Genomic DNA, 144,179 nt, shown 5'->3' on the forward strand with positions numbered 1-144,179 from the left:
GTCAAAATATACCCTAAATATAAACAAGGAAACAAAGATGAAGCAATAAACTACCGCCCCATTTCATTACTACAAACTTTATCAAAAATAATAGAGAAGATCACTCTCTAGACTTCTCACTCATCTACAAGACAACTACCTCCTATTCAATAATCAACATGCGTTCAGAAAAGAATGATTTATGTCAACTTCAATAATGGATCTTGTTGAATATATTACAGACAACCTGGAGGTACTGCAGACACCATCACTGGTATCTTTTTAGACTTGAGCAAAGTTTTTAACTGTCTTGGCCATAACCTCACAGCCAAACTTCAAACTCTTGGCGTCTAGCAGTCAGTATTAAAATGGTTTGAGAGCATCTGAGTGAAAGATATCAAGTTGTAGAAGTTAAACAGAGAAGAATTGAAGGCACCTGCACTGTCCATCTATGACTTGAGGGGTCCCTCAAGACTTCTCAGTCTTTGGAACAGTGCTATATATTCTATTCACCAATAACCTGCCAATATTCTTTGAAAACTACATGAATTCAATCATGTACACAGACAATACTGCATTACCCTCAGTCTAAAAGGATGTTGGACAGCTGGAAATAATCTCCTACATCTCATTCAATAAGTCTTAACAATATTACATACACAATGATCTGGTCTTAAACCCCCAAATTCCTTATATTCAAGATAAAGAAGATATGAACTATTTAGGAATAACACTAAATAATACATTAACATGGACGAATCAAACTGACAACTTAAGCCTAAAGTTAAATTCATCATTTTATGCTTACGCGAATGACCCATGTAACAAGCACTCTTGAGTACACCAAAATAGCAAAACTATGTGCTATTTGAAAAAGTCACCTCAGATATGAGATAGCAGCATGGGAAGGCACAATTCAATTTAACCTATAGAAATTCCTCAAAATACAGAAGAAAGTAATGTGGTTAATAGCCACGCTAGGACCTAGAGAAAGTTGTTGTTGCTACTTTTAAAGCATTGAAAATACTGACAGACTATTCTATATACTCTGGAAACAATATTGTACTTCTTATCAAGAGTCCTTCCTCGAAATGGTGATCTACATGAGCATAATACAAGATAATCCACTTGTTTTCTGTCAAGATCTCCACACAGAACAGCTGTATTTTAGAGAGAAAAAAAACAACCTACACCACATGAAAATGACAACAGCAATAAAGAACTGGCTCCTGCAAAGAATCATCTACACAGTGAAAGAATTTTCACAGGAGACAGATAGACATGTAAATTAAGATTAACATGAACTTTTATAATTTACAATAAATTATGTACATTTTCTATAACTGATGCTACTTACAATCTTAAAAATTATCAGTAAAAGAATTCCTGATTTTTATAAAACAAATTTGAACATCTCAAAAAGGAAGATTAATATATGTTATGGTGAAAGAAATATATTAATTTGACTTGCATTTTTTTACTTTGTCGTGCAGGAACAACTTCATCACAATAAACAGTTTTTTTACATCATGAAGGACCTGCTAGATGATTCTATTCAGTTCAGCAGTGAGCCATTTTGATTGAAAAATATATAACCTATTTATTTACTCTTACATTGTGATTATGGCGTTCAACCTCACTAGAATATTAGTCCAAAGAATTGTTATATAAGCTTAATTGGTAAAACTATCTACTGACTATTCCTGAAGTTGTTCAGAAGGTCATCGCCTTTCTTGATATTATAGTAAAAGTTATTTCAAATTTAGTTAATGTCTTTACTGCCAAGAAACAGAAAATTAGTAGGCTGCAGGCAAAGATCAACCTTAACCATTGTTCAATTCTCGTATAATACTTCATTGCAATGGAGTTTTTACTAAAATAGTATGTACGCCATGTAATACAATCCTCATTGTGTTACACTGGGACAAAAGTATAAATGCAAAAATTTAGTGATGACTTTGAAATGGGAATTTAAATAAAACTAAAACAAGATTTTTAAAATGCTTTTATAAAAGCTATTTATGAATAAAAAGATAACATTTCAATGTAATTTAAAATTCTAAACAAGAAAACTATAGAATTTATAAGTATAAAACAGTAAAAAAACTAATTTGAAAAGATAAGTTAAAAAAATAACAGTTAAATAAGTTAACAATAAAAAATTAAGTTGAATATTTTATAAACCAACAATAACAACAATAGGATACTTCAATTAAATTTTGACAATTTACAATTTAAAACTCCTCTACTGAGCATAGAAAGCATTTTTATTTGATAATAATTCACTGTATTCTATTATTAAGCAACTTTTAAATATAAACTGAAGATAAAGTTAAATAATTAATTTGGTGCTAACTTTGTAAAACCTCTAGTAAGGCTTTCTGAACTAAAATTAGTAAGGATGTCATTCCTGTGAGAGTAAGATAACTAATTATGACTTATTACATAATGTATGGTCTTTAAGTAGACTGAGATTGTTTTGTAATGAACAATAAATAGTTAAATGCAAATTCTAAATAAACTGTTAAAATGCTTACATAAACAAGATTGGCTACATTGAACATCTCTATTATCCCCGATAATTATCCAGATTGCCATCATATGCAGATTACACACAATACATACAATTATATAAGGAACTTGAACAATAATGAAACCACTCATAAAAAAGTCCCATTAAGATTTGAGAAAAAATTCTCAAGATTCAATGTGGAACTCCACATGTTGCTTTATAAGCAAGTTTAGGCACTTGTACAGGTCCAATGTTTCATCCACCAGGTGACCAGCCTCCGATCTTCTCAGCTACAGTTTGTGAACACTCCAAAGCAGCTCAAATATCACAGACAACACTTCTTCCAATCTAAGATCTTTCGGGAATGTGTAAAATATCTTTGCAGGAAGGCCACGCAATCCAGCATCTACTGCATACAAATGTTTATTGTCAGTTTGTCTGAGTGAAGAGCACAGCTGAGCATACTTATTAGCTTCACGCTCATGTTGGAATGTGATACTGATATCAAATCAAAATGTTTTAATTGCAGTCAAGAATACACATTCAATTTAAATTATTAAATCATTTTTTTTTTATTTATCACACATCAAGGCCATATTCAAACTTACAACACTCAAACATTCATACCTCATTCATTCCATGCCAATTACACCAACTTCCAGCATTGGAGTCAGTTTCCTGTGAAGTGGTCTCCTAGTTGAACGCCAGAAACTAATCAATAAAAGTTTTTGACACCAGGCAGAATTTGGTACAAGTTTTTTACGCCTTGGGCATTGGGGCATTTTTAGTAATTGAGTTTGGCAACATATAAAATGAACACCTGTCTTTGAAGTTAAATGTTCATAAACCGCCGTTCTGTGCATTCCCGAATGGTAGTCATCCCTGCCTCTAATTTCATATTCATATAAATTTTGTTCACTGATTAAGGCACAATTAGACAAACAAAATAAGGTTGTTTCTAAGATGTAGAGTCAAGAGCAATGTCAACAATTACAAATTTGTGATCACTGTACTGCAAAGTTGTACTCTTAAGTTCAAATTAGCGATAATGCGAATTGCTACTTTTTGTCATTTTAAAACTCTCATAAATGGTTATTTGCACAGGCTTCCCACAATGATTCCATATGAAAGGTGGGGATAAATTAAGCTGTAATACGCCGTAATCAATATCTGACTCAGGCAATATTTTGCCAAAGATCTTCTGAGGATAATTTGGTACAAACATGATCAATGTGATTTTTTCCATGTCAAGCCTCAACCCATGTGTATTCCAAGGAACTTTGAAGAATAGACTTCCTCCAATAATATTTCTGCAACCAAACAGCAGGACCTCTTTCAATGTTTATAGAAGATTAAGGCTATTGAAATGTTGACACAATTGTTAAGGTCAACAAAGGCCTTTAATTCCAGACTTTGTTTTGAGCTTCCTCTAAAACAGTTATGTCATCTTTCAATGTCATTGACATGATTCAGGTGATTATTTAATGTCATTGACAGGAAAAGAATTGGACTGAATATTGATCTCATAGCTCAGTGCAATAGTTTTGCAATTTGGACAACCTGTGTTCTTTGATTTGAAAATGAACTAATCCATAAAAGTGGTACGTCTCAAATGCTGTGGGGTTCTAATTTGTCAAGCAGTGTTTACAGTCAAATGCTTTAGAAAGGTCAAGAAATAATCTGAAATATGTGATTATGACCAATATTTTTTACAACCTTAACGACAAAATTCATAATAGTGTCAATTGTCTATTTTTTTTTTCTGAAACCAAATTTTCTTCTGAAAGCTGGTTGTTTGTTCAAAAAATTTAACATTCTTGAAAAAAAGTTTTTAGATTATTTTGCTAGGTACAAGCAAAATAGAGACCGGCCGATAGTTATTTACTGAATTGGAGTTTTATTTCTTACAAATTGGATGCACTTTTGTAACTTTTAGGAGAGAGGAAAAGACTCCTGTTTGAAAAGGAGTGCTTTGAGGATTTTTTATGACCTACATTGACGTCAAATTAATATCATTAGAATTTTTGTTTGGAAGTTCTTGAATTATTTGAAACTTCTTCCTCAAATATAGGAGCCTGGGCCAATGAGGTTTCCGGGCTCTGTCTACCCCTAGGGGTTTCTTGTGGAGGTAGTGAATGAGGATCTCACCCACTAACAATAGATGCAAAAAATCTAATAAACTTGTTAGTGAGCTCTGAGGCATCACTCACAAATCAAGCAACCCTTCTTTAGACTTTTATTTGATTATTATCATGGCTTTTGACGTTTATGATATCCCAGAAAGTTTTGGCAAGTATTTTTGGAAGAACTAGTTTATAAACATCATACGCTTTTGCAGCAATGATCACTTTTCTATAAGTTCTTTTGTAAACTTGGAAAAAGCCTTTAAATTCTTCATTGGTTGTTGTGCTGAAAATAAACTTAAATTTTTCCCTTGAAACAAGAATGCTTTTTGTGACCCAGTATGTTCTTTTTTGTACCAATTTAAACTAGTTTATACATTCCTATGTATAGAGTCAATTCTACTATGATTATAGATTTTAAACCTATAGACACACAGCTGCAAAAATATTATACATATGTAATAAGCTACTTCTAGGATAAACTCATAGTTGAAATTTCCCTAAACAGTGAAAACAAAGTCTCCTCTTTTCTTAGATTTGGATGCTATTTTCAACTTAGATTGACGAACCTTTTACCCACTCCTGATGAATTGGATTTCAGTGACATTCAGGCCATTACTCAGATCGGATTTTTCTGACAATTTTTCAGGCAAGTTACTGGGGCCTGGGCCCTCGGGGGGGGGGGGGGGGGGGCAGGACCGAGCCCTGCCACACATTTATTTGAAGGGACTGTGTCAACCAACAGACAAGACAGCTCAAACTAATAACTGTAACGCTATTATAGGGTAGATTTTTAATATGGTTCATTAAAATTTCAAAGACACTGTTACTATTACAAGGAAATGAAGCAGTGTGATGGGTGCGGTGGCAGGACATGACGGAGCCCGGTCAAATATCTTTTCCGGGGCCCATTCAAGCTGAAGCCAAGAGCCAATCTTCCTGTCTTCCGAGTAATGCTCAGCACTTAGTTATGTCATCAAGTAATACCTCCTATCTTGTAATGCTACTGAACAACCTAACAAAAGCATGTAAGCATTTTTTCACCTTCATGCTCCAGGTTCTGAGCGTAAAATGCTTTTTTTTTCATCTTCCGCAACTAAGGCTCTCATTTTGTCTCTTGAATTGGTTCCAACCCAATTCTTTCCTGTGCTGACTAACTTCTTCAATAAATCTATCTGTAAATATTAAGTGCTCCTGTAGAGGAGGTAAATTTATCCAAGATGATCTTGCCTCCCACTTAACAGTATCTTCTGGAAGTACCAAAAGTGAATCCTGGTCCCTAGAAACTAATGTTCAGAACATTTACAGTAACCCACATTATCCTACTGGTACTTATGTGACACCTCAGTATGGTGTATTAACTGTCTTTAGTAATGAAATCTTAATACTTTACAGGCGTATGTTATAATAATAGGAGTATAGTTAAAAAAACCTGTTTGTAAATAAATAGTAAATATAGAAAAAATACTATGGATTTGTTTTATTAATTACTAAGACGGCAATTACAATACCAGCTGATTCAAAACAGCTACTCATAGAATATTAGTGTCCATTTAGTTTCAATACATTACCCCATCAAACTTCACCATTTCATGACCAAGTAGATATCTAAGACCTATGTATTTGTATTTTCTTGATTGGAGCAAAAAGACAAACTTGACGTTATTAGAAATATAATTAATTCAAACCAGAAGTGGTCTTGTAGGTACCTGATGTATGCCTACAGACGTTTGAAATATTTCCATAAACGCAACATACTACATAAGAGTTTTTACTAGCATAAGGACTTAAATTTTGAAAATTATGAGCAAAGTTGCAGGTAACAGCTAATTAATTTTTACATTTATTTACGTTTTAGCAAAATATTGTGTAAATATTTAATTTGATGGCAATAAACATTTATATATAGGAAAGTAATATATGGAACACAGCTTTCCAAAATCCATTAGATTAGTGATACTGTGGAATGACAACTCCTTAAGGATGTAATTGTAAAGTGAAATAGAAATGTACTCTTATATCCTATATTTATTTTGATTCTGCACCCTTTCCTAAATCGCACCCATGGTGTTGCAAGCTTAGAGGCACCCCTATACTTCGTAATTTTTAACCTATATTTAAGACCATTTATGTAGAACTTCACATTTTCTTTCATGAGTAAACTCTGTGCAAAACTGTTTTTGTTTATGAAATTTCAACAAATATTTCAGCAGTGCTCTATACCTCTATGCATTTTAACGAAGTGTTTTGAATGCTAATACAGAAAAATCCTATAGTAATTTAGAAACATAAATATGCTATATGTTATCCCAGAGTTTAAAAGCTGTTATGTATATATAATTTCAACTCCAACTAGTTCTAGTACTTTTGCTTTGTTGTAAGAATGAACATCCATCTCAACTTTCACATTCATGATACTAGGATAGTTTGTACACATAAAGTGATAATTAAAAGATAGAACACCAATTTAAGGTAAAAAATAATAGAATCAAACTAAACAGTAAATGTTTTATTTTTTTAATAAAATACAATTACGAGGTCTCCATTGCAGTTGTGGTCTCCTCTGTGTATTTGCCCTTGTCCTTGCCAAGTGCTGCAGCCCTTCCCTTGGCTCTTCTCTCAATGATTTTCTTGCGGTCTTTGTCCATCTTTAGTTTGACAATCACCGTCTGAAACATAGTCAATTTTTATTTAGATTTTGTGCACTATGTATAAATCTTAATACTAATAGAGAGCAGTATTAAAAATTTAAAGTAAGATAATGGTAAATCAATAGCAGATAGTTTCTTCACTAAGAGTTGAATGAAGGCTTTTAATATTGGACTAGTGGAGCAAACAACAGGTGTTTTCATGGGCCTTTGTAAAGCTTTTGATTGTATATACCCAGTAAAATTACTTCAAATCCTAAACAAGTTGGTACAAAAATGTTGTTCTTGGTTTAGATCGGATACAAACATATAAAAACATAGCTACATAGATACATGATACACATACAGACATATATCATTTTGCAGAAATATTTAAATATTATTTTTTATTTCCTTTCAAGTATGCATATTTGAGTTCCACAAGAATGTTTTTGGACCCTTGTTGTTTTTATAATACATTACAGTACAGTCACGTCTTCCTCTTTTAAAATAAGATTTATAATCTATCAATCTGAAAGTATTAAAATTCTCTAGTTATCTAGAATGATATTGAAATCAGTGCTTCTGTCATTCTTTATATATTTTACCTAGCAAAAGTAAATTTATTACCAAAATAAAATCAAGTCCATTGAGCGCTGAAATGGATAATCAGTGCGGAACTTGAACAAGTACAGAGGTGATAAAAAAACCAATTCTTTCTGGTAAACCTTGAAGTAACCTGTGGTGACGATCATGTGCATCTCAATTTACAAACTTGAACAAGTACAGAGGTGATAAAAAAACCAATTCTTTCTGGTACACCTTGAAGTAACCTGTAGTGACGATCATGTGCATCTCAATTTACAAATAGTTGTGACATGTGTAATTGAACAGGTGCGTACAAATGGCCGGTTTATTGATTCTTGTCTTGGTTGATTGGTAAAACCTGGTCCATTTTCAAGAAATTTAACCACAATGGGCTTTACTGCTAGTACTTGAACAAGAAATGGTTCCCTTGTTGTACCAACAATAACATATTTAATAATTCTTTCTTACAATTCACTGTTATTAAGTTTTACTATTTATTAACTTTTCTCAGGCATGTGGCTTTAGTTTATTGTTGTTCAATCTTGAAAGCATACTGCATTTGATAAGTTGAGAATCAGAGCCAAGTCACTTCATGTACTTGAGGCTAGCACTATCAGTTTTTGAAAATCAAGAAAACCTTGATTATCTCAACCAAGTAATGCAGCTGATCAAGTTTCTGCGAATGGATAATGGCAAATCATCATGTTTCTCAACAGGTTAATACAGATCAATCATTAATGTAGCGGTACTGATCAATACAACCTTTTAGTATATGAACTTTGCCACTGTACATTTATTTTCTGAGAAACGACAAAAGTAATCACCACGCATCTCAACATTACTTCTATAGAAAAAATTATATTACAGATAATAAATATTGAAACAATTACAGAGAACTTAAACACTACAATAAATTCTACACTTAAATTCTACAATATATGTAAATTACTTACACATTTTCAAAACACTACAAAGGTTCTGTCTAGTATAACCTATCCTTTAAATATGGAAAAATAAGTTTTTACTGCCCAATTCACATAAATCCTATTTTTAAATTTCAAACAAACAATAGTATTACTTACACAGATACATCAATAAAAACTATTTCTGTACTGTGATGAAGACCTTTAACAGTTAACAAGTTAAGTGAGAATCAGAGCCAAGTCACTTCATGTACTTGAGGCTAGCACTATCAGTTTTTGAAAATCAAGAAAACCTTGATTATCTCAACCAAGTAATGCAGCTGATCAAGTTTCTGCGAATGGATAATGGCAAATCATCATTTTCACAATTTCAATTGATAAAACCTGTTAGATTTAATAAGTTGAATGAGACTGTGTTGCAGATTTACTGCTAGAGAACACAGGCTTTATTGGTCCAACTGTTTTTATCACTACCAGTATTATTATCACAATAAGTCACTTTCTTTATTGTTTATAAAAATCTCTGCTAAAATTCATCATCAATTTTTCTCGCACAATTCTATACTATAGCTAATTAAACAAAGTTAATGTTTATTCCCTTATAATTTACAGGCCCATAAATATTAAAACAATATAAAATTAGATTACTAAAAAAGAATATTACAAATAATGAAATAGAATCTGTTGATACCTTTTGCTAGTTAATAGACATTTTATTGTTCTAAAATCACAATGGAAAGCCATATTGAATCATACAAAAATTGTAACTGAAAACAAATGGACAAAACAACCCCACTGCACAAGATGCTTTCTAGTATCGTGCAGGCTTAACCATTGAGGTTAACCTACTAGTCAAATGGTTAACCAATTGAGAATCAGAGCCAAGTTACTTCATGAACCTGAGGCTAGCATTACAGGTTTATGAAGATCAAGAAAACCTTGACTATCTCAACCAAGTAATGTAGCAGATCAAGTTTCTGCGAATGGATAATGGCAAATCATCATGTTTCTCATTGTCAATTGAGTGAAAGCTTGTTGAATTAATAACTTCACTAACACATACAAATTTACAGAAATGGATTAATAAGTATATATATATATTCATGAGCTAGAATTTCTAAAAGTAGACAAGGCAATATTAAAATGTTGGCATTATAGCTTTGTGCGGATACACAGCTTACTGCAATACTAACAGATTAGAATGAGTCACTTTGTTTATATATAAAAGCTCCCTCCCAACCACACAACTTGCCGTGCCTGTTAATGTCCAGAAATTCAATTTCCCATCCCTGACCACTTTCGCAGAGCGCATCATCGCTTATCACGATTTCTTTGTTTAGTCATCATTGTGATGCATCTGCCAAAATATGAATGTGTACACGACTTGTATACGGGTTTCTTACAGCATAAAACCTTACACTATAATTATTTTGTTACAGTACAATATTGTACATTAAATATTCAATATTAAGAATATTTAAACTATTTCCAGCATTAAGGTGTTTGTTTATTATTTATATATTAAAGTGAAAATTATATTTTTCAGCTCTTTTTAAGGCACTCCTAAAATTTGAATGTGTTCCAATTTTTTCCACTAGTTCTACTATATTTTTGTGAGAGAAATCAGACAGGTTTTCTTCACAAACTTGAGGCCGACACCATGTATTTTTGAAAACCAGAAGAATCCTGACGTATTGTGTTTACACAACGCACGTTTTCCAATGTTAGTTAAATGGAGGCCTGATGAATTTATATGAGAAATGTTTAAAATAAACTAAAACTAATAGAACGTACGCTCTGTTGCTACTGAACTATAGGGGCAGATTTAAGTCATTAACCTGACATTTGCCGCATTTCTTAGTTACTTGGCCAACTACAGCTGCTGACGTAAGCATATGTTACAGTGACAATTGAAAAAATGTTGTTAAAGTTTTGTAATGGATTTGGTCAAACCTTTATACAGACATTTCAAGTGGTTATTCAAGCAAATGAGAATTATTTGTCAGTATAACACTAATTTTATTCTAGTTTATTTAGGTCTCCACGTACAATTTGCTATTATTACAGTGATTATTAACCCCCTCCCGCTCGCAATACATGAATCGGCACGGCCACCACATAGCCACTGCAGCTTAAACGGCACAGATCGGCACACACTGCTTTATCTACTAGAGCCGATAAGTGCTGCTCTCGAGTAGCAATACGTTGTACTACTACGGGTTGTTTGCTATCAGGAGACCATTAACTTTACGTTTACAGTAGATTTATTCCATTATTTTGCTATTTGTATTAGTTGTGCGGAAACAATGGCGGGTTGTAATCATACACTTCTTGACAGTGAAATCGATCTCATTATTAGTAGTGATTGCGACGATTCAAGTGAGTGTAGTGATGTGCCAGAGCCTTGTGAAATGGTTGGTGGCATTGAGAATGTAGTTCGGAGTGATCACAGTGGCAGTGACGGCGAGCCAGACAATGACCTTCACCAAGTAACTGCGCAACAAACAACCCCGCGCCACCGGCGCCAAGCTGTCCGTGTGCCCCCTCCCTGGTCTCGTACAGTCAACTTCATTGAACCAATATATAGTAAAATAATTAATATATATAATTATAATTAATTACAATGACAGAACGTGTGTAAGTTGAGGCGCCGCGTATTTTTACCCAGCGCGACCGGCAGAGCGAATTAATTGAGGTTAGAAGCATCGTGAGCGCCTTGAAACAATGCGAGCGGGAGAGGGTTAAATAATTTTTACTTGTTAGGGGTAGAGACATAATTGTTAAAGTTTATTATTTAGATAAGACTTTGATTTAAATGGCAGTTAACACTAAAATTTTGAGTTCATTTATTTTCATAAAGATTATACTCTAGTAATACTCTAGTAAAATGAACAAATCAATCCCTTATAGCTATCTTGATAAACTTTGTTTACCAACCCCATTTCAAAATTAGCAAAATGCAAATTTTAAAAACTACTAGTAACTCGAATTAATTTTCAAAAGGGTTAGCTGATATTATTTTAACCACCATACCAAACCATCTCAACCTACAATCGTACCTTAGAGGGGTGGATACCAACGTACACACTGGCTCCATTGGCTTTCTCTCTCTGTATCCTCTCGATGTAGATTACAAACTTTTTCCTGTAGACCTGGACAACTTTTCCCACTTGTTGACCCTTATAATGTCCTCGGACCACCTGTAAAATACACCTGTACATGTTAACTGCTCATAAACAACATTGTGTTGCTTTGGAATATGTCTTCATGTTCCAAGAGTTACAAATTTTGATTAATATGCTCATTGATTTACCGACAACATTTCATAAAATTAGAACCATTTCCACATTTGCTTAAATTTAATAAATATTAGTCTACATAACTATGTGTTACTCATTGTAAACCGTAGGAAATTTAAGTCTTAAGTAGTGCAGTATTTATTACCAATAATAATATTAACATTAATACTGAAGCATTCCTTACAATTTTAATAATGGTTCTAGAAAAATATTTTGCTTTAGATTTATTCACAGAAAAAATGTTTTTGGGTAATTAAACTATTGCCTTTATTGTTTAAATGATCATTTGTCACATTTGATTTTTACCTGTTTAAGATATGACCAAGACAGCCTAATTTCTCTTACCTGTACTTCATCATCCTTTCTTATGGGCATTGTTCGTACATTGTACTTCTGCCGCAATTCCTTGGAAAGAGGTGCTGACATAAGTCGTCTCCGAATGTGGGAGGGAGCAGAAAAGTGTCGCTTGCGAGCCTTCCTTCGAGAGGACGAAACCATTGGGTTGAACTTCATTTTTATTAATTTTCTGAAAAATTAACGACCATAAGAAGTGAGGCTAAAACTATCATAAAGAATGACAATAGTTTCAAAACAAAGAGCAGGGAGCAGGGAAAAAACATTTAGTTATGTATTTGCTAAAAAATATCATAATACTTAAAAGAATTTTTTAAATATTTGTTCTCTTATGTTACTTGTACCTGAAATACTTTGAAACCACAACTTAAGTACTCACCAAGTCCAATTAATCTCAAGTGAATAGCTTATATTTAAATATACCTTATGTACATGTCACTATAAACCAATCAATTGTAATAAAAAATTGTAAAAAGTTTAGTTTTTAGGAAGAACTCATACTATTGATATGAAAAGTAATGCAAAATAAAATTTGTATTCTTAGTATTTTTTATTTTAAATCAAGTAAAAATACATTTGTTCAGGTTTTTTACATACTTTATTTTTTTCTGAGAACTGTAGGGAAGTACCAATCATAAGTATTAGATATGTTCTAAATAACTACATAATTAAGTTCATGACTGAGGAAACATATCATTTGAAAATAAAATTTTATAATTTACTATATATACAACGTATTTTATTCAGTAAAATACCCACATTTTAGCTTATGAAAGTATGAAGCTCTAATTAAATTGGTAATCTGTAGAAGATCAATAGTACAGACGAAGAAAACACAATCAAACTTCATCATAGAATCAGTTAAGGTAAAGAGGAAAAAACCAAATAGTTGTTCAATTATCCTCATATGCAGTTGCTAGCCCTACTCTGACCTCTACAACTCCTTGTACTTTTACTCCTGAATGTTGGTGTTCTGATTTTCCCCTCCACCAATATCTACTCTTCCTTAGCTTGTTACCTCCCCCACCAGAAACCCTAATTTGAAATATAACCTAAATTTCAAACATAGTTATGCCTATTGTGTAATTATAGATCACGACAGCCTAAAAATTCTAATGGATAGAGTACAATAAGCGGATCCGGTTTTTATATTGCTCATTAAGATCATCGATACTTTATATATTGAATAACAGAACTATCAATCGACATCAACGTATCTAAAATACTAAATAGTTTAAACAATTATGTAATGTCATAAAGAAACCATAACCATTAATCAAACAACAAAATTTACACAGGTGACATGAAAAATGTCATTTGAATAATAAAGAAAACGTAACAACAAAATGAACATCTTGAAACCAAGAAAGAGACAATTTATATTTTAGTGTTATTTTGTTTCATACTGAACAAATTGTGTTTAGAATATGAATAATGTGTGTACAGTTAGTTGGTGCAGATGATTTATTTATTGTTCAAATTAATTACTATTCAAAGTTGATTATATCGATGGGTATAATAATTAAATAGCGTTTGATAATTTCAATGTAAAAAAACTGGATCCGTTTATATACACACTCTACCCATTCTTCCTAGAAATGAAAACATACTATTTTAAGAAATTGTTTAAAGTGCTTTGATATTGTTACAGCTAATGTTAATGTAAACTAGAACCCAAGTAGTAAAATGTAACACTGATAATTTATTGAAGTCATGGTTAAAACTACATTTTATGAAAAATTATGTGATAGGCTAAAATATGATAAGCGTTCAACACTCAGATAATCAAACTATCAATTAGAACACTTTCAATGCTGTCAGACATGTTACCCCTGTAAATAATAATTGAAAGTACTACGCTACTCAAGCTTGGTATAAAGTTGTGTTATTTTCTATAATCTAAAATGTGTATATTTCTTTAACTTTAAAAAGTAGATTCACTAGGCTATAATACAATCTTAACACTTTGTACCCTGAGCCCGAGTATAGGTAGGGCCGCGTCGGCAGCGCCTGCTACCGGCGCCCGAGTATAGGTCGTGTTATTTAATTGCATTATTTAGCTCAGTCATCTTATTTTTGGATTCAAACATTTTGATTATGTTCATTGGTTGTCTAAGTTCGTATTTGTTGGATTTGAGATCTCTGGGTCAGGTTTTAGTAATGAAATACGTATATTTATTGTCGTACTACAAGCGAGTCTAGACAGCTGATCGTAGGCGCCGCGGCTGATCGTCGGTACTGTCAGTTTGCTTTTTAGTGTTTTACGTTGTGAGTCTTAGTGATGTCTTACTAAGTTTTCTACAAATGTTGCCAACAAATACTGAAGCAAATGTTATTATAATGTATTATAAATGTGAATTTCACTGTTTGTAAATAATCAGAACTTTAATTTTTTACTGAATGAAGTAAAGGCAATGTGAGGTTATCCGTGTGTTTTGTTTTGTATTTACACTCGCTTTGTTCTTTCTTCTCGACTTTCCGTTGATTTTCTTTTATATTCTTTACTTATTATTTTCGAGTTTAAATAATATGGGTGATGAAATCAAAAGTGATGCAATTCGCGATCTTTTGTTTGACTCCGAGTCGGAAAGTGACGATGATTTTGATACACACCTGGGACCAAATATTGATTTTATGAACGATCTAAACGAAAATGTGCGAGATCCTGTATTTGATTCAGACCATTGTGCTTTAAAAATTACCACACTAAGGCGAACTACCTGAACTAACAAGTTATGTAGCAAAAACTTGTTTTGTATTTTTTACATAACATTCAATAGTATGTAATAATTTTATTTTGAAAATAAACTTTATAGCCTATTTGTATACATTTAAAAAAAGTATGTATCTCTATCTTTAAAAAGATTTATAGTAGGCTACGAGTTCATAACATAATTACTGTAATAACACAAAATTTTTAAAAGCATCATAAAACCCCCAGGGAGCCACGCCGAAACATGTATTAAGGGCCCAGGGTACAAAGTGTTAAAAGTCTATAACGTAATTCATTTTTACAATATTTTTTTCAAATTAATTCAAACAGTTAAATCATGTGTATGGTATTTGAGTAATGACCGCTAGAGAGGGGATATACTGTTGTTTGTCCAACTTATTCATCAAATCACATTGTACGATCTAGAGCATGTGATCTGAGGTCTGGAAAGTACTGTTTGCATATGTCCCTGGCCAGATGTGCAGGCTTCAGTAGCACCACCCTGCATTTCTGGCACAAAATGAAAAACATTCCTCAAGATAGTACCTAAATTCAAGTTCTGATCACGTGAAGGCTTGTAAAGACTCACTTTAATTTTGATACTACTAGTAAAATAATTACCATAACCTAATCTAAACCTACTTATATCACATATAACATTCCAGTGTTAATTTACATTCCTAGTCTCATTGCTTTCACGAAATTGCCTCAGTTTTTACTAGAAAATCCTAAAATAACAGTATCCCCCATAATAGGTTACCACTGAAAACTGTTACTGATACTAATACTACCCATCTGTAATGTCCATAAGTACAATGGTTAAGTGCAAACTTTTATTTATGTCACAAGATGTCAGACATGTTTATCGTTGATGGTAAAAAGTAAGTAAATGTTACAGTTTCATTTTTGACATTTTGTAATTAAAAATATCCTAGATAGTATATCATTCACCATAATTTATTACTTTTTATACTGATTTGAAATAACTAAAATATAATTTAGTTACAGTAGTTATATCGAGGATTCTTTACTCATAGATATCGATTATCCCATCATTAACATCATTCATTCGAGTGTTGGATGCTTACTATACTGCAGCCAAGTGCTCGAGTGTACTTACATAGTAAAGAGGTATAGTATGTTTTACAGATAGTTTAAAAAGAGACTTGCAACATTCACATAAACCGGACACCATTTAACCCTCCAAGTGCTGGTTAGAACTGCCTTAAGTGCTGGGCATTTTTCAGTATGTTTGCAAGCGTTTAGAAAGTTTTTTTTTATATACTGTTACCTTAATGTAAATACTACATATTATATATCATTATTTTCAGGAAAGATCACAGAATATGATAATAATACTTATATGACTTACCTTTACATGGTAAAATATTGCTGAATGTAAATCTTGACAAAAAAAAAAAAAAAAGTTTTTATTTTTTCACTTTGAGCTTAGATATCATTTCACCAAAGTTATGAAAATAAAAATCCAAGATATACAAGTTGTAGGTAATTTAATAATGAACCCAAAAGTATATACATCTTATGGGTTTACATATTGACAGAATTCACTCAGAGCAAAAAACGATAAATTGTAACACGTAAAAAATCAGTGATATTTGAAACATTGTGTACTACATTGTAACACCTTTCACATTCCTTATTGCACTAGACCTACTTAATTCACTCATTTTTACAATAAAACACAATATAAAACAGTAATAGTCAACTACAACACCAAAGGTATGATGCAAACAACGACGGAACAGCAATAAACAGAACGACCGAACCGTATGACTTGGAAATAAACATACGCTTAGAAACAGCTGTCGTATAGCGCCGGTCTTTGAGCAAAGACGTGCTCCATAGAGTATAACGAGTTCCGCATTTCTTCTAGTTTAATACTATATAAAATAGTTCGTGATATTCCGTAATATATAGCCACTAGCGTGGTTTAAAGAGATCGCGTTTCTGACATCGCGCTCCGCGAGGTCAGCACTGGAAACAGGTACGCTAACATCGCGCTACGCGATGTCAGCACCTGGAGGGTTAAAAGATTAGCATGACTGCAGTGCTAGGGTTAAATTCACTATTCTACCACTATATTTAAAACTAAGCCTAATTACTACACTCCCTTCAAGACATGCCCTATAAACTATATTAACTACTAAATAACTTTACAGGTAAAGGATAATGATTATACTTAAATCATAAAATACCATTCTAAAAGAAAATTACTGTAAGTAATACTAGCCTAACCTATCAAAGCTAGTGGGCTTATTAGCTTACTGTAATTAAAAAGTGTTTATAAGATTAATAACCAGCGTTTGATTATAATTTAGTGTGTAGGGTTGGAATAATTTAATTCCTGTTTGTAACACATTACTAATTGAAAGTAAAGAATCACTGGAAATGTGGCCGTCCAAACAGAATAGCAGTGTACGTACATCAAATTTTGGAAACTTACGTTCAATATTCTAACATGTATATAGTTTACTAGTACATTTTGGACAGAGATATAGTAATATATTTATAAATAAACGCAAGATATCTAAAGATGTTTCAAAACTATACGGATAACAAAATTAATAAAACTTCATACTTACTTAGCCTAAATCACTAGGACGTAAGGGGAATGGGCAGTGAAGGAAACATGAACACAGGAAGTTGAGTTTTTTTCTTATTCCTGTAACTACGTTTCATGGATATGAAAGTAACCGATTTTATGCCGGTGAGGAGTGTCTTAGAATACCGATTATAGTAATGCCGAATAGTACACGATGCCGATTATTTCCGTAACGGCAAAAATATGGTAATATATTGTTTTTAGTCCAATAATCAGTAATTTATTGTTATTAAATAGAATAAGCTGTAATAAACATATACATGATATAAATACTCTAAAAATTACTTTTTAACAGAGGGCCTATTATTAAAAGTTCTCACAATTAGTAAATTATGAAGTTACATAGTCCTATTGTAGAAACAGTATGTACTATACCTATAATTTAAACTTGTTTGTAACTTACTTAGCCTAAGGTATTTTATATCAATCTGGTCTTTTTACTTATTATTGTGATCATGGCAGTGACTCCTGAAGTTATAGTTCTTAAAATGTACTTTAATATATACCTAAGAAATCAAAATATACAAAGATGGTACAGTAAGTATTTCCAACTCTGCAAAGAGTAACCTACAAGATTCGATATCCCTTACACCCGGTAAGTCATGATTTAGAACTTTGACACGATTGTATGACTATTTACTTCTAAAAGATGATCATGCATTGCATAAAAAAATCATTCAGTACCTAATTCACCAGACAAGCCATTTTAGCACTAAGTGCCATAATATATAAATAAAATACAATCCCTTCTAAAATTGGCATCTATAACTTTAAACTTGTTTACATACCAGTACATTAGTCATCACTAATAAGTTACAATTAAACGTGTTAAAATAACTGTGGTGACTGTGTGAAAAAGTAGTGACAGTTCAACATCATTGATTGATGAAACAATAGTTTTCTATTGTCTATGGCCCCATTGTTTCGCCTGGATGTCAACCTGGTTGCAGCATAATGCAAATGAAAGTGGTGTATGTTATTTACCTTTTTATAATAAAGCTTGAGATAAAATAATTTCGGGCCTAATAAATTCGATACAACTATTACTAAACACATAGTTTACTAATGTAAATTTGTAATTAGAGAAAGATCTTTGTACATTTGAAAATTGTATGATTATTAGTTGCATCGAATTAAAATTTTGCCAATAGCTCCTAGAACCTTCACTTAAAAATGTTTATATAAACAACTGATAACATCATTTGTAACGCATATATTCCGTAAGTTATAAGAATAAATACATAAACTTTAAGTAAACTGTTTTAGACTAACATCGAAAACTATTGGAGAAAGAGGGCTATTCAATGACTGTTTAAACTGTTATATCTTAAAGAGATCACATAGATGTTGTTTAAATTTCAGCAGACCATTCAGACAATGTATAAAGTTAATCTAAATTTTTAATTTTAGATCCGTTTAAAAATGTATATTGGTAATTTAATAAAGAAGTTAAGCATACGGATAATAATTCTTATAAATAGTACATGACATATTGACAAACTGAAATTATTCGAACTTATAACTTAAATTATGCTGACTCGCATTTTTATTACAAAGAAAATCATAGGCGTAACAAAAATGACCAAATGGGGGGTTGCCACTTTAAATTTTCCGTACCTCTCAGACAAGCTGGTGTACGGAAACACCCCCGGGAATATGTTAAGTGCTAAAAAGGTATAAAATTGTAATTGTAAACGACTATAACAAGCGAAAATGCAACATTTTTGAGACCACATAACATAACCGATTACACAAAATAATCTCAAGAAAACGACTCTATGTTAATGAGAAAAACAGAGACTCGGGAAAATTGTTATAATGATTATACTACAAGACACATGCTCCACCTTTTAACTATATTTTATACATTATAAAATGGGTTTCTAGGACACGTATGTTTTACTTGAAAATATTGGCGTGTATTTGTGTACTCAGATAATATGTATTTTGCATTTAATTCTTTTATTGCAAATAATGCGGTCTCTGCTAATACATTTGGGATATACTCGTAAATCGACATGTATTTTTATACAGGGTGCATTTACTGTAAATACAACTACAGAAATTTTGATACGTGAATTTAGTAATTGAGTGTTTTTAGCGCCAATGAGAGGTTGAAGTCCACTGCTTGTATTGCGAGTAAATTAGACGCGGCAGACGCTCGGTGATGAACATAGAAAATATAAACAAGTTAATGTTATTTACGAAGCACAACATTTCATTACTTTTGTTAACTAATAATGGGTTTTCATACACAAAGTTTGACAGAAACAAGTTATAGCGATCGTAGTAAATATAATAATAATTATCATAAATGATTATAAATTGACTAAAAATCAATCTAATTTGTTTATTAGCGATTGCAACGCAATCCTAATAGTCATAACAATGATTCTAATGACACATTAGATATTCTTTATGGTTATTTTTTGACGAACTATTACAGGAATCAAACTGAGATCTGATAGAGAATGCATGGTATGGCAACAATTTTGTTAAATCTTCCACATTACAAATTAGCCTTTATTCAGTTATTTGAATCTTTGAATGTATTCAACCCTCTTTAAGAGTATTTCAACAGGTTTCTTCCTCACTACTTAAACAATATTTTTTCTGCCATCCCCTTAAGTGACTGTTTCGTTTAAATCAATAAACACTCAGGGTATTTCCCTCAACTGATTTGAGGATAGTAAAGCTGTCCTAATTCCAAAAATTTTAATTGTAACCGGAATTTAATTTAATTTTGGCGAATTGAAGCCTATACCGCTTTCTTAACTTTTATAAAGTATTAGAGAAAATTGTACATTTCTGCATAACGTAACATATAATGTATATTATTTAAGTTAATTACTGTATTGTACTACTTTTGAGAGACAAACAATAGAAAGATTTCACCTCAGTTTGGGTTCTATCATAATCTCTCCACAATCTCTTCGTGCCAATATTTCTTAGCAAAGCAGTGACTTCCGTTGAGTCAAATGAGCACAATTTGACTCTCTTTTTCAATTTAATTAAGGCTTATGATGTCAACTACGGGACTCATGGTGACTTAAGGTGTATTTGAGTCTAGGCTGAGATATGGCATAGTTTTGTGGAGATTCTTTTCATCAGAATTAATTAATAGAATTCTGTAATAGAATGTTTGTTCTACGTGGACTTCCTGGTCGTCTGGGTTCTTGGACTGCGAGATATTTGATAAGAACACCTTTCTTCAGATAGCATCTTAACACTCCCCTCTGTATTAATTTATCATTCTATTGAATTTGTTTTTACTGTTTTTTTTTTAATTCTATAGACATCAACACTAGTTAAAACATAGAAACTGAATATACACATAACAAATTTAATTTTTAACTTTTGTCCTAAATTATTTAAATTTTCAAAATTACGACATTATCTGGTCGGAAAGACAGTTTACTGTATGCATGAATTTCTCCAGTTTCTGATATTATCAGCTAACATTTACTTTCTAATGGTATTGTTGTATAATAATTTTTGTATATTTTAATAGTGTGATTTATGTAAAATTGTTCCAGTGTGAAAAATATAACACTAAAAGAAATACAAACTTGAAGTTAGTCATGTTTTGAATGACCACAATATTTCTTTACTTTGGTTGTGGACTTGAACCTTTTGTGAACATTTTATTCAAATACGTTATAAATTAAGTTAAACAGGCTATGCAATAAACTTCCGATATCAGGAGATCACCGCCTAAGGGTTAACAGTTAATTATTTTATTTTTATAGGTAGATCAACTTCAAAACACGTTTGGATAAGCACCTAATTTCGTATAATGTCTTAGACTATTTGTCTAAAACCGAACTATGATACATAGTTCGACAACAAATATACCTTCAGTTCAAGCAAGTAAAAATATTCCTTGACAATTTGTATTAATGGGGGTTAACCCCGTGAATACGCCTACGTGGATATTTACACTTAGCTAATTGCAAAACTGAAGGAACTGGGTGTTAAGAAACTGGAAATTACATAAATGTAACAAAATCTTTAAATGTTTGAATATAAATTTTAGAAATTAATTAGTGTTATGTTCAAACATTAAAAATAATTTATTTGAGTAAAAAACTTTCATTAATCAACTTGTGTTTAAAAGATTTTGTTTATATTATGTGGTATCATTCATAAGTTAAAATTACTTGACGACGAGCCTCTACGAGTTCTTTATATAATCTACGTGTAGTGAATTTCGCAATCGCATGTTTTTCTAGTGCTGTTTATTTCAGCAAACTATAAGGATAAAAAATATAAATTGTTGATGTTGCGTTGGCACTGGCATATGTGTAAGCTTCGTGGTCTTTTTATGGTAATCTCAAATCTGGTCATAGTCAATGAGTGATGTAAGGTTATGTATTGTTAGGTTACTTTGAAGACTTCTTATTAGTTCTAAAAATTAGTTAAAATTTTCTAGTTAATTTCATAAGTCCTCATTATTAAAATATTTAAATGTCTGTTGAAAGTGGTATTCAAGACTTCACTGAGAAAATGACTCTGAATGATGGTAAAGAAGATGAAGATGATGTTGTTGATCCTTGGAATGTCCAAAGTAAAAATAAAACTGGAGTTGATTATGATAAATTAATTAGTAAGTAACTATTTCATTGATTAAGTATAGTTTGAGTAAATGCTTTATAGTTAAATGATGAGTTAACTTGTTCTGAAATCTTGAGACAAATTGGTGCAGTATAATAAGAGGCCATGAATAAACACAATCTGAAGATGTTTAGATGTATTATTATGTTATGATATGGAATCATCGATATTAATGACCATCCATAGAACTGAAAGCAAAATGTCATACCAAATAACATAATAGATATTTCAAAGAATAATATGGTTTTGCTAGTATTCGATCTTAGAAATTATTGTATACATACATTAATATAATTTAGGCTACAAATTAAAATACAATAATTACAACAAAACAATAACATTTACTTACCTTATGCATTTTGAAGAGTAAACATGACCGCTTGTTAATCAAAGAAGACATGTACGTCACTGTTCTTGCTGCCGTTAATCAATAACGAAACACATGATTTTAATTTAGCCCTATCATTTATTTCCAAGTATGTGAATAAATTTTGAACGATGATGTTGAATTGAATTGAGTTTTAGATTTTAAAAATGTTAATATAGAAAAACTATATTTTTATATGTAAAAGAAATTAATTTGTTTTTTAGATAGTATAAAATAATTGGTACTTTGGGATTATACCGACCACACCAGTATGAAAAACACAAAAATATAACTTTATAGAAACAAACATGATAGAACGAAAAAACAACTCTTTAATTACAAACTTACAACGATTATCAATATTGTTAATAGGGTCAGATTCCGTTATATGCCCCCAACGCTTAAACTTTTTTCGGTACTTTGGGATTATACCGACCACACCCAGACATGAATCGTTATTTCACATTTCGTTTCTACTGATTACTAGATTAGCGTAGAACAATATTTCGTCAATATAAAACAGGAATTGTCTTATCGCAAACCCCTCCCCATCCTCAGACAGAGGTCAAAGTCGAGCGTCTAGTAGATAACGTGATTGCAGAGTCTCGCCGCCCGTTCAGCTGGTGCATCGCTTTGTTGTACTTCCGTGTTTTACCTCTACATTTCTCCAAACACAAAAATTCAACAAAAACAAACATTTACCAAAACTAAACTCTTTATTAAAAAAACACTAAAAACTTGTTTTTATTCTTGATCACATTCCGCCACCCAAAATGCGAGTGCCTCCGGCCATCAGCGCGGGCTTTGGCAGCACCTTCGGTGATGTCGACGAAAGAAAAACATCCCTCGAGATAGTACCTATCAGTAAAATATCAAATTCTAGAGGGGCTAATCAGAAATATAAATTGAATTGTAATGGAAAGGCAATTATGTACCGTGCAAATCACGTGATGCCGCGCGGTCTGCCGTAATCAGGATTCTCGAGAAAGATAAGATAACAGCGACAACAATAACGATCACAATACCTGGAAATGCTTGTAAGTTTGTAATTTTGTAATTGAAGAGTTGTTTTTTCGTTCTATCATGTTTGTTTCTATAAATTTCTATTTTTGTGTTCTTCATACTAGTGTGGTCGGTATAATCCCAAAGTACCCTTTTTTCAATGAACTTAGAATGTTATAAAATGATGTAGTTGAGTAACAGAACTAACATTCCATCAATCAACAAGCATTTCCAGGTATTGTGATCGGTATTGTTGTCGCTGTTATCTGTGTTCTCGAGAATCCCGATTACGGCAGGCCATGCGGCATCACATGATTATTTAAGTTTTTTGCACGGTACATAATTGCCTTTCCATTACAATTCAATTTATATTTCTGATCAGCCCCTCTAGAATATGATATTTTACTGATAGGTACTATCTCGAGGGATGTTTTTCTTTCGTTGACATCAGCGCAGGGCTGCTGAAGCCCGCGCTGATGGCCGGAGGCACTCGCATTTTGGGTGGCGGAGTGTGATCAAGAATAAAAACAAGTTTTATGTGTTTTTTCAATAAAGAGTTTAGTTTTTGTTTGGTAATGTTTGTTTTTGTTGAATTTTTGTGTTTGGAGAAATGTAGGGGTAAAACACAGTCGTACAACAAAGCAACGCACCAGCTGAACGGGCGGCGAGACTCTGCAATCACGTTATCTACTAGACCGCTCGACTTTGACCTCTGTCTGAGGATGAGGAGGGTTTGCGATAAGACAATTCCTGACGTTTAATTATATTGACGAAATATTGTTCCACGCTAATCTAGTAATCAGTAGAAGCAAAATGTCAAATAACGATTCATGTCTGGGTGTGGTCGGTATAATCCCAAAGTACCAAATAATTAAACTGTATTTAAAGCACTCTTGAGCCGTGTAGTACTATTAATTACAGGGTAGATGTGTTTAATAGCATTGAAGAAATGCTCAAATGGATCAGCAGCTAATTCCTTTTCATGCAAGTATTTAATACACTGCTCAGTGTTTATAAAAACATTTTACATACATACATATTGATTGCCATTGTTCTTATTGTTTTCACTAGCCTTCTCGTACATAAACGAAATAATAACAGCTGGTAAATGACATCACTAGTCTAAATGAAGAAAGCTGGCAATGCTTAATAATTATGAATACAAATTTCACATTCAATAGTATTGATATTTTAAATTGACAATCATCCTCTGATTGTGTTGGTGGCTGTTTATTGTACTGTAGACTAAGTGGCCACCACCACAATTGAATCATGATTATTGATTAGAAATAGCAAACCTACCGATACATTTTAACCATAGATATTCACAATTATACAATGCCAGCTGATTTTGTTTTGTTTACGTACTGAGTTAGGCTAGTAACATCGGCAAGAACAATGACATGCAGTTATTGACTCAAAATATATTTTGAAACATTGAAACATTGAACAACAACTCTTTAAATCTGAATTCTCCAGTTTGTAGTTTTGAGATGAAAACTATAATTAAAGGTAGAAATAAAATAGTATTTCATTTACATATAAAAATATAACTTAGCTTCAATACAATTCTAAAAGCCTAGAATGTAATTCAGTTCGACATTATCACTCCTAAATTAATTCAAAGTAAAATCAATGTACGTGTGTTCTTTGTGTCACAAGGAGTCAGACACGTTTATCCTTGAAAAAATAAGTAAGTGGTATATTTTTTGTTTGTAACATTTTTTATATATACTGTATAGAGCACAGATTCTTTTATTTATCGTTAATATATTAATTTGTCAGATTTAAAACCAGCAGAACTATATTGTTATTTGAAATACATATTATGTAGTTTGGTCCAACATTTTTTCAGTATTTTTAGATAGTCATAAATATCAAGGATTTGATACTAATGAATATTGATGATTCTATGATAATGATTTGATTGTGGTGGTGGCCACTTATTATAATGCAGCCTTTGTTTTATTAGTTATATATAGCCTGTAAGGGCTACCTTTTGCGGGAATTTACATATTTATAGTATATATTTTATTAGTAATTATTGTTAGTTGTAAGTAATTATTGTTTATTTATGAACTGTTTTAATCTTGTGTTATTTGTTTGATTTCATTTGAAATTGAGTTTGTATATTCGTGCAATAAAGAGAGTTTTCTATTCTATTCTATTTCTATTTCTATTGTATATCAACATATTTAGTTATAATATTTTTGCTGACGTAATCGGTTTTAGCTGAATCATTATAGGCTTACCAAATCAATATTGTAAAAGAATGGAAAGAGTACGATAAGTGGTCAAGGTTTTTATCTATCACTAAGTATAATCATCAATAATGTATTGAATAGAGGAAACTATTAAATTGATATCATCGCATCTAAAATGCTTTATAAAACATTATATGTTTAGAATGAAAAGAATTAATTAGGATTAATTAATTAACCCTCTAAGTGTTGTCTAACTCGCTTTAACCCTACACATGACAAAGAACTCTTCACTGTATACTTTCTATTAAGTATACCCTGTTATAAAATCCTTATTTTCCTTATTTATTAATAACTAAATACATGCTACTATATAAAAAATACACTGATTATAACGGTATACGGTTCAACAAGTTTGATCCATATCAACTTACAGTTGCAGTATAATATGTAAGTGCCCACCACCACAATCGAACTGTCGATATTTATTATTATCTAAACTACCAAAACCAAAGTGTCAAATAGAATTACATTACAAGCGTTTCAAATTACAATATAGTTCAGGTGTTTTTATATCTAAAAAAGTAGTCATTTAAAGAGGAAAAACTATTTAGGCTATGTGTATTTATAAAATGTAACAAACAAAACAGTGTATATTTAGTTAATTTTTTCTATTTTGAAAGATAAAAGTGCCTGAAATGGTGAATCACTCTTACAAGATTCATGGATTAAAAGGATAACATCAGATTATCTAAAAGTTAGCAGAATATGATAAAAAAATGGAAAGGCATTTGCAGAACTGACCGACAGAAGTGACTATTTCTTGTAATGGGCTGTAAATATACAGGGTGAGTTTTTTAAAGTGATCCAATAGCTAACTTTTTAATTACACGACTTAGCACCACACTTTAAATTTGGAACTTGCTCAATTTTACGTTTCACTCAGGGATACACTTTCAGATTTTTTTGAAGATGGCCGCCATTTTCCAATATGGCGGTCAACTTTAAAATCTCTTATGGAACACCCTGTATTTTATGTTGTTTTTAGATTCTACTCAACAAAATAATACATTATTGTTTTTGAGAGTTTTTCAATATCTCTAATGGTTCAGGAGCTACGTGGACTGGAAGTTTTCATAATTTTTGCCAATATGGCGGCCAACTTTAAAATATTTTATGGAAAACCCTGTATTTTATGTTGTTTTTATATTCTACACTACAAAATAAGACATTTTTGTGTTTTAGAGTTTTTCTATATCTCTAATGGTTCAGGAGCTACGTGGACTGCAAGTTTTTATCATCAGTCCGAAAAAATCCGTGTTCCATAAGAGATTTTAAAGTTGACCGCCATATTGGAAAATGGCGGCCATCTTCAAAAAATCTGAAAGTGTATCCCTGAGTGAAACTTAAAATTGAGCAAGTTCCAAATTTAAAGTGTGGTGCTAAGTCGTGTAATTAAAAAGTTAGCTATTGGATCACTTTAGAAAACTCACCCTGTATATCTTAAAAAAGTATGTTTACTAATTATTAAATGATTATTTTTTATATTTTAAAATAATATGTGACAATTAAGTCTTTAACATAAAAATATTTTCTATTTTCTATTGATGTTATACATATTTTTGTAATATTTGTTACATGTGATATATGAAATTGATCACTGACTTCTAAATATTAAAGTAATAAATATTTATACATTTTATTAATATGTAGTGGTTCTAACCAAAAATGTTTTCACCTGTTTCAGAACGATTTGGAAGTTCCAAAATAGATCAAGAGCTGTTGACTCGCTGGGAAAAAGTCACTGGGAAACCCATACATCACCTTATGAGGCGGGGTATTTTCTTCTCTCACAGGGACATGCACACAATACTGAACCTAAAGGAACAAGGAAAACCATTTTACCTGTATACCGGGAGAGGTCCATCCTCAGACGCTATGCACCTGGGTCATTTGATCCCTTTCATTGTGTCTAAGTAGGTTATTTAGATTACCAAGTTATTCAGTTTAGGCTTGTATATAGTAGTTTAATGTTCAGCTAAGGTCTTACCCAGAGTTCTTATTTAGTATTTGATGTTTTTCTTGAAATGTTTGTCGTAGGTGGCTGCAAGACGTGTTCGATGTGCCCTTGGTCATCCAGCTGACTGATGATGAAAAGTTTTTGTGGAAAGACTTGACAGTAGAAGAAACCATAAAATTGGCCAGAGAAAACGCTAAGGACATAATCGCTTGTGGTTTTGATGTAGAAAACACTTTTATATTTTCTGATTTCAACTATATTGGGTATGTTTCACTTGGAGTTGAATAGCAACAAGGCCTACAATGTAGTGGTTTTCTTGAACTACAATACTCAGCAGTATATTTAGTTTAATTCCAATGTTTCTTTGTTTCAGGCAGTGCCCAGGGTTTTATCAAAACATTGTGAGGATACAAAAGTCGGTGACATTTAATCAGGTGAAAGGTATATTCGGCTTTGGTGATAGTGATGTCATTGGTAAGATCAGCTTTCCTGCCACCCAGGCAGCGCCTGCTTTGTCCACATCGTTTCCTTTTATTTTTGGTGCCAAGAAACTTAATTGTCTCATTCCTTGTGCTATTGATCAGGTTTGTTTCATCCTCATTTATCTTATTGTAGAAACTTAATCAAATATGTCTAATTTATCATACTGTAGTCAAGATTCCTGTATAAAGACCAGTTGTGTTTATAGTTACAGTCTTTATAGCAACGTTCAATTCAGTGCTATCTTTTTATTGACACGAGACACAAAACAGTGTGTGACAACATAAGTTACATAAAATAATTAGCTTAATTACATTATTACCACTTTGATCAAGCTTAAAATAATAAAAAATAAAATCCAAATGCGAGTTAATTGTATAAAACTAAAAAAAACTCCTGCAAATCTGCAAAACTAATACACATCTCAAATGGTCAGATATCCCTTAACCCTTCCATCTTAAAAAATCGCGTATGGTGTGACAAATAACAACTATAACGAGTCATCAGATGGAGGGTTAATTTAGTCATTTCGTAAAAATAAAATATGATCACATTTGTCACATTAAAGTAAAATCTAATGAATCTTAAGTTGTCATATATTATAGTAAATTTATCATTATGTATGTCACAACATGTTACAAATTATATTGATAAAGTGTATCTCAACTTGTTATAGATATAATAAAAACATGACCAAGTTAGTTGCAAACAATTATAACATGTGTTTCTTCAACTACCATATGTTGTAGTGAAAACAACATAATATAAAAATATATTTCTTTTTTAACTGTACATTTGTAATAAAGATTCAATACAATTTGTTTGTGTTATGAATCAAAGATTTCTGATCTTTATTTATATTCATGTCATATCAATCTTATATGCTAATTTCTGGCTACCAGGATCCTTACTTCCGTATGACGAGAGACGTCGCACCCAGACTAGGTTTCCCAAAGCCTGCATTGCTTCATTCCGTGTTCTTCCCAGCACTCCAGGGAGCCGAGACGAAGATGTCTGCCAGTGACCCCAACACAGCTATATTTCTCACAGACACTCCAAAACAAATCAAGAACAAGGTAAAGTTAAACTTTTATTAAAGCATACAACTGTCACATTGTGCCTATTGTCTATATAGTTGTATGTTGAATTATATTCTTAGTATTAATTTAAAGTTGAATACAACTAATCGGTACAAAGTCTTTTGTAGATTACTAAATTTGTGCATTTGATGAAATAGTTACAAATGCACTGTAGGAAAACAATAAATAGAGTTAACAATGTCTCATAATTATCCATCCTTGAACATTGCTAAATTTGGATTATTTCAGTTTTATTTTATTTCAAAAATTCTAACAATTTTTGTTATCAGAACATTTTTGGTTTAACTTTGTTAATTGCCCAAAATTAGTTTGAAATTATGTAAATTGGAATAATTTTGAAGTAACTAAAAACATTTCATTTTGTAATTGGAGAACAATGTGGAGAAGTAAGGGTAGTGTGTCCATTAGACAATCTAGGTCGCCATTTGACAAAGCTTCAAGAGGCAGCACTAGGAAAAAAGGCTTAAATGTTTATAAATGACTTTAATTTAACTGAACAAAAATGTTGGATAAGACAGAGTTATTTACATTAATAATCAACTTAATCATATAAAATTACTTGATGTCATCTTAAACATTGGGTAAGTTACAGGGTTAACTGAAGTATAACAACCAATCTAGCTACTCTCGACAGTGTCAATGTTGTGTGTGGGGGGTGGGTTGGATGACACTGTGGTTGGATGTAGTCTTGAAGGTTTCATATCATACACAAGTTCTCGAATAAACGCCTCTGACAGTGACCACTCATTTATTAGGAACAGCAAATTATATTTGTATTTTAATTAAATTAATTCTTGGTAAATTTTCAGGTAAACAAGCATGCATTTTCTGGTGGCCGAGACACTATCGAGGAACACCGAGAGAAAGGAGGAAACTGCTCAGTAGATATCTCCTACCAGTACCTCAGGTTCTTCCTTGAAGATGATGAGAAGTTGAAAACTGTAGAACAGGTAAATTGAACAGTTAAGTTCGACTAGGGTTTCTTCTGTCATACTTGAATTTATTGTGTGCTTATTATAGATATCCACGTTTTTCATTCAATGAATGTTATAGTAATATTAATATGTTTGTTAATATTAGTTCCAACTCTGTTCATCATAGTTTTACTATTCATTTAGACATTATTTTAAAATGTTAATATCCTAATTGATGTCCTTAATCTAACTAAAACATTTTGGTACATTTTTCCATTTGATTATTCAACTTAAACTTTTTCTATGTTACCGGTGTAATAAACATTTTAGAAAATTGCAGTCTTTGTTAATGAGAATGGTTTAAATCTTTTATTGTTTTGTAGAAATTTTGGATGTTACAAAAATGTATTATCTATAGAATTCTGGATTTTACATCTAATTTCAGTCAAATATGTTTCAGACTGGCTTTTTGAAATCTAAGTACTTTAGCAACTAGCCTTCATTTTATACTTCTCACACAGTAAATAATATTTTCTGTATCATTAAACAAATTACCATTAAGTTTTGCAAATCTTTTTTTGTAAAAACTTTAAATCAGTTAACCAATCAAAATTTGTCAAGAATGCAGAAATTCATCATTCTGTACCAAACTTCAGTAGGGATCAGTTCAGATTGTAACATGTGTACACCAAGCAGAAATTTAGTTACAGTGCTAGCTAAATAATGTTTTTCAAAAAGAATTAGAAACAAGACAATTAGGAATCTGTTGAATATAACCTCCCCATTCAGACACCTAACAATTTCAATTTAAGTCTTAATTTGATTGTCAACATCATACTATCTTTTAGAAATACATGGACAAACAAATTTATCATCTCATGTAGCAATATTACAGCATTTAATTAATGATTGTGTTTGTTTGAGGTTGAGGGGTTGAAAAAGGTTTCAATTTACTCACGTTTTGTATACGTACGTTTCAGGAGTATTCTAGTGGAGCAATGTTGACGGGAGAGCTGAAGAAGCTGCTAATAGAGACTGTAACGCCGATAGTACAAGCACATCAGCAGAGGAGAGCGGCAGTGTCAGAGGAGGTGGTGACACAGTTCATGACCCCTCGACCCCTCAGGTTCATGAATCAGTAAAGCACAGGACTCTGTGAGGATTATGTTAATGTTAACCAGGATGGGAAGTGGGAGGAATAAAACAGTTTTTAAATGGAGTTATTGTATAAAATCTCAAGAGAAAATTTTAGCAAACGACTTTTACGTTGTACCATTTTTATCCAACACCTTCCAGTTTCGGGGCATTGTATGACTGGACACCTGTATTAACTAATGTAACATGCTTGCAAACCTCAGCAATTATAGGTTAAAAAAAGTCCCTGTCCATTTTCCGATGTCAATGCCATCTGACTGTAAAGTTCTACTGTACTTGCCAAGCACATTTGATGTTCATCCACATTCTATCCACAAAGTATTTTACCATGAGCTAGAAACGTGAAAATTTCGACATCGTGGTTCTCGGACAATCATTGTGGAATTCAAGGTTTGTCCACTCGTTTTGTTTTCAGTGCATTTCGAGCAGCAAAAGTATTTTGAATACATTTATTGCTGGATAATAATGGAAATAAAGGAAATTAATTGGGTGTATTTAGGGTTAATTGTAAGACAGGGCCTCATGGCCCTAAATTCACTCTTTTGTATATGTGATACAAATAGTCATTTGAACTTGAACTTGAGCTTGAAATAGTTCATTGAACACTCTTCAAAAATTACTCAAGTAAACTTTGCGTATATTAAAATTAAACTTGGATTTATCACTTAAAAATTACTGAAAAAACTGTACGTGTTGGGGACTAAGAAGATATAAGATTAAAAAATAGAAAGAAATAAAAAACAATAATTTTTGTCTCAGATCATATTGTGCTTAAGCTTGACACACTTAAAACCAAATAAATAAATGTCAAACATGTAACTAAATCAGTGTCATGTAACCATATACAGACCTTTATGTAATTGTCTGACAGCGATATAATTATATTTGTGTATTTAACGATCTGTTTTATTGAGTATTAGGAAATTAAGTAATTTGAAAAAACTATAGTTTTATATTTTTAACCGTTTTGATACCCTCCCATTTCGACCTTCACCAAAACTAACCTGACTGACAGTCAATTTATTTAATTAATTTTTCTATTTTTTTCAAGAAAACCCAGGTTGTGTGCTCATACAGTGGAAATTGGCTTCTGGACTGTTAACAATAAATCAATCTGGAGGCATTTTGCTTACTTAAATATTTCATCAACAATATTATCATACACAATTTCAGTGCTTACAATTTCGTCAGAGTTCCAATATTTTATTACTGGGATACTATCCTAAATTAAAAATGTTTGATTATATTCTATAAAAATGTGAGAAAATGGTGGCTTTAAAAGATTAATAGAAATTTATTGGAATTATTCTGTTGTTGTGAATACAAGAGAATGAGGCTTTAAACCCACTTCTCCATCCTGGGCCAGCTTACAATGAAAATATTTGAGATAAACTAAATGGCTTAAGTATTTTTTAAATTATTTTCAGCAATAAGTTTTACTACTTCACCGCCAGTGTCTTTTATACTTTTATAATTTACACTATTTAAATAAGATACCACATTGTACTTTTTTTACCTTATTTAATATAAATAGGATTTTGAATTGTTTTGTTTTTATTATTGTCTGATAAAAAGTGAGAAATGAATATGTACATGTAATACTTCTGTTTGATGACATATTTAGTATATTTATTTATTTTTACATGTATTTGGTTAATACAAATGATTGCTTAGTTTGTTTGATCATGTTTAAAAAGTAATAATCGAAATTGGTAACATTGTTATAAATATTATATAAAATTATTTATTTTATAAATTGCATTAGAACTATTGATGTATATAATGCATGTTTTAAATCATAAATTGTTTTGGGTGATTCACTCCATAATTTATGTAATGTGTACATAAAATTATGTATATATAACAAGAACATATTTTATTGTTTTTATTTCAAAATTGTAACAATATAACAAACATTGATGTTCCAAAGTGATAACTTGCAATAGAATATATGTATACAATAAGTTATAAATTGTTTTGTTGTATAATAATATGGAGTATGTTTATTCGCTATGGCTTTCCTATTTATTTGTTCATACAGTTATAAAATAAATATTATAATTATCAACACCTTAAAGATGTTTCTTATTTAATTAAACATCGACCCTATAAATTGAATGAATTTCATCTGTTCATTTCTAAGCAGAACCTTGATACTATACTAGGAAACAAGGTTGGAAAAAGTTGGTACAATATAAAACAAATTATTGTTTTTATGTATTTGATTTTTCATTCTATGTAGAAAATAAATATAAAAAGAAACATTATTGTTTTGCATTACATTTTTACAAGTTTTGTTGCAATTTTAGTTGAATAAAAACATTTTACACCCCAAAAGTATTTATTTTAATCCGTGAACTAGAAGTTGCAACAAAGTTAATTCATTTTGCATTAAATATTTGTTGTTGTAATATGTTTTTCTGAGCGTGAATAAAAAAATTTTTTTTTAACTATATGTACTCAGTATTTTAAAGTGTTTCATGTTAACAAATCAAAATTATTATTCTACCTAGAAAGTTAAATTAGTTGAATGACATTTTTTAATGAATATTGCAAAAATATGTTAACGCTGACTGCTATACTAGATAAATGGTAAATTTATCAACCAGTGTGATGTAAGGGATCAAACTCAAAAATTATATTTGACCTTATGAGTATTTTCAGTACATACAACTAACAGAGCCATTAAAACTTACGAAAAACTTGCACATACTTCATATATTTTACTTTATTTTATTCTTAATAGTAGAAATACTTTTTTAACAACTGAAATTTTTCCCCCCTAAAACAAATCCCTAAGTATGCCCTTTTAATCATTATGATTTATACAGAACCTAAAATTGAAGAAGTTGTTATTTAAATGTTATTAACATATATTTCACTTTTAAAAGTAGAACAGCTGTCATGGTTATATCAACCTCCTGTATGCTCTCTTGGATAATATTTTGAAGGTACTGTGAACTTTATGACTAAAGTACCTGATGAAGTTTGTGGTAATATTTTAAAAATACACTATGATATGGTATGGAGTCCTCATGTTTACAAAGACAGAACAATAGAGTCTAATGAGTAGACTCAGGTGTAGCCTGCAGCATGCTGGGTAATCAAGTGTAAACAATTGGACCACTTAACCATTGAATCATACTCTGTCAAACGAAATCTATAAAAGCCGTTGTGTTAAATAAAACTAACAACTACAACAGATATAGTTGAATGTTAAACTGCATTTAGTGACTTCCAATTTTGTTTTCATTCTGGTCATTAAATTATTATATGATTAAATGTTAATTTTGTATAAAATACTGTTGATGAAGCAATGACAAACCTACATGGTCGGTTTTTCATTAAATTCTACTTGCAAGTATAATTTATTGATTTGTCCTAAATACAATTCTATTTTTGAACATATTTAAAGATCTTTAGTATATAAAAATAATTATAACTTTTATCTAAAAACAATGTTATAATAAAAAGTAGAAAAAGGAATGTTTAATGGTTCTATTTAAATCAATTAAAGTTAGACCACACTGAATTACTTTAAATAGTCCAAACTGCATTAGCATAACATTTCTGTTAAAACGATTTCATTAAGATTTGTAAAAATGCTATTAAAACCATGTGAACTAAAATAAAGTACCAAATATTCCGAAACAGTTTAGTGGTGTAGAAAACGTGAAACACAAATGTAGAATATTTTGTAAAATATAATTAGGAAATTTGAGTTGTGTTTCAACACCATTATTTATTATTCTTTGCAATGAATCCTTAAACTATTTATGAATAGTTTGTAAGGAGGTAAAATAATTGCTTTTTAAAAGAGTTACAGAAAGAAATTTGGTGTGTTTTATTTTGACATCTTTTTACTTTACCAGTTGCTAATAACAGTGCTAAACTCATGCTCATGTTTGCAGGTTCTATTATATTAGTACACACATCGGAAAATAGATTGTTATTTCCAAAATTGAGGATCAATAAATTTCAATGTTTGCAGTTTGGTATCTTTTTTAGATGTATAAAAGCTAATATATAATTTACAAATGAGTTAATGCAGAGAAACCACCAGAAACTGCTGGAACACGTAAATCCCAAAAAATCTATCTACAAATCGTGTGTTGAATCCCAAAAAACCACTTGGAATACTCATACACTAAAAGTAAAAAATTGCCGTATGGCAAAGGTATAAACGCGCTCAACCAACAACGCAAGTTTTATTAAATTTGGTTTTGACAAATATGGATTGATTAAATTTTGATCTGGAATGTTTCAGTAAGTTCCAGGACACTAAATGATTTATTTCTATCTTAATGGATGACACCAATGGTTCGGTATGAATTGTAGACATATTCACGGATCGCTGATCTTCGTTGTTTGATCAGGTGCATGTATCACCTGATCAGTTAGTGCTTGGACGGTTGCTCAGTTGGTCTAGATGTACCATGAGTGTCACCCACCTGTGTAATGAACAGGTAAGTCAGAAACCAACTGCTTTTGGGGAAATTGCTGAACAGTGTTATTACACTTTTGAGTCTCTAAGGAACAGTGGTATTTCTAATCATAAATTTTCAGTAACACTTTTTTGGAAATTATTTTCTAAGTAAAATGGTTGTTCAGGTATTTAATGATTTTGATTAGTTACGTTGCACAACATACCTGTAACTTTTTTAATTGTGTTTTATCAATTTTAAATTTTAAAGATTTAATAATATTTTTAATTTATTATTTTAGATGATTTTTTATACACCTAACCAATTACAAAAATGATATAATCCTGATTGCATACATTTGTAATTTTGTTCAGAGTTTAAAAAGATTCAAAAACAAATTTGTATACAAATTCTTTAAAATTTTTCTATATTAATATTGAATTTTTAGACTCATTCCTAAACAGTTAAGTTTTTTTTTAATGTGGACTAAATTTTTTTATTACTTAACTATTGTGTAATTGCAAGCAGTTTTAATGTCTTAATTTTGAAAATCCCTTTATTAAATAACATATTATTTTATTGCTATTAATAAATATGTACACATCCACAAAAAAATTATTTGCTTTATATTTAACACTGAACAGTTGGGTAATTGAGTAAATCTCATATCTCAAACAAGTTAGCAACATATTTCAGGTGATTTCTTGTGTACAGTGTCCGATGGAAAAAGGTAAAGATGGAGATGAGGCAATTCTAGTACTAAAAATAAGAAAACAAGTCAAATAAACTTGTGTAAGTCTTAAAAACGCTTAGTCTAATATAGATACAGGAAGATAAAGACCTTGCAAAAATCGTAGCTTCAAGAGTGACTGTCATTGAGCAATTTTTATAAGACATAATAGTTTTTACTGTGTTCTTTCAAAACCAAACTAGAGTAAATTAGAGGACAGGAAGAGATGCATGGTTTAATACAGTTGACTTCAAGACAAATCTGCTGAATTTCATTACCACAACATAACAAGTTGACTAAATTTACATAAATTTGTTCAAAATTTAATTCCCAGCATGATTCTACAAACTGTATAATTTTAAGAAGTTCCCAAAATTCAGAGGACTTATTTACACAACATAGTTTTTTGTGAAATAAATAGAGGAATTTTGCCTAAGAAAGCCATCGACCATCAACAACACTAGTTTTATTCAGGGTTGGAATGTAAGTGTATCGGAAGGGTTAAAAATATGAAGAGGGAAATTATTTTCAGGTCATATTATTTAGCTTTACTCATTTAAAATCAACCATTATCTTATATGATGGTGGTTATTATTTACATGTGTATCAGTTGGTTTTATCAAGCAAAAATAATATGAGCTGAGAAAAAACATCATTTCTTATCTTTAACCTTTTGATAACCTCACATTTTGACCTTCATCATAAACTGACTGGCGTAGAGATTCTCTCTTTGGAGAAATTCCTCTATTGATTCCACAAAAAAAACTATATTGTGAGCATATACAATACAAATTGGTTAGTAAAGTTATTGCACCAAAACATTAGATTCAAATTTCCCCTGACGTTTTTGGTTTGACACCAGTTATCTCAAAAATGTAAAGGACTTATTCTAAAATTTGTTTTGCTGCATTTTTCAGGCCAGAAAAATGTTTAAATAATTAAAAATTTTGAGTAATTTTAGTCTTGTTGGAATTTGTATCAATGCTCATTTCACTGTAGCCAACATTTGTGCACTCCTGTCTCGTCTAAAACTATCAAATTAAGTTTGAAGCTATATTAATTTTTTTATTTTTAGTACTAGAATCACCTTATAAAATCTGTACCTATCCATAGTATATATTATTACGGAGACTGTTCAATGTAATAAACCAACATGTAGTCTTTCCATTAAAACCTACAGAATATCATAATGTATAATTATTATAATTATAATTAATATAATAATTATAATTATTTTATATCTTTAAATAATTATAAATAGTAGAACTAGTTTACTTGACATCTTTTATTACTGTATAAGTTAGTCTAAATACATTAGTCAGGGAATGTTATTAAACTAATTTATGCAGTTATAAAAACAGTCCACTTACAAAATGTTTTTGGTTTAAAAAGATACAGAAAATTATGTATAATGTGCCTGATGTATTAAAAATGTTAAGTTGTGATAATTTTGAATTTTTCAAAGAGCTCTCTGTCTCTTTTCATTTATAAATTGCAATGATGCACAGATATTTTTATTGCAGACATTATAACAGGCTGAATTGGTTCACTCTAAACATTAATTACATTTTAATTATGTATGACAATGCCTAGTGCTGAAACATTTTAACAATTTTTAGTACTGCTTAGAGAATGATGTAACATCAAAATGCTTGAACGCATGTTGTTTTTGGATTGCTGACTAAAGGTATGTAAAATCTGATTAAACAATATCTCACAAGTACGGTACTTCTAAATAAAAAAATCGAGAAAACACATATTACTACACTCACTACCACATGTTCCAACCTGTAGTAATATTATTCCTGCAACACTAAGTTAGGAAAGTATAATTCTGGTGCAGGATCCAGATGACCTGGTGGAATCACCCCACCAGAAGGAGCTGACACTGTTACAGTCTGCAAACTATGGATATAGTCACAACCCCAGTCCCCCAACTACTTCTGTATCTCAAAGACCTCTCAAGTCCTGGAAGTCTCGCAGTCCTGAGAGTGACAAAGGTGAGAAATAAATGCTTGAATGCTTATGCACAAAGCATTAAACAACTGATCCAGCTGGAGATAAAAGTAAAGTATAATTATCAGGGCCGTACTCAGGTTTGGCAGGCCCCGGAAAAGATATCCGGCCGGGCCCCGTCATGTACCACCTGCCTCTGTACAGGTGTGGCGGGGCTGGCACAGGCCCCGGTTAAATTGTCCAAAAAAAATCGGTCTGCATACAGGCCTGGTAATTATATTCATAGAATATATAGTTTCTAAAATTAGTTGAATATTAAAGTTAGAAAATCTTTTTAATTCAGATTAATGTTTAACCTACACTTTATGTAGGCTTCATTCCGATTCTGCAGTAAGTAAACCTGTTACATTTATTAAATGGTAAATTTCAGAGGTATACTGTTAATTGTACATATAGAACTACAGTTTTAATATACAGTGTAAAACTGTAAACTGTTTTGCGTTTTGTGTGTTTTTCATAATTTTAACTTCAAAACAAAGTAATTTATCAGATTGTTTATACTGTTAGCTTGACGATAGAGTATCGTCAAAACATGTAACTGACAAATACTGTTTTTTTAATTTAATGGAGGTGGGAGAACCAAATTAGTTGTCAGATTAACTTATATGTAAAATCTGGTCAACATTTTAGCAATTACAAATCATTTTTTTTTTATTCTATTTGAATTTTACATGTATTTTCCAATGCTAAAACCCTGTGTTAATTAGTGTCAAAGAAAAATATCCTATGTCACTTGTAATATCTTCTCTAGAGAAAAAGCAGCCATCTCTTTATATATCAAAGTATTATTAAAGACACCTCCTTAAGTCCTTAAAGAGGATGGAGACATTCAATGTAGAAATCAGCATTCTATGTTTTTAGTTGTATCATTATTTATTCTTCAAATTTAATTCAGTTACGTACAACTACAGTTAATATTTATTACTGAGTAGGATTCTCAAAGACAGAATTGTTCAACTTTTATTGTTTGACATTGGTTCAGTGCAATGGTAAACATGCATAAAAAAATTGAGGAATTGGTCCAAAAATAAGGATAATTCTAGTTAATGTATCAAAGCTACAATGAAAGAGTGATTTTGCAAAGAAGTTTGGAGTGCCAATACCACTATTACTCTAATAAAACGATCTTGAAAAAATGTGAATTTTAAAACCTAATAGAATAAAAGTCTATGATCGTTAATTTGTTTCTATTTCTCCGATATTTATTTTCTTTTTATGACCGTTGTGTAATAAATGCAATTTTCAGATGTCTGCTATAATGGTTTTTACTAATATTCATTGTATTACATGATATTCAGTTGATAATATAGATCTTCCAACAGTCCCAAACTTTATTCAATTATATCAATTTTTAAAACTACATTAATATTGTCTTTGTTTAATAATGCAAATTATAAATATAAATATTTAGAATTAAATTAGGTAAATTAGGATACAAAATAATAATAAAAATATAATTTATTTATTAACAGAATCAGGTTTATATTTAACCAATTCTCATAAAATTCTTCTTATTAATTTTAAATAATTGTTTAACAGATACTATGTCAAATAATAGTAGTCAGTACCTGTACAAGCAATATTAATAGAACAGAAGAAATATAAAAAATCTGTGACTCTCTGTTGAAGACTACAAGAAGACAGCATGTGCCAGAGAGAGATCTCGTATGAGGGACATGAACAGAGCGTACGAGGCACTCCGCAGTATCCTGTCGCTCTATAAACCACCAGGCAAGAAACTTTCCAAAATTGAAACCTTAAGGTAACTTTAACGATGTTGTACATGTCAAATATTATGTGAATGCCTACTTAATATGTATAGCACTGTTTTGAGTTGTACATATTTGTCAGTGAAATAAATTTATAGTTAATTTAACAGACATTTTTTATTTGAATACAGACATTAGCTATTTTAGTTCTGGAAGGATCTTATAATGATAAGAATTAACTTAACTCTTTGTGAACAGAAGGCCACAAAATGTGGCCTTAACCCTTCTCTCCCTCAGCTCGGATTTAGTCTTAGGTGGCTGTCCTCTCAGCTCGCTGGGCCACACATAATACCCAGCTGTTATCTGAGTCATCATGCAGCACTTGCATTACCATGTATGTCACTTTTACTTGGATTCAAATGGCAGTATTTGACTTACAGTTCTTTAAATTACTGAGATATAAATTAAATTCCCAAATAATTTGCAAAGTTTATTAGCTTCAAAGTTGAAATGTTATCAATTAGTTATTTATTATTTGCTTTTAATCAAACCAAGTAAACTGTAATTCAAGTTATGGGTTGCCTGTTTTAAGTCTGCAAATAAAAATATAGTCCGTCTCAATTAAGTCTCTAGTATCAAAAAAATAATATCTCGTTTCCATATTTTGAGCTTTGTCTCCATTGAATGCACTAATTTCAATAAATAGATAAGATACACTATGGCAGATATAGTGACACTGAAAGTCAGATAAAAAATATTTCTGTACAATGTGTACAACGGTATGTACTGCAAATAGAGGAATATTAATTTTGTTACTTATTTAGCTGAGAAATTGCAGCACTTTCCAACCACAACTAAACTGAATTTAATAACTGCAATATAGTGCGCCAAATCTAGTGGCCAGGCGAGCTGAATGGTTAAACCATAAGGGCAGCTAGGCTTGGCCCGATGTTCTGAGGGACAGGACGTGGTCATAAATCACAGATCTGAGGCAGAGAACATTCCATGACCACATTTGTGTCCTGACAATATGAGAGGAAACTCTCATAAATTTGATGCCGATCCAAAGGAGTTAATATGAATTACACGTAATATTTGTTTTTATATTTACTTAACATTATGTATTTTTAAGCCAGAAAAATGTTAGGCAACCCCAAAAATGTCAGTGATTTAAATATTGTAAACTATAAATATATTATATTGCATTATTAAAAAACAATGCACACGTAAAACCAGATGAAGACCTCTAGCTACAGAATATATCATTTACAATTTCACAGTGACACAAATCATGTACTGACTCTAGGACAGCAAGAATAGTAGTAATGTGTGTCTGCTACAGTCAATGTGTTAAACTATGATACATGTACATGTACATGTGATGTGTTACAGAACATGTAATTAACACCTTTACTGTGACACTAATCATGTACTGACTTTAGGACAGCCATAATAGTAGTAATGTGTGTCTGCTACAGTCAATGTGTTAAACTATGATACATGTACATGTACATGTGATGTGTTACAGAACATGTAATTAACACTTTCATAGTGACACGAATCATGTTTGACTTTAGAACAGTGTATGAGGGATGTGTGTATAGAGATTTGTGCGTATAGGGATGTGTGTATAGAAGCTTAAAGTGTAAATAAAAAAGGACACTATTTGATAGGGTTAGTGTAAACTTTGTAGGTTGTAGTATGAATAACTAATAAAACATATTCCAGCCTCATTTTATTTGTTTTCTGGCCAGTCCTTGAATTATACAGAAATTAGGGAAGCATACATAACAAAAAAGTAGAGTTTTTTAAAGGAATAATTGAAAACTCCTAATAGAGTTATTATTAGTGTTATTATCAAGTTTTGTCAAGCAATTCCAAATAAATGTAGAGATTAGGGAAATCAGACATTATTTATTGCATCACATCAATTAAACAGATACATAGAATTACAGCTCATTTATGTAAATATCATCCTTGAGTCATTAGTTCGATATGGCCAATATCATTATGTAATATTAATTAAATAGGACCTTAAAAAACATTAGATGGTTTAGACTGTTGTTTCAGGATGGCTATAAGACGTATCTATCATCTCAAGTCCTGTCTGGAGGATGATGTCAAGGTGGAGTCCTCTGACCCAGAAATGTTGGAGTACCCCTCCACCTCCTGGACGGTTCCATACTTAAGTCACTCCTACATCAACTACTCCTTGGAGGCCCCCTCCTACCCTGCTTTCAAGCGGACTCGGTTCAACTAATATGTGTTCTATTTGAGTAAACAGTGTTCATAACCAAAGGAATGTTTAGTTCTTTCAACTTATTGAGAACTGAAAATAATTAGATGTTTTCAACTACATTTTAGGTCTATACTTGGTCTGTAAAACAAAGTTATTCCTAGAATTCCAAAGTGTTTTATTAAAAGCTTTGTACAATTTTACAAACATTTTCTGAATAAATCTATAACCAGTTTGGTAAGCACAATTTTATACTCAGTATGATTATACAGTACACGGAAGTCATAAAGCTAACCATTATTATACTATAATAACATCCTTTTGGTCAACTTTGGTAAATATAACATATATATATATATATATTTATTTATATAAAACCACCAAAAAGTTAAGTAAGTTAAGTATCTACGTTTTGTTAAGAAACCACTTTAATTTTAGTATTACTTTTAGTTACAAATGTGTAAATTTTTATGAAGCATGTATGAAGTGTAATAAACCTTGTTTATTAAACATTTGTGCCAATAAAGAATGTAAAAACGTGTAATTTATTTAGTTACCTGATTTAGATGTATTTTACATTAACTATGTATTAATTTTGTAATGGATTCATTGGAATAGTTTTAATTTGGTAGTTGTTTTATAAGATATTATCTTAACCTGAGGAGAAACACTTTATTCCAAATTCTTCTAAAATAACACTTTTTGTAATATCAAACTTGAATAATTTTATTATTCAAACTTTACAAATTATTGAACTTAAAAAGTGTTTTCATCATGTTTCTTTTTAGTTATGGTTATTGAGCATCAATAGCTAAAATAATAATTTTAAAGCATTTTTGTCATGGTGCACACTTATAAACTGAAGATGTCATGAATTGTATAATTAAGATGAGCACATTGTATAATTTTTTTTCATTTTTGTAAGTGCACATAAAAATGTATTCTTGTTTTGGTTTATGTTAAGTAAATCACAGGTTAATTATAAGTTCAATAAATTAAATTCTCAAACAAAATTCTTTTATAATATACTGCAACACGGACACTATAAATCCAGAAACAAAATTAAACGTCAAATTAGTGTAAAACTGTGAGAAATTAGTAACAAAAATCTAAGGCAGCAAGTAACACACTTGGAAGACTAGTTTTTAGAGTAAGTGCTTAGAGTTCTGTAGACTATGCCTATAAAATCTACAGTCACGTAGTTTCTTCCTGTAGACTGATGATTTTACACAAGTAGTCTTCCTTAAGCAGCCCATACACTAGACGTGCAATGCACGCCGTGCAAGCACGACGTGCCAAAATTGGAAGAAACGTGCCAATGTGTGGAGGTCTCCGTGCTATTTTTCGTTCTCTCGCGGCAAATTCTCTCCTATATTTACCATGTCGACTGCTGACACACAAATTTTTCTCTCTCCTAATTTCTTACCATTATTTATAGATTCGTACAGAAATCACCAATGTTTGTGGCGAGTGAAGTGTAAAGAGTACTCAAATAAAAGTCTAAAACAAAATACGTATTTTAGACCTTGTGGAACTGTGCAAAACTGTGGTGCCTGATTGTACAGTTGATTATGTGAAGAATAAAATTGATTTGACTTCAAAAATAGCTTGACATGTTTCCGGTATGATGTGGCAAAGGAGGTGATATTATTGTTGAATACTTCATGTCCTCCAGTGACCTTCCAGTGGCTAAATATCTAAGCGTGGCAACTAACCGTTGTTCCGCCATTATAGCTTTTCTCAGATTAGTGTCTTGTCTTTCGATGCGTGGCCTAACCTTTTCCAACACATAACTAAATGTTTTGTCATCCATTCGCAAGTAGTTCCTGTAATCATTTTCATGATTTTCACGCAAGTCTTTCAGAAGTCTCATATCAGAATACATTTCTCTCTCTTTTAACCAATTTTCGTCCATAGTTGTCTTCTTCTCTTCTTCACTTTGCTATCGTCATGAATCGCACCAATCAACAATACTGTTAACACTTTATGTTTAGTTTACAAGAGGCATAGTAGTAAAATATCACAATACCACAACCAACTTCTAGCACGTCACGGGACTGACTAAACTGTCAGTGTGTGGGGCACAAAGTGCCATGCCAAGCACGGCGTGCCAGTATAAAAAACTGCACGGCGTGCAATGCACGTCTAGTGTATGGGCCGCTTTATAGTTGTATCTGCTGCAGGTAAAGGCGAATACCACTGTGGACTGTGTTTTATACAATTACTAAAATAATAACATAAAAAGCAATATTTCATAGATATGGATGACCATGTCATATTTGTGAAGAAGAATAACTTTAGTTTTAGGAAAATAAAATGTGCAATACTTAAGCTTTCAAATAACATTTTGAAAACAAAATTCAAAAACCACATACCTTTTTTAAATAAGATAGATATTTGTTCAAATGTACTATTATATAGATAAAACTGTCATATAAGTATTTAAATTCTAAAAGTCAATCGCAGTACAGTATATGTTTTGTATGTGATAAAACATATTGAGGCTTACAACTGTATTTTATATTTGTCAATAGTTATAACAATACATTGTTTTATTTTATCGAAGAAAGGACAATTGAACCAAAAATTATTATATAATAGGGTTAATTTAATAATATACAAAATGTAAGATTGATATAATGTGTAAAACAAATAATACCTGAAGTAGCTTAAATTGAACAATTTCAAACCAGTATATTTTAAACAATGGTATTGCGTTGTAAAAAATTATTTGTTATTGTCCCAGAAGCATGAAACTTGTTGATCAATAGGAAACCTAGTATGTTACATGTGATGTAATGATGTAACAAATGTACTGGAGTCTCTACTTACTTTCTAGTGTGATTTAGCCTTGTAGGTAGAGAGTTTCGCTGATCCAGACAATAAATCAAATAAAAAATGTGTCACGTAAAAAAAGAAATAAAATATTAAGTTGTTTAAGTGGATTATAATAAGAAGACATATTTTATTTATGTTTGGGATGTGCCAATTTAAGTTAGTTTCAGGAAATAGAAGATGGTTTTAAATAAAAAATATTATTCTGAAATGTGCTCTTTTAAAAATTAAATACAAGAAAACAATAGTTTAGAGTTAAGTTGTTTGTAAAAAAAAACAAAAACATGACTACACTATAATTTCACATAACAGAACACCAACTACACTTAAATATTTATGATTTATGAATAAATAATAATCTAGTCATCATTAATTATTTATGATGGAGTATTTCCACTAGAGGATACAGTGCATAATTAATAAATATATTTTATTTAACACAACCATGTTACACAACTGATAACACTGGTAATGAACCAAATGCAAGTCTGGCATCACAAAGTACTCAGATTTAAACCTGTATCGGAATATTTCAATCAGTTAATTTCATATGAAAATAATTGTTTAAAACTTAGTTAAATCAGTTTACGTCATACGTAGCAAAAAGAATTCGGAGTGCGAATGGCGTCATTGAGATAATAAATAGGAATTGTAGAGGGAGTCGGCCATGGCCTGCAATGCAGGCCGTGGGAGTGCTGTACTTGGCAAGCTCAAATAAAATCAGAGCTGTAGAAGAATCCACCATGGCCTGCAATGCAGGCCATTGGAGCGCTAAGGGTTAGTCCATACATAGTCTCCCCATGTATGGAAACCCTTCATTCCTGAGAAGAAAAAAATCTGCCCTTAGGTTCTACGACCTTAGTTAAATGAGAGAAGACATGCACAACACCTACAGGAGAAAACATGGTCTACATAAATACTACAGATGTCAAAATGTTTAGCGACAGCTAAAATAAAAGAATATCAGATAATATTTTAAAATATATTATAATGTAACTTAGGTAACAAGAAATTGATCCAAATTTCAAAATTATTACGTTAGAATAAGATACATTTGTTTGTTTTGTTTTATAATGTAATTCTCATCTCAGTAATATATAGTTAGTATTTATACCACTCTTTGCACTCAAAGACCACAGGCAACTAAATATTATATGGTAGTGTGTGGAGATGATGCAGTAAACATCAACAGGTTTGTATCAGTAAGTATCAATCACTTCCTTAGAACTCCTAACATTATGTATTGCTACTTATCAGACGTTTGACACATAAATACTCGTATGTGTTAACTTGTTTGAGTGTACAATGTCAAAACGATTGAGGCACTGCTGTAGGTTAAAATTGTTCTTTATATTACAAAGTACTCTATTTAAATCACATTAAATTTGGCAACAAATGACTAATACTTTTATTTTACTACTTACACAAGAATTAATCCTATAAATTGAGGTATGCCAAAAATGAATGCTCAGACTGCCTTATGTGGAGTAAAGAGGCTCAGGTAGCAAATATTTGAACAGTACTGTAATGTACGAGTACCTAAGATGCTGTGAAGTGAACTTATTGTTTTTCTCTCTCGCTCCATTGATGGGGTACGAAGTGATGAGTTGATAGCTCTGTTTGGGTTGGCTCACTAGAATGGCAACTACATGTTTATAAAGTCAGTGCTGCTGATGGTGGAAGAGGAATGAAATGGGGCGATTCTGACACTAGCGCTGTTACTCGACTTCATTAACTATTAAAAGAGAGGGCGATTATTTTCCTTAAAAGCTTGTGAATATCACGGAAAGGCACGGTGGCCATGACATAGCCCAAATGTGGCTCTCAGAAATAATTCCTGAGAACACAGCACAACTCATTTATATGGCAATTTTACATACTTTAAATGTTACTTAGTATTGATACAAGTGAGTGATACAACTCATATGCTTATAAAGATGAAGAATTGAACTTTCTATTATCCTTTTATAAAAATTTCCTCTGTGGGTAATTTTCTAAGGGTGGCTACAGCAGCAACAACCGTCAATAATGTTAAATAAATTTAAATTCTTAAAAACAGAAAAATGAACAACATTTACAGTAAATCATAAATTTACACAACATTATTTGCAGTATTTTTTTTATCATTTCAACCCTCCGAGTGGTGAAAGCCGCTGCAGCGTCTATTAAATCTCGTTCGCGAGTGGCAGAGACGCTCTAGCGTCTATTAACGCAAGCCTCTTTTGATCCGCTATTTCCGATGTTATGCTGCGACTTAAACGCTATAAATTAGGTATAGTTATAAATACCAGATTCCAAACTTTACTTTTATATACTATTTAGATATGCTGGCACTAATGGAACCCTTACAAACGGTTCATCCACCAACTGTACTACCTCCTGGACCAAGTGAAGATCTTCCTCACGGGATTGCTCATGTACCAGACTTTGTGCAGTGTGTGGATACACCAAAAAATGGGGCAGAAGTCACTTCTGGTGCCCAGCTTGTAATTTTGGGATTCATAGGGAGTGTCTCCCCTTACTTGGAGCATTACTGGAGGCCTCTCAAAGCAGGAAGAATGAGTTTGGCTCTGATACTGACTAAAATGCAGTAAAAAACGTGTACATCAAAGTTTCGATCACCAAGCAGTGTATTGTTTTTATGAATAATACATATAAACTATAAATATTTTTGTTCATAATTAAATTGTAAACAAAATGGCTATTTTGGATTTGTGTTAAAACATTAAATTTAGGAACATTTACTCAGCCTAACATAAAACAAAAAAATTGGAATTTTTATTTTTGGAATTCAACCCATTGGTTTTTTACACCAATCCAAGGTTAAGTGTTTCATTTTATTACCATTCTATTCTGTGTGTTATGTAGTTTAAATTGATATATGATATGTCATACCTATACAATTCACAGTATTTTATATAAATTTTCTTTTGCGAACATACAAAACCAGTAAAAATGTCCCGCCACTTGGAGAAAAAAGTACCGCCACTCGGAGGGTTAAATGCTAAAGCTTGTTGAAGATGAATGGATATTTAATATTTAATGACACAAAACATTGTGAAAGATCTTGATGAAATTTGGCATGTACATTGATAAAATATAAATATATTTTTATTAAAAAATACCACCCATAAAAAAATATTTTGAAAGTATTCTGTATTCTCCATATTCTCTATTAACATGGTACAGATGGTTATTATTTATACAACTGAACAATTCTAAAAATGATTGGCATTGTAACAAAGAATTTTGTAATGTTAGTAACAAGTACCAGCAGTTATAAACAAACAACATTATTAGCTGGGTCAGTTTTTAAGAATATATTTTAGAAGTGAAACATTCCAAGCATTTCACAATGTAATAGTGTACTACAAATAGCAATAATGGTAGTATTGCCTAACTTGTAATATATTGTATATGGCAGTGATGAATTCAAATGCTGATACCTTACAGCTGACTCTTGACATCAAAACTGCTTTCACAGACAACAAAACATAGTTCCAATAGCAAGGTTTGTGGTGTCTGCATGTTGCTGCTTTGGTCACCAGGTGCTATACCAAATCTGGTTGCACTTAAAAATTTCATAGTCAACTAAATTAAAATATGGAGACGTCTGTTAAAACGAGTGTCAGGCATTTCAGCCAGACATTCACTATCCAATATATTGGATGTCGGGTTAATAAATCCATTCCATACTCAACTTAAAAGATTAAATATAGATAGGTATAAAATCCTAATAGTTAAACAGCAACTGACTTTTTTAGAACTGAAATTCGAAAAAAAGGAAGAAAAATGGCCACTAGTAATCAGGCAAGATATTGGTCACCTCACTACTCCGTAGCAGGGCAGTGGAACAGACCACACATCCAGAACAACTATACTTATGAGGAGGACACATTTGTGACCATCAGAAGGAGTAGAAAAGGAACCCGTCTCAACATCCCCACCACCGATCCTTTTGTGCTCAGACGTAAACCTCTGTCCTACATCGAGAGCATCCCTGTCTTACCGAATGGAGAGTGTTGTGACATGAAATACACCTTGCATCGGCAACTTGAAGAAACTTGGTTACCAAGAGGACAAGTCTACGACCCCAATAATCCAAGGTGTACTCCCTCGGTCACAATAAATATTGGTACAGCACCTTTTGGTCCATCTGGGATGTACTCTCAACAGAACATGTCAATGTCAACACTTTCGATCAACCCAACCGTGATTTCCGAGGAGCCTTGGGTGACACAGCGAACCGTGACCCCACTGGGCCTCCACTGCTGCGGCAACAGGACCGTCTGTGATCACGCACAATCCAAGACGCTACAAGAGGCAAAAAAAGATCCTTCTGCAAATCCTTTGGAAGACAACAAATTTGTATATTTAACTACAGCACCAAGAATCTCTCCGTTGAAATCATGCTGGAACTTTTTGGCTTTCAAAAAGAAACGAACACAGGGTGATGTATATTTGCCTGCCGCAATAACAAAGGCCGAGCAACCAAAAAAATTGATTGACTGTCCAAATTGTTCAAATTCCATCATAAATTCTAATGATGAAAACGGTCAAATGAACTCTGTTCCATCCACAGTAGCAGGGTCGGAGATGACAATTTCAGAGTTCTCCTCAGAAGAATTTATATCCCCAGTGCGAAGGGGAGAGAAAGAAAAGAAGTTCAAACAAGTTCAAAAAATGAACACAGATCCACCAAGGATTACAGCCAATAATAGCCAGCTCATGGCACAACCCAGCTTCAACGTGAATAGGACTGCAATGTTATCTCCTCCTGGACTGCAGTATAGCCCAGAAGGCCCTGTTTATTGGTGGGTATGCAAACCAATTGAAAGCAAAAAGAATAAAAAGTTTTTACAAAATCATCCAAAAAAATACATTTGTTATCGAGATCAACAGTGATAGAGCCAAACAATGTCAATGGCTGAAGGAAAATTTCAATGGGAGTAAGTTTCCATGTTAAAAGGAAAATTCTTAGTACTTTCTGTACAGAAGCCCACAATTAAAAATATGTTGTAATTTTTATGATGTTAATTTTTCCATAATCTATTATGTTTAATAACAGTGGGATCCATTTTTTCATTTGTAAGATGTAATAAATCATACATGTTAAGCTTTTAAGAAACAGAAGTTATTAGCCATAATAATATATTTTCTTTTATGCAAACAGGGCACAAAGCTATATACTTGATGTTTTCCAAGTAATATTTCAAACTGCAATATGTTTAAACTTTTGTTCAAGAGTTAAAAAATTAATACAAATACATTTTTGAGCTATTTAAATTCAAATAGGAAGAGCTTAGGGTGTTACCATTAATTGCTGTAATAAATGCAATTTTCATATCGCATTACAATTCACTGACATCAAGATCACAATTGTAAACTCTTTATATGTTAAATAGAATAATTAACTAATACTCCAGAACAGATCATTGCTAATTTAAACAAGTGCAATAGAATAAATTTCAGGACAGTAAAATCTTATTTGCATTTGGGCAAATTATAAATTGACATATCTTACATCCTGGGAAAAGACGTTCAGTTGCTTGGTACTTAGAAGGTATCAGTTAGAATACTCATAAGTGTGCCTCCCACAGTGTCAGACCTTTAACCTTTTCCAGTTGAATGGCCACTGCTATTCTTATTCCAGTTCAGTCATATTTAATTTTAGTAATAGCCTTAATTATGAAACCTTCTGAGAAGATACACTATTCAATGCTAAAAGTTGTTTTGATTTGAAAATCCTTCGACAGAAACAACACCTGACAAGCGACACCAAGTGGAGAGTCATGAAACTAGTACAGCACGCATAGCTTAAAACTGTTGTCATACGGTGGAGCGATGTTAACATATCCACACGCACACTTGCCATAGCTCCCCACCGCAACCATGCTCCCTGCTATAACAAAGATTTGTTTCTCTGTGCTGCTACCTTCTACCTATCTTGATTCTGAGCCTGCGTGCTCGACAAGTCTGTGAAGTTGACTATGTTTACCCACAAAATAGCTTATCCACATATATATACGAGGGTCTTCCAGAAAGTAAAGAACGATTGCGCATCACGGGCGGCGCAGTTCCCCCACCACCGCGGCAGATAGCTTGTTCGTTAGCCACACCTTCTGCCTCAGTGTGAGCTGAGTAGCGGTACCGTGAGGTCACGTTTGCGTCTCCTGTGAAAGTTTAAAATGGCGGCGTTAATTGAAAATCCCGCCAAGTGTGAACTGCGTAGTGTGATACGGTTTCTGAATGCACAGAATGTTCGACCTATTGAAATTTATAGGCAAATTAAGGCAGTTTACGGTGACAATGCGATGAACGAGTCATCAGTGAGAAAATGGTGCATTCAATTTAAGGAAGGTCGAACTAATGTGCACGACGAGGAACGAAGTGGAAGGCCGTCACTCGTTACTGACGAGTTGGCAGCGAAAGTTGATGGAAAAATTCAACAAAACCGTTGTTTCACTTTGAGTGGTCTAGTGGAATTTTTTCCACAAATTTCAAGGTCGCTTTTGCACGAAATAGTGACTGAACGTCTTGGTTATCAGAAAATGTGTGCTCGTTGGGTGCCTAAGATTCTTACTGATGTCCACAAGACTAAACGGATGGGAGCAGCTCTTGAGTTTTTGACTCAGTATGACGAAGAAGGTGATGCGTTTCTTGACCGCATCGTAACGGGTGACGAAACTTGGGTTTCCTATCGAACCCCGGAAACAAAGCTCCAGTCAATGGAATGGCATCACTCGAATTCACCAACAAAAAACAGGAAAGAAAAACCAAATTTGAACACCAGGAAATTGATGGCAACAGTTTTTTGGGTCCGAAAAGGCCTAATCCATGTGGAGTTCATGCCGAGAGGCGAAACAATCAACTCAGAGGCCTACATCGAGACCTTGCATCGGCTTCGCCGCGCTATTCAGAACAAACGACGCGGAATGCTGTCGTCGAAAGTGGTGCTGATCCACGACAATGCTCGGCCTCATTGCAGTGCACGAACCAAAGCAGAACTCAATTCTTTCAAATGGCAAATCTTCGGACACCCTCCGTATAGTCCAGATCTGGCTCCGAGTGACTATCACTTGTTTCCAAAGTTGAAAGTGTTTTTAGGCGGAAAAAACTTTTTGGGTGACGAAGACCTCAAAGAAGGAGTAAAAACGTGGCTTCATTCCTTGGCGGCAGAACAGTATAACGTCGGTATAGAAAAACTGGTGCCACGCTACAACAAGTGCCTTGACAGTTCCGGCGATTTTGTAGAAAAATAGAGTAAGTTTATAAGTATTTATAAATAAATTTTCATGCTCTTATCTTTTGTTTTTATTGACTTATAACAAAACGTTCTTTACTTTCTGGAGAACCCTCGTAGTTAGTTCTTCTTTGGTTCCTGTTAGTTCTCATGATTAATTTGTTACCACAGCAATGATAAACAATTAATAATTGCAATTGTAATATTAAGTATCAAATAGCCATAATTCAATCAGTTACACTATTTCACACCATAAAATGTAGAATATCCAGGTAAAAAAAATTACTATTACCCCTTTTTTAAAATGGTTATTAAACTAAAAAGAGCTAATCAATAAAGTGTTCACCCATTATCCTTTCCATAAAAATTTCCTTATTTCACACTTTGGCTACTAGGAATCTCAATTTCTGATAATACAAATGTGATTAAACACCACTAAATGTGTCCATTCAGATAAAAAAAACAGCAGTAAGATTTAAAAACATCTTATAAACAAAAATTAATCCCAAAATGTTTTGTTAAGCGCTAATCTCGAGAACGGCTGGACCAATTCGGTTAATTCTTTTTGTAAATTTTCATTGACATCCGAGAAAGGTTTAAATTAAGAGAAATATTACAAAAGTTATCTGGAATATTTTTGAATTTTGAAAAAGAAGGTAGTATTTTATGTTTCATTATCCAAATTTAACTGACAGCTATTTACACACACTTTCTGAACAGCTGTTTAACTTTCTGGTAACGCTCGACAAATCGGGTGAATCATCTGTTTACATTTAAATGTTATAAAATATTAATTTGACAGTGCTTATCAGCTGTGTAATGGAGATAGGAAGTAAAAAGTTAATATCAAACTATTACTTCAGATTTCACCATTGATGAATTAAAAACATCTAATGCATTGTAAAATGTTATTTACACATTGTTATAAAACTAAATTTAATGAACAAAGCTGTGAATATTTTCACATATGATACCAAAACTAATGGCTTCATAACTTGATATTGTGGCATGGCATTTTAACAATGCCTGAAGGAAAAACAGAAATGAACACTAACATGCCTAAACGATCCATTCTTTTCTAGACTACAGTTCGAAAAACCACAAGACTTAACAGTGCAAAACCTTTCTCACCAGAAGTAGGTAGAATTTCCCCCTAGACTTCTCAGTCTTAGTATGTATGTATATTTTCTTCAGCAGAAAATAGGGCAAACTCAACTATGGCACTAGAAATATCTGAAACTGAATTTTGATTACAAGAACTGGAAGTAGTCGCTTTTGGATCAAAGTAGATTTCCAAGAGCTATACATGTATACAGGGTGTATATTATGTCTGGAAACACCCAATTATATCCTTTAATAATTTAAATATAAATTTGAAAACCTCTTACAATCGTGATAGAGATTGGGCATCTACTTTTTTGGAACAATGTTTTGTTATGTCACACCAACGGGGGACGTCCTGCCGAGGGTATCGTGAATATTCTTAATGGAAGCCTATACCTTGTGATACATAATTTTAAAGGTAATAGCTTACTGAATTGAATGCCACAAACCGCATCTCAAGGGAATTATTCTATCAGAAAATAGAGCATTTTTAGTATTGAAAATTTACTGATGTTCAACAATGTAATTTTAACATGGTTCTTGCCACAAAATGTGTTTACACTAATTTTTTTAGCATTTTTTTAAATGTTCAATTAAATAAAAACAAAAATTTCATTTTAAGTGGTTCTATTAGCACAAATTTGCCAGTTTTTATTACAGTACAATTATGGAAATACTTATGTTATTGATTTCTTATTACAAATAAAAAATAATGTATGCTGTTAGAAAAGTTCTTACAACAAACGTTTTACCTGCATTTGGTGTCAAAGCAATTGTTCGAACTGTGTTCCTTCTACGGTTTGACAATGAGCCAAATCTTGTGTAAAATGATTCGACAGAGTTGCCTAACATTTCTTCAGTTATCAAAGCAATCTCCTCTATAATCCTGTTTCTTAGGTCTTCCAAATTATGAGGCTTTCTTCTATAAACATTGGATTTTAAATGACCCCATAGGAAATAATCGATTGGTGACAAATCCGGAGATCTTGGAGGCCATTCGATTTCTCCTCTTCGGCCAATCCATTTATGAGGAAACCTTAAATCCAAATACTCTCTTACCTGTCTCCCATAATGGGGTGGAGCACCATCCTGCTGAAACCATACATTATCAAAGTATTCTCCTGATGCAATTTGAATAGCTGGGATTATTTCATTTTGGAGCATATTGTAGTAAAGTTCGGCATTTAAATTTCCATTGATGAAAAAGGGTCCAACAATTTTGTTACCTAAATTCCACACCATACGTTCAGTTTTTGTGGTTGCTGTGAATGGGGACTCAGTAATCCAATGTGGGTTTTCACTAGCCCAGTAACGGCAATTGTGCCTGTTAACATTGCCATTTAGGAAAAAAGTTGCCTCATCAGAAAATAGTATGTTGGTCAGAAAATCTCTATTGTCATCACATTTGCGCATCACAAGTTCACAAAACTCAACTCTTCTGTCGTAATCATCCTCACTTTAGCTGTTGGACTAAATGAACTTTAAATGGTTTGTATTTATTAATTTTCAAAATCTTACTCACAGACCATAGGGTGCATATCATGTTGCTGTGCAGCTTTTCTGAGCGATGTATGTGGGTCTTCAATAAATGTTTGCAAAACATCTAGTACATGTTCTTCATCTGTTGCAGATTGTATCCTACCCCGACTTTGGCCGATTACGTACACCTCCCTGTCATTTCAAAACGCCTCAATAGTTTTTGATATTGTTGAAAACACTTATGGGATTCCTTTCTGGGAAAGTGTCATTAAACAAATTACAAACTTCCCGATAAGATCTTTGACAATCGCCATATCCTCGCATCATCAACAGAGTAATTCGTTCTCTTTCAGACAATTCCATTAAAATGCCAAATAAAAACTGAACTACTGTAATTAGATAAACTTGTTGACAGCAAATGCTTCAGAGACACAGATTAACTCGACAGGAATGATATGACCTTTGTCCATTTGTAATTCCCAAGCTTAGACCTGTCTAGTGAAAGCTCCATGCTCAACAAACTGAAACTGTAGACCAGATGATTAATAACACAATAATGTTTCTCATAGGCTAGTGACCTTTGTCTCTTTAAACCTTCCTGCTGACTGGAAAACACCAAGTACAGATTCATAAGTAATCAGAGAAAGTGACTCATAAGTTTTATTCATTGTAATAAAAACTGGTAAATTTGTACTAATGAAACCAGCTTAAAAATAAATTGTTTTATTTTATTTTAATTGAACATTTAAAAAATGCAAAAAAATTAGTGTAACACATTTTGTGGCAAGAACCATGTTAAAATTACATTGTTGAACATCAGTAAATTTTCAATACTAAAAATGCTTCTATTTTCTGATAGAATAATTCCTTTGAGATGCGGTTTGTGGCATTCAATTCAGTAAGCTATTACCTTTAAAATTATGTATCACAAGGTATAGGCTTCCATTAAGAATATTCACGATACCCTCGGCAGGACGTCCCCCGTTGGTGTGACATAACAAAAACATTGTTCCAAAAAGTAGATGCCCAATCTCTATCACGATTGTAAGAGGTTTCAAATTTATATTTAAATTATTAAAGGATATATTTGGGTGTTTCCAGACATAATATACACCCTGTATATTTTTTTGATCGGTGCAATAAGGCAAACTCAACTATGAAACTGTAAGTGATTTTATACGGTTGTAACACCTTTTAACAGAAGTAGGCTTCTCAGATCTACGTATGTACATTATTTTTTTTCTTCATCGGAACATAAGGCAAACTCTACTATGGCACTGGAAATATCTTAGACCAGAATTGCATCATAAAGGCTCGAAATAAAGTGCTTATACTAAGTAGTACAAACCACCCAACCAGAGAGAAAATTGCTTAAAAATCCTCCTGAGCACATAATTGAGTGTTCTCCATCTTTTTTGACCAGTAGAGGCTAGACCATGCTTGCTTACCCTTCTTCTTAGGTTGCATAATTTGAGCACCATTATTTCCTGCTTTGTAATTTCTTATTACTCCATAATTTGCAATTAGAATAAACTTAATTAGATTAAGACCTACAGATTAAACTTGTTTAAAAAGTTGAAGGAGGAGGAGCTCTTCGTATTGGAATATAAATTTTCTATTATTTTACTAAAGAAAAACTCACAATTATCCAATAATTTGTGTATTTTACCACGAGGCCTTTAGACATCGAAGATGCCATCATCAGGTGTGAATAAACAATTTAAAATAAATATCAGCTGAGTCAAACTTAATACAAAATTTATATGGTTAAAAGTAAAATAAAATAAAATAAATATTAGTATATGTATATATATAAAAGTTTTGGTCAAAAAAGATTTTAGTTATATTTTAAAGGAATGGTGAATTTTGAATCGGTCCAAAATCATTGTTTAATATTTTTTCTTTATGTTTTGTTATGTATAATGTTTCATATGCGTTGAGTTCTTCTTGTTTATGGACTTGTTTTAATAATGTAAAGTTTTTAAAGGTGTGGTTTGTTTCAAATGCATGTTTGGCAATAGCTGATTTTTCAGTTTGTCCATATTTATAATATCTTTCGTGTTCTTTAAATCTTTTTTTAATGGTTATTTTTATCTGGCCAATATAAATTTTATCACAATCTTCACAGTTAATTTTGTAAATGCCACTTTTATTTTCATCTAAAATTTTATCTTTTGGATTTCCAATTAGGTTATTTATCTTATTTGGTGTGCAAAATGTTATGTTCATGTCAAGATGTTTTCTAAAAACTTTTTTATATATATACATATACTAATATTTATTTTATTTTACTTTTAACCATATAAATTTTGTATTAAGTTTGACTCAGCTGATATTTATTTTAAATTGTTTATTCACACCTGATGATGACATCTTTGATGTCGAAAGGCCTCGTGGTAAAATACACAAATTATTGGATAATTGTGAGTTTTTCTTTAGTAAAATAATATAAAATTGTTTAAAAAGGTTTCCAGCTTCTGACTCCAGTAAAAGTAAAACAAATAATATGCCATAATCCTTTGTATGAAATAAACAATTACATAAATAAACAATGCAGATACAGGGTAAGGTAGAACACCCGCCTGCAAAGGCGGCTAAATCGAGAAACCTACCTAAATGCCATGAAAATTAGTGGTGCTATTTTGAACCTTCCAAGATAAAGCCAAACTTTAACCCTCAAAGTGTCCATTGTCGATATTTTCGACGACTCTGACTTTCACTAAACGTCATCGTCGAAAATTTCGACTGTGAACATTCAACTCTTTAAATTCATTTTACGACACTAATACCGGTCAAATCGCCGTATAACTTATACAGTTTGAAAGCCCGTGAGTTTTACTTCGTGTTTAGTGGTCTTTGGATTACTCGTAGTCTGTATTGAACATTAGTCTACTTCGTTTTTATCAACTGTTGTTTCCAGTGAAGCGTATATGCCTTGTTTGTTGTTGCTGAGATACAAAAGTGTAAATTTCACCATTTACAGTGTATTTTGTGCTGTTTTCTTTGCTATATAGTTATCAATTCGTAGTTATATAGTTACTAACTGTTTTTGTGCTATATTTCAATATTTTATATTTTTTGTAAACATTTTCTGTTTATTTTCTTGAAAGTATACTTTTAGAAGCTGTCATATATATATATATATATATATATATATATATATATATATATATATAAAAAATATCAAATTAGGTAGTAATGAATATGAATTCTCTGATTTGTATGTGAAAAAATATATAACATTTGATAGCAAAAGACTAAGAACATTGTTATATCAATGTGTCAATGTGTTATATAACTACTGCAATTAGGAAAATTGTCAAATGTGCGCTTTTTCATAAAAATATGTATAAAATCAAAACTTTAAAGGGTCCACATGTGTATATCTAATTGTTTATTATTTATTTATTTATTCAGAGGTTAATGTACACTGATGATGGTTAAAAACCGAAACACGTGTATGTAATAAAAAGTTTTAATTTAAAGGGTTTTAGTTATTTTCATTATAATAAAATAAAATCTATTTACATAAACTGTTAAACATTATACATTTCTGTCTTCAGGACAAAATTTCCCATAATTTGGCTATTCTGAATTTTCAGTATATTTAACCCTCCATCGGGCGCTAAACGGAGTTTTCCTCCGTGTATGTTTTATTATTAAAAATAGTACTACTTTTCTGATGTCTGCAGTCGTTTCCCGCAGTGTACTTCACGAGCATCTTTCGGGGAAACGAAACAATAGCCTCCCGCTTTTATTTATCAAAATGTGTCAGTATGAGGTCTACTTCCGTGCGTGACTGGACGATTCCTCCGTGAGCGCCCGATGGTGTGTTTGTAGTGCTTGGACGAAATCACCGTGAGCGCCTTATTGTGTTTAGTTTTTATGTTGTAGTAATCCGTGTGCGCCTAAATGTGTGACCTGTGATGGTTTCTTTTTAAATTTTACTATATATTTTATTTGAATTTTGTGAAATGGAGAATGAAGACGAGAGACTTGTTAGTACAGTACCAGTGTGCTAGGGAACATTTCAGTAATGATTATGGAGTGAACATTGTCGCTATAACAACCAGAAGGAAAATGTTTTGAAATTTTGTGCAGTGTGTAAAAAAATTTTTAGTAAAGAATAAATTTTTATTTCAGAGCAATAATTGACATTACAATTGTATAATATCTCAAGAATTGAAGTAAGTTGTTTTTGTAAGAAGTTAAAAACTAAGTTAATTTCCATACATATTTACAGAAGGTTAAACATTTTTACAATTAATTGCATTATTCCTTAAAATTAATCATGTTGTTATTATACAATAACATTTTTTAAGATTTTGAATTTCTTATTTGGAAAATTCATTACATAAGAGTGTAATTTTTATTAAATTTCTAAAAATGAATATATTACATTGTAATTAAATCAGTATGAATATTTAAACAAATAAAAACAGTTTAAACGATTATGATATCCATTATTCGCCAACCTGGAGGAAACCTCCGTGAGCGCCTGATGGTGTTTCTAATTTTAAGCGCCCGATGGAGGGTTAATATTTCAAATACATGTCCATACTTCTTTGAAAAGTTTTTAATTTTTTAAAATTTTAATTTCTTTACTTCTAAGGTAAGATAATTATTTTTCTAACTTTATAGTTACACAGTCTGAAAGCTCAGTTCTTTGCAGAAAAATGGTATATAACACTTTATATTTAAGTTAATATTTAGATTTATTATAGATTTTACAAGGAGAGCCTGCAAAACCTCACAAAACAGGTGTGCATTTCATAAAATATGATGGACACTCGGAGGGTTAAGTACAAACAATTTTTGTTTTTAAGAGAGCTATTCATAGATATAATGAAATTATGCAATTTAAATTTTTTTATGTTTTACAAGTTTAAAATATCCTAAGTTTGAACTATTAAAAAAAAACTGGAATGTGCAGAAAATCTTTGGTAACCTAGGATACAAATTTGAATTTGTTAACATTTTTAATGAGCTAACAGTAAAAAGAAACTGTGAAACTGTACAACTTTTGATATTTTAGACCACCCTGTATACAAGAGGCGAAATAAATTAAAACTTTTTCTAATGTATCAATGAGTAAATAGAGACCTTTAAAATAAGGCACCTTTATATTTTAAAATGTTTCAAAAATGACTCCAACCTCCCCTCCCAAACTGCCGTTTTGGGATATATTTGGGTGTGCTAAAAATTATTTTCCCAAATTCTTAGGTATCGAAATTTGGAGGTTTTTATCAAAACAAAGAAGGTAGGTTTCTCGGTTTAGCTGCTGTACATCACAGACAATCAGTCTGCCTCACCCTATGTAATCACCTTGACTGACACTATTGTTGAACATCACAGCTCACACAATAATAGATTGTTAATATATTCTACCTCTTAATTTGTTTCTAATTTCTATATGTGTGATCTCAATTAAAGGGCTTGTTTTATTTCATCCTAAACCAAATGTAACAAGAACATCTTTAATCCTTTTAGCAATTTTGCTCAATCCAGCGTGTCTGCATATTAGGAATGCTTAGATTTCTAAAATTCATTGGCTTTACATTTTTACAATAACTTAGAAATGGATAATTTCTAATAGATAATTCGGTACAGTGACATTAAATAGTACGGAGAGCAAAATTGGTTATCATTTTATTGATATATGAGAATTTACTTTGAAAAGTAAAAACTAAATAACTGATGTAATCAAGGTTTACATTTAATTCAAAGTAGGTATTAGATCATAGTTATTGTATACATACAGTAGAACAAGAGTGATGAACAGTAGTATTGTGCTTACAAGCATTTTCCTTTTTCAGAAATGATTACAGAACAACATAAACAATATTCTTAGAGAAAAAACTAATGGTTGAAAAAGTATAGTTAAAATTTAAAATACTGGAATTTTAATCTTTTTACGAAATACTTTTCTAAAAATACTTACATTTTGTCACTGTAAGGTCTTTTTTATTCCCCTAAACAATTCTATTTATTTTCAAACAATTTAAAATTTAACTTAAATCCCTTAAAATAAGGGAATAGCAATTTTTTTAAATAAACAATTACTGTTATTATTCAGATCCTGTAGTTTTCACACACCACTACAAACAATGGGAGGCAGTTACTGATAAATTAACATCATAAAATTGTGCATAACACAAACCATTAAATACACATTTGACATTGACAAATAAAATTAATTTAAGGATTTAGTTTGATTAAAAAATTTTAATGAAAAATATTGGAAGATCACGATCAAGAGATATAGATTAAAATTACAATAACAACATTTGCAACAATTGGGGCACGATTATTGATTAGTTAGGTAACCTATAATTAAAACTGATTGAGAAAACATGGAAAAAGTTTATATATTTATTAATTTTACAATGTAAAGTTACAGGAGTAATAAATTACATCATTAATCAGACTGAAATAAGGCAACTATAATAATGATATGTTTATTTCACGTGATGCAAGATAACTCTTGTAGGATTACTTGCAAGTCCAGAGATGCATAGTCAATGTTTTGCCTGGTATCAACTACCACACTGCGAACCTGCAAAAATAAGTTCAATCAATAAAAAAACATATATGAATGTTGAGTTTGGCTCATTTATCTCCTTTTGGATGAGACAATGAGAGTGATTCTTCGTTTAGATAACATGATATCTGCTAAGCAATCAAGACAGACCTTTTTGTAGTCCAGGTGTCTCTGTTGTCAAAATGATGCAAAGATTTCATTTTTAATGTCTTCATCTTTTTTGGATCTACTCGGACGACATAGAGTCCAGACAGGAGTCAAGTTTGTGACAGTGTCAGGTTTCAAAGGCTGCACTAAGGTGAAAAGGAGCACAACTCAACATAAACATTGAATCAACGCTTCCCTACACAGTTACGTTATGTGTAAAAAACATGTAACTCTACCAGTGTATGTCCGGTTTTCTGGAGAGACCCCTCTTCTGCACAATTATAGACAGATTAGTTAAAGAGATAAAGGGTTTAATAAATTCTAATCCTCTTTATTTCACTCTTGGGTGACCCTTATAACATTAAACGATTGTATCATTGCACTAACTTAACATTCAAAGCAGTTAGCAGTTTTCAACTCAAAATACTTTTTTGTGAACTATCATTGACATACCGTAACTAATTATGAAGTCTAAAAATGATATAAAATCTGTTGTGAGAAGAGAACTATACATAAAATTAACTATCTAAGCATTAACAAAAACAAGATGTGGCTTTCCTAATATTTTTCAGTTTTAACATTAGAATTTATTTTGCATTATATATTTCTTAATTTATACGCTAAGATTTACTCTTTTAATTTAACTGTTTAGACAAACTACAATGAACAGATTAAGGATTGCCCAACCAAAAGAGCAATGAAAATTGTCCCAAATAACATAAAATACAATACACACTGTTACTTTATTATTAATTACTTCCTCAGAGCAAAGAATATAAATTTTGTATGACAAATATTGTCTTTATTTTATTTTAAAATAGTTATAATGTTCTATTACAGACAGTGTTGCTGGTTTCATTTCAGTTTGTCTTAACCTCTTTCACCTACAGCTTTTACTAGATGTTTTGAAACATTTAATAGAGATTCATTGACTTGGCATTTGCAAATGCAATTTGTTGCAATCAAAGTTCGTGTCACTAAATGTTAGTTAGAAAAAAGAACCAGTCACTTTGTGTGGTTTTTAACCAAGCTCTGAGTACAATGTAATTACTTTATAATAAAGACTTTTGACCGAAACAGATTTAAAAAGAAATGAAATAAAATATACTCTGCAATTAACAAATAAATGGCATTAACAAGAATGAGCATTACACATAGTAAATTTACCATTGCAGTGAAAAAGGCGGAATGTTGCGGATTCTCCGAGTATCTCTCATACTGGTCTAGACTGTCTTGCAGTTTCAATGTCAGACTGTCGTAATTTTTGCGCACAACCTCCAGGATCTGTAAATTACAAGTTCATCACTTATTTTGATTTATGACCACTGTTGTACTTAACTCTTTGAACTCCAGATGGTGAATATCACAAACATTTTCTGTACAGAAAAAAGTCATCAGCAAATAAATGATTAAATTTATGAAGTGACTATCATGTGGTTATTCTGACATATTTATGACGTTATGAGGTTTTAATTATGAAGAGCAAACATCTCATCTGTAGACAGTCAATCAAATTATCTTTTTAAAAACAATGTATAACACATATGTACAGAAAGGCATCAAAATATAAATACATAATAACTTATTATATAGTAAAAACAATAATATGGACATGGTGTGTTACTTAATACAATTCAAACATAAGTTTAGCAATCTACATAAACTTACTTACTAATTGGCTCTCATTGTTAAGAGATTCATTCAGCAAATATAGTATTTCTTCTATTAATTAACAATTATTCTAAAATTATTAATTTACTTTTAAATTTCATAAAACATTGAATATTTTATTTAATTTGTGGTAAATGGTTAAAATACCTATTATCTGTATAGCTAAACATTTTATTACAAGTTTAAAATGATTTAAAATAAAATATGCTGCATCAGCTTGCACTGATAGCCAAAGTCATTCATAATCACACCCTTTGGAATTAGATGGCAAACCTGATATGTCTACTTAAAACCTGTTTCCAGTAGCTCAACCATAGGGACAACAAGGTTTAACTACAACAACATTAAATTGCTTACGTTTATATTCTACCTGTATGATGTGATTTTTTCGGTGCTTTAAGAGTTAATTTTCCTTAAAGAAACACAATCGAAATATTTTAATCAATTTATTTGATTTTTATAACATTTGGTTATACTTGAAGAAAATTATACCCAAATTTATTAGGTTTTTCAAATTTAACAAAATTCATGTAAAAAACCTCACCCAACTCAATATTGTAACAAATTAATAGATCTTCTCACCTCATCTTCAGACGGAGTTGACAAGGCTTGGCCTTCTAACCATGCATCAATCTTCGGGGTGAAGTGATTAATGATCGCCCTAAAATACAGAAATCAAAATAAGCTTTTTAAACCTGACCTTTTAAATTTTTGTTGATCAATAATTATTAATCCATACACAGTTCAGTATGAATAAAAATTAACTAAGAATTAAAAACAACTTTTCACATATTGTTTTCTTTAAATTTAACTTATTAACTATTTATTTAAACTAGTTTTTTTATTTATTTAATTTTTATATCTACATCCCTTTTACTAGCCAAATACTTAATTTTTTTTATTTCTACATTTTAAAAGCTTTCTACACTAAGTATTTACTTCTACCTGATCTCTGCTTTCACTTAATTCCTTCTAACTGCCCAAATAAAAGTTCCCAGCAAACTACTGAACTTTAAAAAAATATATGCATTATATAGGTACAGAGACCTAATGAACATTTACAACAAGTGGAGGTGAAAACATTTCCAATTTTGTTTTCTGTATTAGTGTGTCTTTTCACAAATGGGTCTATATACCTCAAAGCTAAATCTGGTATTAAATCACACCTCTGAGTTAGCTGAGTAACAAATTAATTTATGTCCAAAAAACACGCAATTTGTCATCTTTCAAGACAAATTTCACAAAGTTATCCTCAAGAAATTATGTATATTTTTTATCTGTTTGGTTTCAATTTGGGCAGGCATGTCTTGCCTTCAACATGTAAACCGCATTTATCATGATGTACAAAACACAAATTTCTTCTTTTTACCTGACATTAATTAGACTGTTTGTCAGAAGCAGGGCTGTATCCTTGAACTCTCCATCCACCGTAGAGTATCTGAAAGCTATCATTGTTGTTATCACTAAAAAAATGCAAACAACACAATTCTAAAGCAGAACAATTTAATATGGACATGTACATAATTTGTAAAAATAATTGTATTTTAATTTTTCATTAGGCCTCTTTGTCTGTTCATAAAATTTTACAATTTGTGTAAATACTTAGTTTATTTATAACTAAAGACTGAAAGAAAGAGTATACTGTTAGGTAATTTTCAGGATTTAGGAGGCCTAGCTTGATTTTTAATTGTGTCAACTGAAGTATACAACATCATACTTATGACAGTGAGTAAGCATCTGTGTATCACTATTTGTATTCAATAAGAATCGTGCATATGTTTACAAATAACTAAAACTATAAATTGTTCTTTTCAGCAAGAGTTTGTGTTTCTAAGTATATGATTTGATAATAACCCATATGTATTTTGTTTCTTGTAAATCTTTTAAAAAATAGATTTTTTTTAAATTTCAAGTACATACACTTAAGTTAAATCTAGTTTTATGAACTAAAACGTTTGATATTATTGCTCTTCAAAATGTTCTAAAAACATTCACATATAATAAGTAACAATATGGTTTGATCATCAATGGTCTGAATGTGTTTGTTTGATGCCACTGCTAAAACATCAATTTTAATTGGAGGTTTGGGGGCAACCAATGGCCAAGTAACTGGAGAGCAAATGGTCCATTCTTTTTCACTGTGCATACATACTTTATCATTATCGATAATAGATACATAATTCCAATATCTCACCTGTAGAGTAAATGTTGTCGAACACTTGATGCATGCGTATAAGCTCATAGTAGAGTTCGTCGTAGCTGCTGGGAGATGGAAGGAACGTGTCACCGTAAGTTATAAACAGGTTGAAAATGTTTACTACCTGTAAAAATGGAAAAATTCATTAAATTAGAAAATACCTATTGCCTAAAATAATAACATTTATATTTTTATCTTACAGTATTCATAATGGTAAAACTTACATTATTAGATTTTATGAAAAAGCAGGTGTTTTGTTTAGCTCACAAATAAATTTGATTATTTTAGTTGTACAACCATTTTATTTTCAGCATTTATGTAAAAACATATATATTTAACTAACGTTTGAAGTCCTAGACCTAGGAAAGTAAGCATTTATGAATCCATGTTCATAGGAATAAAAAGTTGTTTTGTGACCCTAAGAATATTCTCACGAGAGATTGTACATAGGATCGGAAATACCCTATATTTCAAAATTTTTCAACCAGTCACCTGCATAAATTAATTAAAAGATTGTTAGTTATGTTTGGATTATTAAAATTTTACCAAATGTAATATTAAACAGACATTTTAAAGGAAACTAATACGTTATGTAAATCTAAATGTTTTACCTGTAGACCAAGGAGAAATATATTCATTTTCTTGGCCAGGTGGTTCTCGTTTGCCAGAATGAACTTGAGTAGAGTGATAAGCGCCGTCCATAGCTCCTTCCACTGGTACATGAGCCGCACCCGGCAGCGTTTCTGGTAGCAGAGAACCCGGTGCACCACTCCCACACACTGCAGGTACAGCTCCAGGGACAACTTCTTCATCATGTGACTCATGATGAATTCCACCAGCAAGTCTGGACAGGTAATCACAATCATCAATGGTGGGCATTCACTGATAATTATTTGGCACTAAAAAATGCACTACTATAACAATAAAATTATCAATTAAACACGCCCATTTATTACTATACTCTTATCTTTGAAGCTATTGTTGTTGGAAAAAGATTACAAAGACAATATTTCTAGCATTCAATGTTAATTTAGCTATGTTTCAACTTGAATTTGTAAGAGGTTGATTCTTATAATACTAAGTCTACTTTCAAATTTGCTACTATTACAATAAGGTTAACAATTAAACAAGGCCATTTATTACTATAATCCTACCTTTGAAGAACATTACTGTTGAACACAATATTTTTAGCATTCAACGTTTACCATATTTAACTATTTTTCAATTTGAATTTGTATAAGGTTGATTCTTGTAATATCAAACCTATTTTATTCTTATTTATACAAATGAAAATCAATTTTAAACGAACAGGTAAACAAAACATTAACCCATTGCGGATCGTGAAAACGGCGCGCGCGCGGGCCTTTGAGTACGAATTAATCCGTATTGCAACGCAGCACCCGCAGTGTTTGCACACCTACCTGCCTGCTTAGCGCGCTCGCTAATTATACATGTTTTGTTTGTTTATGTTGTTATTTATGTTATATAAACATTATACAGATCATATTAGACAAGTATATTATACTAGAAGTTATATTCAAGTATATTCATAAATATCCTCGGAAGCACTACTTTGAGCGTTTTTATTGATATTGAAATGATGTTGAAATAGAGTTTCCACATCCGGTGGTGTCCCAGGAACAATGTCTGAAATAGTCTGAACATCTAAATCATGGTCACTAGCCCGCTCGTCACTGTCAACATTAGTATCCGCGTAATTATGAAAACGTGGACAAATACGCGTGATAGAACCGTCTCCATCCTCAATAACACTATCGATATCACTTTCATCACTTCCACTTTCTAATAATAGTCTATCTAATTCAGATGATCGTAAATTGTCACCCATTTTATTTACGTACACGCACACGAGGCAAAGGAAAATAGAACGCCACGACTGTACGCCTCAGACAAACAATTTGTCGCAAATAATAACGTTATTGACCGATAACGAGGGGAGTATTTGTGGACGAGTATCAGAGATAAGATTGGAAGCCAGTCCAGGAAAACTGACTATAAATATCTCCGAGGCTTATAACAGCGATAAGCGTTCAAAACAAATGAGTCATCCGTACCACGTCATCCGCGTGAGGGTCACGTCATTGTGCTTTTGGTCCACGCCTCGCTCCGCGTCACCCTCACGTCGTTGATCCGCAATGGGTTAATTTACATAGCAGCAGCCAAAGTCACTTGTCTCAGTATTAAATAATTTTGGTCTATTTCTAAAATGTGTGTACTCCATTTACATAAACCAAATTAATGTTTCAATCAGTCTATGGTATCAGCAGTTCTACAAACCACCAAAAACAACTGATCAGGTTACTTGAGAATTTTATAGAGCCTGCCACCTGCCAGACAGAGCCATTTTTTTAAAAATATAACACAGAAATAAATACCTGTAAAATATTAACAAACACAGCCTAAACTGCCTACTTTGTTCAAAATAACGATAAACTTCTCATGAATCGGCTCAGGCTCAACAAACCAAACTATGTCAATTGTCGTACATTTTGTAGTGGACAATGATGTTTAACACGTTGACTGCAACAGATGCCTTACAACACAGAGTCCAGAACTCAGGGTGTCAATATAGAGCCACTGTGCAGGGATTAAACTGGTATTTAAAAAATAATGTGATATTATAATAAATATATTATAACTAAAAAGAGACTACGTGTTTAATAAATTTTACTATCATTATAATTGGACCATAGGACTAAATAATAAATACAATAGTGAACCGCTTGATAAAAGTAACAACAGCAGTACGATTCTCTATCTTTGACTATGATTAAACAGTACTCAGGTATTGGGTATCATAAACGATACATCCTTAGAAAATCAAAGTACAATTCTGATCCAAAATTCTAGGGTGGGAAGCATAATCCCATTATTCCATCAAAGCAATACAATTTTGATTTTCTTATTTCTTAAGAATCCACTGAATTGTAAAGTGCTGTAACCTATCACTTCTTTGGCAGTTACTTTGTACATAATTGTCACAGGAATAACATTATTCAGAGTTTAAGGAATACCCTTCTCAGCCCACACAGGACAAGACACTGCTGTATAATAAACATGAACATTAAAAGCAAGAGAATTTATTACCTAGTCTACTGTTCCGCACTGTAGCAGGAATCAGAACCTAACTGAAGAATAGTTTCACTAAACAAAAGAAGTGATCTCAACTTTCCCATTAGTTACAAAAGAAGTAATCACAACTTTCCCATTAGTTACAAAAGAAGTGATCTCACATTTCCTGTTAGTTACAAAAGAAGTGACCTCAACTTTCCTGTTAGTTTACTCACCTACAAACTGTTATAAAGATGGGGAAGAGGAAATGGAAGGAAAATCCATTTCCTCCAACATTAGAACATGAATGATTAAACTTTTTCCATTCGAGCAAAATGATAGTAAGTTATATATAATTACAAAATAATACTAAATTGAACAAACCCATGAGCGTATTTGCAAGCGGCTGAGAGCCTCTCTCTGCCACAAACTTCCGATGCCGCATAGGTAACCTGTGGAGTTGTACTTTGAACACAAGGTTGACATCGTGCATCAGAGAGTTGGCGTACTGATCCTCGGAAATACATGTCAGTATGATAAAGCACAACTTCACGTTGTTCACACTGGCTTCTGACTTTGTATCTTGCATTACTATGGAACTGAAACAATGAACACAAGGTTGAGATTGTGCATCAGAGAGTTGGTGTACTGATCCTCGGAGATACAAGTCGGTATGATAAAGCACAACTTCACGTTGTTCACACTGGCTTCTTATTTTTTAAGATCTCAACAGTGCTTACATTAAGGTGAGAGCAAATTGTAGTACTTACCCAATTTTCTCTTTATTGCAACAATACATACCTTTAACATGTATTACAATCTAATAACAATATCAGTTGTCAATTAACTAATACATCATTTCATAACAATCAAAAGAAAATAAGTTTTATTAATGGTTGATGAAGTATAATTAAGAAAAAATAGAGTTCTCCAAAAGGAAGAAAAAACAGGCACTACGATTCGTGGATGATAAAAAAAATGGATGACTTTCAAAGGAGGGGAAAGAGAACTTGAAGTAAGATTGGATTCTCAGAACTGCACACAAAAGTACTCACCAATACTGGAAGAAAGTGACCAGAAGGTTGGAGGGCTGAGTAGCTTCCAAGGGTTCCCCAGCAGCCAGGCTGTTGGAGGGGGAAGGTGGAGTGCTGGTCTCTGTCTGAGAATGTGCCAAGGTTGTCACGAAGTTACGGTTCAAGTGGACTGCTTCGTACAGTGCTAGCAGCAGACCATTGTTCGCTCTAACAACAATGACACTGCTTTCACTTCACTTTTATCAGTTATTTTTGTGACGGTCAGCAAGCGGATGGAGCTCTGCAAGTAAACAAGCTACAAATTGATTAGAAACTGATCTATTATTGCTATGAAAAGCTTTAGAATGTTTATTATCACTTAGACCAGTCTAAGAATCCTTTTATGCGTGTGGAGGCATAAAACAGCAGTGACAGCACATATCAACTGCTGCTGATTGGGTGTACACATTGGCTGTACACCAGAGTCATCAGACCAATGATGGTGTATGGCTCAGTGGTATGGTGGCCAAAAGTCCAACAGGTGACTGCCGCAAAAAACCTGTCAAAGGTACAGCGGTTGGCATGCTTGGGGACAATGGGCGCCATGAGAGGAACACCAACCGCTGCTATAGAAGTAGTGCTAAACCTCCCACCCCTAGACATATTCGTCATAGGAGAGGCTAGGATGGCTGCCTACAGACTGAAGTGCAATGGGAACTGGCATCATCACCATGCTAGTAAGCACTCCAAGATCGTTGACATTCTCAAACTGGATATTCTAGAAATGATGTCTGACAGAATGGCAAAGGTTATGGACTGGGAAAAACCATTTCAAGTCAACATTGTTGAAAGGAAGGAATGGTCAAAAGGTGAGCCTGACTACATGAAGAAGGCTCTAACCTGGTACACGGACGGGTCAAAGGCTCTGAAGGGTACTGGGGCAGGGGTCTGGGGAGTCAGACCTAGTGTTATCTTAAGCTTTAGCCTAGGTAAACTGACAACTGTCTTTCAGGCTGAAGTTACAGCCCTTGCAGAATGTGCAAGAGTTAATGTGGAAAGGGGCTCCAAAGGCAAAACCATCTACATTAGCTCGGACAGCAGGGCTGCTCTGCAGGCCTTGGCCAACCATGACTGTAATTCGAAGACAGTCTGGGAATGCCATAAGGTCATGAAATTGCTGGCGAAAACCAATAAAGTTATTCTAACTTGGGTGCCTGGGCATAGAGGAATAACAGGCAATGAAGGGGCAAACAGTTGTGCTAACTTGGGAGCCAACTGTCCTCTTACCGGTCCTGAACCAACGTGTGGGGTCTCATATAACTTAGCACGTAGATCAGTTACCAAGTGGATGGTTAACAAACACCTACAACATTGGAGAAATACTGAGGGGAATGTACAAGCAAAGGGGATGCTCAAGGGACCATCAAGGAACATTGCAGCATAGGCCCTTAGAATGAGTACAACGGAGATCCGAAAGGTGACTGGTTTTATTACAGGTCATTGGATATTCCGAAGTCACCTGAACAGAATAGGTATTCCAGTTCAGGAAACACTGTGCAGGAAATGTGGCAAGGCTGACGAAACAGCCAAGCATGTCATATTTGAATGTCCGGCATTACAGAGCAAACGCTCAAGATCCCTAGGTGTTCTTATGCATACGGAGGAGGGGTTGGAACAGGAAAGCATTGTTCAGAAGATCTCATGGTTTTGTAAAGGCCTGGGATTTGATACAGCTTAAACCTGGGAGAGGGTGCACAATAAGCTGGATGGCTGAGAGGCAACTACCAGGCCTAGGAAACCTGGCCCTCTGTTACAAAAAAAAAAAAATAAATAAATAAAAATAAAAAAATAAAAAAAAAACTGCTGCTGATGTTATGCGAGTAAGGAGAAAAATAGTTTGAACAGCAATATTTGTATGTGTAAAAGAAAAAAACAGTGGTTTTAAGTTTGCAGATTGGCAACAATAGAATTGGGAAAGGGAAAATAAAGATTATTGTCTTATTGACAGCTCTGCTGACTCAAGTGAGCAAAACTGACACGAGTGAGCGAAAAAAATGGTATGGTGTGAGGCATTGTGTAGCAGTTCAATTGATAGATTTCTTAATAATGATGTATAAGTAATTTCAGTACTGTTTGTGGTGAAGTGAGTTTGGAAAGGGTAGGTGAAGAGTTTGAGCTTAAATTTGACGATTATAATGCTTGGATCTTAATGTAATCTTGAAATGAATGACATACATCTACAATTCACTAATCCAAATCAGAATCTATAAAATGATTTGATACCTAATTACAACTATTTATTATATTTATTATCAGCACAAAATTTTTATCAGAATACACCTGAGTTTTTAAATTAATTTAAGATGTTTTGTACATAAATTACCAATTGCCAATTTACTGAATTCATTATTTATGTACTCAAAATAGTTATGCTTTATACTTCTTAGATCTTTCTAATTTATGTAAACATTTAAAGCAGTATCATTACAATTTTTAAATATAGACAAAAAAGGAGAAAAATGTAAAGCCGAGTTCATAAAAAAATTATTGAAAATTGTATTTTTAGTTTTAAATTAACACAATTAACTTGTTCCACTCTCGTATAAAGCATTAACTCAAGTCTCTAGCTAGGTGAAATCAATATTGTTGAAAAATACAAGGACTTGGTCGCACATTTAATTAAGTTTATTTTTTATGTGAATGTTTTAGTTTTGTTTGTGTACGTATTTGACTCGTTTCAGTAATTTTACATTTTTAGTATCCGTACAAAGTGCAATAGGAAAATAATTAAATAGCTCAAAATAAACAGCAACAGCTAGTTGCCAGTGTCACGTGGGGCATTATGTCGATGAGTTGTGTAACACAGTCTCAGGTATACGTAGTCCATCTGAGCTTATACCAATTAACGATCAAAATCACTCTCTAGTATAATCTGATCCAAGGATATCACCTACAAGGAAGTTTGACTTGGCCATATTACAAAAAAATACAGAGTAAACTTACAAATATAACATATATTTAATAAAATAGCAAAAATACAATGAAGGCTAATGGTCGACATGCAAGTAAAAAGAATTAAAAGATCTTTATCAGAACATTTGTTAAGATTTAAAAGTGTCATATATTTGTAAAGTGGTTGTAGATAATAAAATGGATCCCTCTATAGAACATAATGCCAATTCTGTCAAAAATTGTATTAATGGCTTCATAAAAGTATTAAAATTTTATTCCATTTATTTATTTCTATTACTTAATTAAAACAACTCATTTATAAAACTAAAAATCAGTTCATTATTAAAGTCCTACCAAAATTAATTTAGGAACATTAAATGTTTGTGTATAGGAAATATCTCTAGTATTTCGGGTGTTCAGGTCAGTTTGTGCACCAGAAATTCCTGACTAACTCTATTCTGTACACACTACAGAAAGGAGTCTGACACGTACCGACCTGATCTGCTGAGTCCTCATCTCCACCTCGTCGGACACGAACATGTTGCCGACCATGCTGGACAGAGAGGAGAGCCAACTCCCAGCTTGCGGTTCACTCTGTTGTATGGCGAACTGGCGACAGAATTCTCCCAAAGACCACGTTATCACCTGCACTCACATTGTCTCCTATTTGATCTACAATTTGGTTTACGACAAGAATCATATGACAATTAAAACTATATACACTAAGGTAATATTATCCCCAAGTTGAAGGGACCAAGACTATTTCGAGTAATCAACATTTGGATAGGGCAAGCTGCCATTAAAACATTTGAAGCGATTCAATCACTTATCCCCCTATCGAGAGGCAATCAATTGCTGCCAATGGAATCCGTTTGTAGGCTGGGTCCATAATGTCCAGTCACACAAGGAACCGCAGTACCCGAGTGAGCGATTGTTGTTTCGGGAGGAGGTCTCGCAACGTAGCACCCGCCATAGCTATATGCTAGATTTTTGTAAAGTCAGACTTGAAGTTGGAAGGAAGTACTTTTCATACTTTGGCTCTAAGTTGTAAAACGACCTCCCCTGCAAGCCTCAAAGAATACAGTTATAGCTTATAAAAAACAAAAACTTAAGGAATTTTTAATCATTGACAACAAACATAGGCAAGTATATTTTATTTATAAATAAAAGCACTTTTATTTATTTTTAAAAAACTTGATACCGGTTGGTAGAACTGAGCAGCAGCATCAAGCACACACATAAAGTTAAGGTAGGCATTTCCTATTTGTAGCCGTAGAATTTAATCAGTTCCTAATGGAAATCAAGCTAACCGTATATATGACTCTAAATTCAATTTTGTTACGAAGGAAACTGTTCCACAAAAATACCTGCTGTAAACACTAAACTGTTATTATCTGTTGGATCTGAACACATTACTGTGGTACCATACAAGGCTTTTTACTTCTGCAGCATTGCAAAATCTTGAGGCAATCAATCCTTCTCTAAATTAAAATATGTATAAAAATAGTATGTGTATGCGGTTTCAAGTCAGTGGACATAAATAGAGAACTCTATTATTTTGTTTCGAAACCCTAACCCTTCCCATGCCGTAGACGGACATATTTGAATCATTGACTTCCACCAAACGCTAAACACAATTACATAAAAAAATAAACATTCTCTTGGAGATTTTTTTTAGTCCACAGTAACTAGCTATGACCAAATATATCTGTTGTCTGTCTAGATGATAAGATAAGATGATAGACCTTATCTACAAAACCTTAGATAGGAAAATGCTCTAATAATGAGTAGTTTATGTAATTTTTTAGTTTTATTATATTGTACCATGAATTTTAATTTAAATAAAACTTACAGTAGGGTAAATGGTTATTCTTAGATCTTTAATCAATAAATATACTATTTTAACTAAAATGCCAGTTTTATATTTTGGTTTTATATTTTTATGAGTTTACCTCTTATAGCATATTTATAGTAAAATTATGAACAATATATTATTATTATATAGATGTCTCTGGCGTTAAAGGAAAATTATGGAATTCATTAGTGGTATGTGAAGGGCTAAATTTTGGTTTCAAGTTTTGTATGAAAATATTTAATTGCATAAGTAGTTAAATAGCTAATCAAGCTCAGTTTTAATGAATGGAAACTAGATGCATTGTATAGCTCTTCACCTGTCCATATCCGTTGAGCGCCAATTCGTCATCCAGGATGGATAGTTTTACAATGTAGGGGTTGGCGGCCTCGTGTTTTCGGTAGTTAATCAGCAGCGTGAGCAACGACACAACATCGTGTCCATGCTCCGCCCGACTGTTGGTGTTACATAGCAGCTGCAACAGCAAGTTAACATTCATTTTAGGCTTAAGAAGTACTAGTGTTGACTTGTTTATTAATCTAGACTCAAGTTTCTAAGAATCTGACAGTGCAATGGAAGTGACTGTTGGTGTTACATAGCAGCTGCAACAGCAAGTTAACATCCATTTTAGGCTTAAGAAGTACTAGTGTTGACTTGTTTATTAATCTAGACTCAAGTTTCTAAGAATCTGACAGTGCAATGGAAGTGACTGTTGGTGTTACATAGCAGCTGCAACAGCAAGTTAACATTCATTTTAGGCTTAAGAAGTACTAGTGTTGACTTGTTTATTAATCTAGACTCAAGTTTCTAAGAATCTGACAGTGCAATGGAAGTGACTGTTGGTGTTACATAGCAGCTGCAACAGCAAGTTAACATCCATTTTAGGCTTAAGAAGTACTAGTGTTGACTTGTTTATTAATCTAGACTCAAGTTTCTAAGAATCTGACAGTGCAATGGAAGTGACTGTTGGTGTTACATAGCAGCTGCAACAGCAAGTTAACATCCATTTTAGGCTTAAGAAGTACTAGTGTTGACTTGTTTATTAATATAGACTCAAGTTTCTAAGAATCTGACAGTGCAATGGAAGTGACTGTTGGTGTTACATAGCAGCTGCAACAGCAAGTTAACATCCGTTTTAGGCTTAAGAAGTACTAGTGTTGACTTGTTTATTAATATAGACTCAAGTTTCTAAGAATCTGACAGTGCAATGGAAGTGACTGTTGGTGTTACATAGCAGCTGCAACAGCAAGTTAACATCCATTTTAGGCTTAAGAAGTACTAGTGTTGACTTGTTTATTAATATAGACTCAAGTTTCTAAGAATCTGACAGTGCAATGGAAGTGACTGTTGGTGTTACAAAGCAGCTGCAACAGCAAGTTAACATTCATTTTAGGCTTAAGAAGTACTAGTGTTGACTAGTTTATTAATATAGACTCAAGTTTCTAAGAATCTGACAGTGCAATGGAAGTGACTGTTGGTGTTACATAGCAGCTGCAACAGCAAGTTAACATCCATTTTAGGCTTAAGAAGTACTAGTGTTGACTTGTTTATTAATATAGACTCAAGTTTCTAAGAATCTGACAGTGCAATGGAAGTGACTGTTGGTGTTACATAGCAGCTGCAACAGCAAGTTAACATTCATTTTAGGCTTAAGAAGTACTAGTGTTGACTTGTTTATTAATATAGACTCAAGTTTCTAAGAATCTGACAGTGCAATGGAAGTGACTGTTGGTGTTACATAGCAGCTGCAACAGCAAGTTAACATTAATTTTAGGCTTAAGAAGTACTAGTGTTGACTTGTTTATTAATCTAGACTCAAGTTTCTAAGAATCTAACAGTGCAATGGAAGTATTCGCGGACAAATGGAGAGACCGCCCTTTTACCTTTCAATCTAAAAATTAATTAATTCTGCCTCGAACCGAGAGGAACCTAAGTATCAAGTTTCATGAGCGTTGAGTGTTTTCATCAAAAGTTATTGCACAATCGGATAGACAATGACACAATTTTATGAAGACTCTCTCTGGTCCTTAATAATATCCAAGGTAGGAGTACGCCACATCACGTGTTGTGTAACAGACTTTGCTAAGGTTGCATGCAAAATTGTAAGTCTGTAGCTCATTTCATTCTAGAGATGTCTTGTGGACGGATAGACAGACATACAGAAAACATATTTACATCTCCTTGGCAGACAAAAGAGAAATTGTGTTAGCTTACTGAGTAATAAGCTTCAATGATGCTCAGACAAATTACGTGGTTGGCCTTGCACCATCATACAACTCATTCTTGTCTATGTAGAAATAAAGTTTCAAGCAAAATTTAAAAAGCCTGTAGATGATTTTTCACGAAATACCTTGCCACATGATACATTCACATTTTTGTTTACTGAGTTTGGTTTCATAACAGTCGTTAAATAATCAAAGTTCCGGTGAGTGCTGAGGTTACTACAACGTAAGAGTGCTCTGAAATCAGATATTTTGTAACACTGACTTTCCAATTTATTATTTTTATTTTACTTTATGAATAATCTACATATTGTGTTAATATGTTACATGTTAAACCCTCATGATTGAGCTCAGCTTGTTTACAAATTTATTTCTTCTGCCATTTTCTCGTTGCCATCATGGCTATATATAGGATCAGTGTAAAAATATTCGCTAACGCTCAGTAAAATCCCATGGAGTAACATGCACCATCATTGATCTCAGAGTTGCCTATTTAAAAATGAAGTTTAATGTAAAGGTTGAAGTCTATAGATCGGTTTGTTTTTGAGATATCGTGTACACATACAGACAAATAGATAGACAGAAAGAACATTTTTTTCGTCGCCATTTTTTACTGTCTTAGTAGATACAGAAAAATCATTAATTTCCAAAACAATAATGTAATATAAAAATATATAAATATAGATGCTTATATTTTTATAATTATCGTTACTAACATTTTCTTTCATTAATAATCTGCACCTAGTAACCAGTTTTAAATGGTTTCCCATTATTTACTTAACATCCATAATTTTGAAAAATCGTTACAAAAATATAGTACTGCAAGTGCTCACCTGAATTAACGTTTCAAAAATACTATTCATCATTACATATTCTAGCAGGAAATTAGTGGAAACATTATCTGCACCAGTGACTAGAATTAGTAACAGCTTCAGACATAGGTTCTTCAGACTTGCTGGACTCTCCCCTGAAAACAATAAATACTAGTAATATAATATATTCCATAAATAAATAAATGTATTTATTACTTAAATCTAGTGTTGATACACGTAATTGTAACTAATCTATAAATATTATTAAAAACTTACACCTTACTACAGTAGTATGAACATAAATTTTATTAGAAGCTATGAAATTTTTAATTTTATAATTACAATTAATATAAAAACATTTGCTACACCATGGCATCAACTTTTGAGTCCCCCATCAAAAAACTCTGATGCATGTATGTCACACGCCAGTTAATCTCAGTTTCTTTAAAAACGTAATCACTTGTAATCAGTGGTATTATTAATCAACATGAAACAAAGCCGTATAATCACACAACCAACATCGGAAGATGTGAAAGTAGTCGGGGAAGACTGGCTAAGAATAGCTAGCCTTGAGAAACCTTGGTTCTTACTTTAAAAATTTACCCTCATAAATATTCACGTAAAAGCTGTTTTTTAAGAAGGCAATGCATGACAGTGTGAGAAAATATTGATTGACTGATTAAAAAAATTGCAAGACAAACCAATTATATAATATTATTTCAAAACTCCTTTTATAGAAGGGCAAAATTTTAAACAAACTATTATGTGATAGCATATTTCATAATTTTATAATAGATATACTTAATGTCAATTTTGTTGCTGTTGTTAATGTAATTTTGACAATAAATGAATTATTGATAAAAATAAGGATAAATGGTTAGGACAGATCTAGGAAATCATTGATATATATAAAATAACTTAATTACATTAAAACATAAAACCAATATTTAATACTTTTATTTTTTGTGAGGCCTTTCGATAGCAAGGCTATCTTCTTCAGACACATCACAAAATGTTATTAGTGACCAATATAAGCTCCATCTACAGCATATATAAAATAGTTTGAATGTTCAATCTAAGAAGGATCTGCACAAAGATCTGCTCATAGTTTGGTAATTATTTTAGTACTAACATTTTTGGAACACCGTATATTTGATATTAATTTCTTATACCTTACTATTATCACTACAACCTACAATTTCATATGTAAAAGAAACCTGACTGTAAAATCAAAACACTATTCTTACATAACATGTGTTCTATTCTTACATATATTCATGGCATTTTGTAAGGTAAATGGATTTTGTTAATTAACATAGGGAGGTCAGACTAAATGATTATATATATAAATATTTTATCTTAGTCATGATGATAAATCTTAACATTATGAAAATATAGGAGTGTCATGGGAGAATCGAAGGAGAATAAAAGGAGAGCCATACAGATAGAAAGAACATTAGAAGCTGGAGAGAAAAATTAAGTACAAGTGGCAGTGAACTCTGAGACCAACTCTTCTTATCTTTATTGTTTCCTTATCTGTGTATTCATTGTAAATTCCTATCCCACTTCTGGAGCTAGTAGCTCAGTGCCTGACTTGTGTCAGACAGTGAACCTGTCATTCTGAATAAGCTAAATATAATGATCTAGATTATATGTTTTGTATCTCCAATTGATGGGAATTTATAAAGCTGCCTAAAATTGTTTCATAGTGAACAGTCATGATCAATAAAATTAGTATGTGTAAATTAATTTTTAACAGCCATTTAATAATTGATTTGAAAGTATAGAATTTTATGTTTTGTGTACTGCAAAGTTCTATATAAGAGTTTTTATATAAGAAAAATATTATGTAGTGAAGCCTTTCATTAGGCCCTGGCCAATACATAAGCGGTAAGCGGTGACTCCAAAGTTTAATCTTTGTATTGTACTTATGTAGAATGCTCGGTACTGGCCATGACAGACGTGAGCGGCAGTGCTCCACCATATGGTGCAACTCATCTCCCGCTTGTCGGAAACTTCAGATAATGTATTTTTCACCTGCCGCTTAGTGTTTAGCTAAACAAACTGACTATTTTCTTCTCCAAAAGGTGCCTTATCAAGTCTGGTTAAAATTCTAACTGACATTCTAGTACATTAAAAAACTGAGTTGCATCTAAAACCGGCAAACAAATATTGGTATTCACTGAACTGTAATCTAAATCTATCTATTTGGAGAACACTGTACATTTGCACCTATCTAACATATGTCTTTTCAAATACTATTTTTACTTAATAATAAGAGTTATCCTTGGGAAACTTCATTCAGAGACTCCATTTTTATAACTACATAAAACTTAAACATGACAACACTAGTTTGTATTGTGGCCACTACCACTCTGCCGCCTTACTGCTTGTATTATAGCCGAGGCCTTACCCATATTACAGAGAGAATAGTTGGGTGAATAAAGAATGCAGTAACTTCAGTTGGTATAGACACAAAAAACGACAACTGCTGTATATATGAGGTATCTGGTCACAGGTGATTGCAGAAAGACGCAAAGATGCTCTACCCATACACAGAGGAAAAGACTCTAAAAGAACCCAACTTAAACCATTAGGACATATATTTTTCAATTGAATGATGCTCATTTTGGAACCATTATACATATACACAAGAAAATAGCTGATTTCCCACATGTCTACTTTTTACATAAATACATCATACAGTAAAACTTGAAGAAAAATGTAAATTTAAAATGATTTTTTCTGTTAAATACTGATTTAAATAGAATGATCTTGTACATGTTTTACAATTTTTTCACAAAAATACTATCAACTAAATTAATACAACTAATACAGTTTAACCCTCTAACTGGAATCTGCCACACATATAGAAGAAAGGGCACATCCTATACTATGTATGACAATTCTGCCATATATATCACAAGGAGATGTTTCACAGACATGTAGAGTATGTTTTAAAACATACCAGTTTCTATAAAAATAATAATTACAAAATTCAAATCTATAACACACATTTTTGGAGTTGTTTTATTGGCTATTGGATTCAATCATAAATGACTATTGTGCAAGTCACACTTACCACTTAAAATAGAGTTGCAATGGTTGAGCAACTGTTGCATGCGTTTCTCTGCGGCGTGGATGCCCATCAGCAGGTTCATTGCATCGTTCTGACACTTGCGGTATGTACTGTTCACAATGGCACATAACGTCTGCAACAAACAGTGAAATTACAGTTACAATGTGTTGTTCTGTAGCAACTGTTGCATGCGTTTCTCTGCGGCGTGGATGCCCATCAGCAGGTTCATTGCATCGTTCTGACACTTGCGGTATGTACGGTTCACAATGGCACATAATGTCTGCAACAAACAGTGAAATTACAGTTACAATGTGTTGTTCTGTAGCAACTGTTGCATGCGTTTCTCTGCAGCGTGGATGCCCATCAGCAGGTTCATTGCATCGTTCTGACACTTGCGGTATGTACGGTTCACAATGGCACATAATGTCTGCAACAAACAGTGAAATTACAGTTACAATGTGTTGTTCTGTAGCAACTGTTGCATGCGTTTCTCTGCAGCGTGGATGCCCATCAGCAGGTTCATTGCATCGTTCTGACACTTGCGGTATGTACTGTTCACAATGGCACATAATGTCTGCAACAAACAGTGAAATTACAGTTACAATGTGTTGTTCTGTAGCAACTGTTGCATGCGTTTCTCTGCAGCGTGGATGCCCATCAGCAGGTTCATTGCATCGTTCTGACACTTGCGGTATGTACTGTTCACAATGGCACATAACGTCTGCAACAAACAGTGAAATTACAGTTACAATGTGTGTTGTTCTGTAGGGCTATCCAGTTGAGCACAGCATTTCAACAACTAGACATCACTTTTTAAAACTGTCACAAATTTTACAATAGTTGCGCATGGAGTGAATATAAACTTATTTGTAAATAAATAGGAAAATTCTCCTTTCCAATGATAGAACTTATATTTTTGATTTTTGTTGAGAGATCTTTCATTTACACATACCTATCGTTTATAGGAAAGACCTCTCACCAAAAATGTAAATTGAAGTGACAATTTCGTTCACTTATTTTTAATTTCCAAAGCGCTGAAGAAAATTTGGCATGAATACAGTTAGCATCCATTCAGAGATACAAAAAATATTTTGTTGATACCAAAGTTTAACTAATTTTATTTTTCTAGGAAGAAGAAATAATTTTTTTATTATTTTTAAGCTTTTCTGGTACTGGTGATTAAGTTTTACATGTAGACATGCTATGCAGTTATATGTCTAGGTGCGCCATATGAATATATTCGCATGTCATGTCATGCATTGTAAGCCAAATGGATGATTAATTGATTCATTAAACTCTTTATTGTGACAGGCGAAGTTAGGACCATTAGGTCCTTTCTTACACCTAAACTGTGTCAATAAATACAAATACAAAACTATTTGTAACTAAAAAAAACAATAGATAATAAACAACATGAAAAAATCAAATGAAATTAAAGCAATAAAAATTAAACTTAAAAGATTTAAAAGATTCAATGGTACAGTCAAATCCTTATGCCGCAATTTAAGCTCCAATAAAGGATAACCAAGAATGGATAATCTAATAGTATTTTGTTTGTTTTCAATGTTATGATACAAATAAAATTACGCACAATATCCAAGACCTGGGAATGTTCTAACTGAATTTAATTATGTGAAAACCATCTGAGATAATTCTCAATTTGAGACTATTAAGTACTGTACTTGTCATCAAAATCTTAATCATCAAACTTTAAGCCTACCTTTAAATTAAAGTAAAGTAAAGTGTCTTATTTTACTACAATGGTTAGACATAATTCAACATTTTCAAACAGTAGCCTATCACTGCAAGGTATGAAATGGAAGAACACAAAATAACTAATCCCAACTTTAGTGTCCAATTAAAAACAGCATAAAAAACAGTAAGTAAAAATGGCCGACCTTTAATATTTCAATTTCATATTTTTGTTGACAAAATAAACAGCTCATAATCAAATTCAAAACTTAAACTAATTGTACTTGTAAATGGTTACTAAGCCACTAGATTTTGTTTTAAACGAATTAATAAAAATACTTTTCTCCCAAAATAGATGATGTTAACCTCTTAAAGTCAAAATACAGGATACAACATTTTAAATTACCCAGAATTTTGTACTAGGGCAAAATAAAACATTTTTGTAAATGGCTTTGGATACTGTTTTTATTGGCATTTCCTTTATTATAAAGTTACTCCCCATCTTCCAATTTTGATATAATTGAAAAAAATACTTAAAGAGAAAACCCAAATTTTTTAATGAATACCATTTATTAAAAAACATTTTTTTATAATACCATAAATTTAGAAAAAATATGATTTCATTCTTGACCTTGGAAATTGTAAATCGGAATAAACATTCAATTAAATTATTTTGTTATCAAAGACGTGTTTAAATTGTGACATTTATTATTATCACACGATTACAGCATATTGTAATAAGAATGAAATTAAAAGGTTAGGATAAAAGTTGTGCTGCAGGTAGCCTCTTATCACGTATGAGTAATATGAACAATTGATAACAAAGTCTACACACCTGTAACGCATACACAACACGTATGCTGTGCTCATGTCCCAATGTGTCTATACACTGAGCAAACAACATATGAAGGTTGTCTTGGATGAGAATCAACTGATCTCCGTTCAGCTTCTGCATTTCTGCCTCAAAATAATTGATCTGAAAAATAATCATAATATTTCACAAATCATAGTAAACATAGTAAAAATGTTAAAAATCAAATATTGGACAGACTTTTTTTAGTAAGAAGTTAAAATTGTATAATTTTGTATATTCTATGAAATTATAATAAGTAATTGTGAAATTAAATGAGAAGCACTGTTTTATCAATATATTTGCCATTTTTCATTCAATATTTTTATTCAAATTCAAACTATTTGTAAAGATACAGGCAAAATTCACTTTTTTTACCTGATTTCTAAGGAATCAAACTTTCCATCCTTTACCCTTAATTGGTCTAAAGAGGATGAAAGTTGACTGTACTGTTTAGGCCAGATTTATTACATGCTGTATATAGGCCAAGAATAAAGATAACCAATCATCGAGAATAGCCAGTAACACAGTCTTATCATTGTGCACAATCACCTGGTGTGGGATTTGGTTATCTCAGAGTTTAGTGTTCTTAGTTAGGGTTTCACTCTTAGCCACTTGGAAGAATTGCCACAGGGTTTCTCTACATGGAGTTCTTCTACATGCAACATGATCACCTCCAGGAGTTGAGTGAAATAAAATGAGCCGGTGATATTTGCAATATAAAAAAGAGAAATATTGCCATCTTTCCATCAGGAAAGGAATACTCCTACAAGTGTGGAAATTCCTAGCAAGTTACAAAATCAAAGAGCTAGTTTTTAAACGTTTCAAACAATTAGATTAAAAATATTAAGTAAAACTGCCCTGATATTTAGTGTTCTAGTAAAATTTAATTTGTAAACAAATACTTAATTGGAAAGTGTCTACTGGATTTATTTAAACAAGGTAAGTAAGTGTATGCTATACCATGTGTCATGAAAACAGACAGAATCTCTGAGATTGTATGCAAAATTTCAATTCTATTGCTACATGTTTTACTATGTCACATGTTAAAATAACTGTTATTCCTTCACCATAACAACTGTTGACTGAAAATGGCTCACCTAGTGAGGCCAAAGTATTTCAAGAAATTAATTGTGTAAGCACAGTTTCAACGTGGTGTGGATTGGAAAACTTATGTTAGTACTTACAATGTTGTCAGATGAAGTTATTTTGTTATTATTGGAGTGTTTGTTTATAAATTAATGAATAGAATCGAATAAGAAAGAAGCTTCTACAATGTACTTATAATACTTTAATTTTTACTTATTTAAATGTTTGAAAGTCTTACCAATACACTGAGAAAACCTCTGACAAGTAATGGTACAGCATAAACAATTCAAATAAATCCAATTTTTATTACTTAATAAAATGCCATCAATGAAATGAGGCAGGTTCCTACCTTAGGTTTCAACAAGAATAATTCATCCCAAACATTTGCATTTGTTCTGGATAGGTCTTCACCCTAGAAACACAATAAATATGTTAATGAAAATCTAATTTACGTAAATAAGCAGTATTCCGTTACACATATGTGTGAGCAGCAGTTTGTTGAGAGTCTGCACGAGTGACAAGACAATCCATCACGAGTAAAGTGTTATCTGAGAAAATTGAGGACGAAGGGCTTTGCTGCTGTTATGCTAGACTACATTAGAAGAAACAAGAAAAACGTTAAAAATAAATTATGTCCAGCAATCTTTTATTAATCTGCAAGAATTTTGGTAATTTACCAGTTGTGACCCTTTATAGATGAACCTGTCATGTAATCTTTACAGGTGACTATAGAAAAGTAACCTGAAAGTATAATCTACATGCAACCCTGACATATGACTTTTACAGGTGATTGTGACATCATGCGATCTTTAGAGGCAATAAGAACATGTAATCTTTTCAGTCAACCCTGATATGTGACCTTTACTGCTGATTTTGAATGGTAACCGTAACAGGTAACTTTAAAGGTTACCTTTACACACGAACTTTACAGATGAGTTGAAACATGACTTAACAATAACATGAGTTAACAATAATGCATTGGTTAATAAAAATTCATCTAAGAATGTTACTGTCTATCTCATTCCTTTTCCACCAATACTGATGTATAGTTGATTGTTTCACCTTCTGAATCTCAAATTATTTTGTTATTCAAGACATTGGGCCAATCAATATATGAGTACAATAACTATCGGTACTGAATAGCTAATTAAATATGACATGAACAGTCCATTTCTACATAATCCAATCTGGTATACAGTTGATCAGCAGTTGCTTTTACGCAAAAAAATTAGAATAAGTCACCTGCTGCAAAACAATATCCGATGACTATACGTTATTGCAAACTGTAGCCACATTATAATGGAGTTGATGGTATGTGTTGACAACAAATGTCGATTACGTTGTACATAATAGCACTTATTGTTTATATTATTATTATTTATTTTGACGACAACAAATCCCTTTACGACAACAGATTTTCCATATCTGCAACAGGATTTGTGTTTTCAATCAAAAGTCAATAAAGCTTAAAGGAGTGCAAAATGTATTGCAAACAAAAATTGCAGTTCTCATTCGGTTTAGCATACATTTTCCTGCACCCCCCCCCCTCCAATAGATGATGAAAGTGGAAGCTTTTAAAGTTCTTTCTTGGGAGTTTAGTTACAACTGAGATAAGTTGAGTGTTTCTATGGAGTGGTCGAGAGCAAGTGGTAAGTGGGCAAAAATCTGCTTGAGTTCAAGAACAAAAAAGAAAATAGTGCTTGGACTGAGATTTGAGAAACTACACAGGCTGTTACTGCAAGCACAACATCATCCACATTCTCCATCTGACCGGTGATTGCCCTCCACCTTGTGTCATCTACAAAAGTTGAAGGAAACTCAGAGCAAATAAGTATTTTGTCTGCATAAAACTACCGCCGACAAACATTGTTGACAAAATAGTTGCATACACTAACATATGTTGTAATCACGCCTTAAGGTTAGGCCAACATGGCTGGTATCATCACTATCAAATAACACGGTTTACTGTTAGTGATATTTTAATAGTGAATTAAAGTTACACAAAACAAAATTGAAAATAAATGTATTAAAAAGAAAACAAACTGTAAAATATAGTTGTGTTCATAAAAACAAAAAAAATACATAGTTGAGGTCTTTTAAAAGTTAATTGAACTGATAAATCTACAAGTAAAGGTAGACTTTAAGGATTTTCTTCCACTTACTCTGAAAAATGACTCGTATATTTGAACAACCTTTTCTTTTAACTGCCTTTTAGAACCAGATCCACTTCGTTTTCTGGAAGCCATTTCAACTGCATTTACAGCAAGAGTACCACCTATAAACATCAAAGACAAAATAATTAAGATGAAACCAATCATAATATATATTGTGGTAATTTATGAAGAGTGCAGGATGAATCTTTATTTTGATTGTAAACGCAAAGTAAAATATGTAGGCTTAAATAAAATAACTCAATAATTTATATCATGAAATTTTATTAGAAAATAGCATGTACTTTAATGCCTCAATTTCAAATTAATAAGCTATTTATGAAACACTTATACTGCAGAAAGAAGAAATTGATTGTATTAGTGAACAAATTGTTCTTATACCTAAAGGAGATAGAAATAAATAATTTTATCATTTTGTTATCCACACCAATTGTAAATAACTAGTTATCTTCTATCAACTATCTTTAATGGATTATTTATGTAAGTATTTCCAATAATTAATAGAAGGACTCTTGTGGAATAAGCATGACATTTTTATATGTAAAACTAATGATGATAATAGACTTGAGAGTACTGTGTTTGTAATATCACCACTGACCTCACATATTGTGATTTTTTATATATTTGTTTATTATGCTTACAAAGAATTATCATGTCTTGAAATAACTAAGTTTTTAATATTTGAACAAAGCAGTGAACCAAAAGTCTATCAATGCCAATACACATTTTAAATAAAAATATAAAGTCCAAATTATAAATATACCATTGAGAGAGATGGTCTTTTATTGAGAGAGATAGTCTTTTCAGACTGAAAAACATAAAAAATGTATAGTTTTAATTGGTCCTAAAATAATTAAAATTAACTGATGTAGGTTAGCCAAAAATTAAAAACCTAGGCCTAATTTAAAAACATTTATTTTTATAAACCATTGCATGTAACTATTGACATGAACATACAGACAGTGTTTAATATAACTTAGTTTTTATTTTATATTCACTTTAATGGTAATTTTTTTCATGATAACTTTACGTTCTTTTAACCCTAGATCTAAATAGTTGATATTTGTTGATAAATTTTAAAGATTTTTAAAATTAACTTACTGCTCCAAGATTAACAATCAACAAGTCAGTAAAACCAAGATGCTCAATTTGAACAATAAAAACATCTACATTGCTAACACTAATCGCAATTTAATTTCATAGGTTCACAAATTATACTAGTACAGTTAAGAGTTTTAACTAGCCTAAAAAAAATTAAAAAGTTATTGCCTGGAATGGGTGGCAATTCATAGTCATTAAGGGGGCATCACATAAATAAGGGCCCTCTTTGCAAATGGACTATCTGCCTCTCCATGAATGCGCCAAGTTTTTAATTTAATACTGAACATACTATCTCCAAGATACAGTGGCAGAGAAGTGCTAAAATATTTAAATCAATAAAACTCGTTTTGTATGTGAAGGTATGCCTTTTAAATTCTCACTGCTTTCTTTTGTATGATAAAGACATTATCAGAATGGCTTCACCCATACCATACTAATAAACTATAACTCATGTGTGAGGTGAAATAAACATAGTCAAGTTTCATAAGAGGCAGTGCTTCATGCTTTACAAATCAATGATGTGTTTTCAGCCCACTGGTAATCCTTTATTTGTTTTAGTTCTATCGACCAAATCATTTGTATATTATGAAAAGAGGTGGTCCAAAAATTGAACTATCTAGTACAGCATATTCAAAGTTACTCCAGTTAAACACATTGACTGCGGTGGACACAGCATACTACTTTCCTGGCTGTCTTAAAGTTGGTACATGACTGGTATCACAGTTGTGTTAATTTATAACTTAGACCAAATTAATTTTAAATCACTCTTTGTTTTCTGAATTTTAAATAAGAGATAAACCAACTTAGTTTTGTATATGTTATACCAATACTTGATAATTTGCAATGGAGTATTTCATAATTAACACAGCCAAAACATTAGAAAGGTCACAGAGAACACCAACAGCCCTCTGTGACCCATCCAAAAAGCCCCAGACACACAGTCAATCAGATCTGAGATTACCTCTACCAGTATTAAAATTTTTACAAAGTCACATTGTGATAGATTTCAAAGACAAATTGTAAAACTCTAAATTAAAACTCGATAGTAATTCAAGTGGGTGGTAGCAAGAAGGGTCATTCACATTAATTTCCTTTTTTAAATAATGATTTCACTTTAGCATATTTAAATGTGTCTGGAAATAGGTATGTCTTGTCAAAAAAACATATTGTAAATATAGAACTCAATTGTTTGAAAGATTGGTTCTCTGACAATGGGGCTCTCCATAAATATGTCTACAACCCAAATAATAGAATTTTAAATTTTAAATGTAACTTAGTTAATTCTTGAGAGAACTTTGTGCAGATAGGCTATATTCACGCACTAGAGCATCTATTGCAGTCAACATGTTAAGTTTAATTTATACTCATATTTATAAAATAACTTATTAAATTTACACTTCCTGTATTAAACTGTTTCTGCAGCACAAAATATGTTAAGATGTATTAACTTTTACTGTAATGATTTCACTTACATTTATTCTAACCTAACTTCAGGAGTTGATGTCTTTATATTTCTATAAAAGCAAATCTACTTTTTTATATGGGATATTCATTAATGAAATTAACTGCTACATCCTTAATAGACACTTTAAGTCCACTCAAAACAAAACTACATTGGAGCATATTGTAATTAGCTTGTAACCTTCGGTTTTTTATATCAAAATACAAAACCTTCCAAAATTAAAAATACAAACACAACCATCTAGATTTTTATTTTACAAGCAAATGTTCAAGTCTTGGATCAGAACTATTGCTCTTTAGCCTACTTACTTTATTTCACCAGATTATTGAAGCTAACATTTCGCCAAAGAGATATTCAAATAACATATAGTTTCTATTATTTAAATAGTACTTATTTTGTTAATTAATCGATTCTTTTGACGGCCTCTTACGGAAATACAGCCAATACGATTACTTCTATATTACCCTAACCAAATCTCAATCATTTGACGGCAACTAACTACGACAGCAAAAATATTTCAGACTACTTTCGGTTTTAATTTGGTTTGTTACACTGACAGACAGCAGTCGGCACTGGACTGCACGTACGGCCAATTCAACTAATTAAACCCAGTGTTGCCAACAACCAAGATTTAAAGATAAAAAAATACTCATAGTATGGCATAAATTACCTGCAAGAGATAAAAAGATAAAAACACATTCATTTTCATACTAACCTTAAAATAGTGTATAGTTAAATACTACTAAGTTGAAGATAAAAACTTCGCGTGATTTATTGGAAAATATTATTGTTTCTTGTTATCATGAATATATACTGGTTTATATGTGTGATTGTGTGTTATGAATGAATGATTGAGCTATTTATTTTTTACAGCCGAAGTTACAGGTTTACTTACTCTCTTGTAAGCATGAACGTTCAGCTATGCCGGCTTCGAAGTACAATGTATATAATATCTGCAAGATTGGACCTCCGCGGGATTTGAACCCACAATGTCTCAGTTAGAGAGTCGAAACTATATTCATTAGTCTACGGAGGAGAGCATAAGACGAAGTTAGAACCATTAGTTCCTTCTTACACTTAACCTGCACTCATAACATAAAAAAATCAAAATTATTTGTAACTAAGAAAACTACTTGTCACAAAAAACATGAACAAATAACATTTTACTTAGAAGTATAATAACTGTGTTGAATATATGTGAGAAATAATATATACTTAAACTAGAACTAACAATAACAAAACATTACGCTTGCTTATTTTGCAACAATTACCAATGACAACTTACAACATAAATATAAAATAACTTAATGTATTAATAGTTTTAAAAACAAAAGTGAACTAATATTAAAAGAAGAAGTGAAGAATAATAGTATAGAATAATAGACATAAACCACTGTCACTCATCAATACTAGTCTCTCGGTCCAAACGACCGCGGCCATCCACTGGAAGAAGACAATCTTGACAGCTGAAGCATACCGATCCCTATTCTCCATACATTTTATTTAAATTGTAAGGGAATTTCATAAACATACAAATTATTTGTTGAATACGCTTGTTTTATAGTGAGAAATTAACAACGTAGACAAATCAGTGCGATATTCTTTGCTCCTCCTTCAATAGCAATAAATTTAAAATCGTTCAGAAAGTATATTAGGAATTCAGTTCTAAAAATAGAAAAATAACAGTTAAAATTAAAACTTTAACATTGTAAGTTGAATATAATAAGGTGAGATATGTTCATCCCACCTCAATTTAAGCAATAAACGTAAACAATAATTTTGAGCCCTCTGTAACCTACTCTCAATGAGACAGTCATGTTATTAACTACGGTACAGCAGTAGAGGAAGCGAGAGAAAACGAGATACTCAAGAATAACAAGCTTTATTTGATGGGGCAAAAATCGTTGGATATTTTAAAGCTTACAAACTTATGCAAATACTCTTTTACAAGTACCCACAATATATACAGTCCAGTCAAGTGTGCTATTAATAATCAATCTAAAGTTCTTAACACTACTTCAGTACGGAAAATCCCGTTTACTGATATTTCTCGCTCAGACATGAAATCAATAGCATTCAAAAGCTTAACATGTCATATCATTATTTTAGTCCATTCAATTTTGCCTCGGAGAGAATATCAGTTCTTAAGGATTAATTTAAAATTAATTTAACTGATGAAAGATATAAAAAAGTACTTTTTTACCAGCCTGATGGATATACAAGGTGATGATAGTACGCCACAACACGTATTGTGTGACAGGTTTCTCTAAGGTTGCAAGCCAAAATTCAAAACTATAACTGATTATCGGGATGTCCTGCTAACAAAAAGACAAACATATAGTCATATAGAACAGAAATTTACACAAACATTACGGTCAGCCAAATTTCATGGTTGGACATGCACCACCCAACAAAATCTTCTTTCCATATATGTAAATGAAATTTCATGGTCTACAGATACAATTTTTCAGTGGATGTCTTGCCACGTGATACATTCACATTTTGTTCATTAAGTTATTTTATAGTAGTGTTCAAATAATAAAAGTTTTGGTGAACTAGGGAGGGTACTCCAACGCAAGAGTACGCTTATATAAAATCTTGTCACCAACATTTTGTTTTTCAAGTCAAATCAAATCAAATTAATTTATAGCGTCATGTACAATTCATACACTGACCATATTTTAGCATGAGAGTTCCCAGATAGGTCGTAACCTGTGTATTGGAGCTGAGTTCATGAAGTTGAAAGTTCTAGTATAAATAATAACGATCAATTTATAACAGATACACTGCAATAAAATCGTAGAAATAAATTAAATGAAACCATTTTAACTTAATGTACATAAAATCTAATAGTTTACCAACATAAAATAGTAAAATGTACCATTACAATCTCTAATCAGTGAAATTTAATCTAAATAAAGCTTCTTTATTGATGATAACCCATTCTGTTAGTAAATATTCGTGTTGTTAAAGACAAGTGTGTGTACGGGACCGACTGAGCGGAGAGGTACGAGACCTGCGGCTTCGAGTTTTGGATGCGGATCAATATTCTCGGAGAACCAATATCGAAATACAGGGTTTACCTCTTACACCAGCTGAAGACATATACGAAGTTTTAAATAAAATGTCCTCAAAACTCGGAGTGCAATTTAAGAGGGAAGACATTTCTGTGGCGCATCGATTGAGACTGTATTCAAAAAAGCAGGTCCACCCTCCAATTATAATACAGTTTATTTCTCGAAGTGTAAGAGACGAATGGTTCGCGGCTTCAAGGAAGAACAACCTACAGTCAACAGATATTGCAGCTGCGTTACCGCCAAGCAGAATCTACATTAATGAACACTTAACGGCTGAGAACAAAGCGCTACTGGGAAAGGCCAGGAGACTTTTACGTGAAAGGGAGCTGTATTTCGCTGGTTACGTCAACGGAAAAGTTCTGGTGAAGCGCCGAGAAGGTGATAACGCTAGGAGAGTGACAACCCTTGATGATCTCGACACCTTCATTACAGAATCTCGTTAATTCTGAAGATCATTATTTTATTTTCGTAAGTAATGTACTTGTATTTTGATTTGTTAAGGTAAAGTAATGTAGTTTTTATTTTCAAGTTCAGTACAAATATTTTTGTTATTTATAATTTACATACATAGGTAAACAATGGTTTAATATGGTATAAAACAGCATTAGTTAAGTTTTTCTTTGTTTTTGCATGTAATAATAATGAAGGAAAATCATTCTTTTGAGGATTATTGCCCTGAGCCCAACCAAGTTTTTATGATCTATGTGTGAATGTATGTAAGTTCACAGTTCACAAACTCTTAATTCATTTTTAATATAAGTCACAATACATTGTCCCAATGCACCCTGCAAGGTGCGTGCGGGAACCAAGACTAAACAATTATATGTCCATTTACTACTGACTTGCTGCATTTTCTTGCTATGGTATTTTTATTTATATAAATATGGCCTGTTTACACTGCAATCAATACATTTCTCTGTTTTATAGTTTTTAAATAATTACATTTGGTTACTCAAACAAAACAAAAAAAACTATATTTTTACCTTAGTTTGCATTGTGCGCATTTGCATACGCATACATATGGCATTACAACAAATAACCATTATATAAACTGTGAGAATGTACAACGATATAAACTGTGACAATGTATAACAATGTAATCTATGAGAATGTATAACAATATAAACTATGGAAATGTATAACAATATAAACATGAAAATGTATAACAAGATAATATAATTAACAATTAAATAATAACCAACAACTCATGTACACAACCAATAAATTAACACGCGCTTGTGTGTGTGTGTGTGTGTGTGTGTGTGTGTGTGTGTGTGTGTGTGCGCGCGCGCGTGTGTGTGCGCGTGTGTATGTGTGTGTGTGCGTGTGTGTTCAGCAAAAATTGTAAGGGGGCTAGTTTTAATTGATAAGTACATAATTTTAATCATACATTAAAAATAAGAATGGTATAGTTTAGCGTATGACTATGCAAGTAAAATATAGGATTCTGTTATGCTTGTTTCATAAATAAAGTTAGGAATGCATATTGTAATTTGTTTTCTTTCAATTTTAAAGTATAATGATGTAGAATACTCTTAAGCTAAACTTGATTTTAGTTCGGAACACAGTTGTGTTTATATTAATTGTCATAAACACATATGTATATATCAGATTAGACATAATATTAAGATTAAATAATTTAGTTCAAGGTTTATTATTTTTATCATACACTAAAATAGTTATTGTATAATAATAGTAAGCTTAGCAGAAGACTATGCGCACAAAATTTATCGATTCAGTTCTTATTCTCATATTATAGTGTTTAATAATTGGAGTATATGTTTTTTAGAACTTTTTTGTATTGGTACTATGCCAACTTAGATCTTTTTCATATTATAGTGGTATAACTTAAAACATAAACATGACTATTAAATTAATTTAGTACTGTTCACTGGGCAGGTGGGCGTCGTGGGCTATGGATCCGATAGAGGGCAGCGATAATGATCTAATTGAAATTAACTCATGCATACAAATCCCAGATTTTTCACTTCTCAATAATCTTTTTAGTAGCAACAATGGTCACGACAAACTAAAAATATATCACTGTAATATTAGGAGTTATTCAAAAAACATAGATGAACTGATGATTTATTTAAACCATTTGAACTTTAATCTGGATATATTAGTTATGACTGAGTGTTGGCTGAGTGATGGGGTGGAGGGGGTGAGCATTGATGGCTTTGACATTTACTTTACAGATAAGCAACGGAACCGGAATGACGGGACAATACTTTATGTAAACAAGCGATTGACTGCCACTGCCACGCAGATTACGTTGGGGGAGGTGTTGGAATTAGTTTAGATTTTATTTATTTAGGAGAACAGTTCAACTTACTTGCACTTTACAGAACTTTTGATAGCAATTTACACTTATTTATAGATGAGTTAGAAAATTATTATTCGAGAACGTTTAGAAACAAAATGTGTGTATTGATAGGAGACATAAACATAGACTTGCTTAAGAACGAAGTGCTGACGGATAAATACATGAATTGTTTACTTGGAACGGGACTTGTGAAATGTGTAGACAAACCTACTAGAGTAACTGAAAACACTCAGTCTTGTCTCGATCACATTTTTGTACGATATAGAGATATGAGTAGAGTTAGAGCAGCTGTGGTCGAGACAAGCCTCACAGATCATTACAGCACTGTTTTGACAATAACCGGACCTACGGCCACTAACAAGACACAGACTGATACAGCTACGTACGTAGACCGAATGTTACTTGCTGACAAACTGACACGCGCCCACTGGGAACCCGTACTTGAGTCCCTGGAGGCCAATACTTGTTCCACACTATCTAACGATATAGTACAGAAATCAATCGAGAATGCCACAAAGTTAAGTAATAAAATATCTACTAGATCTAAGAAACTTAAGCCTTGGATATCTGCGGGATTGATTTGTTCAATAAGAGCGAGGGATAAGTTAAGTAAAATAATTAAAAAACAACCTTTTAATGTGTCATTAAAACATTATTACCACAACTATAGACAAACTCTAAGCACATCATTAAAACACGCTAAGAGAGAATATTATCGTTCTAAAATTACTGAAAACAGAAAAGACCCTAAAATGTTTTGGGGAATAGTAAACGAATTGGCGGGTAGGGTGCAAACCAGGGATACATTTCCAATACGAAAGTTTCTGCCGACAAATTCAAACATTACTAACGATAAAATTACTCAAGTAGCAAATGATTTCAATAATTATTTTGCGTCTGTTGGGAAAACGTTAGCCGATACAATTAACCCGGTAGGGGACCCAGTGGTGAGCGATAGCGACTATAGACTGGATGCGACATTTACGTTACGTACGGTGACAGAACTGGACATAATACGGCACGTGACAAATTTACGTGGAGGCTCTGCCCCGGGTCATGATGGCGTTTCTGCACGGGTCCTCAAGGACAATTTAAGCACTTTTATGAAACCACTGCTATACTTGATCAATTTAAGTATAACCCAGGGAATACTCCCTGACAATAATTTTAAGTTGGCTAAAGTGTACCCTTTGCACAAGTCAAACAGCTTTACTGACAAAAACAACTTCCGTCCGATATCCCTCTTGAGTGTCTTTGCTAAGGTACTGGAGAAGGTAGTTAAGGAACAGCTCGTACATTTTCTCCAGGTAAATAATGTACTTTCTCAGTGTCAGTATGGGTTTAGGGACGACAGGAGTATTTCGGATGCATTGTTTGATTTAAATAAAGAATTAAATAGTGCAATCTCAGAAAACAAAAAAATCAATGCTAATCTTTTTAGACCTCAAAAAAGCCTTTGACTCTGTTGATAGAAATAAGTTAATGAATAAATTAGAACAATTAGGTGTTAGGGGCAATGCCCTTACCTGGTTTCAAAGTTATTTTACCAATAGAAAACAATATGTCTCAATTTGTAATGTTAGTAGCGATGCAATTAATGTAGACTACGGTGTAGTTCAAGGGAGTACACTTGGGCCAATTCTGTTCTTATTATATATAAATAATATTGCCAAGCTAAATTTAAACGGAAAAATAACATTATTTGCCGACGACACACTTATTTTTCTGAAAGGAAATACATGGGCGGATGTGAGACGAGAAGCATTAAGTGATTTAATGTTATTGAAAAAGTGGTTTGATCAGAATGTCCTTTCCCTAAATATAACTAAAACAAAATTTATGCCAATTTCTTTGAATCCTCAGTCGGATTATGTCTTAGGAAATCTGATCATACATAATTGTGGAAATCACAGTAACAGTACATGTATTTGTGAAGCAATCGAAAAAATAAACTCGTATAAATATCTTGGCGTTATTTTAGATTTCCGTTTGAAATGGTCAGACCATATTGAATATCTCAAACAAAAGACCCGAAAGTATATCTTTGCCTTTAAGAACCTTAGGGATATTCTTACTGTTCAAGAAATGAAAATGGTATATTATGCATACGTGCAATCTCTTTTTGCATTTGGGATAATTTCTTGGGGGGCAGCTTATAAATCAAATCTTGATCCTCTTTTTACGGTTCAGAAAACAATTTTGAAAGTAGCTTTTAAAAAATGTCATAGGTTTTCAACATCCATTTTATTTCAAGAAACTAAAATGTTTACAATAAGACAACTTTTTATAAAATCTCTTTTAATACACATGTATAAAAATTTAGATGATTTATTTGTAAGAACTCAACACACCCATAACACACGTTATTCTAGATCAACAGGAATTCTACCATTGCAATTAACTAAATCTTATTCTAACACCAACTCATACTATCTTGCTCACGTGCTTTTTATAAATATGAGTAAACAGTTTCCAAATTTTAGTTTTTTCAGTGAAATTTCTACAATTATTTTTAAAAGGAAGGTTAACCAGTGGTTATTATCATTGTCTATTGAGGAGGCCGAGGCAGTGCTGTCTACGAACTACAGACGGACAGATTGACATGTAAACAGCCACCACTCCTATCCCATCATCATTCATTATCAATAACCTATTATAATCTGCGGTGACCCTGCTTAATTACCATTGTTGCTAATATGTATATGTTTTAGAATTAATAATATTTAATGCTTTAAAACAGGTACAAAGCAAAATTACGCGGGTTTTTCCTTTTAATATATTCATTGCATATTCGCATGTGTATGTGCATGCATATATATACTGTATATGTATATATGTATGTGTGTGTGTATGTATGTGTGTGGTGTGTAATGGTGTATTATTTTGTACTATATTTATATTTATTTTTTTTATTAATCCAGTCCGTTATTTCTTCAGGCGTGAACAACTCGAGACTGCGCACAGGCATCATAGCCCATGCAGGCTCATTTCCCGAGGACAATGTTTTTATACATGATGCTATTTTTATGATGTTTATTTTATGTTGTTTATTCTATGATGATTATTTCTTATTCTTTCTTCACATTTCAAAATTGTTCGGTATTGTAACAATCTAGAAATTAACTGTACAGATTGTATTATAATATTGTACATATTTTTGGGAAATAAAAAAAAAATCAATCAAATCAAATCAATCAAGTAAAAAGTAAAATGAATAAGAAAATATCATAAAAAAACATCATGAGGAAACAAACAACCTTATCTTACTCCTCGTCATGCTCATCTCTTTTATTTATCCTCTCCGTTTCTACCGTCTCTCATTCATTCACTCTCTCCTCTTTTTATTAAGCTGAATGAGAGCACTGGCACTAACTAAATAACAGACTGCTGAGTTCATTTTCTCATGGTGCAGGGGAGAACATGTTCAATTAAAGAGGGTACTATACAGACGTTACAATAATGTTTAATTGGTTGTTTCTTTCTCTAACTAGAAGCCAGTTTATTAACTAGGTAACTGGTTAAAAATACGAAAATTTCTTCTCTTGAGTGATGTGCGGTACGGGGACGGACACGACAAAATACAAACTGTTTGTATGATACGGACATATGACGACCCACGTGGATCAAACACCTTAAATGGCCCAAATATCTTACTTTAGAGAAGTTTAACTTAAATGTTACGTTGCACGTATTTAACCTCACTCTTGCTTACTTTCCTCTACATAATATTAAACATTTTTGTATTTATTTGAGGACTTCTTTTATGAGAAATCAAAGACTGCTTTAAAGGGGTCTCGACACCATTACCACAAATCTTTGTTTATGTGGCTAATCTGTGCAAGTAATCAAACCTGTTGTTGCAAACCATGAAGATGTGATAATTATTCTATATGAAATGGTGAATCTTCAAAATATTACTTTGCATGTTGATTTTTTTAGTCCTACCAAATTGATAAAAAAAGTATTCGCTTTACTTTTTAGGTCTTGTTATTTGAAAATCTACTAGGATGGGTTTAGTTGATAAATACCCTAACAGATGTTTTAACACCTTTTAAATATAGTAACTAGCATATTTGATGACGTTTTCCCTCTAAAAGTACTTACAACTAATCGTTCAGGTTAGAATTTTGGTTCTTGCACTTCATTACAGGTGAGAATCATCTATTACCGTTGAGGATATGAACAGATTTTACACCTGTAAAACAAATTTACAGGCTAAATTTGATAATGCCAAGAAGACTGCTAATATGACTAAACTAGCTACCTCCAATAACCCATGCATAGCAGCGGGGCAGCTTATAAATCACGTATACAAGCATCGGATTCCTTTGAAATGCTAGTCTAGCCCTGATGACTTCAAGCAGTGTCTGCTGGGCGAGGTAGACAAAATCGTAGCTGAAGCAAATGAATTTCAGGGCCCCTTAAATCGGATCTTCACCACTGTGCCGGATATCACAGTCAGTATAACAAACTGAAGGCCCATTACTCCTTCTGATATTGTAAAGATAATCGGAAAATTGAAAACATGCTGTAGCCTATTCTCTAGTCAAATTAATGAATGCCTGTCTGAGCGAAGGGATATTCCCTGATGTATTGAAGGGCTCGAGAACAGTACCAAATTTTAAAAAGGGCATCCTGAATTAATGGCTATATCTATCATACATGCCTTTGTATAGAAACTCGAGACTCACATGAAATCACAGCTTATAAGCTTCTTAGAGTGCAACACGACAACCTTTATTCTGAAGACCAACATGGATTCAGGGGTTGTAGACCAACGGTTTAAGCCATGGCACAATTAGTTTCCACATTTTTGGACACGTTTGAGGTAAGAGATTCAATAGCCTTAATACTAACTGACTTTCGTAAAGCTTTTGATTGTGTTCCCCTCAAAATTCTTATTAAAAAGCTCGACACAAATGGAATAAAAAGCCGTCTTAGCAACTTTTTTTACGTATATAATAAAAAGCGCGTAATGTTAGTTAATGGAGCAGACTCGAAACCCCCTACCTGTGAAACCCGCAGGGCTAGACTTTGGGCCCTGTTCTCTTCTTAGTAATGATAAATGACCTAGGGCTTTTATGTAATGTGCTGCTCTTTGCTGATGATTTAACCATATAATAGGGTAGAGATATCAAAATTTGCAAGCATTGGCCTCTTTTGAAAACGTTAAGGACTGGTTGCTATAGAATAAACTGAGCCTCAACCAAAGCAAAACTCAGGAAATTGTTCTGAACTGTGCGTAAACTCAAGTTCGGGATAAAGTTAAACTTTTGAGGTTTACGCTGTACAAGAAACGTACCTGGGATAGCCATATAAGCGACATCTTCTTAAGATTAGCCCGGGTAATATTCCTGCTGCGAAGTCTATGTTGTCTAGACAGTACTTAATCGTAGTTTATCATGCACTTTTGCACACCTATATCTTATATGGCCTGCAGCTCTAGAGCCACACGCCAAGAAGTGACAACGTCTTGATTTTTCAGAAAAAGGCCTGCTCATTGTTACATCAGCAGGACAACCGAACCATTGTAGATCTATGTTAGAAACAACCTGGACCTCTTTTTTGTGAGAAATGAGATCCATACTCATAACACCCGTGGTAGGCTGAAACTCGTTTACAGTACTATCAGCTAAGCAAAATGAAAGACTGCTTCCCTGTTCTTGCTGCAAGGCTATACAGTGTCCTTCCAAATGGAGTAAAGGCGTTAGATCCATGTGTGTTTAGGCTATGGTTGAATAAGTCTCAGCTGAAGTCTAACCCACTCTACTCTTTTTAAAAATATTTTGATGTTAACTGGGACACATAAATACCTACCCGCCGCCATCTAAAATTAGTTTAACTTTGTAAATATTAGTTTTATTTATTATTGGCGAAGTCTATCCTGTCCAGCTTCGCTGGTCAGAGATGGAGAAGAATGTGTTCAAGGTATTCAAGGTAGTTTAATAAATGTTCACATCGCTCATTTTAATAAACAGTTCAACAATCGAACACAGCTTATAATACTTGATACGCGTATTTTGAGGTTTTACGTATATACTGGATGATATTCAAAAGGCTTTGATTGCTCAAATGTCATATACAAGATACAAATAAACAAAAACAACGGTGTTATGTTTTTTCATTTCTGGCTTCTGCTAGAGTAGTGGTAGTAGACTAATTAGTAAAACGAATAACGATAAGTTCCGTGATTTAGTGATTCACTGTTGGAATTTGTCATCAGATTAGTAATTAGAGTTACTAGGAATAGTATTTTCAATTGAGCTATGTAATTTTAAAATCTGTATTCTAATTACTTTGAATATTTAGTTTGCAGAAGTGTGGAGAGTTTTTAATGGAATAATGTTTATTAGTGATCCCACAAGAGTAAATAACATCGTAGTTAACAGGTGAGAAATTCTATATCTTCAATCTAGTCAACCATTGTATTGTATCTCTTCCTTGTGGTAGCATATCGGAGTAAAAAAATTGTATACGCATTTTATGTTCTTTTTTTAATTCTCTAGGCTCTAGCCTAGCCATGAGCTGTGCTAGGCCAGGTTCAAAGTGCAGATTTTATTTTTCTAACCAAAGCAAAAACAAAAACTTTGCTGGTGAGATAGGGTTGCAAGAGGAGCAAACTACCCTAGTTCAATGAACTAGAAAATAAATGTTGGGACTCCATGGGAATAGAAGTAATTCAAACTCTGTTAGAGAATACAACTTTTCTGTTATAAAACATTTAATTTATAACTGTTTTTCTTCTGTCAACGCTTTTTTCAATATGTGTACATCAATAAAAACCGACTTACATCAGCACTAGTAGACCTAATCAAGGCCAGACAATAATACAGACTCGAGTGCTGCCCCCACCACCAGTCGCTATGTCACACTCTGTTATTATTTGTCTCCTACAGCAAATTGTATAGTTAACCTTGTTTATGTTTTAATTATGCCTGATAGGTGTTGTGTCCTTGGACGTTTTAGTAGTTACAATAGAAATACTATAAAATATTAAAAATTATGAGGCCTTGTGCACACTTATTCCCCTTGAATGAAGTGAGCAGTTGGACAGGTCTTGTGACATTACTGTATTAGGATTCCTTTGCTGTTGGCCTCTGGTCAGTCGTAGGTGGTTGGTAGACGAATACAGACGTATAGTGACCTGTACTCTGTAGTTCAGGTTTAATGATTAGTGTTATGTATAGTTTTTATTAAGTGCATGCTTTAGAGTTAGTGAAATTGACACACAACATGGCGGTTGTAATTCCTGACAAAGGCGTGCTACAACGCTTTGGTATGATTTGTTTATTTTAACCTAGTTTGTAATTATGTATTAGGTTAGTTATGTACCTGAAGAAGAGATCAGATTGCAGGTCTCGAAACGTAGTGTTACTGATTTTTTGTTTCACTGAACAATGGCAAATGTCCGGAAAAATCCTGTTTCCTTCATTTTTGGAACATCATTATTTTATGCGTTCATAAGAGGAAGGATATTGAAACCCAGAAATAACCAAAACAGTAAGCACGTATTTGTTTTATTTTTAGATGAAAATTATCTTAGTTATTTTTAGTTATAATTATAGTAATATTTAATGTGGGAACCACACAAAGTGATATTTAGTCTACCTTGAATAGTAACTGAATGCATCTTCTAAACATGGGGATATTTCGTGCCAGTTTCTATTGACAATGATTTACGTGGGAAAAACTTCTTGATGATTAAAGGTCATCAGCTGACAGTTTTTTAACATGATTCTGCCCACTGATTTCATAGGTAAGGAACAGCTGGATACTGTTGAGTATAATTATAGAGAACGAGCACTGGCACTAACAGAAAAATTCCTATTACATTTTGTGTCCTATTGTACTTACTCATAATTTATTCTAAATACATAAGTATACTTCTTTGGTTTTTTAATAATTATATTATTTAAAAAATAATATATTGAAATTATACTGTAAAGAAAATACGTAAACCTTATTAATGGTATTTATTTGTAAATAATTTGTTTATGTACACATGAAAGGATTAATAGCTAGGCCTACACCAATATCTTTTGTTATAGTTTCTGTGGGAGACTTATCTTTAGGTATATTTTCCCTTATTCTCAATTATAATATTTATTTTGAACAGGTTGGATTCAGACATAATGGTCGTAGTTTCACATCAGATTCTTTGTATATCTTTTTTAACTTTGTTTATAAGATGAAACAGACAATGAATCCTGTGATTGTGGAGAGGTTCCCCAAACCAATGGTATAGAAGGGAGTAGAGAGTGAGATTGCATTCTCACTTTTTTCTAAACAAATACATTTTCCTTTAAAATTGGCTACTTAAAAGTAAGAAGAATTATTAAACAGCCATTCCATTGTTAAAAAGACAGGACAATTGGACATATAAAACTAGTACAAAAATGTATGTTCTTCAAACATGTTCATAAAATTAACTCACAACTATCATTTAAATCTTATTCAATTTAGTGTATTAATTTGAGGGGAATAAATATATTTCTCAAGTTGCTGTATAGGTTTTAAAGGACGTTACAGATGTGACGAAAAAGCAACCCTCTGGAAATGAATTTCAGACCCAGAATATGTTTGTTACATTGATATATTTTTTAATGTGCATGTTTTCCTGAGAATTATAAGGGGAAAATTTGAAAATGTACTAGTATATTTACAGCTTTCTTACTTACCAGTTTTGTGTTTTGTTTCAGCTAAAGCATATTTTTACTCAATCAGAAGAAATTGTTTAAATAGGAATGCGTGTTACAGACAGGGCATAAGGTTTCTACTTAAGAAACAAATAGTACAGCTTCAACAAATATTACAGAAGTTTATTTCACATGTAATAAATGTTACTACCTACTTAAAGACATATGAAAAAAAAACAATAATCAATAGTTTATAAAAGTAAAATGTGGGCTAATAATGCATAGCCTATCTACAGCTTTTGCTTAACAGATAATATACATAAGTATTGCATAAAATGTCAGTGATTTATTTGACTAACCAAATTATCGTATTTTTGTTAATAATATTCAGCTTGCAGGTCCTATTTTCTATATCTATCTATGTTTGTCTATATCCTTGTGCCCTTTGTGTCTATGTGTGGACTTCCGCATCTCAGGGGTAAACAGACGTGTGCTAATTTTTGTTTATCCTGTAATTTGTGTAGTTATATAAATATATCCTCTATAAGAATATATATCATGGCTAAGAGTGGTTTGGAATTGTCGGCTGGCCGCTCCTGTTGGCCAGATTTTCTTTCAACATCTCCATATTGATGATATATTTTAACCTCTCATTCAAAATAATTGAGTGTATAACTCTATCATTCCAAGATTATGGGAACCGGTTATTCGGTTTCCTTGTTTATTGTTGTTCTTATTTTAACCGACATTCAATGAGTTTTATTGTTTCAGAAATTAGCGCATTGTTCAATAGGAATAGACCTTTAACGTCAAAGCTAACTAGCCTATTAGTTTCACCCAATTTCAAAGTTTTTAAAGTTTTTGTCTTTCAAGACAGTTTGTCTTAAAAGTGGTAAGAGGATGCTCAAGAGGACCTACACCTTGAATTATCTAAAGCCCTGGTTTGTACTCAGTTCAAAATGAGGATCTGTTACATACTCATGGATGACACAAAACATTTTTCTCAGATGATTCCGCAGCACATAGGCTGTGTAAAGCTGATGAACTGTTTAAAATTACTTTTTTGTAATTATTTTTATAAGCCGTAAAAAACTATGTACTCTATGTAAATGTGCTTAAGCTGGTAAATCTGTCCATAACATAACTATGTCAAGTTATATTTAAGTTGAGTAAAGTTTTATGAAAGCTTTGTCCAATTCACTACTATTCCGGAACTTTTAATTTTAAGTCTGAGAGTCTATGTTATATTAACCTAATATGCCATTACTTATAATGGGTCTCAAGGTGGATTAATGGTAATGATCGAGGTTTTTTTATGTTTTAAGGTCATAAGTAAACAGATTACGTAGAATAAGTTTGTTAGGCCATTTAAACATTTTTAATCATTATTTTTGAATTTAGTAATTGTTTGTCTTTTCCAGTCATGCTCCAAATATCGGCCAATCATTTTGAAAGTCATGGGTATAAAGAAAAAAAGAAATCGAATTTCATTTGCAAACTGTTTAAACGCAAGAAAACTCTTATTGAAAAAAGCTGTGTAAAGATTGAGAATACATTTTTCTCCAAAATGGACCAAGGCGACAACGATTCAGGTATGATTGTTTTACTGTAGTGGGTTATTATCACTAATGAGTTTTCAGATTAAGATAGGAGAGTGATAATGTGTTGGTGTAATATCAATATAGTGCAATAGCTAGATCAGAACCTTATTGATCGAATTTTGTATAGAAATTAGTTTAGGATCTTGTTCCTTTTGCGTTAAACTTTGTTTTTCAATTGTGTACGATTTTTGATTAGTAAATTGTGTTTTTCATGTACTGTACTTAAGTTTTACATATTACACTGTGACTTGTAGATTTGAAAAGAATAATGTGATCTTAATTCTTATATTTTAGTTACAATGTGTAATTATTACAAAGTTATAATTTGTTAGTTAGATTAAAATTTGTCTGTAAAAATGTTTTTTTTTTGCCTCAGCAGCACTATCTTGAAGTTTTTTAAAATTGTATTATGTTGATGTATGTTCAGAGTGCATTCTGTACAAAAGTGAACTGATAGCATTAGCCTCCAATCATTGTACTAGTTGTTATGATAATTCTGTACATTCTCTCTGAACAAATTCGGCTATTTGAATTGCTCTTTTCCCCATTTTTGAGCTGGGCAGTTGAAAAAATCCAATAAAAATAATGCTTTTACAAATTTCTAATTAATATTTGAAAATTTTAATGTATTAAAAACACCATTTTCAAAAGATATGGTTAGGAGTGTGTGTTATGGAATATTGGATATGTGTAATTCTTATGACAAATAAAATTAGGTACTGTAGAAGAAAAATATTAAGAAAGTAATGGATGCAATGATTTACTGCCAATTTATTCCTACTGGTTTGTGCATGTCAATTTTAACATGTTAACAAGAAAGAATAACATTAATGAAAATAACAATGCATGGGGGCTGCTAAATGCACTTGTGCCTTGGATACTGTAGTGCATGGGCTTAGCTAACACGGTGATTGTGGCGCACTAACGCAGGTGTGGGAGTGACGCGCGTACCGTCGACACTGTCGGTGCGTGATGTGACGGTGGTGCCCTGCACCCCCTCCCCCCACCCCTCCACTCCTGCACGGCTCAGGGACATAGACACCGACATGGAGGCCTTACGCATCTCCCGCCACGACAATCCCTTCCTCAAGGTGACTCACGTTTTCATTCCATTTTATATTTGGTTTTTGTTCTGATGTATTCAATAAAGATATTTTGAAGTGTTGTACAGCTGTAAGCATAGGTGTTACAAAAAAAAAAATTAAATATGCAAAGTCAGTTTTTGTGGGATGGACAGGAATTGGATAATGTGATTGTTGTCTGGTAGAGATTTAGATTCTGGAACTACTATGATATCTAAAAAACAGACTTCCTTACTAATAGACGTTTAGTACTGTATTTATATAATTATAAACCTTTTAACACTTTTTAAATTTTTTATTTTCATACTATGTACATTTCGAATTCTGGGAATTCATCTTCAGGTACTAAGGTTAAGTTAAATTAATTAAATTTAACTGTCTTAAATAAAATTTAATTTTTACCTAATCATCAAAACTTTTTCAGTAATAGCATGACTTGTGGAGCACATATATCATTTTACAACTCATGTGCAGCATTTATTTTCAAGAAAAATGTAAATATACTGTACTCTCATAAAGATTAACCAACTGACAGCTCCTTGTACAGCTTCTATATAACATTTTTCTGCAGAAAGATTGAAAGTATACTTTCATAACGATGAATCAACTGATGGATGTATTGGAATATGTTGTATTTCATCTTGAGTAATTTTGCCTAGGCATATCTTGATAGGAGTGTTTGGTTATAACTGTTTTTTCTTCAGATCGGATGTCCCTTTGTAATCTATTATCTGAGGTTTTTAATCGTTACATGTTATGTTATTTAGTTGCTGCATGTACAATCTTCGTATTCTCGTTGCAGCACGTACTGCTCGGGCATCCCATCCTCTGACGAATTGTTCCATGACTGTACAATTTTAGGTCATCAGTTACTGTTTACCATCCAATAACAATAACTTGTGTGTCAGATACTAGGCATCACATCTACATACGTGCCTGTTCCGTATAAAAGTATCATATTTATGTGTATACAAATAAGACCACCTTCATTTGCTTTCACAAAAAAAAATTCCCTTCAGTCGCTAAAGTCATGTGTTTAAATCCAGTCATGCTGTGAAAGCTAATTGAAAATTTAGTATTAACAAACAACATTCAGTAGTTAAGCTTTTTGCAATTTTTTTCAAGATTTATTGTTTCAAGAATTACAAGTAAAATTAAAAGGGTTCTCTTATGTAAGGTTTATTACTCAGTAAATTAATGTTTTGAATGCTCAGGAAATGTTCAAAATGTGTGAATGTTTTAAATGATTGTAGTTTGTTTTTAATGTGTACATAAACAATTTAGATGATTATAGTTAGTATTTATGTATTAAATTAAGTGTGTCATTTAGGGGATTCTCAAAAATTTCTCTTCTGTCTGTATGTCTGTCTGCGTGATATCTCAAAAACCATTTAATGAATCACTTGAATTTTGCATGAAGGTTTATTTCTGTATTGGAGACATCGAGTTTGACGATGGTGCATATTTCTCCATGGGATTTAGTTAAGCATTAGTAAAGCCTAATTTTCTACAGGATATATCGTTAACAAATTGAGCTATAAACTTGAAACTTTGCATATTTTGCTATCACTCAGAGAGTTGGCAGCATTCTTCTGTCTGTCTTCTGATCTGACCAAATTGAGTTATATGCTTGAAATTTGAATGGAAGCCTGTTACATGAAACATAATCTGGTGTACTCCTTGCTAATGACAAGATACTTGTTTTTTATTACAATTTGTAATTTGATAAACAATTCATTACTTATTACTTGTTATCAGCTTACTAATGAAGGTAATATACATCCAGAGGGTTGTAAATATATAACAGTTTGCATATTAGATGCTGTAATATCTTAAGTTACTATTAAATTAATTTAATCAGGAAAATTAATCAACAAAGTATCTGATTACAAGAGGTATAGTATTACTAAAAATATGTAAATCTAGTTGGTTTGGAATTTGCTAATAAATAGTTATTTTTTATTACTTGACTGGATTTGTGCTCTTGGCTTGTTATTAATTTTTTAAGCTTTCAGCCTGTCTCTGGTAATTCAAGAGATTTTATGCATGAGACTAACATAGTAACTGAATTGCAAAATGTGTTTGAGCATTTCTTATGTAAGCTACATTGCATAACTCATGTCATCAATAACATGTAATCAAATTTGATATAAAATGTTGTTATACATGTGAAAATCCTGGAGAAGTTAATAATATTTTAATGTTTTAATTTAAACAACTTAGCTTTGCAATATAAGATATTTTCTCTGCCATCCTCCTAAGAATTTGGGTCAGTAAAAACAGATTTTTTTCTTTATATAGCTCCAAAATCTATTTTATCCTCTCAATACTGAACATTGACTTGAAAAAAGAAAAGAATTATGGGTTCCAGATGGATTTTTATCATTTAATTGAGTATTTTACTTTAGTTTTTTCAGAAGGTGGAGTGGAGAGACTCTAGTATACAGGATACTTGTGTAAAGTAATGAGACTAACACAATGGCTAAAACAATTTTTATGGTTTTATCATTTGTTTGTTTTGCTCCTTGGCACATAAAATGTGATGTGTGTTCGTAATAAACAAAATGGAATAATAAAATAATACATATAAAATTTGTAGCCTGAGATTTTTTATGGGTCTATTCTTTTTGGTGTCAACAAAAGAGTGGACATTTATACATGAGTTATTTTGTTGACAGCAAGTGCTTGCCAGCCGGGAAAGTTTAGCAGACAGCCTGGAAGAGTCAGAGTCTGACGATATCAACTTAATGTCTCAGGTACTGTACTTTAAAAATTTACTTTAATGTGTAGTCTACTTTGAAACTTTGTGCAATTGTAACCAAAATAAGTATGTACTGTTATACTGTTAAACTTTGGTCAGTACAGCAGCAGATAACATTTTGCAGTAAGAAGAGATGAGTTTGAGACCTTTAATTATTGATTCTTTTTCTCAAGCTAACCAAGTTAACATTTCAGTAGTTGTAAGCTATGGTAAATCATTACATTAGACAAAGAAAGGAAGTTGTCGTAGAATGGGTCCTTAAGGTACTCCAGAATGACTTATTATGATTATTTTGCATATTGTTACCCAAACTTTAGTAACGAGCAAGGGAGCAATATGCCATCTTTGGTAGTTTGGACAAGGGTGGTGAATTTCCCCAGGAGGACCTGATAGGTTGTTTTTGGCGGTTTGTGGAACTGCTGAAATTATAGACTGGTAGACCTCATGGTGTGCTTCCGGGGTGCGCAAAAGACCCTTGAGGCTTAAGTGCATGGCAATAGGCTGCCCCATAGAAGAAGAAGAAGAAGAAGAATTTCTGAAGAAAGATTTCTAATTCATAGCAACTCTGTCAATGCCATAGAATCAAAGTCTTTTCACATTGCACGATAAAACGTGGGACAGACCATAGATTTTGACCCATAAATGGCAAAACTCTTGGTCATATATTAAAATTAGTTTGTGTTATTTTTTCTCAAACGCAAATATGGAAATATTACCCTATGTGGTTGCTTTCAAGATTAATCACATTATAATAATCTTTTCATTACAGCCTTCTAAAAATTCTTTGAACGTGTGGACAGAAGGGCAATGGCTCTTAGATTGTCTACTGAGTGTAGATGTTTCATTTTCAGAACTATTGTAACTTTTTGAAATTATATTGGATATGTAAAAATGCCTCTTTGTGTAGATTAAATGAACTAGAGTTTCGATGTGAATATATATTTGGAAGAAATTTTGCACTTTGTTCTAATCCATTGACATTTAAAATTTCAAATAACCAATTAGTTCAACTACTTCTCTTCAGTTGTGAGATCAAAACTAAATAAAGTATATTATCCAAGGTCGTAGCTATGGAAGATAAGAGAAAGACCCAAAAACCTTCTTTGTACCTGTAGATATTATTAAATCTATCACTTATTTCACTAAAATGACTATATAAAATGGACTCTTATTAATGACTACATATTGTTGTGGCCAATTTTTCCTAGTTTGTTTATACACCTTCGCTTATCAATATCTTCACTACAATTTATCTCTAAATATATCATTTGTTTTCTTAGTATTGCCAGTGTTAAATTGTTTAGCAGCTCTTACACATTCATTAAATATTTCTCTACATTTGCACACATTTAAAAAATGCTATTCTATTTCATTTTTTGATCATATCATGAAATTGTATTTTCTCTATGCTGAAAATGATGATGCAATTTGTTATTAATCCTTTGAAGATAACATTTTCTCTTCTTTGTGGGGATGGAGTGTAGAAATAGTTTTAATAACATCAGAAACCTGTCTGTTTAACATGTGTACAATTAAAATTATTTTGCATGATTACTTTGAGAAATAAATCAGGTTCATGTTTATTTCTTGAATGCAATAAATATATGATTGTCTGAATAATTTCTTTAAGTTATATTGATATGTCAGGAGTTCTCCGGAGACTTTGGGACTGATCCATTCTCTCTGCCGGAGGTCCACCAGCACATGATCCGGTCCCCCCCACCCACCTCCTGGCCTCGCTCACCCAACTTCAAAATGTTCCGGTTTCCCACAGATGGGGATCAAGACTCAGCTCAGGTGATTGATTTACACACTCAGTTGTTTAGCTCTCCTACGATGTTCACTGTTTCCGTTGAGTGTAGAGTTAAAATAGAAGAGATGTGTGTCAAACTCTGTAATTAAAATTCAGTCTAAACGTTTTTATCACACACCAATGGACCTGCATACATCTCCAAGTACTGGACAACTAATCAGGTCATCACAAAAGTGGAGAGTAACTTCTGCAACTAAAGAAGTAAAGGCGAGGGACTAGGTAGAGGGAAACAGTTGTCAGTTGTTTTGTTGCTTTTAACTATTAATAAAGCAAGGGTTCGTCAGAGTGTCTACTCCACCACTGAAGGCACTGAAACAATAGTGGTAGCACTTATACCTTCCAACTCATACACCTGGATCAAGGTCAACTAATTTGGTACTGACAGAATTGTGAAAAAAAAACCATTACCGCGGTTTACACAAACTGCTGTTGTAGGTTGTCACAAAGACGGCGCGGTTGTTTTCGACGGTTTGTGGAACTGCTGATTTCATAGACTGGTAGGCCTCATGGTATGTGCAAAAGGCCCTTGAGGCTTAAGTGCATGGAAATAGGCCGCCCCGTAGAAGAAGAAGAATCCAGGGTTAATACAGGGTGGTGCAAAAAGAACACATGTATTTAAAAATGCTATAAGTAACTTTATTTTAATCACACCAAAACAATCAGCAAACAATACATTTTAAGAATTGGGCATTAAGAATTCCAAAGCACTTAATTATTTAAAAAAATAACATCGGAAAGATGGCATCCTTCAGTTCTCCATAGCTGTTGTCAATATGTTCTGTGATACAGTAGCAATTTCTTCGTGTATTGCAACCTTCAAAGCTTTGAGTAAACGACATTTTCGACAATAATCTTTGAATTTCAAGTTATCCCATACAATGAAGTTGCATGGTGATAAATTTGGTGAATGTGCAAGCAAATGGAGATCGCCAAAACATGAAATCATGTGATGAGGAAACATTACTCATAGATGCATTACTCGTGTGGGCTGTAGCTCCATCCTGTTAAAAGAATAATTGTACCACTGAGAATAAGAGAATACAAAAGCAATAATGTGCTTAGCATTTCCTCATAATGTTGAGAATTAACTGTTTGCCAATACCACTGTATTCAAAAAAAAGGTCCACCGGTGCCAATTTTTGAGACCACACACCACACCGTAAGTTAGAGACTCCAGTGGTTTTTTATGCATTTCTTGTGGGTTGCTAGCTGCCCAATAGCGTCAGTTCTGCTTGTTTACGGATATATTCAAATGAAGTGAGCTTTTGAATTACTCATCGTTAAAACCACATTGTAATTTGCAATGGCATCAAGCATTCTCACACAAAAACTTTTTTGTTGATCAAAATTGGGTTAGTGAAGCTTCTGAACAATCATAATCTTGTAAGGATGGAATTTCAACTCACATGACAGGATGCGCTGTAGCGATTGATGTGATATCCAAAGGTCGGAGCATGCCATCAAAGTGTTGTGATGTTCACGCCGTACAAGGACGACCAGTCGATTTATTCTTTGCAACTGATTCTGTTGCAGGAAAAAGCTTACCCAATGAAGTATTGCGTTCAGGCATCGTACCATTACGCTCGATATTAAACTCTCTAAGAATGCTTTGTTGAACATTGGTGACAGATTCATATAATTTTAAATACTGTTCACCAGCAAACATACGATGTTGCAAAGTCCACTGTGCCATTGCTATTAAAACTGGACGATCTAATCTACAAAATGGTGTCACTTGGCGTCACTGATACTACACTACTTAAATCCATGCATTCTCTTTGCGCTACCCTGTGTAAGATGTTTGGTGTGGCACAACTATTTCTTCCATTGCAACGCTTTATGATAAATAACATTTTTTTATAGTTTCTCAATATAGGAACAGGTAATTTTGAAGTTCAATGACTGCACTTACGATTTTTTTCATAAACCTTATAAATTCTAGACACTTGGGAAACTGTAAGCATTTTAAGTGAAATGAAATAATGGTTGGAATTATTGGAATTTGTCGTATTGAAATATTTTTTCCTTTATACTTTCATCTGATAATGGTTGATTTAATGACTTACACCAGTTTCTTTCCTTTAAGCTGACTGCCATTACAAAAACATGGTTGGATGATATTTCTCAAGATATGATTACTGATCTGACTATTAATTGAAGGTTGTCAGAGGGCAATCCGTGTATTGCCAGAGATACTAAGAATTCAGTTGGATAGTTGAAAACATCATCTTGGCTAGTAACAGAATTCAATGATTGATCTGACTGTTAATTGAAGATTGTCAGAGGGTAATCCTTGTAATGCAAGAGATACAACATATTGTGCTCAGAATAAGTTCTTGTTAACTCTTTAAGCGCTAAGTATTGCACAAGAGGTCCGTTAAGGTCTTCTTATAATTTTGCCTATCACAGTGTTATAATGTTTCTTGCTGAAACTTTACTGAACACCACTTGAATAACTGTGAGACATATTTTCTGTACTTTGTAGATACAGCCGACTCTCGATAATTCAAACATTCGATAATTCAAAACTCTTGGTAATTCGAACGAAAAGGCCGGTCCCTTGAAAAACTCTCGCTACTTCGAAATTTTTCAATGCATTTTGATACACTCGGTATTTCGAACTTACCGCAGAGGACAGACTAATTTTGAACACGCAGTAATTCGAAGTCTTGTCGGCAGAACTCTCTATAATTCGAAATGAACGTAAACGAATTGAGGTTAGGCCGATACAGTACACGCAGTAATTTCGAAGTTCACTCGACAGAACTCTTTGTAATTCGAATTGAGAGTCGGCCGGTGGAAACACGCATTTCAACCTATTCCTGGTCATAACAAGAAACTTTGCATCCTGTGTCCCAGAGCATACTCTTTGCAGTGTTGGTTATGTTTGCGCCGTGTTGTGTGGAAGTCGTGTTTGTTGTGTGTAAGAAGTGTTTTTTGTCGTGATGGCTACTAAGCCAAAAATATAAATGTATTTCTCTTTCGGAAAAGAAAGAAGTGATCGCGGCGGTAGAAAGTGGTAAAGCGAAGTCGGAAGTTGCAAAAACATTTCAAATCCCTGCGAGTACCTTGTCTACCATTCTAAAAAATAAACAAAGAATAGTTGAAGTGAGTTCCGTAGCAGGAAGAAAAAGAACGACAAAAGGTGAATATCCTAGATTAGAAGAGTGTTTAGTCACATGGCTTAGACAGTGTAGAGATAAAAATGTTCCTGTTGGAGGTTCGCTTTTAAAAGAAAAGGCAAAGGCATATGCTAAAGAGCTTGGCATCCCCAGCTTTGCAGCAAGCGAAGGCTGGTTGACTAATTTCAAAAAACGTAATGGTATATTTTTAAAAAAGGTTTTGTGGGGAAAGCGCTAGCGTTAGCGACCAGTGTGTGTGTTCTGATTGGCGTGCAGAGTTGTCCAGCGCGTGCAGCCTCTAGACCCAAGGCATAATTCAAAACCTCAAAGCATTTTACAGACATGAAATCGTCAAGATTGTACTGGATGGAATTGACCGTAATGAAACTCCCAAACATCTCTATTCTCACAGCCATGTTGATTGTTGAAAAAGCGTGGAAAAGTGTGAGTCAAACGACAATATTTAACTGTTTTCGTAAGTCTGGATTCTGTGTTAACACAGCCCCGATAAATAACTTCAAGTTGTGCAGCCAACACCTTGGGAATCTCACCCTGTAATAGGAGATGTTCCATTTGAAGACTTTGTGCAATTTGATGACGAAGTTGCAGTATGGGGAACCCTTACTGATGCTGACATCTTGGCCGCTAAAGATGAAGAACAACCTGATGTTTGATAACGATGAGGAAGACCAGGAGTTCCCGCCTGTCACACTGAAGGAAGCCAGCACAATCCTTAGAAAAGCTGCACCATTTTTCTCTCCAGGTAAAAGCATCGCAATAAACTACTGTAGTTAGCCTATCAATTTGTTAAACTGATTTAAAAAATGCCATATTCTCCACACTGCAATTTATCCATCATTTTTTTACTGAATTTGATGTCCGAAAGTAGCGTAGACTTTTTTTAACCTTAGGGTCTTAGGGCTGTAAAATCAGCTGTTTGTTTAGTTTTAAAACTTCAATGTAAATACTGTATGTCATAAGTATAATACAACCAACAAATTACGTAATTTTCGGCATTTGTTACAAAATACGCTGTGACAGTTGTTTTCTTTTCTTTTCTTTGCAGACAGAAGTTGGGCCGGAAGTGTTCGACGCACTATTTTGTGTTAAACAAGGTCGTCGATGAGGCACGAATCAACAAGAAAAAGCAATCAAAGATAACAGATTTTTTCAATTAATCATTAGAAATTAATGTTCTTTAAGTTTTGTTAGTTTGCCGTATGACATTGTGTGTTTAATAAAAAAAACTCTTGGTAATTCGAATAGTTTTCTTTTCCTCTCAATAAATCAAAACTCTCGGTAATTCAAAACTCTCACTAATTCGAATTTTTTTACATGTCCCGCCAATTTCGAATTATCGAGAGTCGACTGTATAACAATACAAATTGTTGTACAGAATCTACTTTCAGTTGAGTTATATTTACACAGCATTTGTTATGTGAACAGCTTGTTCTTTTGTTGTGTTGGCTATTTTTTATTGTAAATAAATCTGAATTATGAACAGTTTGGTTTCAGACCTGAAAGATTAGCTGTTAATGCGATTATGCATCTTGTGGATTGATTGTAGAGACTTGAAACGCTTAAGCAGACATTCAACATCTTTTTGGACCTCTCAAATCCTTTGACTATGTAAATAATGATATACAATGTAGCACAGACTGGAATTCTGTGGTGTGTGAGAGGTGTAACTTCAGTGGCTCTAATCTTAATTTAACAACAGGAGTCAGTGTGTCCAGAGCACTCTTTTAAGTAGAATTTAAGTGCACCAAGGAGTTCCACAGGGATCAAAGCTAGACCGATTTTAAGCCTATTTTTTACATAATAATCACACAGGTTGTCTCATGACATATGAGTTGATGTGCTTATAAATTTTATCGTATTTTTATCGTAGAGCAATGTTTTGTATTGCAGGAGAGTCCACACAGGAGGAGTCCTTCGAGGATTTCAGTTTCTCCTAGGCACGATAAGTCAAGTGAGATCTTGCATGGTAAGTATTGCTAAAGAAATCTTTCATGGTTCAACTATTAAAGTTTGTTCTGCAATGGTTGATTATAAAGTGATAGAGCTTTGTAATACTTGATTTTATATATTTTGAGAAGTTGTTTTAGATGGTGTAGAGACTTGCTTTATTTCAGAAGAGATCGGAAGAGGTTCTTCCAGTTGTGCTGTTTCCCCTCGACTGAGTCTCAATTTGAGGCCACATCAAAGGTCCAGCAGTGGCGATAGCAAAGGTACAACTCTAAAACATACAAGTAATGTGGTTTAACGGGTCTATCACTTAAGAGGCTGAAAATATACGTTCTGTGAGTCTGTCTGTCTGTCTGTCCGCATGATGTCTCAAAAACAAACTGACCCATAGACTTGAGATTGTGCAGGAAGTTTCATTTCTATATAGGTAACACTGAGTTTGATGATGGTGCATGTCACTTCATGGGATTTGGCTGAGTGTCATCAAATATTTTTACATTGGTCTTATGAGTATCCAGCATGGCAATGAGAAAATAACAGAATAAATTAATTTGTAAACAACCTGAATACAGCCATATGAGATTTTAATGTATGACATACTGACCGTAAATAACCTTTTATCATTGCACAGACAAGACATAACACCCTCTCTACAGATACAAATTAGGAAATATTTCATAATACCTAATTAAAAAGATAGAGCTATAATCTTCCTATACTTATTACTGTATGTACTGATGTATTTCTTTGTCTCCTATCACTGTTGCAATAAATTCATATTAAACACTACAAAATTTAAGCATTACACTGTAAGATAAATTGTCATTGTGGACAATTTGACGCTGCACCATCTAATTACAGAACAGATACCAAAACATTTCATTTTGGTTCAGTTCCTTTGATCCTCTATTTGTTTTGGTTTACTTGTTCACCTTGGCCAGTACTGTAAATTCTCATATCCTTAGCAATTGAAGACATATCTTGAGATAGCTGAAAGCTAACAAAGTTTCCAGATGAAACAAAACCATATGATTATAATGGTAGACTAGATTAAAGGGAGAGTAGGTTTAGCGTTGACAATAATGTATTAAAGTTACAATCTTTTTATTTGTTAATTTTTAAATTTTATTGGAAATAAAAATAAATACGAGGCCTGCGTCTTTATCTTCGGGCCAGAGTGGAGTATGAGCGTAACAAGTAGTCCCTCACGAACTACCTGAATGCTGTAGTTTCTAGCTGAACACCTTGGGTCATGCACAGCGTGTACTTATGTCTCACATGTTTTTTCTACACATTTGTGTACTGTTAACCCTTTTGGAACTCATTAAAAAGTGGTAATTTCTCTATCTGGTTGTATTTAAATATTCAGTTAAAGTACACAGTTGTATTTTTTTAAACTAACACATTTTACTTTGAAAAAATAGGGTAATGCATGATATTTTAATGATTAGGTAAAACAGATTTGGGTTAATGATTTGGTAATGTAGAGTAAAACAAGATATAAAACAATGGTTCTGATTACACCATTATATTTTTACTTTATAATTTAATACTTAAAATAAATAATATTTTGTTTTTGTTTTCAAACCAAAATCCTAAGTTTAATGTATAGTTTAAAGCTGTTGGTGTATCAAATCATATTTATTTGATTGAATATGTACATCTTAACTTATTTCTTTTGTTTTGTAATATTCTTCTAACTCAAAAATATAATGTATACAGATCCCTATTGTTAGGGCTATCCAGGTCTAGATCAAGTGGAGGAGGCAAATCGGTCTCTTCATCACTGGATTTTTAATTGGCTACTAGTATATCACTAATGTCCTAATTTGTAATCCACATACTTGCAGCCATCAAATACTGGTTCTAAATAAATAATTCATGCATTGTTTCAACAATATAACCTAGCAAATCAATCCAATGTAACAAAAGTTACTTATTTTCATATGCAAATGAGGCCTAAAACTGATTACATTGCATTTTACCCTCATATGTAAAATAGATTAAAAACTAAAACAAACTTTTATTACAAGGAAAACAACAATAAAAATACAAAGATCTCGATTCACAGTGACTCGACTAGTTTGTTAACATCGGTAGACAATTCGCTCAGCTGGAAGTTTTGTCAACAAACCAGTAAAGGTACTGCGAAAAAACGGCTACAATATTGTTTAAAATAGTTAAAATTATTCCAGAGAGGTAACAGCACAATGCAGAGCCAGTAGAACCCACCGAACTAATCTCATACGTCAGTGAAATGAAACGTAGTAAGCCAGCTGTGCGGTGCCTGTGATTCGTCCGTTAGAAGAACTATAGCACACCGGGCAGTGCCCGTGTTTCACCCGGAAAGGGTTAAAAATGACAGAAAGAACTAATCAACGAATTTACATTAAGTTTTGATCGTAACCGCAAACCAATGACTTATCACCAGCAATAATCTTCGTAAGGGCATTTTCATCATCACTGACTATTTTCAAGTTGTTCAACGTGATTTCACAGTGACAACGATGGTCATTGTCAACAGATGTGTGGCCCTTTTTAAACCACCTTAACCATTCTTTTATCTGTATTGTGCCCATACTTTCATTCCCAAAGGCCTTCAGTATCATTTCAATCATCTCTGTACAACTCTGCTAAGATTGAAGCAAAACTTGTTGCAAATTCGTTGATCAGTTCTTTCTGTAATTTTTAACAGTACACAAATGCAACGAACAGACAAAACGCTGTAATTGTCTCAAGGTGTTCAGCCAAAACTAAGGCATTCAGGTAGTTCGTGAGGAACTACCAGTTATACTCATACTCCGCAGAGGCTGCTCTGGCCTGAAAATATAAACGCAGGTTGGATGCTTTTCGGACAAACTTACATATATCCACAGGTATAGTTTTGGAGATTAATTTTAAAAGTGGCTGAAATGTCTTTTGTGACAATCCAGACAGAAGTTTCTCACTGTTGACGCCTGCGCCACTGAGGTCACTGTCAGATGTACGACGTCTACATTCCCGCTCGTGTGAGGAGAGTCAACAGCTGGTAGTCACAGAGCCTGCTGGGAAACATTAACTGGAGTGCTGGTCGCTCTACCTCTACTAGTCAACTGTACAGTATGCAACCGTAACCGTTACGGCTATAACTTACTATTAAGTCTACAGCATGTACAATGTTTTATCAATGTTAACCAAAACAGATAGTGTTTGGATAAATTATTAGGTTGTGTAAATTCCACAGGTTGTTTGTAGTAATTTTATTGAAATTTTAAATCCCTAACTTCTGTGCATTATTAAAGCAAATCTTTAGTGGTTTTAAACTTTTGTAACATAATAGCGTAATTATTGATCCTGTGTAACTGTACACAATAAGGGTTATTGGTCTCATCATGCTACAAAGAGTGAGAAATAAATACAGTATTGCAATAATAGTAAAAAAATGTATTAGTGATTTTTTAGTTCAGTTCTGGTTTAGTTCTTTATAGAAAACAATATTTGTTCTAATAGTTCTAGAACTTGAAATTAAACATTACTTTTTCACAACTTAGGGTGTAATAAAGAGTGTGAATACATACTTCTTTAGGAAACCTGTAGGATTTTCATATAACATCAAAATAATATGCATTTTTAATTGCCTTTAAAAATGAATTATATTAAAACTGTTATAGCATTATACTTGTACTCACAGGTATTTATCTGAATTTGTTTGCCTAGCGTAAAAAATTAAATTATATTTTTTATTTGAGTAAAAGTAGCATTAAAAGTTTTTATTAAATCAACTTTAACTGGTAAATGGAATGGATTAATTAAATTGTATTATTACAAACACTGTATGTAAATTGATGCCTAATTAAATATATTACATTATAAAATTCAATTTGTACTTTGTTATTCCATTTAAAATTAGAAGACAATGTTATTCATTTGTGATTTATTTTAAAATGGCTAAGTTATTTTAATGACTTAAACTCATTACTGAAACTATACTATTTATTACTGTGTAAAGAAGAATATTTCTTATTTCAACTTGTTTTTGTTTACAACCCTATTTTTAGATTAACATATTAAGACTATTTTATTGACATTGTCCTTAAACTCTAATATTAATACATTTTATTTATACATTTTCTTTCTACATTTTTATTCTACTTACTCCTAACTACTTTCTTCAGTAATTCTAAGTAAAAAAGCACAGAAAGTATAATCATGACACATTTTTCAGAATTTTAGTCATTTTTTTTATAATGATTATCTTGACAAATTTAGGTTTTATAACCACAGGATTTCCTAAAGTAAAAACCTAATATTTTATTTCTAAAGACATAACTAAATTGTTCTCTATTTAATATTCTATAATTTTAGCATTTATTTAATTTATTTGGCTTAAGTGATATAACGACCAAAGATCTTTCGAATATTTATTTTATTTTATTTGTTTTATTTTTGAAGAATACACTTCTATTAAGTTTGAATGACATGTTATTTGTACAATTTTGTATTTCACAGCATAGATTAAAAAAAAAAAACATGACTCGAGGAAACTTGGAAATATGTATCGTATTTTGTAGCTTTTACAACTCAGGGTGGATTGCAATTAAATTCACTAATAATTTATTTTAACTAAAACGCCAAGGAACTCAAGCAATGCAAAAATATGTTTTTGACATATTGAGGGAATACTTTTAATGTATTTCTTATTGTAAAAGTCAGGTGTAAAAATGCTTTATTTGGATAATACACATAATAAAAATTCCATACTATTTCTGAAATAAAATTGAGCCAACATAGCTAATACCTACATTCTGTCTTAATAGAAATAGCCTAAGAGTTTAAGATTTTACAATTTCAACTTATCAAGGGGTTCAAATAATCCCACATGGCCTGTAAGGTTTAAATGGCCTAATGTGTGTTTATTTTTCCCTTATAAAATTTTAAACCTTTTCATAATACAATTTACCAAATTAAGTTTTAGAATTATTAAAACGTGCTGAGTGAGACTATCTTTAATTATTGAGAGCTAAAAACAATATAGATGATGGGCCTAGAAATTTAACTTTAATTTATAGTACAAGATTATTTAGTTTTTTATGTGTATTGTAATTAAATAACCAGTATTTGCATAACATTTGAGTCCTCTATCGGCTCCACGATGACTGTTGAAAATTAAGATTTACTGTAAATACATTTAACAGGGTTTATTGTTTTACAACTTTACAATAACTAATCTTATCAGCGTTTATGTCCATAATTCTTTTATGATGTTTGTTGTTTATAGTTATGTTTGGTACTTTATAGGAAGTAGATTGGATTACGTTTCTGTGCAGTGTACATCGTAATAAATTTTATCTTGAAAATGAAATATATTTGTAACTAGTAATTTAAAATAATTTAATTATATTCATTTAGTCCATGATAACATTAATTAAAAAAAACTACCTATCTCAAAGTAAATATTTAAAGGGTGATTTTAAGAGAACCATATCGCACATCTTGATTACATTTCTGGGCGTAATTCACCGTCCCATAAAATTTTGTATGAATCTGGTTGATTTTTCAATGTAAACATTGTATTAAGTTTTATTCAACATTTATGTTATACAAAATCAAGAGGTAACAGATCACTACACATTTAACACTTGTGTAAAGAACTTTCAGAGGTTCAAAATTCGTTATAAACAATATTGCTGGCATAGTTGCAAATTTTTTAAAATTTCTATGCCCTTTTCTACTTATTACATTTTAATTTTTTACCTTTTTAGAACCAGCCATAATCAATATATTATCAGGAAAGTAGGATCAGTCTGAGGACCAGCCATCAATAATCGTTGGTGCGATATTTTTAGATTTGCTCTACTGTTTTGGGGAATATATTGCTGAAAACTGTATGATAATTCAATTTAAAATAACTACATTTCATATTTGTTTGGATTGAATATATTTATAAACTGACGTCAAACAATGATTGTAATTATGATGATATAATGTGTCAGCTGGTCTCTAGAACTTTATTATTTCTGTATATTATTATATTCAAACATTATGTATTTTATATATATATATATATATATATATATATATTAATATAATTATAATGTTTCACATGTATATATGCATTCTAAATGTGATATACTTGTGATTCAAAATTTTAAATAAAGAAAATGTATACTCTTATACATTTTTTAACTTAAATATACCTTACCTATGTGTATGTTTTATGTTGTAAGTATTTTCAGAATCTTAAAAGGGTTTACAATTTATTTTTTATTGAAGGCAATACATTTTTGTAAAATTTTGGTAAATTTACTTAATTTCCAATTTGATTGGCCCTCCATTTGTGTTTTTTTACAATTATAACTAAAAGCTTGGTAATAGTCCTGTTTAGTTTTGGGCATACCCCCAAAATAGTGGTGTGCAGTTTTGGGACATGGCAGTTTTTCGGTTCTGGTCCCAAAAGAATTAAAGAATATCAAAACTGTTTTACTGTGATAGGTTTTAAAATATGAATTTGAAAAAAGTTTTATATAGTTATTAATTTATTAATATTACATATGGTTCTCTTATAAAACAATTATCCTTTGAGTACAGAGTCCAAGCACAAATAATTTAAAAAATGTACCAAATTTTCTCTGTCTTACCTGATAAATCAGACACCCAGCACTTCTGTCAATTAAAACAAGAATCACTTCTCTTTCCAAACTAAGTCTTAACAAGTTTCTGTAAATAATAGTGATAAACTACGATATTTAACTTTAATTGGTATTGTGCTCGTGCTTGATTCTCATCTTCAGTTGTAAAACATTACTGTTGATGTATTTTGGTGCTTAAGTAATTAAAATAAGAGGTATCTTAGAAGCAAAATACACAGTAATGTAAGTATGGTAGATTAGTACGTAGACTCCCGATAGGTGCCTGATATTTATTTAGTCTTGTCCATATATGAATTAAATATAATAGGGTTAGTGAACATAATATATTATCTAAAGTATTATGAAATATTGAAGTGTTAAATATTTTTCCTGAAAAAATTTACTAAGAACTGTTTAAAATATTGTGAAAAAGTAATTGCATATTTTCTGTATTAAAATGTATGATGAGGGTCGAGTTTAATCAGAGGGAACAATATGCCTTAAATCCTTTGAAGACCACTGGATGATATATCGTCCGAGGTAGTATGCATGAAAGACCACCTGGGCGAAATATCTTCCAACCATTTTCTGTTGGAAGACCACTTTCTGAACTAAATATACCACTGTTAAAACTACAAATTCACGAAATGTACAATTTTTATTTAATTATAAAATTATTAGTGGAATATTATTGTATCAAATAATACTCCATGTACAACTATAATTTTTCACTAATAATCAGAATCTCGTCTCAGAAAAAACAAAAAAACAATTTTCCTTATAACAAATAAAGTTTTGTTGTATTTGAATTATACGCATCTTGCACCCTAACTTACAAGGAAAAATATATCTTGAATTTTAATGTATCACTAATAATATTTTTTATTTTGACGGAAACTGAGATTAAAAATTATATGTATTTTAGTATTTTCACTCCTCAAAAAGGAACTAACAGTAATTATCATTTTACTACGCTCAAACGAATTTGTTAAAAATATTTTTATAAACCATTCAAAGACGATTTTTCACAATTCAAGCTATGAATTATTTTGAAAATGTTTTAATTTTTAATATTTCCAATGCAATATGATAAAAAAGTTAAGTAACATTGAAAAATCAAATTTTTGTGGTTTTCAAAGGGTTAAATTGACAGATTTGAGATTGTTAAGTAAATGATTATTTATGAATTGAATTAAGTTTCATTCTCAGTTTTAAATGAATTAAATTTGGGTCTTTGTATTTTTAATTTAGTTGTATTAAAACTAGAGGATAAAACGTTTTAAATATAATTTTATTTATTTTTTTTCTTAGTTATGTTTTGAGGATATTTTTTTCACAATGCCCCCATAAAAATCTCTGAATTCTACAAATATATTTATATTATTTGTATAGTAAGGTTAAGTGATAACTTCATCCTCAGTTTGAAAATTAAAATAATAGTGTGAATGGTTTATTATATTTTTCCTTTTTTAATTCTGCAAGTGGCATCAACAGGTATTTAGCACATGTGAGGCATCCTGGTCTGAAATTTCGTATTTTGTGTATAAATCAATATAACCACAAGGATTCATCACTGGAATGAAACAGAGATGATGAATCCAGTGATATATTTGGTTTTCCTCATTGGTAATCATCACTGACAAGGGAATAATTAATATCACTTGTTAATTAGCCACCCATTGTGGATTGAGTTTTAGTTGAACATTTCAACTGTAGTTTGATATTTTGTCCAAGTAGTTGTTTTTGTGATATAGTAGCATTACAATACATGGATAGGGGAGCTTTAGAAATTGTTTTTTTTTTTTCAGAAGTAAACAAATTATGGTGAAATATTTTGTGAATTTAGTGTACATTCTAGGCCTGTGTACTGTGTAATTTAAGGCCTATGAGCTGTTTCGAGTTTATTTTAGTTAGCCGTATACTTGTTATTATATGTTCTCTACTATCATTTTCATTGGTATTATTTCTAGACCAAAGATAAAAAAAATTATATTCAAATTAAAAAAAACTCAGTAATTATAGAAACGGCTACCTTTTTATTTATTTTTTTTACCTATCAGATGTTAATTTGAGAACGTTTGTTGTAATGAGTAGAAATTTGGTATATACAGTAGCTTTAGGACCCTAAAACAGAAGAAAATAATGTTTTTACAAGCTTTACATTAAAAATCACAGATTCTTAAAAGCTAAACTTTATATATCTTAAGAACAATACGTGAAGAAAGTTACATATGTTGTGTTTTAGACAATTTAATTATGAATCCAATGATATCAAGTTAAAAATAAATTGATAAGTTATGCAGAAAATTTATTTTTTTAACTAAATACTGTACTAAACAATTTAACTGTCATTATCTGGTGGTAATAGTGATACAGAACCATAACAATCTGCTGATTGTATTAATATTTTTAACTTACTATTTCACAATTTTACTTACAAACTAATAATTTTATTTGATTTACTTTTGCATTAGAAGTTTTAAATATTTTTCAAATGAATTTGAGTGGAATGCTAATATGCTATATACTCTCTTTCCTAAGTGAGAAAAAGAATTTGTTTATATTTTCATAAGTTTATGTACTTTTTTCAAAATAAAGTGGTACAAACTATATATTTGTGAAATAAGCTTAATATTGAAAATAAAATGTATTTTTCGATTTTTTTGCAACATGAAATTACTTATTAGACAAAAACACTTCATATATATTTTTATCTAGAAAGTTTTATGAAAAAATAAGTTTGCAAATAAAATTTGCTAAATATTTAGGTTCTCACCATGATGTACATGGAATGTATGATGTAAATGATTGATGGAAAAAATACTGCCAATTGACCTAATGTTCTGCACCATTTTAGAAACATATATATATATATATATATATATATATATATATAAACCATATATTATATATAACCCTATATGTAATATAGAACCACTTCTTGGTTAAAGATAACATTTTGTTTAAAGTTTTTTAAGAATCCACAATTTTGAAAATAAAACTTCGGTAATATAGGTTTTGGACTTAAGCTATATGACAAATTTCAACTTATTACAACAAGGTATTTTAAAATTTAAAGTTGTAAAGTAAAAAAGAGCGTACCGTACATAATTATTGAGTTTTTGTAAGTTTGATTACAATTTGTTGGATCAACTTTGGTCTATGAATAATGCCTATAAACGATGGTTGATATTTTGAGAACACTCTGTGTAGTAGATACAGTATTATTGTTTTTATATTAGTGTCTCTTTTTAAATGTAAAGAAGATAAGAGTACAGTTCGAGGACTTTAGCTGTGCGCGTGACCTTGAGTGTGTGGTGATAGGCGGGAGGGATGGCGGGGTAGCATTATGTGCTGCGTCCCGAAAACATTTCCTGTGACTCATGGGTAAAACCCTCCTTCTAGGAATCGTATTGACCCAAATAACTCATCACACTCACTACAAATCAGTCTGTTTTGTGACAGTGCTGATTGTGGTGGAATAAAAAAAATAAGAGAATACCAAATAATAGCAATAATAGGAGTTATCCTTGTTTTTAAATTGTTATAGTGTTGTTGTTTAACTTGTTTTTAAAAATAATGTATTTGTCAATACTAATCTGAAAATCGAAGTCGTGAGTTTAAAGTCGTTAAAGTCGTTGTTGCGCCTTCATCTCAGCGGCTAGCACGTAAACGCAACCCGCCTCACAGAGAACGTGTATTTGTTGAAAGGGTAGTATTAGGACCCTACGAGCACAGCTAAATTCCTCCAACAATAATAAGTTGTTGGAGTTGTGGTTGAGAAGTAAGTTGTTTCATCCACTACTATAGAGACAACAAAACATTTGCGTTTTGCTTGTCATGTATTGTGAGTAGTTCAAAATTTTAAGATCAAGATAAAAATGAGATGTAATTTTATAGTAAAAATGTAGGAAAATAAACGTTGTTCATTTTGGGGATCTATCGTTTCAAGAATTTTCCATCATTTGTGAATGTTTTAAATCCCAATACAAGTTTTATTTAGAAAGACATATTGAATTTTTTGTAGAATATTATTTGCAGTTTTTAAACTATATAACACTTTATTGTGTACAATATCCGTTGTAAAGAATGTAATTTCCATAGCGAAAATGGATAAAATTTGAAATATTATTGATATTTTGAATATAAATGTTATTATAATAACATATTTTGCTAAATGCACAACTTCTTACATTTTACTATAATTTATTTTCCAAAAGATTAATTTTATAAAATTAAATAAATTTACATCTTATAAAATGTTATACCATGAAATCTAAAGGCTTTTTTATATATATAAACACTTAATACATGTTGGTTTATAGTGAAAAGTATTAAAAAATAACTATATTGGTGCAAAGAACCTAAAAAATGGCCTGTGTTTAAAAAGTTTTGTACTGCCACTAGTAGATGTAACTTTTATAAAATATTTTATGCTTCTGTATTTAAAATATGTAAGCATTATAGTTTTACTTTATGCATTCAAATATGCTTGTTACTTTTTGCTGTCTTAATTCATATTTTGGTTTGTTAAAGGCCTTGGAAAAATCAAACAGAAATAATTGTTATTCATTGCATTGCATTTCTTAAAAACTAAAGAGGTCATGTTTGGCATAAAATAAATTTAAATCAATAATACAAAAATATTTAAATTAAAAACATTTGCACGTCCCGAGTGGTTAAATGAATATATTGGTCTAACCCTTAACAATAAAGATTAATAAGTAATGTCACTAAAATAAATCTCAAAGAGAAAGAAATTTATGTTTAAACATTTTAACAAATTAAATAAAGACATCTTTAGGTATAATTATTTTTGATTCTAGTTTTTAGCCATTTTAAGTTTACCAAAACCTCATTCACTTATTGAAGTTTTTAGTTTTCTTTATATGAAAATAATTATTGTTAATACATTGTTTATTGTAGGTTTTATCTGTGATTTTATTTAGTTACTGTTTAAATTTGAGAAAGAATGATAGATTTAAGGCTAATAGTTTTATTGATATACTGTATATGTATATGATACTGCTAACAGGGTGCAGCTAAAAGTTGTAGTAAATTATTTTTATGTACAATATATTGCTAGTAATCATTGCACATTTAGTGCGTAATTAATTAGATGCCTTGGATAAAAGCACGAATTGTTCAGACACCTGTTATTAAATCATATATTATCAAAGAGTAATACGTTTTATTAAGTCCTTTGAGTTTACAAAACCTAAAACATTTCCTGTATAATGTGACATTCTAGTTTTATGTATAAAGTTACAGCTTTAAGTAATACATACTTTGTAAACAAAGAAGACATGCTGTGCTAACTAATATACAACGAATTAACTGGTTCACTTTAGAAGCATTGATACAGAGTCAATGTCAAAGTGTTATTCAATTCCAGGAACGCAGATGCTGTCTCGTCTCATGGTATTCATACACAGCGAACTCACTGTATTGAGTCATGGAAATGAGAAACATTCTGCTCTATAACAATCCTCTGCATATAAGAATATGTCTGTGATTTTAGCCCCACAAAACAATGTAAAACCCCAATTACTTTATGCCCTTATTTTTTAGGCTTTGATTTATGAAAGATAACTAATTTTAAAGATACGAGATAATTAATACGCATCCGAAAGATTTTTTGGTTTTTTCACAATATTTTTATTAGTTTTTGAAAAAAATCAAACATTTTTGAAATTTATCTTTTAAATGTAAAAAAAGTATAAACCTTATAAGAAATACTAAAAAAGCGTTTGTATATTTATTAACTGTATCTTTTAAATAAGACATTTCCCATAACTCTATAACCAGAAATTAGGGCTCAAGTGTGTGAAGCTTAACATTGTTGTCATATTGGGTAAAATTCAAGGCCGTTTCACTACAGCCCACTCATAAATCAAAGAGAAATATAATTCTGAGATCACACAATCTCTCCTACGATACCACTGTAAAACCTGGCACTGTTTTAATTATATCATTATTTAGCCTTCTGTGGCAGAGACTGACATGGCAACAGAACATTTTATACGTCTACGCACATGAATTGTAATTAATTGTACAAATTTCATATCCATATTACTACAACAGGTAAGTGTTCTACAATCTATAAAACATGTAGATTTACATGTGTTACAAGTAAGGGTAATTGATTACAGAACAGCTACTTTTATTTATCAAAGAGTCTAACCCGGTAATGTACAATGATACAATCAATACCCATAAAGTTCTCTTGGGCATACATTTTGACAGCTCCTAGGTCGTAAATGAACCAATACAGTAAAGATTTGAATCAGTCTGAAGAATACACACAGTTAATCAACCAATCGTATTTTCCTTTCGAAAGAATACACAAGATAGACAAAAATAAGTTGGATCTGTGTTTTATGAGTTTAAAGTCAAATGGTTACTAACTTCTGGAGTGTACATGATGAGGTATAAGACAAGAGAAAAACTGTACTGTATTAGTGTGAAGCAAATAAATGAGGGTATTCTGATGAATGAGTAGACTAAAAGAAGAAATTCTAATAAAATTAAGTCAAAACCATCATTCTTATTGATCGTATGCAAACGGTTATAAGCAAAGTTCAGTTAAAATACATTTATTTTTGTTCTCTTAGGACAAGAAGCTTATAAATTGCTCCTAGTCCTATAAGGACCTTTGTGCTGCTCCCGGAGTGACAGGATATTCTGGATGGGTAAGATTGGGGGTAGGGTCGCCAACTATCGAGATCAATATGGAAGAATTAGGGCACTAATCTCGTCATGCCCCCTGAAAAGAAGGGGAGGACAGCTGAAACAGCCTCTCCAGTCAAAGCATGCAAGGGGTGACACATCCTTATGTCGAGGCTAGCAAGAACCTCTGACACTTTAGGAACTGAACCTCACCAACTCCAACAGTCATCTCTTGCAGTAGACTAGACCTATAGCATTACCCTTGCACCCCAGAATCTCGACATTTGCGGTTAGTGATGTGCCGCTCCTGGACATCCATGAGGTTGCCCAGATTTAAGTGACACATCTGTTTTTGCTGTGCCCAGTGGTAGGTTCAACTGGAAGGTATAAACAAACCAGAAGTAATACCTGCTGGGTTTAAAATACATAAATAACCATCTTATATTATGCACTCACAGTTTGAGCAATTTAATTTATATAAGTTCCCAGAACCAGATTGAAATAAAAACATTAAAATAATAAGCTCAAAATTAAACTTTATTATTTAAAATCCTGTTTGTCTAAGAAACATACAGGAATGGGTATATAAAGCACATACTGAAAATCTGGGAGACATTTTAAAGTTAAAGATCACATTCCCAGCTGAATTGTAAGTCATGTGTACCTTGCTCATATATTTTGTGGTGTTATATTTTATTGCATTTTGAATGTGCTTTGCAATATTTACATTATCTCAATAATGTATACAGTTTTTATTATTGCTATTAGTTGTTAAAGTGTAAGTGTATTAGTATGTTAATATTGTTGTTTTAGTGGCAGAAAGAAAGGCCTAAACACCAATGAAATTATACATGCTGGAAGTGAAGCATGTAAAATTTCATGTAGTATTTCATTTGAGGTTAATAATTCCACTACAAAAATAAAATTTCTTCCTTCCCTACATTTTAACTTATTTAACGGCAAAGATTGAAGTTCAAGTATTAGTTTACACACCATGTAACAACTCTGTGTATTAAATGTATTATTTCTTGTTTCTTGTAGATGATGGAAAATTTTGAAAAGATTTTCGAACAGCTTTGTTTATTTTAGTATTGAAAGGTACACATATATATTTCTGAATTTCATTATCATTATCATAAGTTACCAAACAAGAAATAATACATTTAAACTTATTGAAAACAAAGTAAACCAACAAGATGACAAACAAGAATTCTAAAAACAATCTGGAGTACACAAAATTAACTGTAGTGATTGTAAAAGCTATTATTTTGGACTAACTGACAGAAATTGTAATAAAGGGTTTAAAGAATATATACAAGCATTGAAAACAAATAAACATGTTACAATAAAATCAAATTTCGCTGAACATTTATTAGAAACTGACCATAACTACACAAATGTTGAAAAGAATATGGAAAATTTTAGATATCGAAAGGAAAGGAGATACTAAATTAAACATGAAAGAAGAATTAAATATCCATCTAAATTATAATGAAGATCCTCATAACATTTTAAATAGCAATCTGAAAAAAGACAAACCCAATTTTTGAAATAATTAAAACATTAAATACAGAATACTAATCAAAATTACAACTGTGTCATATAAATTTAACAACTGTTTAATGGTCTACATGCGTATATTCATTTATTTAGAGGTTAATGTACTCACTGATGATGGTTGAATACCGAAACACTTGTCTGGAAATAAAATAATTTAAAAAAAGGGTTTTATTGACCATTCATTATACTAATATAATGATAACCCTGTAATCTGGAGTTAATAACATACATTTATTTATGTTTATATTCATTAATTTCCAACGTTCATTTATTTATTTAAATAAACTAGGCCTGTCAAACAAAAGGTTTTGAAAAAAACAGAACTTTTTGAATTTTTTATGTCACCGAGGGCAGAGACTTAGGTAAGCCATGTTGTAGGAGTGTTTGGTGGATAAATAAAGGGGAATTTCCAGCAGAGTAACAGCTTGTAAAGCAGCGATGACATGACGCACAGTATAAAGTGGGTTACACGTGACAGCTGATCAGGCGGGATTAGCTGCAGGTGCAATGATATTTGCGCATTGCTGGAATTAAATGCGGCAGTCGCTCACAGCTGTTTGTTTTGTTGTTTATCTGCCAGCTGAGCGAGATGAAATAAATCGAGATAAAAGGTTAATTTAGAGACTGCGAACAACTTGAGTGAGTTGTCTGCTTTCTGTCGTGTTAATATTGTAGATAGTTTACAACACATTATTACTTTGAGGGATTTGCCTGGGGTATTAAGGAAAACTATCATCAGAGTTTTCCGATACCCTCCGCAGTTCAGCTAAACTATCTTGGGCTCAAGGGAGAGACCGAAATATCTCAGAACTTAGGGCCTAATGTGAGTTGGATTTTTGTTGGTGTGAAAAATTCAATCTTTATATTACGTTGTTTTTAGTTCCGTAAATCTTTAGATTTAAAGTAGGACCAATATTATACAATTCTGACTGGTAGTTTTTATCGTGTAAGCATACTAGCAGTTACCCGCGGCTTCTCATGCAATTTCGTAGGTTTACACCTGTATGACTGTATTGAGTTTCTCTTGTTGCTACGATACGTCAAGTGTATATTTATATATAGTCATTATTATTTACTTCGTTATAACCATTTTTGTTCTATAGTTGACTTTCCGGTTCCCGACAAAGAATATATATATATATATATATATATATATATATATATATATATATATATATATATATATATATATATATATATATATATATCACACAGATCGATGAAGCCTACCTTTATCAAAATACAACTGAGATGGCTTTTATAGCAGTCTTTAAATTTATAGTAAAACTTAATGGTAACTTTTTATATCTAATATTTATATTTGCTAAAAATGTACAGTTAAAAGTACATTAACAATGACACCATTTACATGTTTGCTTCTTTATAAACTTCAAAATATATTTAATATTTTAGAACATTTAGATCTGTAACTGGTACATTGGTTCAAAAGCACAGTCCAGCGAACTTTAATCTAGCATAGTTCTTGCAGATGGCTTCAAAGGGAGTTTTTGGAGTCAAATTCTGACCATCATATGTTTTAGTACATTTTCTAAGATAGATGAGTAGTACTTACCTAATCGCTGAAATCTAAAAACGGCGTGAAAACTAATGGTTACTCCTTACAGAATGTACACAGTATAAATGTAAACAAATTGAAAATGTGGTTTTAATTTGTTAAATATATGGTTGTGCTGTCATAAAACAATGTTTACACAGAACATTTGATTACATTTGACAGGCTTCCAATTAATATTTTTCAACTTAGTGACCAAGAAGGGATTTTCTAATTTATAGACCAGTGGGACATGGAGGGATTTTCGAAATAAGAATAGGCCTATTTTTACAAGGGGAAATGTTCATGTACCATTTCAGTACAATCGGTTGAATAGTTTACGCGTCAAAGGAAAACCAGCAAACAGAAACACTTTCGCATTAGTAATATTATTAGATATTAAAAAATATAAAATCGCTGCACGGAATAAGGAGATATAGTAACGTTAGCTTTTAAAATCCAGTACAAGTCAGTGTTAATGATAACTTACGCGGTAGCGGTGATCAAATCCGCTCTTACAATGAAGTGATGAGTTTATTCAATGATTTTGCACCTTGATCGAAATCTTACATCGATATCCGTAGTTGAAAATGGGGTCGTCTAGTGGAATTTTAAGAGTATTTAAACTCCAAAAGAGGATTGTTCACACTATGTCGGGATCTGGTCATCGTGGTCACTGTAGGCCTTTTTTCAGCAACTGCAACTCCTCATTCTTCCAAGTATCTATACACTTGATGCTTTAATATTCTTTAAAAATAACCCCCATCTTTTTGCAGAAAATACCTTTTTGCCACATGGATACCTGGTCTAGCCGATCTATAGACTGACACTTGTGGAAAAGGGCATGCACTATTAAGCTCTGCGGTTTTATAACGCGCTGCCTCGGCACCTGAAAAACATATCCAGCTTAAAATATTTTCTAAAGAAAAGTTATAACCATTTAGCTAGAGATATGTCTATGTTATGAACAAGAATTCCTGTCAGACCAACATCTAAATTATATCTAAGTTACCTTATTTGATTGTTATCATTTAGTAGACGCATTATGTCATATAAGAATCTGTTATTACCGTAATAAATGACTTCTGATTTTGAGAAAACAATTAGACATTTTGAGTAAACATGATCTGCCAAGAATCGTGCTGATAATCCAGGCCTAAATCAGCAAAACGTAGGAACGATGCAATACAGGTTTTACAGTCTGTTGTTTAAAATCCTTACCTGAAACAACCAGCAATCGATTTTGGATTGAATAATTTTTTTAATGTTATAGTCAATATCCATTAAGATACACTTTAAGACAGAAAAAGAACAACAAACTTTGGAGAGAGGGTAGGAGGGGGAAAGGGAATCTCTGCAAGAAATAGGAAACAATCATACTACTGCAACCTAACGGCCATAACTGGCAGACAGCCTTAATGTCTAGGCAACTCGGGTTTTCTCCAGCATCTGTGTGTAATATTTTGAAAGAACATAATCACAAAGCATACGAAATTCATCAAGGGCGCGCACTGGACGAGGATGTCTTTGATCGTAATAAAATAATTAATACATTTAAAATATATGACAATCACAAATTAATTGTTTTATTAATGTTTCGATGCGATGTTAACTTGAATATTATAACCGGCCGCTTAAGAGTCAACTGTACTGGTAGCCATCTACATTGAAGCCTCATAAGAACTATGTTAAACCTCTTGCACTTTTATCACATTATTGTTAGGCGTAGAAGAATGAGGCTTGTCTCATTTTAAAGATAAATCTAATACATCTCCAAACGCTTTTTAGTTTATATAAATATTTTTACAGGATATATGTGTGTGTGTGTGTGTGTGTGTGTAAATATATTTGTATGTATTTGTTTATATATATACATATATTATATATATATATATATATATATACACACATATATATATATATATACATACATATATATACATACATATATATATATACATACATATATATATATTTTGTTTGTATTTGTTTTTTTTTTATTTGTATATTTGTATTTGTTATATTTGTATTTGTTTGTATGTTTTTGAATTTGTATTTTTGTATTTGTATATTTGTGTGTTTTGTATTTGTGTGTTTGTTTTTGTGATTTGTGTATTTGTATTTGTTGTTTGTATTTGTATATTTGTATTTGTTTTTGTATTTGTATTTGTTTGCATTTGTATTTGTGTGTTTTGTATTTGTATTTGTACTTCGTCGTTTAAATTCTCAAAATGTATACATAAAAAAAATTAAAAATCGAGTGGATGCGTGTTAATAATATATGAGACGTCTCCCATAACGCTACGATGAAAAATAAGGACGTAAAAGCGCATGAGGTTTAACGTGTTTCTTAAAGGGAAAACTCAAGGTTGTTCCACTATAGTTTATGGCTCGCCTAATAACTGAGTTTATGAAACCGAGAGAGCTTTTATATTTTATATAACCCTATAGTCTGTAATACTTTAGTGCTACTGTGTATAAACGATGTTCTATTGAGAAACACTCTAAACTGTTCTTATATCTTAATAGCTAATACCCAATAAATATATTTCAATAAACATTTATTCACAAAAAGTACACGATCCGCCGGGACTCGAACCCGGATTTCTCACTTGTCGGGTGAGTTGAGTGTGCTACCACTACACCACGGAGCCCTTTTTACCAATCAATTATTTTGTATTTGGCCGCTTCTGTCACGCATGCGTTTAAATAACGAAACTAACAAATAGTTTGGTAGCGCACTCACACGGCAAGTGAGAAATCCAGGTTCGAGTCCCGGTGTAGCAAGTACTTTTTGTGATTAAATGTTTATTGCAATTAAATGAGGCTATTGCCATTCATATAAATTTAATTAATGCATGTTAAAATGATATCTTTAAAATTAAAAAATCCCCACAACTATGAAACATTGCAAAATATCAAAATAATTATAATCACACAAGTAGTTAATACAAATGAAGAGTTTTAACGTTTTATTTTTGGTTTACATGACATAGATAAAAAACATAGATACAAAAATCAAACATCAGGTATTAGTCAAAAAGACAAAGGAAACAAATGTATTTTCTTTACAGAACAAGTGATATCCAGAGTTGTCCAAATTACAGATCCTGGACTTAGATGTGGCATCGTTAAGTGCTACAACAAAAACACAGCGTTTCGAGTATATATTTTTTGTATTATTCATTTTTAATTATACATTTTTGAAAACGGCAAATGCCGAAATATTAAAGACATTTGTGCAGAGAAATCTAATTTGTGTGTGTGTGTGTGTGTGTGTACATTTCTTTAGTGTAAGTTTGCAGTATTTATAAAAAGTCCCCTAATTTCTTATATATAAATTAACTATCCATAAAAAATGAAGAAAACGTGTCTACAAAATGGATTCTATTGCTGTTTTGTATCTTTCTGTTATTTAAAATTGAAATAATTTTTAAACTAGAGAATTAAACGACACATACTTGTTAAATTGGTATTCTGAAAAAAGTGTTCCTCATTTTAAAATTGCATTCACAATAAATCTTTAATTCAATTAACAAATAAACACTGATTGCAAACACATCAGGAATGAATTTTTCTTCCTATTTTTATTATACGTACAAAAATATTTGGTTTAAGAACCAAGTCAAGCTGGTCAGAGAAAGCAATGAGAGATTGTCCCGTCAAAGGTTGTACTTACTTAACCAAATCATTGAGTTGTGATCAAAGATTCCAGACCTTCAGAAACAGCTTATCGTCCTACTGCGTCTTTGTATGTGTAGGCTTTGTGAAACTGCAATCCCAGTTGCGTAATACCTCACCACGCCTGGACCTTTGTGAAAAGCAAAGCTCCCCTTCACAAAACATCACTGTGTTTTATTTTTAGCATAAACCTTCAATTGTTCATTGTGAAAACCATTCATGTGTTGAACTTGTTGTTATTTTTCGCACCTATTGACAAGCTTTGCTGAACAGAACTTGGGTCTAGGCCCATAAAATGCGTTGCTAAAAACATTGCTGTACCTCGAGTTTTGAAGAACTTTGTACTCGATATCTCATATTTAAGCTACGTCTTATACGCCTCCAAACGCATTTGAGTTCTTTATGGTATTTATGTACTATCGGTTTTACATAATCGGGGGTTATTTCAATATAAAAGGTGTTTGTTTATGATACCTAGTGATGATTATGAGAACATTTGAATCTGTATATATATAAATGTGAAACATAACTAAGATCACTAATTTCTATTCATTCAGAAAATATAAGCGTAACTCTAAACATGAGAAGACACTTTAAGATCAAGCAAGGGGGAAAATGGTTACATTAGGTTTTTTCTTATAAGGCAAACCACAATAGGGGGCCAATAAATTTCGCTCGTATTGTTTCAGTTATATTCAGCAAATTTTTATAAAAATGTTTAAACCGCAAAAATAACCTTACATCTTTTTTCATCTAATTTAAATACATAGAGTATAGTTGGTATTTACCTTTAAATTCTCAACTATACATTGTTTTTGCAAAACGATTGTTGTAAGACTATGCTTAAACTTAGCAATTCATTAATTGTTTCTAGCCCAAGAGTTTCAATAACGCTATAATGATATAAGATAGTTATATTATATTTTTATTCTACCCAATAGAGTAATTATTATTCTATTTATAGTTATTTTATTATATCGTGATGTTTCGTTGACAGATATTAAGCACTTGCACAGTTTGGTGTGTAATTGACTCAGTATACACACCGTATACATCATCTTCAAGTCAACTGTGTCCCATACATGTATCACTGACCAATTCAGCACCTCTCTGAATATCTCCAGAGCCGCCGTTATTACCACCACTGCTCTCTCATGTTGGTCTCTCTTTAATCACTGCCATGTTCGTTTGGTGTGTAATTGACTCAGTATATACACCGTATACATCATCTTCAAGTCAACTGTGTCCCATACATGTATCACTGACCAATTCAGCACCTCTCCGAATATCTCCAGAGCCGCCGTTATTACCACCACTGCTCTCTCATGTTGGTCTCTCTTTAATCACTGTCATGTTCGTTTGGTGTGTAATTGACTCAGTATATACACCGTATACATCATCTTCAAGTCAACTGTGTCCCATACATGTATCACTGACCAATTCAGCACCTCTCTGAATATCTCCAGAGCCGCCGTTATTACCACCACTGCTCTCTCATGTTGGTCTCTCTTTAATCACTGTCATGTTCGTTTGGTGTGTAATTGACTCAGTATATACACCGTATACATCATCTTCAAGTCAACTGTGTCCCATACATGTATCACTGACCAATTCAGCACCTCTCCGAATATCTCCAGAGCCGCCGTTATTACCACCACTGCTCTCTCATGTTGGTCTCTCTTTAATCACTGTCATGTTCGTTTGAGCCGGGACCATGTGTTGGAATATATTGGTGTCGACTATTTAGCACAAACGCTTCACCAAATCGTTCAAAACACCGTTAAAAGTCCAATATAACTTTAAAAATATATAATTTCTCTCAGTACAACCTTTGAATGTGTTAGTTACACAAGAGATAACTAATCTATTTCTATAAATTGAGACGCTGAAAAAGTAAGCGCTTGGACTGACCTCTGTGGAGTGAGAGGCTCAAGTAGTAGTGATTTATACGGTAACAATCATAGTTACGTGGCAAAGCCCTAGTGTTGGATCTCGGAACTAACTGAAAGAATACCTAAGTAACTGTTATGACAGTTATACGAATGACCTTTGTAACTAATACAATCAAAGCCATAACACACCAAAAGTTTGTATAACTCCCACTCTAATTGGTACAATTCAAACTCGAAAGAAATTTAAAAAGAAAACTCAGTAAAAACAACAGTTCAATGCGTATAAAAAAAATCACCTTAGTGCATAAAGAGTGACATCGAACTACGTTTTGGAACACGAAACGTGACATAATAGCAGAACAAATTGAAATTAATTTGTATAAAACCACAAGTTTTTGGCGTTGCACATCCAAAAGTTTTTGGAGTCGCACATTAAAATAATTTTTTAACCTCAAAGATTTTCTTTTTGTCGGTCAGTGTTTACCAAGCATTCCTCTTGATTTTCGTGAACTGTGTGAACTTGCTATAAACGATTCTAGCACATACTGCATCAACAACATGGAGGATTCGCCCCAGGACGAGCGGCGAGCGTCTCGGTTCTCACGGGCGAAGAAAAGCTACTCATTGTCATTTGATCTTTTTACCTTCAATAAATCTCAATTTTACTACGGTCATATTTTGATTACGTGCATCTACAATTGCTTCTTTTTCAAGTCTTGCTTCTTTCCAAAGCCAATGATCATATCAAATTTTCTTCTTATGTCATTTTTTTATTACTTTTTCAGAAAAGTTGTAGAGGATCGTCAAAAACCAATTAATTGCATTAAAAAACGTATTTTAATAAGTGTAAACATGGATGTAGGATGAACACAGATCACACTGTTTGAAAAGCATGAATGGTGAGAATGAAACAATTGTAAACCCAAATGGTTGTTTACTAGTAAGGTCAAAAATTACTGAATCATAATTGAAAATACTGGAACATAAACCATTACGAATGTTGAGTTCAGCTTCTTTTCACCTTACACTTAGTGCAGCGTCTGAAATCTGACGCTGTCACAGAGATCCGTGATCAATGATTTGGATCTCTTCAGCGGACGCGGACTCCAGATTCCAAGAGTTATAGTGATATCTTTTTTTATTGATTGCAAAATAAACAACTTGATTCTTCGCCCATTTGCTGAGACAATGATCATACACTCCTTTCCGTTGTAGCTACACACTAGTAACACTAGTAAATAGCCCTGGATATTACTCGATGATAATAACCGGAATATGGTTGTATGTAGTTTTATAGTACAATATATCGATTAAAGTGATCGATTATAAGCGAGAATATTGAAAGACAACAATCGATATCAACAGTATTAATTGTATATCTGAAGAGCTATTATAACTCGAAACTCGATGATGTGGATCTGTTTATTGATTTGCACTGATTATTTTGACTGGTCGTATAATCAGCTGCATACCGCAACATTGGAACAATCTATTGATTTGTACTGTATTTAGTCGAATCTGATCAGGTAATGTAATGATAGGTGAGGGGAACTGGAGGGGGGATCCGGACGGGTTTCATTCCATTAGGTAAGCAATCCAATGGGTTTAGCATACATCGATGGTTTAAACAGATGTCGCTTCATTGTACCAACTATTTTACTTGTTGTATTGAAAAGTAGAGAATATAATTAGCTCACATTGAATATATTACAATTAACAGTATTAAAAAAAAACAAAAAAAAAACAAAAAAAAACAAAAGTGTGTATACAATTGCTATATTGTTTGGTTTCACTATACAATAAACAAAATGAAAACAAAGCAAAGCAAAGCATTTTAATGTGATTAAAAAAATTGTATTGAGAGCTAAGCTAAAACATTTGTTTATTATATTGAGTATATTGGAGTTAATGAATTTGCCCAGTTTCCTCCACATTGGTGGATAGGTAGTACATTACCAAAACATTTTATACTTTTCACTAGGTCCTTTTAAAATGTTATGTTCCTTCAGTGTCCAGTAGATTTTAATAATGACTATTTTGGGTTTAGTCTACTGAACAAGTTGACGGCCAGTGCTTCTTATTGAGAAAATATAAAATTATGATTGGTGACAATCGTTTTAGCGTTTTAATATGTACATCTAATATTTATTGGAAACTTTTCTAACTTGTTTGAACGTGCATTTTGCCTGACGTGATGTTAGCATTGAAATTAAATGAAAAAATGTCTTTATTAGAGGCGAAGTTAGGACTGTAAAGTCCTCTCTACCACTTAAACTCAGCATTGCTGATAGAGAGACATTATTATCCATAACTACAAGTTACTCTGACATTTTTACCTCCTCCCACCCTAGGAAGACAAAATTTGTATTACGCTACTGAGTGAAATGCTTCAATGACATTTAGCCAAATTACATGATTGGGCATGCTCCACGGTAGAAACCGCTATCTGGAACCATAATGTAGACGGGAAATCTTTCAAGAGCATCTCTAAGGTTACAATCATCTCAAAGTGATAAACAATTCTATATGAGCACTCAATTTCGACTGCTCCAGGACGTATTTTTTATAATGTCTTCAATAGGACTTCATTCTGGAACTAATTATTTTGGGGATTGTTTGAGGCGGGATCGTGAACAACATTCGTGGTCAACGTGCATGGTCAGTATTTCGTGATAGAAATACTTCGGGGTGAACGTTTCGTGGTCGCCAGTTTGCGTGATCATCAGCATGCAGTGGAGTCTACTTAGGGGAGTATATTATTAGAAATTTATTTAGGAACTTTGCGTTGGTATAAAGGAAGTGTTTAGGGCTATAGTACTGTTTTTAACGCAGTGTAATTTTAAAGTCAGTCAGCATTTCGTCCCAGACAAGTATCAGTACTTAAATCTGAGTGTTGCAATATACAATTGTTATCAGGTCTGATGGCTAATATTTTTTGTCGGTGTTATTCGGTACAACAGTCTCAAAAGTCTGATGATAGATTTAATAAAGTAATATTACCATAAGTAAAGAATATTAGACTTTTAATCAAAAGTCAAATGATTTACAAGCATGCAAATTTCAAATGTAGTTAAAAAATCTAGCTTTTAATTCCGATAGATTTTTACTACTCATTATATTCCGTATTTAAGAATGACATTCATTTAAAAGGATATTTGTAAGTAGTAGTACTACAGATTACAATATATTGTATATAAGGATTTTAATTGTAGAAGTTTATGCTGCAACAAAGAATGGAAGATACCCCGTCATTTGGCGGATTCTTAAGTGTGTGCTTCAATACTACACGTTGTATAATTATTTAATGTCTTTTAAAACAATAACTATTTACTATTAATCAACTGTTTTTAATGATGTGTCAGAGCACCTTGTAAAAGTTTCTTATAACTCTTTAAAGCACCTCGACATTTCTGTGTTGATAATACCACTGTGCGACGACGTCATTGATAAAATTATATTTTCATGAATTTATTCTATAAATACAGAAGTTTGTACTTGAATATTGCTTGTGAACTGTCTGTATAAAAGAGAGGAATATATTTTTAGAACGGCTTATCTCTAGCCTAATTATAGAGCTGTAGGTTTTTATCTTAAGTGACAAAACTTCCCGTTTATCCCTCCATTTTTCAGAGAAACAATATTTCGGACAAACGATACGACACTCACTTTGAACATGGATTTTATCTGCAAGAGATTCCGAGAATGAAGATAACATTATTTATCGCTCTACTGATCATAACACCTACTCATTATCGTACCTGTTCCTCCTTTAATTCATCACCGAGCCTCCAATTACATTTTTAAGTGAAACAGTTAAAGAAAAATATTTCATAAAGTACTTCAACTACATAATTGTCGCGGCGAATAAGTTCGGGTTAAAAATTTGGATCTTTTTAGCACAATACTGATTTTTTTTGTGAACTCGTGAGATTTCGCCTAACAAAGAAATCGATCGCTCGTCACGGCAATTTTGGTGGAGTCGGAATGCAAGGGCATCCAAAGAGTTAAAAATTTTACTTTAGGGGGAAAATGTTTAGTGTAACAAATAGATACTTTAAAAAAAGTTAAACCCAATCAATCAATCAATCAATCATATGAAGATTTCGCTGAAAATGACGACTTTGTTTCTTTCACCCATGACTAACTAAACTATAATTATTATTTCCGTGACTAGCGTTTGGTTTAAACGCACAATAATAAAAAACTAAGAACTGATAAAAAATAGTTTTATACTTTTTATTGTTTCAATACCCTCCCAATCGACAATCGCCAAAACTACTGTGGCTAACGGTCGGTTTCTTTAATTTTACCGGAAATTCCGTCTGTTGATTTCATGAAACACTAGATAGTGTGTTTACGTGGTCGAAAAGGGCTCCGTTGCCTGACCGTTATTGGCCTGTTGCCACACCAAAGGTAATTACAATTATTGAGCTAAAATTCATATAATTATGAAACCCCATAGCAAAAATAAAACATCGTTTATCTTGGTATTGGAAGATTTTGCAAAAGCAGGATCGGAACTTTTTTAAACATATGATGTATGTTTAATATTTAGATATTAATATTTTCTGTATTACTCGTATGTAGCCAAAATAACCTCTGATTGCATATGGGGAAAATATTATTACTAAAAAGATTTCTTTACAATTAAGTTGAGTTAATTGAATTTATGACTGAATGTTTCATTTTAACGTTTACAACCATATAAAGAAATCTGTTTCAATATTTAGGCAATAGATGCTTAATTTGGTTGTTTAATTTTTACTGTTGTTTTTTATTCAAACTAATTTTACTTAGAATTTATCAAGCAAAGTTTTGGTCAAAATCAATTTTTAAAGTTTCATAATTATGCAGTTAAACCGTAATTAAATATATTATAGAATTTGTGGTAGTAATAATAAAAAACAATAATTGTTATATTACTCTTAATAGTGTTATAGAAAACTCCCATGTAATACAAATAAAAATGTTTTCCTAATAAACCTAATAAAGATTATTTTGGTTTTCTGTGTGTTGAATTGATGTATCCTCTGTTCCAGTATTTACCCGTAATATTGGGGTTTGCACAAACATGTTTAGTATAAATCAATAAAGTTTCATAACAATTTTTTAAATATTAGTATCATAGGAAACAAATAAATAACGAAACTACACTTTAAAATAATCAATTTTGTGATTTTACCGTTGGAATGAATCCTAGATTTACCCACTTATCTAATTGTGTAGAAAGTGAATGGCCTGTGATTCCGGTTTAATAAAATATTAAAATGTTGCTGTAGGAGGCATAGGTTGTTCAAATTCATTTTGGTGAAATTAATAGAAAAGTTTTGTTAATATGTTTTGTAAGTAAACATATACCTGTACGTTAAAGGACAGTTCTGTTAAGGAAATTTTATAAATCTTGCATATTACAACTTAAATTATCTATCTGAAACGTAAGTTCTGACTGTTCTAAAAATTTCATAAGTTTTTCTCTAGAATGAATGACAACTACGTTTGCATAACTCCACGCAGCGTTGTGGTGCCAGTACTTTTTGCCGTTCCTTTTGGCGGTCTGGAGGTGTGGCGGTGCAGCCGAACTGTTCACATTCCCTCCCCTAGGGTCCAAGTGGCGGATGGGAAACTCCGGGGCAAGTATGTGCAGGCGAGGGAGTTCAGGAAAGCCGACTATTCCTCAGCATCCCTTGCGCCAAACCTCCCGTCGACGATCTGTTTGGAGGGAAGGATGTAAATGAAGTAGATTTAAGAAGGAAATGAATAAATGGGGCACATTTTTTCATTAATAGGATAACGAGATTGTTTACCATAACATGCTGCCCTAATGTGTGCGTGCTGTAGCTTAAATCTGCTGCTTCTTCACAAAACTGAAGGACGAACCGAGGTCGAAGCAAGCAACTCATCGCTAGATGTCGGTAGCAGAGTTTGCTTTGGTAAATAATAGCAATACCTAGCTAAAATACAGCATTTAGCCAAATCTCGGACTTTGCCTTAATATGGTCTTAAAGATACGCTCTTTAGTAGAGTTATTGTAATAAACTGTGTATAAATACGCTATCAGAACCACATCGCTATTTGGAATATGGCGGCTTCGGTGACAACCCGATATCACCAGACTATTGACTCAAGTACATGACAGGATTGGAAATAACACCAGTTTGCCTGCAGCCCTGCCTTCAGCATTAAGGAGGTGTAAAACCTAGCGATGCTTTACGTTCTAACGAATGTTTGAGACGGGGAGCTTTCTTGTTTACAAGGGTTCAGGAATGGTGAGGAGTTACGCAACTGCGGTTCACAAATTTGTGACCATATTTCGGACCATACTTAGATTGTTACATTGAAATGTACTGTAACTATTTTCCCTTGCTTGAACTTAAAATGTCTTCTCACTTTTGAAGTTACGCTTATATTTTCTGAATGAGTAGAAATTAGAGATCTTAGTAACGTTTCACATTTATAGATACAGATTCACATTTTCTCATAATCATCGCTAGGTATCATAAACAAAAAAACAATTATATTCAAATAACACTCAATTATG

At 32.2% G+C, this 144,179-nt stretch overlaps 6 protein-coding genes across 9 annotated transcripts; 4 read left to right on the forward strand and 2 right to left on the reverse strand.

The window, feature by feature from the left end:
• Window positions 1–7,108: 7,108 nt before the first annotated feature.
• Window positions 7,109–17,802, reverse strand: LOC124353015 (60S ribosomal protein L26-like). Its single transcript, XM_046802803.1, has 4 exons — window positions 17,722–17,802; window positions 12,397–12,577; window positions 11,812–11,952; window positions 7,109–7,283 (listed from the first exon to the last, which is right to left on the reverse strand). Exons 2-4 carry the CDS (start codon window positions 12,562–12,564, stop codon window positions 7,146–7,148), a joined length of 447 nt encoding a protein of 148 aa, XP_046658759.1. The 5' UTR covers window positions 12,565–12,577; window positions 17,722–17,802; the 3' UTR covers window positions 7,109–7,145.
• A 4,255-nt stretch (window positions 17,803–22,057) lies between these two features.
• Window positions 22,058–33,671, forward strand: LOC124353016 (tryptophan--tRNA ligase, cytoplasmic). Its single transcript, XM_046802804.1, has 7 exons — window positions 22,058–22,347; window positions 27,673–27,901; window positions 28,026–28,208; window positions 28,319–28,529; window positions 29,328–29,501; window positions 30,335–30,475; window positions 31,420–33,671. The coding sequence occupies exons 1-7, from the start codon at window positions 22,209–22,211 to the stop codon at window positions 31,579–31,581; spliced, it is 1,239 nt and encodes a 412-aa protein (XP_046658760.1). The 5' UTR covers window positions 22,058–22,208; the 3' UTR covers window positions 31,582–33,671.
• A 2,339-nt stretch (window positions 33,672–36,010) lies between these two features.
• LOC124356052 (neurogenin-1) lies at window positions 36,011–43,253 on the forward strand. The gene is made up of 4 exons (XM_046807218.1): window positions 36,011–36,060; window positions 38,592–38,748; window positions 40,394–40,526; window positions 42,544–43,253. Exons 1-4 carry the CDS (start codon window positions 36,031–36,033, stop codon window positions 42,731–42,733), a joined length of 510 nt encoding a protein of 169 aa, XP_046663174.1. The 5' UTR covers window positions 36,011–36,030; the 3' UTR covers window positions 42,734–43,253.
• Window positions 43,254–46,561: 3,308 nt separating this feature from the next.
• LOC124356061 lies at window positions 46,562–50,570 on the forward strand. Its single transcript, XM_046807229.1, has 2 exons — window positions 46,562–46,746; window positions 49,309–50,570. The coding sequence occupies exon 2, from the start codon at window positions 49,337–49,339 to the stop codon at window positions 50,447–50,449; it is 1,113 nt and encodes a 370-aa protein (XP_046663185.1). The 5' UTR covers window positions 46,562–46,746; window positions 49,309–49,336; the 3' UTR covers window positions 50,450–50,570.
• An 11,158-nt stretch (window positions 50,571–61,728) lies between these two features.
• LOC124353017 (armadillo-like helical domain-containing protein 3) lies at window positions 61,729–89,863 on the reverse strand. Its single transcript, XM_046802805.1, has 16 exons — window positions 89,602–89,863; window positions 86,722–86,834; window positions 84,909–84,971; window positions 83,456–83,596; window positions 80,932–81,061; window positions 77,871–78,004; window positions 75,135–75,290; window positions 73,460–73,608; window positions 70,054–70,239; window positions 69,383–69,597; window positions 66,538–66,770; window positions 65,924–66,050; window positions 65,099–65,174; window positions 64,312–64,390; window positions 63,226–63,342; window positions 61,729–61,926 (listed from the first exon to the last, which is right to left on the reverse strand). Exons 2-16 carry the CDS (start codon window positions 86,803–86,805, stop codon window positions 61,834–61,836), a joined length of 1,983 nt encoding a protein of 660 aa, XP_046658761.1. The 5' UTR covers window positions 86,806–86,834; window positions 89,602–89,863; the 3' UTR covers window positions 61,729–61,833.
• Window positions 89,864–100,826: 10,963 nt separating this feature from the next.
• On the forward strand, window positions 100,827–120,203 carry LOC124353018. Of its 4 annotated transcripts, none has more exons than XM_046802806.1 (8): window positions 100,827–101,085; window positions 104,754–104,924; window positions 105,864–106,024; window positions 108,694–108,771; window positions 110,424–110,573; window positions 115,623–115,698; window positions 115,811–115,942; window positions 118,613–120,203. In XM_046802806.1, the coding sequence occupies exons 2-8, from the start codon at window positions 104,756–104,758 to the stop codon at window positions 118,735–118,737; spliced, it is 891 nt and encodes a 296-aa protein (XP_046658762.1). In that variant the 5' UTR covers window positions 100,827–101,085; window positions 104,754–104,755; the 3' UTR covers window positions 118,738–120,203. The 4 variants fall into 4 exon arrangements, with proteins under 4 accessions (XP_046658762.1, XP_046658763.1, XP_046658764.1 ...); XM_046802807.1 differs by having other exon boundaries at window positions 115,820–115,942; XM_046802808.1 differs by having other exon boundaries at window positions 115,847–115,942.
• Window positions 120,204–144,179: the final 23,976 nt, after the last annotated feature.

The sequence above is a fragment of the Homalodisca vitripennis genome, chromosome 1 (genome assembly GCF_021130785.1).
Source record: "Homalodisca vitripennis isolate AUS2020 chromosome 1, UT_GWSS_2.1, whole genome shotgun sequence".
Lineage (NCBI taxonomy): Eukaryota > Metazoa > Arthropoda > Insecta > Hemiptera > Cicadellidae > Homalodisca > Homalodisca vitripennis.

Excerpts from the sequence above, each read along its gene's own strand:
- LOC124353018 (XM_046802806.1), top strand. The coding sequence starts at position 104,756 with ATGCTCCAAATATCGGCCAATCATTTTGAAAGTCATGGGTATAAAGAA. Across the intron at positions 108,772-110,423 it reads ATATCAACTTAATGTCTCAG|GAGTTCTCCGGAGACTTTGG; the intron begins GTACTGTACTTT and ends TTGATATGTCAG. Across the intron at positions 115,943-118,612 it reads CAGCAGTGGCGATAGCAAAG|ACAGAAGTTTCTCACTGTTG; the intron begins GTACAACTCTAA and ends GTGACAATCCAG.
- LOC124353016 (XM_046802804.1), top strand. The coding sequence starts at position 22,209 with ATGTCTGTTGAAAGTGGTATTCAAGACTTCACTGAGAAAATGACTCTG. Across the intron at positions 22,348-27,672 it reads TGATTATGATAAATTAATTA|AACGATTTGGAAGTTCCAAA; the intron begins GTAAGTAACTAT and ends CACCTGTTTCAG. Across the intron at positions 27,902-28,025 it reads ATCCCTTTCATTGTGTCTAA|GTGGCTGCAAGACGTGTTCG; the intron begins GTAGGTTATTTA and ends TGTTTGTCGTAG.
- LOC124353017 (XM_046802805.1), bottom strand. The coding sequence starts at position 86,805 with ATGGCTTCCAGAAAACGAAGTGGATCTGGTTCTAAAAGGCAGTTAAAA. Across the intron at positions 84,972-86,721 it reads TATACGAGTCATTTTTCAGA|GGTGAAGACCTATCCAGAAC; the intron begins GTAAGTGGAAGA and ends TTGTGTTTCTAG. Across the intron at positions 78,005-80,931 it reads TTGCAACTCTATTTTAAGTG|GGGAGAGTCCAGCAAGTCTG; the intron begins GTAAGTGTGACT and ends TATTGTTTTCAG.
- LOC124353015 (XM_046802803.1), bottom strand. The coding sequence starts at position 12,564 with ATGAAGTTCAACCCAATGGTTTCGTCCTCTCGAAGGAAGGCTCGCAAG. Across the intron at positions 11,953-12,396 it reads GAAAGGATGATGAAGTACAG|GTGGTCCGAGGACATTATAA; the intron begins GTAAGAGAAATT and ends TGTATTTTACAG. Across the intron at positions 7,284-11,811 it reads TTGGTATCCACCCCTCTAAG|ACGGTGATTGTCAAACTAAA; the intron begins GTACGATTGTAG and ends ACTATGTTTCAG.
- LOC124356061 (XM_046807229.1), top strand. The coding sequence starts at position 49,337 with ATGGCCACTAGTAATCAGGCAAGATATTGGTCACCTCACTACTCCGTA.
- LOC124356052 (XM_046807218.1), top strand. The coding sequence starts at position 36,031 with ATGAGTGTCACCCACCTGTGTAATGAACAG. Across the intron at positions 36,061-38,591 it reads CCCACCTGTGTAATGAACAG|GATCCAGATGACCTGGTGGA; the intron begins GTAAGTCAGAAA and ends ATTCTGGTGCAG. Across the intron at positions 40,527-42,543 it reads TCCAAAATTGAAACCTTAAG|GATGGCTATAAGACGTATCT; the intron begins GTAACTTTAACG and ends CTGTTGTTTCAG.